Source organism: Anas platyrhynchos, chromosome 37, assembly GCF_047663525.1.
Source record: "Anas platyrhynchos isolate ZD024472 breed Pekin duck chromosome 37, IASCAAS_PekinDuck_T2T, whole genome shotgun sequence".
NCBI lineage: Eukaryota > Metazoa > Chordata > Aves > Anseriformes > Anatidae > Anas > Anas platyrhynchos.
This window is the reverse complement of record NC_092625.1, coordinates 3,983,311-4,121,006: the sequence shown is the minus strand read 5'-3', so window position 1 is coordinate 4,121,006 and position 137,696 is coordinate 3,983,311. Positions and strand designations below refer to the sequence as shown.

The 137,696-nt window shown below is 53.7% G+C and overlaps 4 protein-coding genes and 3 long non-coding RNA genes across 11 annotated transcripts; 2 read left to right on the top strand and 5 right to left on the bottom strand.

Annotated features, from left to right (window-relative positions):
• Positions 1–69,902: 69,902 nt before the first annotated feature.
• LOC140001121 (protein N-terminal glutamine amidohydrolase-like) lies at positions 69,903–86,326 on the bottom strand. Of its 5 annotated transcripts, none has more exons than XM_072032305.1 (6): positions 85,646–86,326; positions 77,799–77,898; positions 76,989–77,039; positions 75,633–75,781; positions 75,162–75,286; positions 69,903–70,204 (listed from the first exon to the last, which is right to left on the bottom strand). In XM_072032305.1, exons 2-6 carry the CDS (start codon positions 77,799–77,801, stop codon positions 70,071–70,073), a joined length of 462 nt encoding a protein of 153 aa, XP_071888406.1. In that variant the 5' UTR covers positions 77,802–77,898; positions 85,646–86,326; the 3' UTR covers positions 69,903–70,070. The 5 variants fall into 5 exon arrangements, 4 of the variants coding, with proteins under 4 accessions (XP_071888406.1, XP_071888403.1, XP_071888404.1 ...); XM_072032302.1 differs by lacking the exon at positions 85,646–86,326 and adding an exon at positions 78,086–78,220; XM_072032303.1 differs by lacking the exons at positions 76,989–77,039; positions 85,646–86,326 and adding an exon at positions 78,086–78,220.
• LOC140001081 (ATPase family AAA domain-containing protein 2-like) lies at positions 78,548–99,998 on the top strand. Its single transcript, XM_072032221.1, has 21 exons — positions 78,548–78,682; positions 82,505–82,619; positions 83,056–83,161; positions 83,966–84,088; positions 84,317–84,419; positions 84,640–84,755; positions 87,016–87,190; positions 87,562–87,650; positions 87,986–88,145; positions 88,990–89,080; positions 89,508–89,822; positions 90,133–90,259; positions 91,237–91,420; positions 92,394–92,627; positions 94,070–94,276; positions 95,420–95,579; positions 95,934–96,047; positions 96,144–96,293; positions 97,363–97,611; positions 98,297–98,430; positions 99,725–99,998. The coding sequence occupies exons 1-21, from the start codon at positions 78,557–78,559 to the stop codon at positions 99,770–99,772; spliced, it is 3,126 nt and encodes a 1,041-aa protein (XP_071888322.1). The 5' UTR covers positions 78,548–78,556; the 3' UTR covers positions 99,773–99,998.
• On the top strand, positions 79,392–80,766 carry LOC140001123 (uncharacterized). Its single transcript, XR_011806264.1, has 2 exons — positions 79,392–79,522; positions 79,619–80,766. It is a non-coding gene; the product is annotated as an uncharacterized lncRNA (long non-coding RNA).
• Positions 99,999–106,675: 6,677 nt separating the features above from the next.
• Positions 106,676–107,776, bottom strand: LOC119714805 (uncharacterized). Its single transcript, XR_005262061.2, has 3 exons — positions 107,580–107,776; positions 107,206–107,271; positions 106,676–106,789 (listed from the first exon to the last, which is right to left on the bottom strand). It is a non-coding gene; the product is annotated as an uncharacterized lncRNA (long non-coding RNA).
• A 9,478-nt stretch (positions 107,777–117,254) lies between these two features.
• LOC140001055 (uncharacterized) lies at positions 117,255–120,399 on the bottom strand. Its single transcript, XM_072032189.1, has 8 exons — positions 120,257–120,399; positions 119,883–119,948; positions 119,395–119,466; positions 119,145–119,216; positions 118,955–119,056; positions 118,739–118,846; positions 118,326–118,470; positions 117,255–117,747 (listed from the first exon to the last, which is right to left on the bottom strand). Exons 2-8 carry the CDS (start codon positions 119,896–119,898, stop codon positions 117,447–117,449), a joined length of 816 nt encoding a protein of 271 aa, XP_071888290.1. The 5' UTR covers positions 119,899–119,948; positions 120,257–120,399; the 3' UTR covers positions 117,255–117,446.
• Positions 120,400–127,617: 7,218 nt separating this feature from the next.
• LOC140001056 (uncharacterized) lies at positions 127,618–128,592 on the bottom strand. Its single transcript, XR_011806228.1, has 3 exons — positions 128,463–128,592; positions 128,247–128,354; positions 127,618–127,743 (listed from the first exon to the last, which is right to left on the bottom strand). It is a non-coding gene; the product is annotated as an uncharacterized lncRNA (long non-coding RNA).
• Positions 128,593–132,834: 4,242 nt separating this feature from the next.
• Positions 132,835–136,312, bottom strand: LOC119714797 (uncharacterized). The gene is made up of 9 exons (XM_072032188.1): positions 136,188–136,312; positions 135,840–135,905; positions 135,466–135,531; positions 134,978–135,049; positions 134,728–134,799; positions 134,538–134,639; positions 134,322–134,429; positions 133,909–134,053; positions 132,835–133,330 (listed from the first exon to the last, which is right to left on the bottom strand). Exons 1-9 carry the CDS (start codon positions 136,294–136,296, stop codon positions 133,030–133,032), a joined length of 1,041 nt encoding a protein of 346 aa, XP_071888289.1. The 5' UTR covers positions 136,297–136,312; the 3' UTR covers positions 132,835–133,029.
• Positions 136,313–137,696: the final 1,384 nt, after the last annotated feature.

Sequence of the window (137,696 nt, the reverse complement as noted above, 5' to 3'; positions counted from 1 at the left end):
GCTCTGAGATCTGTACCTTTGCTACGCTCTCACTCTGGTCTCTCATGTGAAAGTAGAGTGGGAGAAGGCTCCTGTGCACTGTCCTCTTCATTTCCTTCTTCCTTTGCCGCAGCACATCCTCCACCATGGCTTGGAAGAGGCAAATGGAGTGCTCCCGCACCTGGCTGGATGCCTGGCAGGGAGCAGGACAGGAGGAATTTCAGCATTAGCGTGGCTGATGTGAAGGGAGCTCCCAGCACTGTGAGATGCTTCAGCGCTGGATCCTTCCCAGAGGAGCTGCTCAGGGGCAGCTGCAAGGCCTGGTGCCCGTGAAGGGCAACGCAATCGGTTGCCATCGCAGGCTGCCCGCCAGCCACCCCACTTTCGCCACCAGCCGCTTTTTGTTTTGAATTCTAGCGCTTTCTGTCACTGTTACGCAGTATTTGTGTGTTCTGGGATATCGTGGTTGTTTAGCATTGCTCTTTACTGCTTAGGTGTCTGTGCACAGACAACAACAACAGTACGACTTCTCCCTTTCAGTCTGGAAGACGTTTATCCATCTTGCAAAACCATTGTTGTATTTGGCATAATTGTTGGCAGTTTCTGCAGGAAAAAGCTTGAACTTGAAGACAACGGGTCCACCCACACAGCCCTTTCAAAGCAGTTAACTTTAGTCTGTCAGTAGTTTTCCTTGAGAACCATTTTGGGAGTGGGAGGACTATGAAGGGAAGGTGCTTTTCTAAGTCTTTCACTTGCTCTCTCCCTCTACAGCCAGTCATGCACGGTGATAGTGGTTGTTCCATCCTTGGAGAGAAATTTAAGTATATAACAAGAGTTTGAGACTTCTCTCTAGTCACACTCTAATCTCTTTTTAACTAATGCGCTTGAGCATCTGTAACTGGGGAGATTTCTGCCTGTGCCAGTTTTACACTGAGTCAAATTCTCTGGTCTCTTCCTGTAAAAGATGATTTCTGAGTTGTCCGAATTCCTCCGAAATCTGCGTGAGGCGTCCATGGTCCAAGTCAGGTGTTCCCGGTATACGCTGGATATTCACTCTTCACATTGAAGATCCTTGAACCCATTTATCTTAGAGTTGCTTGTGCTTAAGAACAGATAAAATGTGTTGTGCTGATCAGTCTGCCTTAAAAAGAGAGTGCCTCTTTTTTTTAGGCACTGGTCATCTCGATCTCTTTTTCCACATCTGATAAAGAGTTAGAACGGACACACTCTGTTCTGCCTGTGAGAGGATTATTTAGATTCAGGGAGGCCGCTCCTGAAAAAAAAAAAAAAAAGAGATCTTTTAGCTCGAGAAGGGATTTATTTCTAATCTCATGGCCTGTGAACTTTTGTAACTTAACATTTAATTTATTATTTGGGACCAATTCCCCTTTTTGGGAAACAACTCCCCATTTGGGGAAAATATTCCCTTGTTTGGGGAAATTTCCCCCTTTTTTGGGAAAATTCCCCTGTTTGGGGGAAAAACTCCCTCTTTCTGGGTAACAACAACATACTTTTAGGAACAATTCCCCCTTTTTGGGGAAATTTTTTCCCCAAAAAGGGGGAGTTTTTCTCCAAAATTGAGATTTTTTCTCCAAAGGGGGGAGTTTTTCCCACAAAGGGAGCAATTGTTGCCAAAAAACGGGGAATTATTACCAAAAGGGGGGAGTTGTTCCCCAAAAACGGGGGAATTTTCCCCAAAAAGGTGGCATTGTTACCTAAATAAGGGGAGTCATTCCCAAAAAGTGGGAGTTGTTTACAAAAAGTGGGAAGTTTTGCCAAGAGAGGTGGAATTGTCCCCAAAAGGGGATGTCTTTGAGGTCTTGTGTGGGGTCTCCTGTGAGACAGGAGGGGTCTGGACCCCTCGTTTTTGGGGTCTCCACCAGCACTGGGGTGGGCCTGAGGGCTTGGCTGCTGGTTTGGCTCTGGGGTAACCGGGACAGGGTCCGGATCGGCCCCCTGAGGGGTTCAGGGGCTGCTCTGCTCCCTCTGCGCCTGCCCTAGAGCACCTCGACTCCCCCCAGCAGCCCCTAGCTTTTCTGGGACCACCCCCCCCCCGGTGCTGTTTTGTGTGGGGTGGGGGCGAGAAATGGGGGCTGGAGGCGCTCAGCTCTGCTCTTAGCTCTGCTCTTCCCCTTGTTATACATGAGGTCTCAACTCAATCTGAACTTTGTAATATTTATAAAACAAATATTTCTAAAAGGTATAAAAGCTATAAAAGGTATAAAAGGCAAGTAAACAGCGCTGGGTGTGCGGGGAGTCTACGCTCCACCAGCACGCACACACGAACATCAAACATTCTAAATATACAGAACATTGCTTTACATACTAAACCCAAGTATGCCTATACATACGTACAATCAGGAAAGGTAACAAACAATCCTCCAAGTTCCACGACTCAACTGTCTCCATTTTCCACTCCTTTTCCTGATTACTAACAAGTCTCCGTTTTCCATTCCTTTTGAACAATATGTCTTGCTTTATGTTGTCAAGCAACTCGGTCCTCAGGCCCTATGGATCCCGTTCTTCCCAAATCGAAGACAAGCATATCCAGCTCCTTCTCAAGGCCATAGGGCCTGGGCCAAAAGGCACATCCAGGTCACCATGGGCGTAACAGCAAAAGCCTTCGATGGCTGTAGCAGCAGAGGGGCCGATGGCGTGGCAGAAGGAGCAGTAAAGGAGCCCGCAGCTCCCTCACAGTCTGGCAAACCACACGTTTCTGACTGTGGTCCCACAGGGCTCTTTAAGGCCTCAGAGACTGCTCGCCAGGTGCCGAGCAATCCCACTGCAACCTTGTCGTTTCTAGTTGCAGAGTCCCACACCTTGACCTCAGTTTGGTCCCATGTTTCAGGATCATAAACTGTCCGATTGTTAATAAGGAGAATAAGCTGTGAGGTGACCAGGACAGTCTTTGTTCCTAAGGACGTATGATTCCCCATAATGCGCAGCTGCTTAGCAGCGAGGGGCAGTTGTGTGCTGGCTCCGCTTCTCTCAGCTCGAGCTTCTCTCCAGCTCTGGCGCGCCTGTTTCCAGTACGAGCTTCTCTGAGCAGTTTGCTGAGTTTGGCCGAACCTATCTTCATGAGGCAATCAAAATGCCTGTTCCCGTCCTGGTCTCCATTCTGCCAGCCTGTTCCTCTTCACTTCTTTTTCCTGCTTCTTTATTGATGTAACTTCATCGTGTTGCCTTTTTTTCTTCTTCTTTCTTGAGGGCAGGCTCCCCTCTTATCCCCTTCTCTCCACAGCAGTTCTTTTCAAAACAACTTTTCATTGCTCAAACAACTTTGAATGTAACAACAACAGCAAACACCCAGGAGCTTCCATGCCTTACTGGCTGGAGAACAAGAAACCCGAGCCTGCATGGAGTCTCCTGAATCACCCTTCTTGGTTCCCTCTAAACTCTTTTACATTCCTGATGGCCTCCTCGTTAAGGGTCTAATTTTATCTCAACCACAGGGCTTTCCAAGCCCCATGGCCACACTCCCAAATCTCCCCCTTCTTTATTAATATCAACCATTTTCTCCACACGAATTACCACTCCATATATCACAATCCCTCATCTTCTTTTGAGTATCATTAATCCGTGTCTTGTTTTCAGATTTGGCCAAGGCCAATTGAACCAGAAGAGAATGCTTTCACAATATTCTCTGCAAGATTTATAAACAAGTTTTTAGCAATTATTGGACTCCCATATCTAGAATATTTCACCCAACTCATTGTTCCACACAATGTATACTAATCATCCCCAGCAGCATCACATACATCAAATTTGATTGATCAAAGTAGATAACCAATCCTCTAGGTATAGAGGATTATATATACTTGCAGTGCCGCCTCTTCTGCAAGTGGGGGCTGCACGCCAGTGAGGGGGGCACAGGGTCATAACGGGTGACAACATCGACATCCACTACGCCACCAAGGGCCTGCAAGGTGCGTCCCCAGAGTGTCCCCAAGGTGCCCCCAAGGTGTCTGCAAAGTGTCCCCAAATAGCCGCCAAGGTGTCCCCAAAGTGTCCCCAACCTGTCCCCTCCCTTTTGTCGCCCCCCCCAGGCTGACCCAAGCTGCACCTCGAGGTGTGGCACCAGGGCTCCCTGGGGCATAGCGAGCTGATGGGCTTCAGCTCCTGCCAGATCCCCAGCACCCCGGGGTGCCACGCGCTGACCTGCGTCACCTGGCGGCCCCAGGGGACCTGGCGGGAGCGCCTGAGCCAATTTTGGCTGGGGGGGGGGGGGCCCCCAACCGCTTACCCCCGACCCCGGTTACGGCGACCGCATTCGGCTGCGCACCGGGGCCGCCGGCACCGTGCGCCTGGAGCTCGGCGTCATCCTGGGCCACTTCGAGCGCTACGGGGTGCAGTGCTGAGCCCCCCCCCCGCGGGGGGGACACAGGGGAGCACCGAGCACCCCCAAGACCGACGCCCCTCCCCCCAACTCCACCAGCCCCGGTACTTGGGGGTCTCGGGACTGGTGCAGGATGGAGACGCGGGGAAGGGGCCCGGGGAAAAGGGTCTTTTTGGGACAGGGGGGGGTACTGCTGGGGGGGGGTCCTGGTTGGGAAGGGGGTTCTGGGGGGGCAATTGGGGGTGGGGGTTAATGAGGGGGGCTGGAGGGGGTAATTAGTGGGGATGGGGGAAATTGGAGGACTGGTTGGGGTAATTATTGGGGTGGGGGCGATTGGGGGTGCTGGTGGGGTAATTATTTGGGATGGGGGGCAATTTGGGGGGTCTGTAGGGGGCAATTGGGGGACTGGGGGGGTAATAATTGGTGATGGGGCAATTGGGGGGGCAATGGGGGGAGAAGGGAGTAAGGGGATGTAAAAGGGGGGGCGGGGGTGCAGTGGGGGGGGCGTGGGGCAATAGGGGGGGTCAGACAGGGCAATTGGGGGGGTCAGACGGGGCAATTGGGGGAACAAGAGGGTGGGGGGGGCTGCGATGGGCTTGGGATGTGCAGTGCAAGGGGGTGGGGAGCTCCTTGGAGGGGGTGCAGAAACCCCTGGGGGGGGACATGGACCCCCCCTCTGGGGTGGGGTGACACCGTGTGTGTGTGTCCCCATGTCCCCCCCCCCCCGTGTCCCCGCAGGGCATGGCGGAGCTGCACGTCATCAGGCAGCTGGTGGGGGCCAGCGGCTTCCCCCAGCGCAGCCTCTTTTGCAAGTGGGGGCTGCACGCCGGTGAGGGGGGGGCACAGGGTGACAACAGGTGACAACATCGACGTCCACTACGTCACCAAGGGCCTGCAAGGTGCGTCCCCAGAGTGTCCCCATATTGTCCCCAGGGTGTCCCCAAATAGCTCCCAAGGTGTGTCCCCAAATAGCCCCCAAGGTGTCCCCAATGTGCCTCCAGATTGTCCCCAAATTATCCCCAGAGTGTCCCCAAAGTGTCACAAAATAGCCCCCAAGGAGGGGGCTCCCCTCTGGAGCTCTCCTCAGGCCCTCCCCCCGGTGCCCCCACGTCCCTCGGGAGCCCCCTGAGCACCCCCAGACCCTTCTGAGCACCCCCAGAGCCCTCCTTAGGGCTCTCCCCTGCACTCCCGCATCCCTTGGGAGCTCTTTGACCACCCCTGAAGCCCTCTGAGCACCCCCAGACCCCTCTGAGCATTCCCAGAGTCCCCAAAGCCCTCCTCAGGGCTCCCCCCATTACACCCCCTGCCCCTCAGGAGCCCCCTGAGCACCCCCAGAGCCCTCCTCAGGACTCCCCCCTGCACCCCCACATCCCTCGGGAGCCCTTTGACCACCCCCGGAGCTCTCTGAGCACCCCCAGAGCCCCCTGAACACCCCCGAAGACCCTCTCAGGGTTCCCCCCATTACCCCCCCACCCCTCAGGATCCCCCTGAGCACCCCCAAACCCCTCCGAGCATCCCCAGAGCCCCCTAAGCCCCCCCGTAGCCCTCCTCAGGGCTCCCCCTGTTACCTTCCTGTCCCCTCAGGATCCCCCTGAGCATCCCCAAACCCCTCTGAGCACCCCCGGAGCCCTCTGAGCACCTCAGGAGCCCCATAAACCCCTATAGCCCCCCCTCAGGGCTCCCCCCGTTTCCCCCCTGTTCCTCAGGATCCCCCTGAGCACCCCCAGACCCCTCAGAGCACTCCCGGACCCCACCCCCTCGGCCCCCCCCACGCCCCTCGGAGCCTGGCCCCGACCCCATCTCCCTCCCGAGCCCCCCCCCCCCCCCAGGCGGCCCCCACCTGGCAGCCACAACTTGGGGCGCAGCAGCACCTCCAGCGTCGCCCTCTCGGGGCTCTCCTTTGAGCCCCGCACCTCCGCGGGGCCGTACAGCCCGGCCAGCACCGAGGTGTCACCTGCGCGAAGGGGGACACAGAGGGGACGGCACTGCCACCGGGCCCCGAAAAACCCCGGGGACAGAACAATAATGGATGATGCTCAGAGGGCCTTACGGGGCGAGTGAGCTCTCCAGAAACACCTTTTACCCTGATCTCCTGGGAGACAGCAGACTTCTCCATGGGTTGGGTCAGGCCGGCATATGCGGCCCTCTGTTCTGCTCAGAAGGGAGTCACTTATGACAGTAACCCTTCTCTTCTTCTTGATGGAGGTGGTCGTGATACTGGGGAAGGCTGACTTGCCCTAGAAAACCCCTCCAACCTGGATGGACCTTCATGCACATCATCGTTTGTGTGTCCATTACTTCCAGAGTCTGTTGTTTCAGGGCACCTGAAAGGAAGGTGAGGTAGGCAAGGAGGGGTCCGCCTGCTGCCCCGAGCAGATCTAAACTTCCATCCCTTCGTCACTGAGATGCACTCCTTCTGCCTGATGGCCAGAGGGTAGGGGATCCTCCATTTCCTCTGCTGTGTCTGCCTGACGCATCTGTCCCAGGGCTGGCACAGTACAGTTCAACCTTCTCCGACTCCCTGGTGCTCCTCAGCCTGCCCACCTCCTCCCGAAGCTCTGCCAGGAGGCTGAGCAGTTCTTCTACCTGGGCGCACCTACCACAGGTGGACTCACAGGATGGGATGTCAGGAAGAATTTCTTCATGCAAAGGGTCAACCGGCTGCCCAGGGCACTGCTGGAGTCCCAGGCCTGGAGCTATTAAAGAAATGCGTGGACTTGGCGCTAAGGGCCGTGGTTTTGTGGTGGGCCTGGTGGTGTTAGCTGACGCTTGGACTTGAGCTGAAGGCCCTTTTCCAAGCGCAAGGGTTCTGTGACTCTTTCACTGATTGAGTAGGCACCATGCAGTCACCGGGCCCAGGGAAAAGACGTCCATGGTGGCCTCCAAGTTAGCTCAGCGTCATGGCACCGAGTCACTGTGAAGGAGCTGCTGGAATAACGAGACAACAACCTAGTTCTATTAAATATATATATTGCTCTTTTGAGGACTGCTGCGGGGCTAGCGGCAACACGGCAGTGGAAATCTCCGTCCTGACGTTGCGGTATGCCTTGACGTCAGCATCACGGTGGTTTCAACTGCCCCGGAACGGACCATGGGTTCCGGGTCTTTCTCTGAAGGCCGGAGGACTGCAAAAGAAAGAAGAGCAGAGATGAAAACCCACTCGTTGCAGAGATCCCCAGGCATCCCCTGCAGACCATGCCAGCCCCACTCGACTCTTCCCCAGGCCAGGAGGAGCAAGAGGGACAAAGGAATCCGTTGAAAGCTGCTGCTCAGCAATGTCCCAAATGCAGCCACCAGTCCTTCCCCACCTGCGCACCACAGGTCAAGTGGGGCACCTTCACAAGCTGGTTCCCTCACCACCTGCCTCCATCCCTTGGGAGGATTCACACACTCCAGGAATCTCCTGGACTCTTTCCTCTCGCTATTGTGCTTCCCCATGAGAGCAAGGGCTAGCAATCGTGACCCTGCTCCTAGCTGCTTGTAGGCTGTCTCATCTCCCTCTTCGTCCTGGTTGCGTGCTCTACAACAGGCTCCCACCTTCTGTCAGCCTTACTGTCACCCTTTCCCCTGACTCTTCCTCAGGGACACTCAACCCTTTCAGCGGCACTGCCCAGCTCCAGGCTGGGAGGCCATTCCCTGACACCACAGGCTACCCCGTCTCCTCTCCCTCGTTCCTATGGCTGCATTGCTCCTCCGCCCCGAAGCATTTCCCTGGAGCAGGGCAAGGCACGGGGGCCTCTGCCGCTGTCCCCCCAGCCCTAGCACACCCCCCACTGCCCTCACTCACCTCTGAGGATTTCATTCAGCTTCTCCTCGCTCTGGTCCTCGCAGTAGCGCGCAGCAAGACCTAGACACAGAGACCCCATCAGAGCCCCGCTCCCCAGCACGCTCCCAGCAGCGCAGCCCCTGGCCTGGCCAGCCAGGCTGTGCCCCCTCCTGCACCCTGGAGCAAGGGCCCAGTCGGGGGGCTCTGGGGGCAACAGGGCAGTGCCTGGGGCTGCCAAAGACTGCCCCAAGAGGGACCCAGGGGCTGGGCTCACCAATGAATCTGACGGCCTCAAGTCGCAAGTCGGTCTGAGTGGCCTGCAGGTAGGGCTGGCTCTGCTGCAGGTATTCTTCTACTCTGCCTCTGTCCTGCTGCAGCTGGAGAGAGAGAGAACGCAGGGTCACGGGGCTTGCACACCCTCTCCAGGGTCTCCTCCAGCATCCTGGGGGCAGGGAGGGCAGAGGGGCCTGCAGAAGAGCCCCCTGGGGCTCTGTGCTGGCAGGAAGGGAGCGAGGATGCGGCTGCAGGCAGCGGGCTCTGGCCGGGCACGTTTGCCCAGCTGGGGCAAACCAAGTTGGGTCCTTACCAAGCACTCCCCGATCCTCCACGTCTGTTCTGTCTGGGCCAAGCGCTTCAGCTCCTTGCATCGCAGAAACTCTGCAGTCACGGCGAGAGCTTCCCCAGAGGCCTGCGGAGCAGCAGAGGTTGGGAGGTAGCAGCACAGCCTTGGGAAGGAGACCCTCTGTCCCCTCCTCTTGGCAGGGCTGCGAGCCTTTCCCAGCGCGTTATGGGAGGCTGTGGTGGGGGGCAGTGTGCACTGGGTTCAGTGGCCAAGGCAAGGCCACGGGACAGCCACCATCGGAGGCAGCTCATGCTGCCGGCCAGAGATCCCCCAGAGCAACCCTGTGGCATCAGCACACCCTTGCCCACATAACTGCTCAGCTCTGAGATCTGTACCTTTGCTACGCTCTCACTCTGGTCTCTCATGTGAAAGTAGAGTGGGAGAAGGCTCCTGTGAACTGTCCTCTTCATTTCCTTCTTCCTTTGCCGCAGCACAGCCTCCACCACGGTTTGGAAGAGGCAGATGGAGTGCTCCCGCATGTGGCTGGACTCCTGGCAGGGAGGAGGACAGGAGGAATTTCAGCATTAGCATGGCCGATGTGAAGGGAGCTCCCAGCACTGTGAGATGCTTCAGCGCTGGATCCTTCCCAGAGGAGCTGCTCAGGGGCAGCTGCAAGGCCTGGTGCCCGTGAAGGGCAACGCAATCGGTTGCCATCGCAGGCTGCCCGCCAGCCACCCCACTTTCGCCACCAGCCGCACCAGCCATGCCCAAGCAGAGCTCCCCAGCGCCTGGGCTGACGAGGAGACTGGGAAGGCCCTGCCTGAGTGCTGCCCACAGGGCCGGGCTGAAGGGCAGCCCTCGTTACAGGGGGCCCAGCTGAGGGCTCGGGCTCCCGCAGCACACTTACGTGGTCAAAGAATGGCAGGAGCTTCTCAGCCAGCTGCAGAGCCGGGCCACTGGCCTTCCTCCTCTCCACATGAGCCATCACGTTTTTCAGCACAAGCAGGGCCTTCAGCACCACGTGTGTGTTGGTGTCCTGCAGGGCCTCCAGGATGTCTGGCAGCAAGACCTGAATTTCCCTTGCCTGTAGGAAAGACACCATTTCCCTTCCGTGAGGCAGTGAGAGACCACCCTGGGCAAAGGGCTCTGGTTCCTGAGCACCAGCCTCCTGCCTTGCTTCCTGGCAGCGGGGAGGGACGGGAGGGCAGAAGAGCAAAGCCCCAGGCTGCCAACATGGCTTTGCTTGACGATGGCCCGCTCACCTTCTCAGGGCTCTCTGACACGGTGCAGAGCCCTTTCAGAACCAAAAAGCGCATCATTGGTCTTGGGTGCCTCAGGTAGCTCTGGAGGTGCACTGGGTTAACAAAGTCCTCCTCAGAAATGTGATTCTGGGCCAGCATCTGCAAGAAAGAGCAGTGAGAGCCTGGCAGGGCCTGCAGGGCTCCCTGCAGCCTCTTCTTCTCCCACCTTTGGGCAGGGATGGGGCAGCGCCAGCTGGCACCAAAGAGGCACCAGGCGCGGGGAGCTACGGGGGCTTGCCGGCCCCAGGGACCATGTGTCCGTACGTCCTGCGGGAGCTGGCAGTTTGGGGGTAGATGGGCACAGGGCTGTGCCTGTGTGCCTGAAGGGGCACACGTAGCCCTGCTGTGAGCAAGGTTTCATCTGGGAACTCACAGCCAAGCGACGGATGCAGGTGTCTTTGGTGACTTCGGTGCACCAGTTGCGCAGCGGCAAGTCTTGCATCATGATGTTTAAAACCCTCTCCAAGGTCTGCGGCATGGCCAGGATCACCTCCCACATGGCCAGGTCAGTGCTGCAAGCCCAGAATACTCTGTCAGTGAGGCTGCCTCAGCCGCAGGGCCACAAACTGGGCCAGCCCCGGAGGACCCAGGCTGTACTGCAGCCCCTGTGACTTGGGGAGCACTGAGGGCCCAGCCTGGGCAGGCAGGAGGGGGCTGAGCTGGTGTTCCCTGGGGGCAGGGGGACTCTGGGCTGCCTTGGACAGCTGGGCTGCTGCAGCCCTGGCTGGCCCAGTAGGGCTGGAACACATTGGTGGGAAGGAGGGCTGTGCTCCTTGGGGATGTCCTGCTCTTTGCCATTGGTGTGGCAAGCAGAGAGTCTCCAGGTGCATCTCCCAACACGGAACAAGCCCTCAAGGATGTTAAGGCCAGGACCTGTCACGTGGCGGAGAGAACTGCAGCAGGTTCTTGACTTCTTCCCTGGACATCTTTTTGGTCATCTGGAGAAGCAGGGAGTCCAGGCACTGCCGCGCCAATGCCGTGTGGATGCTGCCCAGGTTTCTCCTGATGCACTCCATGGTCTTTGGCACCTTGGGGGACAAAGTGGGAATGGTGTTGCCAGCAGACAGCAGCCATTGTCACAGCTGCCAATCAAACTTTGGCCCCTTCCATTGCTCTCTGCTGGCTTCAGGTGGCTTCTGGAGCCCAAGAGACCCCGATGTGCGAGGGAGGCAGGGAGGGAGGCAGGGAAGGAGAGAGGAACCACGCCTGGAAGAGCTCAAGGGCAGGGCCATGGCCACAGGCCACTTACATCTTTCAGCCAGTAGAAAGGGTCCTCCAAGGCTGCGTCCAGCACGCTGCAGGCCCCCTGCTTGTCATGGATGCTGGAGTCTTGTAAAGCTTCAAGGGCTGTGAGGATGATGTCCAGCCTCTCATCAGGGAAGAGATGTCCTCCAAACCCCTGTGGGAAGAAGGAGGAGCGAAGACATGCCTCACTGAGTGTCCCAAGGGTGCTGCTTAGCTGAGCAGCAAGGGCAGCTCTGGAGAGAGGGCCCTCGGGGGAAGGGGTGAGGATGGGGCATATGGGGCCAGAGTGCTGGCCCTGCAGGTAACCAGGGCTTGCTGGTGGCCAGGAGGGTGGAGCTGCTGCCGGGACACAGGGGAGCAGCCTTCGCATAGCCCCAGCCTGGGGACAAGAGGAACCCTCTCAGCAGGGCGAGTGAGGCCGTGCCAGCCCCACCGGTTCTGGACCCCTTTGCTCACACGAGATGCCTGCTGATGCTGCGGACAAGATCCCCAGCAAGGCCAGAGCTCATTACCTTGGCAATTTCACACGGAGTTGATGTTGTAGAAAATGGAAGTTTTGCATACTCCAATTTCTTGTGTCTCACTGCATAATATAGCATGTCCTCTCTCAATATGCATTCTAAACAGGGGGCAACAGCGAAGAGTCAGTAGGGAAGAGCATCTTTGCCAACAAGCTTGCCAAATGGTGAAAAGCACTTTCACTAGGAATGGCTGAGGAGGGAGGCTCAGACCCACGGCGAGGAGAGTGGTGGGCAGGGATGTAAAGCACAAGGTGAGGAGTGCTGGGAGCAAGAGGGACCTCAGGGATGATGCAGAAGGAGGAGAAGCAATGGCGTTGGGTGCCGTGGGGGTAGCAGCGTGTCACAGACCCCCTTCTGCTCGGGGTCAGGATGTGCAGGAAGCCCCCTGACACCTGCCTTTAAGACGGCAGGGAGCAAACAGTCAGGGAGCATTCTGGAGGGCGTCACCATCCCTGGTGATGCACGGCTGGCTCTGCTGTTCACTCCTCGGGGAAGATGCCGTTTGGGAAGTGCTCATCGATCGATGGCTTAGACTGGGGGACACCACAAAACAGCGTGGTAGGTGATCTGGGGAGGGTTGGGAAGGACAGCAGCAGAGAACTGCTCCTGGACGGCAGGTGAGCGTCTAGCTTCTGCGGAAAACGATAGCCAGAATGCTGCGGGAAGCTGCTGTGAGGAGCAGAGGAGGCCAGGGAACCTGGCAGAATTCCGTGGGCAGCCTCCACCAAGCACAAAAACAATCCTTCACAATACTCACAGAATCACAGAATGTCTAGGTTGGAAGAGACCTCAAGATCATCGAGTCCAACCTCTAACCTAACACTAACAGTCCCCACTAAACTCGGGGAAAACAAGTAGACAAATCAGTAGATGTTTGTGTGCAGACGGACGCTGCCCACCACACCTTCTTACCTCTTCCTTTTCTGATGATTTTGTATATGTGAGAAAGAGTTTCTAAAGCTGTGAATCTGATGGAATCTTTGTCACTGGTGAAAATGAAGAGGATGCCCAGCAGCTGTCCCAGGATGGGGATGTAGAGCTCTGTGGGCTCATCATCGCTATAGTTTTCATAGTCATCTGTGATCTGGGTGAGGAAGGGAGGAGAGACAAAGGGCTTAGTGGAGGCAGAGCCAGCCCCTGAGATAGCAGGGCCTGGGGAGGGAAGAGCAGGGGCGAAGGAGGGACGAAGACCCTCGATTCACGGTTCTGAGGCACTCACGTGCATCGAGGCTTGCCTCACAGGCACCCCTGAGTGGCAGGATGCTCTGGGATGCAGGAAAGGGTGGAGGGTTCCTTGTGCCTTACCTCGCTCACAAAATAACTGATGATGAAATCACCCAGCCTCTCAATCCTCCTCACAGCGCTCTCACGCACAGCTGAGTCTTTGGAGACAGCAAAGTCCAGCATCACCTGTGAGGAGAGAAGTTGCTGGGTTGACAGTGGTCTGCAAATGAGACCTGAGAGGATTCTTTGGAAATTCTTTGCAAATGCCAAACCTTCAACATATTCTCCAACTCTATGCTGACACTGGTGTTGGCACAGTTGCGTACGAAGCCCTCCAGCATGGTGTCCATGGCTTTCATAGTCTGCAGGGAGGACAGAAGAGCATCGAATTATTTCTGTGGCCCTCCTCACCCCCAGGAGCTGGCTCTGAGCCCCTCGGGAGTTCAGGGGTGGCTTTGGGGCTAAAAAGCTGCTGTGTGCAGACCTCCTGCAGCACAAGATCAGGTCGGGGAAGGGGTGAGGCTGGGAAAGCAAATCTGGGCCCCGGCCCTGCACTGGTCTCTGGTTGTGTCAGCACGGGGAAGCAAGGCAGCAGCTCAGCAGGACTGGGGGTGCTGGTACCTCACCCAGCACATACCTTGGCGTAGAGCACTCCTGTCTCTGGCACATCCGACTCCGGAGGCAGAAAGAAGATGCTCTTGCAGCACATGTTTAGGAGACTCTCCTTTTTGCCACACAGTGCTGTTGGTATGGTGTTGCTGAAGAAAAGAGAGAGAGGAGCCTGTTGGACGCAGTGCCTCGAGGCTTATGAAGGAGGACACGGACCTCCCTTGGCCAGGCATCCCTGGGAGGGACGGGCAGCCTCCCTGCCAGCTTCAGGGCCACCAGGACATTGCCACCAGGGGCTGGGCACGCACCTGAGGAGGGCGACAGTCTCCATGGCCTTCTGCCGGAATGCTGTGCGCAAGCTGTCCATGGGCTCCTTTTCCAGCAGCGCCTGCAGAGCACAAGCAGGATGAGACCTTGGAGCCGCCGGCACCCAGCAGCAGCAGAGCCAGCGCTGCCCCAGCCCTCGCCTCCCAGGGGGCTGGTGCCGGGGGGCCTTGCCCCTTCCCCAACCCGCTGCGCATCCTCTCACCATGATGTTCTCCACCAGCTTATGTTTGCTGCAGAAGCCATGCAAGTTCATCGGCACACCCCTCTCTGTGACACATGTGCACAGATCGCAGATTTTGCTGAGGAACAGCATCTTCTGCTCCTCGTCGTCCTGGCAGCCACAAAGACACCAACAGAGCATTAGGGGGACACCCACGGCCAGCAGGACCAAAGCCTTGAGGGGTCTGGGGCTGTGTGGGACCCCTGGAGGGCAGCGCCAGGAGCACAGCTGTGATGCAAGCGGCTGCCATTACCTTTTCTGTGCCTCTGACATACGCCCTGATGAATTCCACGGCCTTGTCTCTGCACAGTTTCCATGCCTTACCTGGAAAGGAGGAAAGCAAAGAGTGCTGCAGAGAGGGGCTGAATGCAGGGGTGAGGAGAGGAAGGGCCCCAGCCCCAGAAGGCCGTGGGGAGGCCGTGGGGATGCCCAGAGGCTGCAGCAGCTCCACTGGGAAGAGAGGCTGAGGGAGCTGGGCTTGTGGAGCCTGGAGAAGGCTGCGGGGGGACCTCGCTGCGGCCTCCCCGTGCCCAAAGGGGCCTCCAGGAAAGCTGGGGGGGGATCTTCATCATGGACTGCAGCGACAGGACAAGGGGTGACGGCCTTAACCTCAAAGAGGGCAGGTTTCTTTCGGACAGGCAGGGATTTCTCTCCTTCACGCCCAGGGCAGTGAGGCCTTGGCGCAGGCTGCGGTGCCCCCTCCCTGGCACTGCCCACGGCTAGGCTGGGTGGGCTTTGGGCAGCCTGGGCTGGGGGGAAGCATCGTGATCGCCGAGGTCCCCCCCCAGCCCAAAGCGTCCTGGCATTCTGTGGTGCTGCGGAGGAAGCTCGGCCCCGTCAGCCCAAGCGCCGCTTTACCCAGGGAAGGAGTCCTGGAGTCAGGCAGGGGTCTCTGTGTCCCCAACCCTCCCCACCCCATCCCGAAGACCCTGACTCACTGGGATCCAGCCACTGTACGTCGTCCTGGCTCTCCTCTACCTGGCTGCTGCCCGCTGCCTGAGCAATGGCGTCTGCCGGGCTGCTGTCCTCTTCCGGCAAAAAGGCCTCAACTGGGGTTCTTTCCACTGCCAGCAAGCTGTCCTCTGCTGGCCGGTTGCTGCCCCTAGAAGACCAGGTCTCCTGCCAGGCCAGCCTGGGCTGCCTGGGGGGCATGCCTCCCTCCTCATCCCCTTCAGAAGCAGCCTCTGGAGTGGGAGAGTTCTCAGATAGAAACCGGCGGCTCCTCCGGGCGGGCGGTTGCGGCATTGTGGGACGTGGGCTATGCTCGGGGACTCCTCGAAGGCCCTGTGCTCCTGCCCTGTCCGTCACTGCCGTGCACCGACACTGAGGGTCCGAGCCACGGCTGCGCTCTTATAAGGCGGAGCCCTGGGGTGTCACCAAGTGACGTCACAATGGGTGCCACTGTGACACGCGCCTGGGCTGGGTGGGCACCCATTGTGACGTCACTTGGTGACACCCCAGGGTGCTGCCTGACGCGAGTGCAGCCGTGGCTCGGACAGCGTGCACTGGGTTCAGTGGCCAAGGCAAGGCCACGGGACTGCCACTATCGGAGGCAGCTCACAATGAGAGAGATCCCAGAGATCACAGCCAGAGATCAGAGGCTGGACTCGATGATCTTGAGGTCTCTTCCAACCTAGAAATTCTGTGATCCCCCAGAGCAACCCTGTGGCATCAGCACACCCTTGCCCACATAACTGCTCAGCTCTGAGATCTGTACCTTTGCTACGCTCTCACTCTGGTCTCTCATGTGAAAGTAGAGTGGGAGAAGGCTCCTGTGCACTGTCCTCTTCATTTCCTTCTTCCTTTGCCGCAGCACATCCTCCACCATGGCTTGGAAGAGGCAAATGGAGTGCTCCCGCACCTGGCTGGATGCCTGGCAGGGAGCAGGACAGGAGGAATTTCAGCATTAGCGTGGCTGATGTGAAGGGAGCTCCCAGCACTGTGAGATGCTTCAGCGCTGGATCCTTCCCAGAGGAGCTGCTCAGGGGCAGCTGCAAGGCCTGGTGCCCGTGAAGGGCAACGCAATCGGTTGCCATCGCAGGCTGCCCGCCAGCCACCCCACTTTCGCCACCAGCCGCTTTTTGTTTTGAATTCTAGCGCTTTCTGTCACTGTTACGCAGTATTTGTGTGTTCTGGGATATCGTGGTTGTTTAGCATTGCTCTTTACTGCTTAGGTGTCTGTGCACAGACAACAACAACAGTACGACTTCTCCCTTTCAGTCTGGAAGACGTTTATCCATCTTGCAAAACCATTGTTGTATTTGGCATAATTGTTGGCAGTTTCTGCAGGAAAAAGCTTGAACTTGAAGACAACGGGTCCACCCACACAGCCCTTTCAAAGCAGTTAACTTTAGTCTGTCAGTAGTTTTCCTTGAGAACCATTTTGGGAGTGGGAGGACTATGAAGGGAAGGTGCTTTTCTAAGTCTTTCACTTGCTCTCTCCCTCTACAGCCAGTCATGCACGGTGATAGTGGTTGTTCCATCCTTGGAGAGAAATTTAAGTATATAACAAGAGTTTGAGACTTCTCTCTAGTCACACTCTAATCTCTTTTTAACTAATGCGCTTGAGCATCTGTAACTGGGGAGATTTCTGCCTGTGCCAGTTTTACACTGAGTCAAATTCTCTGGTCTCTTCCTGTAAAAGATGATTTCTGAGTTGTCCGAATTCCTCCGAAATCTGCGTGAGGCGTCCATGGTCCAAGTCAGGTGTTCCCGGTATACGCTGGATATTCACTCTTCACATTGAAGATCCTTGAACCCATTTATCTTAGAGTTGCTTGTGCTTAAGAACAGATAAAATGTGTTGTGCTGATCAGTCTGCCTTAAAAAGAGAGTGCCTCTTTTTTTTAGGCACTGGTCATCTCGATCTCTTTTTCCACATCTGATAAAGAGTTAGAACGGACACACTCTGTTCTGCCTGTGAGAGGATTATTTAGATTCAGGGAGGCCGCTCCTGAAAAAAAAAAAAAAAAGAGATCTTTTAGCTCGAGAAGGGATTTATTTCTAATCTCATGGCCTGTGAACTTTTGTAACTTAACATTTAATTTATTATTTGGGACCAATTCCCCTTTTTGGGAAACAACTCCCCATTTGGGGAAAATATTCCCTTGTTTGGGGAAATTTCCCCCTTTTTTGGGAAAATTCCCCTGTTTGGGGGAAAAACTCCCTCTTTCTGGGTAACAACAACATACTTTTAGGAACAATTCCCCCTTTTTGGGGAAATTTTTTCCCCAAAAAGGGGGAGTTTTTCTCCAAAATTGAGATTTTTTCTCCAAAGGGGGGAGTTTTTCCCACAAAGGGAGCAATTGTTGCCAAAAAACGGGGAATTATTACCAAAAGGGGGGAGTTGTTCCCCAAAAACGGGGGAATTTTCCCCAAAAAGGTGGCATTGTTACCTAAATAAGGGGAGTCATTCCCAAAAAGTGGGAGTTGTTTACAAAAAGTGGGAAGTTTTGCCAAGAGAGGTGGAATTGTCCCCAAAAGGGGATGTCTTTGAGGTCTTGTGTGGGGTCTCCTGTGAGACAGGAGGGGTCTGGACCCCTCGTTTTTGGGGTCTCCACCAGCACTGGGGTGGGCCTGAGGGCTTGGCTGCTGGTTTGGCTCTGGGGTAACCGGGACAGGGTCCGGATCGGCCCCCTGAGGGGTTCAGGGGCTGCTCTGCTCCCTCTGCGCCTGCCCTAGAGCACCTCGACTCCCCCCAGCAGCCCCTAGCTTTTCTGGGACCACCCCCCCCCCGGTGCTGTTTTGTGTGGGGTGGGGGCGAGAAATGGGGGCTGGAGGCGCTCAGCTCTGCTCTTAGCTCTGCTCTTCCCCTTGTTATACATGAGGTCTCAACTCAATCTGAACTTTGTAATATTTATAAAACAAATATTTCTAAAAGGTATAAAAGCTATAAAAGGTATAAAAGGCAAGTAAACAGCGCTGGGTGTGCGGGGAGTCTACGCTCCACCAGCACGCACACACGAACATCAAACATTCTAAATATACAGAACATTGCTTTACATACTAAACCCAAGTATGCCTATACATACGTACAATCAGGAAAGGTAACAAACAATCCTCCAAGTTCCACGACTCAACTGTCTCCATTTTCCACTCCTTTTCCTGATTACTAACAAGTCTCCGTTTTCCATTCCTTTTGAACAATATGTCTTGCTTTATGTTGTCAAGCAACTCGGTCCTCAGGCCCTATGGATCCCGTTCTTCCCAAATCGAAGACAAGCATATCCAGCTCCTTCTCAAGGCCATAGGGCCTGGGCCAAAAGGCACATCCAGGTCACCATGGGCGTAACAGCAAAAGCCTTCGATGGCTGTAGCAGCAGAGGGGCCGATGGCGTGGCAGAAGGAGCAGTAAAGGAGCCCGCAGCTCCCTCACAGTCTGGCAAACCACACGTTTCTGACTGTGGTCCCACAGGGCTCTTTAAGGCCTCAGAGACTGCTCGCCAGGTGCCGAGCAATCCCACTGCAACCTTGTCGTTTCTAGTTGCAGAGTCCCACACCTTGACCTCAGTTTGGTCCCATGTTTCAGGATCATAAACTGTCCGATTGTTAATAAGGAGAATAAGCTGTGAGGTGACCAGGACAGTCTTTGTTCCTAAGGACGTATGATTCCCCATAATGCGCAGCTGCTTAGCAGCGAGGGGCAGTTGTGTGCTGGCTCCGCTTCTCTCAGCTCGAGCTTCTCTCCAGCTCTGGCGCGCCTGTTTCCAGTACGAGCTTCTCTGAGCAGTTTGCTGAGTTTGGCCGAACCTATCTTCATGAGGCAATCAAAATGCCTGTTCCCGTCCTGGTCTCCATTCTGCCAGCCTGTTCCTCTTCACTTCTTTTTCCTGCTTCTTTATTGATGTAACTTCATCGTGTTGCCTTTTTTTCTTCTTCTTTCTTGAGGGCAGGCTCCCCTCTTATCCCCTTCTCTCCACAGCAGTTCTTTTCAAAACAACTTTTCATTGCTCAAACAACTTTGAATGTAACAACAACAGCAAACACCCAGGAGCTTCCATGCCTTACTGGCTGGAGAACAAGAAACCCGAGCCTGCATGGAGTCTCCTGAATCACCCTTCTTGGTTCCCTCTAAACTCTTTTACATTCCTGATGGCCTCCTCGTTAAGGGTCTAATTTTATCTCAACCACAGGGCTTTCCAAGCCCCATGGCCACACTCCCAAATCTCCCCCTTCTTTATTAATATCAACCATTTTCTCCACACGAATTACCACTCCATATATCACAATCCCTCATCTTCTTTTGAGTATCATTAATCCGTGTCTTGTTTTCAGATTTGGCCAAGGCCAATTGAACCAGAAGAGAATGCTTTCACAATATTCTCTGCAAGATTTATAAACAAGTTTTTAGCAATTATTGGACTCCCATATCTAGAATATTTCACCCAACTCATTGTTCCACACAATGTATACTAATCATCCCCAGCAGCATCACATACATCAAATTTGATTGATCAAAGTAGATAACCAATCCTCTAGGTATAGAGGATTATATATACTTGCAGTGCCGCCTCTTCTGCAAGTGGGGGCTGCACGCCAGTGAGGGGGGCACAGGGTCATAACGGGTGACAACATCGACATCCACTACGCCACCAAGGGCCTGCAAGGTGCGTCCCCAGAGTGTCCCCAAGGTGCCCCCAAGGTGTCTGCAAAGTGTCCCCAAATAGCCGCCAAGGTGTCCCCAAAGTGTCCCCAACCTGTCCCCTCCCTTTTGTCGCCCCCCCCAGGCTGACCCAAGCTGCACCTCGAGGTGTGGCACCAGGGCTCCCTGGGGCATAGCGAGCTGATGGGCTTCAGCTCCTGCCAGATCCCCAGCACCCCGGGGTGCCACGCGCTGACCTGCGTCACCTGGCGGCCCCAGGGGACCTGGCGGGAGCGCCTGAGCCAATTTTGGCTGGGGGGGGGGGGGCCCCCAACCGCTTACCCCCGACCCCGGTTACGGCGACCGCATTCGGCTGCGCACCGGGGCCGCCGGCACCGTGCGCCTGGAGCTCGGCGTCATCCTGGGCCACTTCGAGCGCTACGGGGTGCAGTGCTGAGCCCCCCCCCCGCGGGGGGGACACAGGGGAGCACCGAGCACCCCCAAGACCGACGCCCCTCCCCCCAACTCCACCAGCCCCGGTACTTGGGGGTCTCGGGACTGGTGCAGGATGGAGACGCGGGGAAGGGGCCCGGGGAAAAGGGTCTTTTTGGGACAGGGGGGGGTACTGCTGGGGGGGGGTCCTGGTTGGGAAGGGGGTTCTGGGGGGGCAATTGGGGGTGGGGGTTAATGAGGGGGGCTGGAGGGGGTAATTAGTGGGGATGGGGGAAATTGGAGGACTGGTTGGGGTAATTATTGGGGTGGGGGCGATTGGGGGTGCTGGTGGGGTAATTATTTGGGATGGGGGGCAATTTGGGGGGTCTGTAGGGGGCAATTGGGGGACTGGGGGGGTAATAATTGGTGATGGGGCAATTGGGGGGGCAATGGGGGGAGAAGGGAGTAAGGGGATGTAAAAGGGGGGGCGGGGGTGCAGTGGGGGGGGCGTGGGGCAATAGGGGGGGTCAGACAGGGCAATTGGGGGGGTCAGACGGGGCAATTGGGGGAACAAGAGGGTGGGGGGGGCTGCGATGGGCTTGGGATGTGCAGTGCAAGGGGGTGGGGAGCTCCTTGGAGGGGGTGCAGAAACCCCTGGGGGGGGACATGGACCCCCCCTCTGGGGTGGGGTGACACCGTGTGTGTGTGTCCCCATGTCCCCCCCCCCCCGTGTCCCCGCAGGGCATGGCGGAGCTGCACGTCATCAGGCAGCTGGTGGGGGCCAGCGGCTTCCCCCAGCGCAGCCTCTTTTGCAAGTGGGGGCTGCACGCCGGTGAGGGGGGGGCACAGGGTGACAACAGGTGACAACATCGACGTCCACTACGTCACCAAGGGCCTGCAAGGTGCGTCCCCAGAGTGTCCCCATATTGTCCCCAGGGTGTCCCCAAATAGCTCCCAAGGTGTGTCCCCAAATAGCCCCCAAGGTGTCCCCAATGTGCCTCCAGATTGTCCCCAAATTATCCCCAGAGTGTCCCCAAAGTGTCACAAAATAGCCCCCAAGGAGGGGGCTCCCCTCTGGAGCTCTCCTCAGGCCCTCCCCCCGGTGCCCCCACGTCCCTCGGGAGCCCCCTGAGCACCCCCAGACCCTTCTGAGCACCCCCAGAGCCCTCCTTAGGGCTCTCCCCTGCACTCCCGCATCCCTTGGGAGCTCTTTGACCACCCCTGAAGCCCTCTGAGCACCCCCAGACCCCTCTGAGCATTCCCAGAGTCCCCAAAGCCCTCCTCAGGGCTCCCCCCATTACACCCCCTGCCCCTCAGGAGCCCCCTGAGCACCCCCAGAGCCCTCCTCAGGACTCCCCCCTGCACCCCCACATCCCTCGGGAGCCCTTTGACCACCCCCGGAGCTCTCTGAGCACCCCCAGAGCCCCCTGAACACCCCCGAAGACCCTCTCAGGGTTCCCCCCATTACCCCCCCACCCCTCAGGATCCCCCTGAGCACCCCCAAACCCCTCCGAGCATCCCCAGAGCCCCCTAAGCCCCCCCGTAGCCCTCCTCAGGGCTCCCCCTGTTACCTTCCTGTCCCCTCAGGATCCCCCTGAGCATCCCCAAACCCCTCTGAGCACCCCCGGAGCCCTCTGAGCACCTCAGGAGCCCCATAAACCCCTATAGCCCCCCCTCAGGGCTCCCCCCGTTTCCCCCCTGTTCCTCAGGATCCCCCTGAGCACCCCCAGACCCCTCAGAGCACTCCCGGACCCCACCCCCTCGGCCCCCCCCACGCCCCTCGGAGCCTGGCCCCGACCCCATCTCCCTCCCGAGGCCCCCCCCCCCCCCAGGCGGCCCCCACCTGGCAGCCACAACTTGGGGCGCAGCAGCACCTCCAGCGTCGCCCTCTCGGGGCTCTCCTTTGAGCCCCGCACCTCCGCGGGGCCGTACAGCCCGGCCAGCACCGAGGTGTCACCTGCGCGAAGGGGGACACAGAGGGGACGGCACTGCCACCGGGCCCCGAAAAACCCCGGGGACAGAACAATAATGGATGATGCTCAGAGGGCCTTACGGGGCGAGTGAGCTCTCCAGAAACACCTTTTACCCTGATCTCCTGGGAGACAGCAGACTTCTCCATGGGTTGGGTCAGGCCGGCATATGCGGCCCTCTGTTCTGCTCAGAAGGGAGTCACTTATGACAGTAACCCTTCTCTTCTTCTTGATGGAGGTGGTCGTGATACTGGGGAAGGCTGACTTGCCCTAGAAAACCCCTCCAACCTGGATGGACCTTCATGCACATCATCGTTTGTGTGTCCATTACTTCCAGAGTCTGTTGTTTCAGGGCACCTGAAAGGAAGGTGAGGTAGGCAAGGAGGGGTCCGCCTGCTGCCCCGAGCAGATCTAAACTTCCATCCCTTCGTCACTGAGATGCACTCCTTCTGCCTGATGGCCAGAGGGTAGGGGATCCTCCATTTCCTCTGCTGTGTCTGCCTGACGCATCTGTCCCAGGGCTGGCACAGTACAGTTCAACCTTCTCCGACTCCCTGGTGCTCCTCAGCCTGCCCACCTCCTCCCGAAGCTCTGCCAGGAGGCTGAGCAGTTCTTCTACCTGGGCGCACCTACCACAGGTGGACTCACAGGATGGGATGTCAGGAAGAATTTCTTCATGCAAAGGGTCAACCGGCTGCCCAGGGCACTGCTGGAGTCCCAGGCCTGGAGCTATTAAAGAAATGCGTGGACTTGGCGCTAAGGGCCGTGGTTTTGTGGTGGGCCTGGTGGTGTTAGCTGACGCTTGGACTTGAGCTGAAGGCCCTTTTCCAAGCGCAAGGGTTCTGTGACTCTTTCACTGATTGAGTAGGCACCATGCAGTCACCGGGCCCAGGGAAAAGACGTCCATGGTGGCCTCCAAGTTAGCTCAGCGTCATGGCACCGAGTCACTGTGAAGGAGCTGCTGGAATAACGAGACAACAACCTAGTTCTATTAAATATATATATTGCTCTTTTGAGGACTGCTGCGGGGCTAGCGGCAACACGGCAGTGGAAATCTCCGTCCTGACGTTGCGGTATGCCTTGACGTCAGCATCACGGTGGTTTCAACTGCCCCGGAACGGACCATGGGTTCCGGGTCTTTCTCTGAAGGCCGGAGGACTGCAAAAGAAAGAAGAGCAGAGATGAAAACCCACTCGTTGCAGAGATCCCCAGGCATCCCCTGCAGACCATGCCAGCCCCACTCGACTCTTCCCCAGGCCAGGAGGAGCAAGAGGGACAAAGGAATCCGTTGAAAGCTGCTGCTCAGCAATGTCCCAAATGCAGCCACCAGTCCTTCCCCACCTGCGCACCACAGGTCAAGTGGGGCACCTTCACAAGCTGGTTCCCTCACCACCTGCCTCCATCCCTTGGGAGGATTCACACACTCCAGGAATCTCCTGGACTCTTTCCTCTCGCTATTGTGCTTCCCCATGAGAGCAAGGGCTAGCAATCGTGACCCTGCTCCTAGCTGCTTGTAGGCTGTCTCATCTCCCTCTTCGTCCTGGTTGCGTGCTCTACAACAGGCTCCCACCTTCTGTCAGCCTTACTGTCACCCTTTCCCCTGACTCTTCCTCAGGGACACTCAACCCTTTCAGCGGCACTGCCCAGCTCCAGGCTGGGAGGCCATTCCCTGACACCACAGGCTACCCCGTCTCCTCTCCCTCGTTCCTATGGCTGCATTGCTCCTCCGCCCCGAAGCATTTCCCTGGAGCAGGGCAAGGCACGGGGGCCTCTGCCGCTGTCCCCCCAGCCCTAGCACACCCCCCACTGCCCTCACTCACCTCTGAGGATTTCATTCAGCTTCTCCTCGCTCTGGTCCTCGCAGTAGCGCGCAGCAAGACCTAGACACAGAGACCCCATCAGAGCCCCGCTCCCCAGCACGCTCCCAGCAGCGCAGCCCCTGGCCTGGCCAGCCAGGCTGTGCCCCCTCCTGCACCCTGGAGCAAGGGCCCAGTCGGGGGGCTCTGGGGGCAACAGGGCAGTGCCTGGGGCTGCCAAAGACTGCCCCAAGAGGGACCCAGGGGCTGGGCTCACCAATGAATCTGACGGCCTCAAGTCGCAAGTCGGTCTGAGTGGCCTGCAGGTAGGGCTGGCTCTGCTGCAGGTATTCTTCTACTCTGCCTCTGTCCTGCTGCAGCTGGAGAGAGAGAGAACGCAGGGTCACGGGGCTTGCACACCCTCTCCAGGGTCTCCTCCAGCATCCTGGGGGCAGGGAGGGCAGAGGGGCCTGCAGAAGAGCCCCCTGGGGCTCTGTGCTGGCAGGAAGGGAGCGAGGATGCGGCTGCAGGCAGCGGGCTCTGGCCGGGCACGTTTGCCCAGCTGGGGCAAACCAAGTTGGGTCCTTACCAAGCACTCCCCGATCCTCCACGTCTGTTCTGTCTGGGCCAAGCGCTTCAGCTCCTTGCATCGCAGAAACTCTGCAGTCACGGCGAGAGCTTCCCCAGAGGCCTGCGGAGCAGCAGAGGTTGGGAGGTAGCAGCACAGCCTTGGGAAGGAGACCCTCTGTCCCCTCCTCTTGGCAGGGCTGCGAGCCTTTCCCAGCGCGTTATGGGAGGCTGTGGTGGGGGGCAGTGTGCACTGGGTTCAGTGGCCAAGGCAAGGCCACGGGACAGCCACCATCGGAGGCAGCTCATGCTGCCGGCCAGAGATCCCCCAGAGCAACCCTGTGGCATCAGCACACCCTTGCCCACATAACTGCTCAGCTCTGAGATCTGTACCTTTGCTACGCTCTCACTCTGGTCTCTCATGTGAAAGTAGAGTGGGAGAAGGCTCCTGTGAACTGTCCTCTTCATTTCCTTCTTCCTTTGCCGCAGCACAGCCTCCACCACGGTTTGGAAGAGGCAGATGGAGTGCTCCCGCATGTGGCTGGACTCCTGGCAGGGAGGAGGACAGGAGGAATTTCAGCATTAGCATGGCCGATGTGAAGGGAGCTCCCAGCACTGTGAGATGCTTCAGCGCTGGATCCTTCCCAGAGGAGCTGCTCAGGGGCAGCTGCAAGGCCTGGTGCCCGTGAAGGGCAACGCAATCGGTTGCCATCGCAGGCTGCCCGCCAGCCACCCCACTTTCGCCACCAGCCGCACCAGCCATGCCCAAGCAGAGCTCCCCAGCGCCTGGGCTGACGAGGAGACTGGGAAGGCCCTGCCTGAGTGCTGCCCACAGGGCCGGGCTGAAGGGCAGCCCTCGTTACAGGGGGCCCAGCTGAGGGCTCGGGCTCCCGCAGCACACTTACGTGGTCAAAGAATGGCAGGAGCTTCTCAGCCAGCTGCAGAGCCGGGCCACTGGCCTTCCTCCTCTCCACATGAGCCATCACGTTTTTCAGCACAAGCAGGGCCTTCAGCACCACGTGTGTGTTGGTGTCCTGCAGGGCCTCCAGGATGTCTGGCAGCAAGACCTGAATTTCCCTTGCCTGTAGGAAAGACACCATTTCCCTTCCGTGAGGCAGTGAGAGACCACCCTGGGCAAAGGGCTCTGGTTCCTGAGCACCAGCCTCCTGCCTTGCTTCCTGGCAGCGGGGAGGGACGGGAGGGCAGAAGAGCAAAGCCCCAGGCTGCCAACATGGCTTTGCTTGACGATGGCCCGCTCACCTTCTCAGGGCTCTCTGACACGGTGCAGAGCCCTTTCAGAACCAAAAAGCGCATCATTGGTCTTGGGTGCCTCAGGTAGCTCTGGAGGTGCACTGGGTTAACAAAGTCCTCCTCAGAAATGTGATTCTGGGCCAGCATCTGCAAGAAAGAGCAGTGAGAGCCTGGCAGGGCCTGCAGGGCTCCCTGCAGCCTCTTCTTCTCCCACCTTTGGGCAGGGATGGGGCAGCGCCAGCTGGCACCAAAGAGGCACCAGGCGCGGGGAGCTACGGGGGCTTGCCGGCCCCAGGGACCATGTGTCCGTACGTCCTGTGGGAGCTGGCAGTTTGGGGGTAGATGGGCACAGGGCTGTGCCTGTGTGCCTGAAGGGGCACACGTAGCCCTGCTGGGAGCAAGGTTTCATCTGGGAACTCACAGCCAAGCGACGGATGCAGGTGTCTTTGGTGACTTCGGTGCACCAGTTGCGCAGCGGCAAGTCTTGCATCATGATGTTTAAAACCCTCTCCAAGGTCTGCGGCATGGCCAGGATCACCTCCCACATGGCCAGGTCAGTGCTGCAAGCCCAGAATACTCTGTCAGTGAGGCTGCCTCAGCCGCAGGGCCACAAACTGGGCCAGCCCCGGAGGACCCAGGCTGTACTGCAGCCCCTGTGACTTGGGGAGCACTGAGGGCCCAGCCTGGGCAGGCAGGAGGGGGCTGAGCTGGTGTTCCCTGGGGGCAGGGGGACTCTGGGCTGCCTTGGACAGCTGGGCTGCTGCAGCCCTGGCTGGCCCAGTAGGGCTGGAACACATTGGTGGGAAGGAGGGCTGTGCTCCTTGGGGATGTCCTGCTCTTTGCCATTGGTGTGGCAAGCAGAGAGTCTCCAGGTGCATCTCCCAACACGGAACAAGCCCTCAAGGATGTTAAGGCCAGGACCTGTCACGTGGCGGAGAGAACTGCAGCAGGTTCTTGACTTCTTCCCTGGACATCTTTTTGGTCATCTGGAGAAGCAGGGAGTCCAGGCACTGCCGCGCCAATGCCGTGTGGATGCTGCCCAGGTTTCTCCTGATGCACTCCATGGTCTTTGGCACCTTGGGGGACAAAGTGGGAATGGTGTTGCCAGCAGACAGCAGCCATTGTCACAGCTGCCAATCAAACTTTGGCCCCTTCCATTGCTCTCTGCTGGCTTCAGGTGGCTTCTGGAGCCCAAGAGACCCCGATGTGCGAGGGAGGCAGGGAGGGAGGCAGGGAAGGAGAGAGGAACCACGCCTGGAAGAGCTCAAGGGCAGGGCCATGGCCACAGGCCACTTACATCTTTCAGCCAGTAGAAAGGGTCCTCCAAGGCTGCGTCCAGCACGCTGCAGGCCCCCTGCTTGTCATGGATGCTGGAGTCTTGTAAAGCTTCAAGGGCTGTGAGGATGATGTCCAGCCTCTCATCAGGGAAGAGATGTCCTCCAAACCCCTGTGGGAAGAAGGAGGAGCGAAGACATGCCTCACTGAGTGTCCCAAGGGTGCTGCTTAGCTGAGCAGCAAGGGCAGCTCTGGAGAGAGGGCCCTCGGGGGAAGGGGTGAGGATGGGGCATATGGGGCCAGAGTGCTGGCCCTGCAGGTAACCAGGGCTTGCTGGTGGCCAGGAGGGTGGAGCTGCTGCCGGGACACAGGGGAGCAGCCTTCGCATAGCCCCAGCCTGGGGACAAGAGGAACCCTCTCAGCAGGGCGAGTGAGGCCGTGCCAGCCCCACCGGTTCTGGACCCCTTTGCTCACACGAGATGCCTGCTGATGCTGCGGACAAGATCCCCAGCAAGGCCAGAGCTCATTACCTTGGCAATTTCACACGGAGTTGATGTTGTAGAAAATGGAAGTTTTGCATACTCCAATTTCTTGTGTCTCACTGCATAATATAGCATGTCCTCTCTCAATATGCATTCTAAACAGGGGGCAACAGCGAAGAGTCAGTAGGGAAGAGCATCTTTGCCAACAAGCTTGCCAAATGGTGAAAAGCACTTTCACTAGGAATGGCTGAGGAGGGAGGCTCAGACCCACGGCGAGGAGAGTGGTGGGCAGGGATGTAAAGCACAAGGTGAGGAGTGCTGGGAGCAAGAGGGACCTCAGGGATGATGCAGAAGGAGGAGAAGCAATGGCGTTGGGTGCCGTGGGGGTAGCAGCGTGTCACAGACCCCCTTCTGCTCGGGGTCAGGATGTGCAGGAAGCCCCCTGACACCTGCCTTTAAGACGGCAGGGAGCAAACAGTCAGGGAGCATTCTGGAGGGCGTCACCATCCCTGGTGATGCACGGCTGGCTCTGCTGTTCACTCCTCGGGGAAGATGCCGTTTGGGAAGTGCTCATCGATCGATGGCTTAGACTGGGGGACACCACAAAACAGCGTGGTAGGTGATCTGGGGAGGGTTGGGAAGGACAGCAGCAGAGAACTGCTCCTGGACGGCAGGTGAGCGTCTAGCTTCTGCGGAAAACGATAGCCAGAATGCTGCGGGAAGCTGCTGTGAGGAGCAGAGGAGGCCAGGGAACCTGGCAGAATTCCGTGGGCAGCCTCCACCAAGCACAAAAACAATCCTTCACAATACTCACAGAATCACAGAATGTCTAGGTTGGAAGAGACCTCAAGATCATCGAGTCCAACCTCTAACCTAACACTAACAGTCCCCACTAAACTCGGGGAAAACAAGTAGACAAATCAGTAGATGTTTGTGTGCAGACGGACGCTGCCCACCACACCTTCTTACCTCTTCCTTTTCTGATGATTTTGTATATGTGAGAAAGAGTTTCTAAAGCTGTGAATCTGATGGAATCTTTGTCACTGGTGAAAATGAAGAGGATGCCCAGCAGCTGTCCCAGGATGGGGATGTAGAGCTCTGTGGGCTCATCATCGCTATAGTTTTCATAGTCATCTGTGATCTGGGTGAGGAAGGGAGGAGAGACAAAGGGCTTAGTGGAGGCAGAGCCAGCCCCTGAGATAGCAGGGCCTGGGGAGGGAAGAGCAGGGGCGAAGGAGGGACGAAGACCCTCGATTCACGGTTCTGAGGCACTCACGTGCATCGAGGCTTGCCTCACAGGCACCCCTGAGTGGCAGGATGCTCTGGGATGCAGGAAAGGGTGGAGGGTTCCTTGTGCCTTACCTCGCTCACAAAATAACTGATGATGAAATCACCCAGCCTCTCAATCCTCCTCACAGCGCTCTCACGCACAGCTGAGTCTTTGGAGACAGCAAAGTCCAGCATCACCTGTGAGGAGAGAAGTTGCTGGGTTGACAGTGGTCTGCAAATGAGACCTGAGAGGATTCTTTGGAAATTCTTTGCAAATGCCAAACCTTCAACATATTCTCCAACTCTATGCTGACACTGGTGTTGGCACAGTTGCGTACGAAGCCCTCCAGCATGGTGTCCATGGCTTTCATAGTCTGCAGGGAGGACAGAAGAGCATCGAATTATTTCTGTGGCCCTCCTCACCCCCAGGAGCTGGCTCTGAGCCCCTCGGGAGTTCAGGGGTGGCTTTGGGGCTAAAAAGCTGCTGTGTGCAGACCTCCTGCAGCACAAGATCAGGTCGGGGAAGGGGCGAGGCTGGGAAAGCAAATCTGGGCCCCGGCCCTGCACTGGTCTCTGGTTGTGTCAGCACGGGGAAGCAAGGCAGCAGCTCAGCAGGACTGGGGGTGCTGGTACCTCACCCAGCACATACCTTGGCGTAGAGCACTCCTGTCTCTGGCACATCCGACTCCGGAGGCAGAAAGAAGATGCTCTTGCAGCACATGTTTAGGAGACTCTCCTTTTTGCCACACAGTGCTGTTGGTATGGTGTTGCTGAAGAAAAGAGAGAGAGGAGCCTGTTGGACGCAGTGCCTCGAGGCTTATGAAGGAGGACACGGACCTCCCTTGGCCAGGCATCCCTGGGAGGGACGGGCAGCCTCCCTGCCAGCTTCAGGGCCACCAGGACATTGCCACCAGGGGCTGGGCACGCACCTGAGGAGGGCGACAGTCTCCATGGCCTTCTGCCGGAATGCTGTGCGCAAGCTGTCCATGGGCTCCTTTTCCAGCAGAGCCTGCAGAGCACAAGCAGGATGAGACCTTGGAGCCGCCGGCACCCAGCAGCAGCAGAGCCAGCGCTGCCCCAGCCCTCGCCTCCCAGGGGGCTGGTGCCGGGGGGCCTTGCCCCTTCCCCAACCCGCTGTGCATCCTCTCACCATGATGTTCTCCACCAGCTTATGTTTGCTGCAGAAGCCATGCAAGTTCATCGGCACACCCCTCTCTGTGACACATGTGCACAGATCGCAGATTTTGCTGAGGAACAGCATCTTCTGCTCCTCGTCGTCCTGGCAGCCACAAAGACACCAACAGAGCATTAGGGGGACACCCACGGCCAGCAGGACCAAAGCCTTGAGGGGTCTGGGGCTGTGTGGGACCCCTGGAGGGCAGCGCCAGGAGCACAGCTGTGATGCAAGCGGCTGCCATTACCTTTTCTGTGCCTCTGACATACGCCCTGATGAATTCCACGGCCTTGTCTCTGCACAGTTTCCATGCCTTACCTGGAAAGGAGGAAAGCAAAGAGTGCTGCAGAGAGGGGCTGAATGCAGGGGTGAGGAGAGGAAGGGCCCCAGCCCCAGAAGGCCGTGGGGAGGCCGTGGGGATGCCCAGAGGCTGCAGCAGCTCCACTGGGAAGAGAGGCTGAGGGAGCTGGGCTTGTGGAGCCTGGAGAAGGCTGCGGGGGGACCTCGCTGCGGCCTCCCAGTGCCCAAAGGGGCCTCCAGGAAAGCTGGGGGGGGATCTTCATCATGGACTGCAGCGACAGGACAAGGGGTGACGGCCTTAACCTCAAAGAGGGCAGGTTTCTTTCGGACAGGCAGGGATTTCTCTCCTTCACGCCCAGGGCAGTGAGGCCTTGGCGCAGGCTGCGGTGCCCCCTCCCTGGCACTGCCCACGGCCAGGCTGGGTGGGCTTTGGGCAGCCTGGGCTGGGGGGAAGCATCGTGATCGCCGAGGTCCCCCCCAGCCCAAAGCGTCCTGGCATTCTGTGGTGCTGCGGAGGAAGCTCGGCCCCGTCAGCCCAAGCGCCGCTTTACCCAGGGAAGGAGTCCTGGAGTCAGGCAGGGGTCTCTGTGTCCCCAACCCTCCCCACCCCATCCCGAAGACCCTGACTCACTGGGATCCAGCCACTGTACGTCGTCCTGGCTCTCCTCTACCTGGCTGCTGCCCGCTGCCTGAGCAATGGCGTCTGCCGGGCTGCTGTCCTCTTCCGGCAAAAAGGCCTCAACTGGGGTTCTTTCCACTGCCAGCAAGCTGTCCTCTGCTGGCCGGTTGCTGCCCCTAGAAGACCAGGTCTCCTGCCAGGCCAGCCTGGGCTGCCTGGGGGGCATGCCTCCCTCCTCATCCCCTTCAGAAGCAGCCTCTGGAGTGGGAGAGTTCTCAGATAGAAACCGGCGGCTCCTCCGGGCGGGCGGTTGCGGCATTGTGGGACGTGGGCTATGCTCGGGGACTCCTCGAAGGCCCTGTGCTCCTGCCCTGTCCGTCACTGCCGTGCACCGACACTGAGGGTCCGAGCCACGGCTGCGCTCTTATAAGGCGGAGCCCTGGGGTGTCACCAAGTGACGTCACAATGGGTGCCACTGTGACACGCGCCTGGGCTGGGTGGGCACCCATTGTGACGTCACTTGGTGACACCCCAGGGTGCTGCCTGACGCGAGTGCAGCCGTGGCTCGGACAGCGTGCACTGGGTTCAGTGGCCAAGGCAAGGCCACGGGACTGCCACTATCGGAGGCAGCTCACAATGAGAGAGATCCCAGAGATCACAGCCAGAGATCAGAGGCTGGACTCGATGATCTTGAGGTCTCTTCCAACCTAGAAATTCTGTGATCCCCCAGAGCAACCCTGTGGCATCAGCACACCCTTGCCCACATAACTGCTCAGCTCTGAGATCTGTACCTTTGCTACGCTCTCACTCTGGTCTCTCATGTGAAAGTAGAGTGGGAGAAGGCTCCTGTGCACTGTCCTCTTCATTTCCTTCTTCCTTTGCCGCAGCACATCCTCCACCATGGCTTGGAAGAGGCAAATGGAGTGCTCCCGCACCTGGCTGGATGCCTGGCAGGGAGCAGGACAGGAGGAATTTCAGCATTAGCGTGGCTGATGTGAAGGGAGCTCCCAGCACTGTGAGATGCTTCAGCGCTGGATCCTTCCCAGAGGAGCTGCTCAGGGGCAGCTGCAAGGCCTGGTGCCCGTGAAGGGCAACGCAATCGGTTGCCATCGCAGGCTGCCCGCCAGCCACCCCACTTTCGCCACCAGCCGCTTTTTGTTTTGAATTCTAGCGCTTTCTGTCACTGTTACGCAGTATTTGTGTGTTCTGGGATATCGTGGTTGTTTAGCATTGCTCTTTACTGCTTAGGTGTCTGTGCACAGACAACAACAACAGTACGACTTCTCCCTTTCAGTCTGGAAGACGTTTATCCATCTTGCAAAACCATTGTTGTATTTGGCATAATTGTTGGCAGTTTCTGCAGGAAAAAGCTTGAACTTGAAGACAACGGGTCCACCCACACAGCCCTTTCAAAGCAGTTAACTTTAGTCTGTCAGTAGTTTTCCTTGAGAACCATTTTGGGAGTGGGAGGACTATGAAGGGAAGGTGCTTTTCTAAGTCTTTCACTTGCTCTCTCCCTCTACAGCCAGTCATGCACGGTGATAGTGGTTGTTCCATCCTTGGAGAGAAATTTAAGTATATAACAAGAGTTTGAGACTTCTCTCTAGTCACACTCTAATCTCTTTTTAACTAATGCGCTTGAGCATCTGTAACTGGGGAGATTTCTGCCTGTGCCAGTTTTACACTGAGTCAAATTCTCTGGTCTCTTCCTGTAAAAGATGATTTCTGAGTTGTCCGAATTCCTCCGAAATCTGCGTGAGGCGTCCATGGTCCAAGTCAGGTGTTCCCGGTATACGCTGGATATTCACTCTTCACATTGAAGATCCTTGAACCCATTTATCTTAGAGTTGCTTGTGCTTAAGAACAGATAAAATGTGTTGTGCTGATCAGTCTGCCTTAAAAAGAGAGTGCCTCTTTTTTTTAGGCACTGGTCATCTCGATCTCTTTTTCCACATCTGATAAAGAGTTAGAACGGACACACTCTGTTCTGCCTGTGAGAGGATTATTTAGATTCAGGGAGGCCGCTCCTGAAAAAAAAAAAAAAAAGAGATCTTTTAGCTCGAGAAGGGATTTATTTCTAATCTCATGGCCTGTGAACTTTTGTAACTTAACATTTAATTTATTATTTGGGACCAATTCCCCTTTTTGGGAAACAACTCCCCATTTGGGGAAAATATTCCCTTGTTTGGGGAAATTTCCCCCTTTTTTGGGAAAATTCCCCTGTTTGGGGGAAAAACTCCCTCTTTCTGGGTAACAACAACATACTTTTAGGAACAATTCCCCCTTTTTGGGGAAATTTTTTCCCCAAAAAGGGGGAGTTTTTCTCCAAAATTGAGATTTTTTCTCCAAAGGGGGGAGTTTTTCCCACAAAGGGAGCAATTGTTGCCAAAAAACGGGGAATTATTACCAAAAGGGGGGAGTTGTTCCCCAAAAACGGGGGAATTTTCCCCAAAAAGGTGGCATTGTTACCTAAATAAGGGGAGTCATTCCCAAAAAGTGGGAGTTGTTTACAAAAAGTGGGAAGTTTTGCCAAGAGAGGTGGAATTGTCCCCAAAAGGGGATGTCTTTGAGGTCTTGTGTGGGGTCTCCTGTGAGACAGGAGGGGTCTGGACCCCTCGTTTTTGGGGTCTCCACCAGCACTGGGGTGGGCCTGAGGGCTTGGCTGCTGGTTTGGCTCTGGGGTAACCGGGACAGGGTCCGGATCGGCCCCCTGAGGGGTTCAGGGGCTGCTCTGCTCCCTCTGCGCCTGCCCTAGAGCACCTCGACTCCCCCCAGCAGCCCCTAGCTTTTCTGGGACCACCCCCCCCCCGGTGCTGTTTTGTGTGGGGTGGGGGCGAGAAATGGGGGCTGGAGGCGCTCAGCTCTGCTCTTAGCTCTGCTCTTCCCCTTGTTATACATGAGGTCTCAACTCAATCTGAACTTTGTAATATTTATAAAACAAATATTTCTAAAAGGTATAAAAGCTATAAAAGGTATAAAAGGCAAGTAAACAGCGCTGGGTGTGCGGGGAGTCTACGCTCCACCAGCACGCACACACGAACATCAAACATTCTAAATATACAGAACATTGCTTTACATACTAAACCCAAGTATGCCTATACATACGTACAATCAGGAAAGGTAACAAACAATCCTCCAAGTTCCACGACTCAACTGTCTCCATTTTCCACTCCTTTTCCTGATTACTAACAAGTCTCCGTTTTCCATTCCTTTTGAACAATATGTCTTGCTTTATGTTGTCAAGCAACTCGGTCCTCAGGCCCTATGGATCCCGTTCTTCCCAAATCGAAGACAAGCATATCCAGCTCCTTCTCAAGGCCATAGGGCCTGGGCCAAAAGGCACATCCAGGTCACCATGGGCGTAACAGCAAAAGCCTTCGATGGCTGTAGCAGCAGAGGGGCCGATGGCGTGGCAGAAGGAGCAGTAAAGGAGCCCGCAGCTCCCTCACAGTCTGGCAAACCACACGTTTCTGACTGTGGTCCCACAGGGCTCTTTAAGGCCTCAGAGACTGCTCGCCAGGTGCCGAGCAATCCCACTGCAACCTTGTCGTTTCTAGTTGCAGAGTCCCACACCTTGACCTCAGTTTGGTCCCATGTTTCAGGATCATAAACTGTCCGATTGTTAATAAGGAGAATAAGCTGTGAGGTGACCAGGACAGTCTTTGTTCCTAAGGACGTATGATTCCCCATAATGCGCAGCTGCTTAGCAGCGAGGGGCAGTTGTGTGCTGGCTCCGCTTCTCTCAGCTCGAGCTTCTCTCCAGCTCTGGCGCGCCTGTTTCCAGTACGAGCTTCTCTGAGCAGTTTGCTGAGTTTGGCCGAACCTATCTTCATGAGGCAATCAAAATGCCTGTTCCCGTCCTGGTCTCCATTCTGCCAGCCTGTTCCTCTTCACTTCTTTTTCCTGCTTCTTTATTGATGTAACTTCATCGTGTTGCCTTTTTTTCTTCTTCTTTCTTGAGGGCAGGCTCCCCTCTTATCCCCTTCTCTCCACAGCAGTTCTTTTCAAAACAACTTTTCATTGCTCAAACAACTTTGAATGTAACAACAACAGCAAACACCCAGGAGCTTCCATGCCTTACTGGCTGGAGAACAAGAAACCCGAGCCTGCATGGAGTCTCCTGAATCACCCTTCTTGGTTCCCTCTAAACTCTTTTACATTCCTGATGGCCTCCTCGTTAAGGGTCTAATTTTATCTCAACCACAGGGCTTTCCAAGCCCCATGGCCACACTCCCAAATCTCCCCCTTCTTTATTAATATCAACCATTTTCTCCACACGAATTACCACTCCATATATCACAATCCCTCATCTTCTTTTGAGTATCATTAATCCGTGTCTTGTTTTCAGATTTGGCCAAGGCCAATTGAACCAGAAGAGAATGCTTTCACAATATTCTCTGCAAGATTTATAAACAAGTTTTTAGCAATTATTGGACTCCCATATCTAGAATATTTCACCCAACTCATTGTTCCACACAATGTATACTAATCATCCCCAGCAGCATCACATACATCAAATTTGATTGATCAAAGTAGATAACCAATCCTCTAGGTATAGAGGATTATATATACTTGCAGTGCCGCCTCTTCTGCAAGTGGGGGCTGCACGCCAGTGAGGGGGGCACAGGGTCATAACGGGTGACAACATCGACATCCACTACGCCACCAAGGGCCTGCAAGGTGCGTCCCCAGAGTGTCCCCAAGGTGCCCCCAAGGTGTCTGCAAAGTGTCCCCAAATAGCCGCCAAGGTGTCCCCAAAGTGTCCCCAACCTGTCCCCTCCCTTTTGTCGCCCCCCCCAGGCTGACCCAAGCTGCACCTCGAGGTGTGGCACCAGGGCTCCCTGGGGCATAGCGAGCTGATGGGCTTCAGCTCCTGCCAGATCCCCAGCACCCCGGGGTGCCACGCGCTGACCTGCGTCACCTGGCGGCCCCAGGGGACCTGGCGGGAGCGCCTGAGCCAATTTTGGCTGGGGGGGGGGGGGCCCCCAACCGCTTACCCCCGACCCCGGTTACGGCGACCGCATTCGGCTGCGCACCGGGGCCGCCGGCACCGTGCGCCTGGAGCTCGGCGTCATCCTGGGCCACTTCGAGCGCTACGGGGTGCAGTGCTGAGCCCCCCCCCCGCGGGGGGGACACAGGGGAGCACCGAGCACCCCCAAGACCGACGCCCCTCCCCCCAACTCCACCAGCCCCGGTACTTGGGGGTCTCGGGACTGGTGCAGGATGGAGACGCGGGGAAGGGGCCCGGGGAAAAGGGTCTTTTTGGGACAGGGGGGGGTACTGCTGGGGGGGGGTCCTGGTTGGGAAGGGGGTTCTGGGGGGGCAATTGGGGGTGGGGGTTAATGAGGGGGGCTGGAGGGGGTAATTAGTGGGGATGGGGGAAATTGGAGGACTGGTTGGGGTAATTATTGGGGTGGGGGCGATTGGGGGTGCTGGTGGGGTAATTATTTGGGATGGGGGGCAATTTGGGGGGTCTGTAGGGGGCAATTGGGGGACTGGGGGGGTAATAATTGGTGATGGGGCAATTGGGGGGGCAATGGGGGGAGAAGGGAGTAAGGGGATGTAAAAGGGGGGGCGGGGGTGCAGTGGGGGGGGCGTGGGGCAATAGGGGGGGTCAGACAGGGCAATTGGGGGGGTCAGACGGGGCAATTGGGGGAACAAGAGGGTGGGGGGGGCTGCGATGGGCTTGGGATGTGCAGTGCAAGGGGGTGGGGAGCTCCTTGGAGGGGGTGCAGAAACCCCTGGGGGGGGACATGGACCCCCCCTCTGGGGTGGGGTGACACCGTGTGTGTGTGTCCCCATGTCCCCCCCCCCCCGTGTCCCCGCAGGGCATGGCGGAGCTGCACGTCATCAGGCAGCTGGTGGGGGCCAGCGGCTTCCCCCAGCGCAGCCTCTTTTGCAAGTGGGGGCTGCACGCCGGTGAGGGGGGGGCACAGGGTGACAACAGGTGACAACATCGACGTCCACTACGTCACCAAGGGCCTGCAAGGTGCGTCCCCAGAGTGTCCCCATATTGTCCCCAGGGTGTCCCCAAATAGCTCCCAAGGTGTGTCCCCAAATAGCCCCCAAGGTGTCCCCAATGTGCCTCCAGATTGTCCCCAAATTATCCCCAGAGTGTCCCCAAAGTGTCACAAAATAGCCCCCAAGGAGGGGGCTCCCCTCTGGAGCTCTCCTCAGGCCCTCCCCCCGGTGCCCCCACGTCCCTCGGGAGCCCCCTGAGCACCCCCAGACCCTTCTGAGCACCCCCAGAGCCCTCCTTAGGGCTCTCCCCTGCACTCCCGCATCCCTTGGGAGCTCTTTGACCACCCCTGAAGCCCTCTGAGCACCCCCAGACCCCTCTGAGCATTCCCAGAGTCCCCAAAGCCCTCCTCAGGGCTCCCCCCATTACACCCCCTGCCCCTCAGGAGCCCCCTGAGCACCCCCAGAGCCCTCCTCAGGACTCCCCCCTGCACCCCCACATCCCTCGGGAGCCCTTTGACCACCCCCGGAGCTCTCTGAGCACCCCCAGAGCCCCCTGAACACCCCCGAAGACCCTCTCAGGGTTCCCCCCATTACCCCCCCACCCCTCAGGATCCCCCTGAGCACCCCCAAACCCCTCCGAGCATCCCCAGAGCCCCCTAAGCCCCCCCGTAGCCCTCCTCAGGGCTCCCCCTGTTACCTTCCTGTCCCCTCAGGATCCCCCTGAGCATCCCCAAACCCCTCTGAGCACCCCCGGAGCCCTCTGAGCACCTCAGGAGCCCCATAAACCCCTATAGCCCCCCCTCAGGGCTCCCCCCGTTTCCCCCCTGTTCCTCAGGATCCCCCTGAGCACCCCCAGACCCCTCAGAGCACTCCCGGACCCCACCCCCTCGGCCCCCCCCACGCCCCTCGGAGCCTGGCCCCGACCCCATCTCCCTCCCGAGCCCCCCCCCCCCCCCAGGCGGCCCCCACCTGGCAGCCACAACTTGGGGCGCAGCAGCACCTCCAGCGTCGCCCTCTCGGGGCTCTCCTTTGAGCCCCGCACCTCCGCGGGGCCGTACAGCCCGGCCAGCACCGAGGTGTCACCTGCGCGAAGGGGGACACAGAGGGGACGGCACTGCCACCGGGCCCCGAAAAACCCCGGGGACAGAACAATAATGGATGATGCTCAGAGGGCCTTACGGGGCGAGTGAGCTCTCCAGAAACACCTTTTACCCTGATCTCCTGGGAGACAGCAGACTTCTCCATGGGTTGGGTCAGGCCGGCATATGCGGCCCTCTGTTCTGCTCAGAAGGGAGTCACTTATGACAGTAACCCTTCTCTTCTTCTTGATGGAGGTGGTCGTGATACTGGGGAAGGCTGACTTGCCCTAGAAAACCCCTCCAACCTGGATGGACCTTCATGCACATCATCGTTTGTGTGTCCATTACTTCCAGAGTCTGTTGTTTCAGGGCACCTGAAAGGAAGGTGAGGTAGGCAAGGAGGGGTCCGCCTGCTGCCCCGAGCAGATCTAAACTTCCATCCCTTCGTCACTGAGATGCACTCCTTCTGCCTGATGGCCAGAGGGTAGGGGATCCTCCATTTCCTCTGCTGTGTCTGCCTGACGCATCTGTCCCAGGGCTGGCACAGTACAGTTCAACCTTCTCCGACTCCCTGGTGCTCCTCAGCCTGCCCACCTCCTCCCGAAGCTCTGCCAGGAGGCTGAGCAGTTCTTCTACCTGGGCGCACCTACCACAGGTGGACTCACAGGATGGGATGTCAGGAAGAATTTCTTCATGCAAAGGGTCAACCGGCTGCCCAGGGCACTGCTGGAGTCCCAGGCCTGGAGCTATTAAAGAAATGCGTGGACTTGGCGCTAAGGGCCGTGGTTTTGTGGTGGGCCTGGTGGTGTTAGCTGACGCTTGGACTTGAGCTGAAGGCCCTTTTCCAAGCGCAAGGGTTCTGTGACTCTTTCACTGATTGAGTAGGCACCATGCAGTCACCGGGCCCAGGGAAAAGACGTCCATGGTGGCCTCCAAGTTAGCTCAGCGTCATGGCACCGAGTCACTGTGAAGGAGCTGCTGGAATAACGAGACAACAACCTAGTTCTATTAAATATATATATTGCTCTTTTGAGGACTGCTGCGGGGCTAGCGGCAACACGGCAGTGGAAATCTCCGTCCTGACGTTGCGGTATGCCTTGACGTCAGCATCACGGTGGTTTCAACTGCCCCGGAACGGACCATGGGTTCCGGGTCTTTCTCTGAAGGCCGGAGGACTGCAAAAGAAAGAAGAGCAGAGATGAAAACCCACTCGTTGCAGAGATCCCCAGGCATCCCCTGCAGACCATGCCAGCCCCACTCGACTCTTCCCCAGGCCAGGAGGAGCAAGAGGGACAAAGGAATCCGTTGAAAGCTGCTGCTCAGCAATGTCCCAAATGCAGCCACCAGTCCTTCCCCACCTGCGCACCACAGGTCAAGTGGGGCACCTTCACAAGCTGGTTCCCTCACCACCTGCCTCCATCCCTTGGGAGGATTCACACACTCCAGGAATCTCCTGGACTCTTTCCTCTCGCTATTGTGCTTCCCCATGAGAGCAAGGGCTAGCAATCGTGACCCTGCTCCTAGCTGCTTGTAGGCTGTCTCATCTCCCTCTTCGTCCTGGTTGCGTGCTCTACAACAGGCTCCCACCTTCTGTCAGCCTTACTGTCACCCTTTCCCCTGACTCTTCCTCAGGGACACTCAACCCTTTCAGCGGCACTGCCCAGCTCCAGGCTGGGAGGCCATTCCCTGACACCACAGGCTACCCCGTCTCCTCTCCCTCGTTCCTATGGCTGCATTGCTCCTCCGCCCCGAAGCATTTCCCTGGAGCAGGGCAAGGCACGGGGGCCTCTGCCGCTGTCCCCCCAGCCCTAGCACACCCCCCACTGCCCTCACTCACCTCTGAGGATTTCATTCAGCTTCTCCTCGCTCTGGTCCTCGCAGTAGCGCGCAGCAAGACCTAGACACAGAGACCCCATCAGAGCCCCGCTCCCCAGCACGCTCCCAGCAGCGCAGCCCCTGGCCTGGCCAGCCAGGCTGTGCCCCCTCCTGCACCCTGGAGCAAGGGCCCAGTCGGGGGGCTCTGGGGGCAACAGGGCAGTGCCTGGGGCTGCCAAAGACTGCCCCAAGAGGGACCCAGGGGCTGGGCTCACCAATGAATCTGACGGCCTCAAGTCGCAAGTCGGTCTGAGTGGCCTGCAGGTAGGGCTGGCTCTGCTGCAGGTATTCTTCTACTCTGCCTCTGTCCTGCTGCAGCTGGAGAGAGAGAGAACGCAGGGTCACGGGGCTTGCACACCCTCTCCAGGGTCTCCTCCAGCATCCTGGGGGCAGGGAGGGCAGAGGGGCCTGCAGAAGAGCCCCCTGGGGCTCTGTGCTGGCAGGAAGGGAGCGAGGATGCGGCTGCAGGCAGCGGGCTCTGGCCGGGCACGTTTGCCCAGCTGGGGCAAACCAAGTTGGGTCCTTACCAAGCACTCCCCGATCCTCCACGTCTGTTCTGTCTGGGCCAAGCGCTTCAGCTCCTTGCATCGCAGAAACTCTGCAGTCACGGCGAGAGCTTCCCCAGAGGCCTGCGGAGCAGCAGAGGTTGGGAGGTAGCAGCACAGCCTTGGGAAGGAGACCCTCTGTCCCCTCCTCTTGGCAGGGCTGCGAGCCTTTCCCAGCGCGTTATGGGAGGCTGTGGTGGGGGGCAGTGTGCACTGGGTTCAGTGGCCAAGGCAAGGCCACGGGACAGCCACCATCGGAGGCAGCTCATGCTGCCGGCCAGAGATCCCCCAGAGCAACCCTGTGGCATCAGCACACCCTTGCCCACATAACTGCTCAGCTCTGAGATCTGTACCTTTGCTACGCTCTCACTCTGGTCTCTCATGTGAAAGTAGAGTGGGAGAAGGCTCCTGTGAACTGTCCTCTTCATTTCCTTCTTCCTTTGCCGCAGCACAGCCTCCACCACGGTTTGGAAGAGGCAGATGGAGTGCTCCCGCATGTGGCTGGACTCCTGGCAGGGAGGAGGACAGGAGGAATTTCAGCATTAGCATGGCCGATGTGAAGGGAGCTCCCAGCACTGTGAGATGCTTCAGCGCTGGATCCTTCCCAGAGGAGCTGCTCAGGGGCAGCTGCAAGGCCTGGTGCCCGTGAAGGGCAACGCAATCGGTTGCCATCGCAGGCTGCCCGCCAGCCACCCCACTTTCGCCACCAGCCGCACCAGCCATGCCCAAGCAGAGCTCCCCAGCGCCTGGGCTGACGAGGAGACTGGGAAGGCCCTGCCTGAGTGCTGCCCACAGGGCCGGGCTGAAGGGCAGCCCTCGTTACAGGGGGCCCAGCTGAGGGCTCGGGCTCCCGCAGCACACTTACGTGGTCAAAGAATGGCAGGAGCTTCTCAGCCAGCTGCAGAGCCGGGCCACTGGCCTTCCTCCTCTCCACATGAGCCATCACGTTTTTCAGCACAAGCAGGGCCTTCAGCACCACGTCTGTGTTGGTGTCCTGCAGGGCCTCCAGGATGTCTGGCAGCAAGACCTGAATTTCCCTTGCCTGTAGGAAAGACACCATTTCCCTTCCGTGAGGCAGTGAGAGACCACCCTGGGCAAAGGGCTCTGGTTCCTGAGCACCAGCCTCCTGCCTTGCTTCCTGGCAGCGGGGAGGGACGGGAGGGCAGAAGAGCAAAGCCCCAGGCTGCCAACATGGCTTTGCTTGACGATGGCCCGCTCACCTTCTCAGGGCTCTCTGACACGGTGCAGAGCCCTTTCAGAACCAAAAAGCGCATCATTGGTCTTGGGTGCCTCAGGTAGCTCTGGAGGTGCACTGGGTTAACAAAGTCCTCCTCAGAAATGTGATTCTGGGCCAGCATCTGCAAGAAAGAGCAGTGAGAGCCTGGCAGGGCCTGCAGGGCTCCCTGCAGCCTCTTCTTCTCCCACCTTTGGGCAGGGATGGGGCAGCGCCAGCTGGCACCAAAGAGGCACCAGGCGCGGGGAGCTACGGGGGCTTGCCGGCCCCAGGGACCATGTGTCCGTACGTCCTGCGGGAGCTGGCAGTTTGGGGGTAGATGGGCACAGGGCTGTGCCTGTGTGCCTGAAGGGGCACACGTAGCCCTGCTGTGAGCAAGGTTTCATCTGGGAACTCACAGCCAAGCGACGGATGCAGGTGTCTTTGGTGACTTCGGTGCACCAGTTGCGCAGCGGCAAGTCTTGCATCATGATGTTTAAAACCCTCTCCAAGGTCTGCGGCATGGCCAGGATCACCTCCCACATGGCCAGGTCAGTGCTGCAAGCCCAGAATACTCTGTCAGTGAGGCTGCCTCAGCCGCAGGGCCACAAACTGGGCCAGCCCCGGAGGACCCAGGCTGTACTGCAGCCCCTGTGACTTGGGGAGCACTGAGGGCCCAGCCTGGGCAGGCAGGAGGGGGCTGAGCTGGTGTTCCCTGGGGGCAGGGGGACTCTGGGCTGCCTTGGACAGCTGGGCTGCTGCAGCCCTGGCTGGCCCAGTAGGGCTGGAACACATTGGTGGGAAGGAGGGCTGTGCTCCTTGGGGATGTCCTGCTCTTTGCCATTGGTGTGGCAAGCAGAGAGTCTCCAGGTGCATCTCCCAACACGGAACAAGCCCTCAAGGATGTTAAGGCCAGGACCTGTCACGTGGCGGAGAGAACTGCAGCAGGTTCTTGACTTCTTCCCTGGACATCTTTTTGGTCATCTGGAGAAGCAGGGAGTCCAGGCACTGCCGCGCCAATGCCGTGTGGATGCTGCCCAGGTTTCTCCTGATGCACTCCATGGTCTTTGGCACCTTGGGGGACAAAGTGGGAATGGTGTTGCCAGCAGACAGCAGCCATTGTCACAGCTGCCAATCAAACTTTGGCCCCTTCCATTGCTCTCTGCTGGCTTCAGGTGGCTTCTGGAGCCCAAGAGACCCCGATGTGCGAGGGAGGCAGGGAGGGAGGCAGGGAAGGAGAGAGGAACCACGCCTGGAAGAGCTCAAGGGCAGGGCCATGGCCACAGGCCACTTACATCTTTCAGCCAGTAGAAAGGGTCCTCCAAGGCTGCGTCCAGCACGCTGCAGGCCCCCTGCTTGTCATGGATGCTGGAGTCTTGTAAAGCTTCAAGGGCTGTGAGGATGATGTCCAGCCTCTCATCAGGGAAGAGATGTCCTCCAAACCCCTGTGGGAAGAAGGAGGAGCGAAGACATGCCTCACTGAGTGTCCCAAGGGTGCTGCTTAGCTGAGCAGCAAGGGCAGCTCTGGAGAGAGGGCCCTCGGGGGAAGGGGTGAGGATGGGGCATATGGGGCCAGAGTGCTGGCCCTGCAGGTAACCAGGGCTTGCTGGTGGCCAGGAGGGTGGAGCTGCTGCCGGGACACAGGGGAGCAGCCTTCGCATAGCCCCAGCCTGGGGACAAGAGGAACCCTCTCAGCAGGGCGAGTGAGGCCGTGCCAGCCCCACCGGTTCTGGACCCCTTTGCTCACACGAGATGCCTGCTGATGCTGCGGACAAGATCCCCAGCAAGGCCAGAGCTCATTACCTTGGCAATTTCACACGGAGTTGATGTTGTAGAAAATGGAAGTTTTGCATACTCCAATTTCTTGTGTCTCACTGCATAATATAGCATGTCCTCTCTCAATATGCATTCTAAACAGGGGGCAACAGCGAAGAGTCAGTAGGGAAGAGCATCTTTGCCAACAAGCTTGCCAAATGGTGAAAAGCACTTTCACTAGGAATGGCTGAGGAGGGAGGCTCAGACCCACGGCGAGGAGAGTGGTGGGCAGGGATGTAAAGCACAAGGTGAGGAGTGCTGGGAGCAAGAGGGACCTCAGGGATGATGCAGAAGGAGGAGAAGCAATGGCGTTGGGTGCCGTGGGGGTAGCAGCGTGTCACAGACCCCCTTCTGCTCGGGGTCAGGATGTGCAGGAAGCCCCCTGACACCTGCCTTTAAGACGGCAGGGAGCAAACAGTCAGGGAGCATTCTGGAGGGCGTCACCATCCCTGGTGATGCACGGCTGGCTCTGCTGTTCACTCCTCGGGGAAGATGCCGTTTGGGAAGTGCTCATCGATCGATGGCTTAGACTGGGGGACACCACAAAACAGCGTGGTAGGTGATCTGGGGAGGGTTGGGAAGGACAGCAGCAGAGAACTGCTCCTGGACGGCAGGTGAGCGTCTAGCTTCTGCGGAAAACGATAGCCAGAATGCTGCGGGAAGCTGCTGTGAGGAGCAGAGGAGGCCAGGGAACCTGGCAGAATTCCGTGGGCAGCCTCCACCAAGCACAAAAACAATCCTTCACAATACTCACAGAATCACAGAATGTCTAGGTTGGAAGAGACCTCAAGATCATCGAGTCCAACCTCTAACCTAACACTAACAGTCCCCACTAAACTCGGGGAAAACAAGTAGACAAATCAGTAGATGTTTGTGTGCAGACGGACGCTGCCCACCACACCTTCTTACCTCTTCCTTTTCTGATGATTTTGTATATGTGAGAAAGAGTTTCTAAAGCTGTGAATCTGATGGAATCTTTGTCACTGGTGAAAATGAAGAGGATGCCCAGCAGCTGTCCCAGGATGGGGATGTAGAGCTCTGTGGGCTCATCATCGCTATAGTTTTCATAGTCATCTGTGATCTGGGTGAGGAAGGGAGGAGAGACAAAGGGCTTAGTGGAGGCAGAGCCAGCCCCTGAGATAGCAGGGCCTGGGGAGGGAAGAGCAGGGGCGAAGGAGGGACGAAGACCCTCGATTCACGGTTCTGAGGCACTCACGTGCATCGAGGCTTGCCTCACAGGCACCCCTGAGTGGCAGGATGCTCTGGGATGCAGGAAAGGGTGGAGGGTTCCTTGTGCCTTACCTCGCTCACAAAATAACTGATGATGAAATCACCCAGCCTCTCAATCCTCCTCACAGCGCTCTCACGCACAGCTGAGTCTTTGGAGACAGCAAAGTCCAGCATCACCTGTGAGGAGAGAAGTTGCTGGGTTGACAGTGGTCTGCAAATGAGACCTGAGAGGATTCTTTGGAAATTCTTTGCAAATGCCAAACCTTCAACATATTCTCCAACTCTATGCTGACACTGGTGTTGGCACAGTTGCGTACGAAGCCCTCCAGCATGGTGTCCATGGCTTTCATAGTCTGCAGGGAGGACAGAAGAGCATCGAATTATTTCTGTGGCCCTCCTCACCCCCAGGAGCTGGCTCTGAGCCCCTCGGGAGTTCAGGGGTGGCTTTGGGGCTAAAAAGCTGCTGTGTGCAGACCTCCTGCAGCACAAGATCAGGTCGGGGAAGGGGCGAGGCTGGGAAAGCAAATCTGGGCCCCGGCCCTGCACTGGTCTCTGGTTGTGTCAGCACGGGGAAGCAAGGCAGCAGCTCAGCAGGACTGGGGGTGCTGGTACCTCACCCAGCACATACCTTGGCGTAGAGCACTCCTGTCTCTGGCACATCCGACTCCGGAGGCAGAAAGAAGATGCTCTTGCAGCACATGTTTAGGAGACTCTCCTTTTTGCCACACAGTGCTGTTGGTATGGTGTTGCTGAAGAAAAGAGAGAGAGGAGCCTGTTGGACGCAGTGCCTCGAGGCTTATGAAGGAGGACACGGACCTCCCTTGGCCAGGCATCCCTGGGAGGGACGGGCAGCCTCCCTGCCAGCTTCAGGGCCACCAGGACATTGCCACCAGGGGCTGGGCACGCACCTGAGGAGGGCGACAGTCTCCATGGCCTTCTGCCGGAATGCTGTGCGCAAGCTGTCCATGGGCTCCTTTTCCAGCAGCGCCTGCAGAGCACAAGCAGGATGAGACCTTGGAGCCGCCGGCACCCAGCAGCAGCAGAGCCAGCGCTGCCCCAGCCCTCGCCTCCCAGGGGGCTGGTGCCGGGGGGCCTTGCCCCTTCCCCAACCCGCTGCGCATCCTCTCACCATGATGTTCTCCACCAGCTTATGTTTGCTGCAGAAGCCATGCAAGTTCATCGGCACACCCCTCTCTGTGACACATGTGCACAGATCGCAGATTTTGCTGAGGAACAGCATCTTCTGCTCCTCGTCGTCCTGGCAGCCACAAAGACACCAACAGAGCATTAGGGGGACACCCACGGCCAGCAGGACCAAAGCCTTGAGGGGTCTGGGGCTGTGTGGGACCCCTGGAGGGCAGCGCCAGGAGCACAGCTGTGATGCAAGCGGCTGCCATTACCTTTTCTGTGCCTCTGACATACGCCCTGATGAATTCCACGGCCTTGTCTCTGCACAGTTTCCATGCCTTACCTGGAAAGGAGGAAAGCAAAGAGTGCTGCAGAGAGGGGCTGAATGCAGGGGTGAGGAGAGGAAGGGCCCCAGCCCCAGAAGGCCGTGGGGAGGCCGTGGGGATGCCCAGAGGCTGCAGCAGCTCCACTGGGAAGAGAGGCTGAGGGAGCTGGGCTTGTGGAGCCTGGAGAAGGCTGCGGGGGGACCTCGCTGCGGCCTCCCAGTGCCCAAAGGGGCCTCCAGGAAAGCTGGGGGGGGATCTTCATCATGGACTGCAGCGACAGGACAAGGGGTGACGGCCTTAACCTCAAAGAGGGCAGGTTTCTTTCGGACAGGCAGGGATTTCTCTCCTTCACGCCCAGGGCAGTGAGGCCTTGGCGCAGGCTGCGGTGCCCCCTCCCTGGCACTGCCCACGGCTAGGCTGGGTGGGCTTTGGGCAGCCTGGGCTGGGGGGAAGCATCGTGATCGCCGAGGTCCCCCCCAGCCCAAAGCGTCCTGGCATTCTGTGGTGCTGCGGAGGAAGCTCGGCCCCGTCAGCCCAAGCGCCGCTTTACCCAGGGAAGGAGTCCTGGAGTCAGGCAGGGGTCTCTGTGTCCCCAACCCTCCCCACCCCATCCCGAAGACCCTGACTCACTGGGATCCAGCCACTGTACATCGTCCTGGCTCTCCTCTACCTGGCTGCTGCCCGCTGCCTGAGCAATGGCGTCTGCCGGGCTGCTGTCCTCTTCCGGCAAAAAGGCCTCAACTGGGGTTCTTTCCACTGCCAGCAAGCTGTCCTCTGCTGGCCGGTTGCTGCCCCTAGAAGACCAGGTCTCCTGCCAGGCCAGCCTGGGCTGCCTGGGGGGCATGCCTCCCTCCTCATCCCCTTCAGAAGCAGCCTCTGGAGTGGGAGAGTTCTCAGATAGAAACCGGCGGCTCCTCCGGGCGGGCGGTTGCGGCATTGTGGGACGTGGGCTATGCTCGGGGACTCCTCGAAGGCCCTGTGCTCCTGCCCTGTCCGTCACTGCCGTGCACCGACACTGAGGGTCCGAGCCACGGCTGCGCTCTTATAAGGCGGAGCCCTGGGGTGTCACCAAGTGACGTCACAATGGGTGCCACTGTGACACGCGCCTGGGCTGGGTGGGCACCCATTGTGACGTCACTTGGTGACACCCCAGGGTGCTGCCTGACGCGAGTGCAGCCGTGGCTCGGACAGCGTGCACTGGGTTCAGTGGCCAAGGCAAGGCCACGGGACTGCCACTATCGGAGGCAGCTCACAATGAGAGAGATCCCAGAGATCACAGCCAGAGATCAGAGGCTGGACTCGATGATCTTGAGGTCTCTTCCAACCTAGAAATTCTGTGATCCCCCAGAGCAACCCTGTGGCATCAGCACACCCTTGCCCACATAACTGCTCAGCTCTGAGATCTGTACCTTTGCTACGCTCTCACTCTGGTCTCTCATGTGAAAGTAGAGTGGGAGAAGGCTCCTGTGCACTGTCCTCTTCATTTCCTTCTTCCTTTGCCGCAGCACATCCTCCACCATGGCTTGGAAGAGGCAAATGGAGTGCTCCCGCACCTGGCTGGATGCCTGGCAGGGAGCAGGACAGGAGGAATTTCAGCATTAGCGTGGCTGATGTGAAGGGAGCTCCCAGCACTGTGAGATGCTTCAGCGCTGGATCCTTCCCAGAGGAGCTGCTCAGGGGCAGCTGCAAGGCCTGGTGCCCGTGAAGGGCAACGCAATCGGTTGCCATCGCAGGCTGCCCGCCAGCCACCCCACTTTCGCCACCAGCCGCTTTTTGTTTTGAATTCTAGCGCTTTCTGTCACTGTTACGCAGTATTTGTGTGTTCTGGGATATCGTGGTTGTTTAGCATTGCTCTTTACTGCTTAGGTGTCTGTGCACAGACAACAACAACAGTACGACTTCTCCCTTTCAGTCTGGAAGACGTTTATCCATCTTGCAAAACCATTGTTGTATTTGGCATAATTGTTGGCAGTTTCTGCAGGAAAAAGCTTGAACTTGAAGACAACGGGTCCACCCACACAGCCCTTTCAAAGCAGTTAACTTTAGTCTGTCAGTAGTTTTCCTTGAGAACCATTTTGGGAGTGGGAGGACTATGAAGGGAAGGTGCTTTTCTAAGTCTTTCACTTGCTCTCTCCCTCTACAGCCAGTCATGCACGGTGATAGTGGTTGTTCCATCCTTGGAGAGAAATTTAAGTATATAACAAGAGTTTGAGACTTCTCTCTAGTCACACTCTAATCTCTTTTTAACTAATGCGCTTGAGCATCTGTAACTGGGGAGATTTCTGCCTGTGCCAGTTTTACACTGAGTCAAATTCTCTGGTCTCTTCCTGTAAAAGATGATTTCTGAGTTGTCCGAATTCCTCCGAAATCTGCGTGAGGCGTCCATGGTCCAAGTCAGGTGTTCCCGGTATACGCTGGATATTCACTCTTCACATTGAAGATCCTTGAACCCATTTATCTTAGAGTTGCTTGTGCTTAAGAACAGATAAAATGTGTTGTGCTGATCAGTCTGCCTTAAAAAGAGAGTGCCTCTTTTTTTTAGGCACTGGTCATCTCGATCTCTTTTTCCACATCTGATAAAGAGTTAGAACGGACACACTCTGTTCTGCCTGTGAGAGGATTATTTAGATTCAGGGAGGCCGCTCCTGAAAAAAAAAAAAAAAAGAGATCTTTTAGCTCGAGAAGGGATTTATTTCTAATCTCATGGCCTGTGAACTTTTGTAACTTAACATTTAATTTATTATTTGGGACCAATTCCCCTTTTTGGGAAACAACTCCCCATTTGGGGAAAATATTCCCTTGTTTGGGGAAATTTCCCCCTTTTTTGGGAAAATTCCCCTGTTTGGGGGAAAAACTCCCTCTTTCTGGGTAACAACAACATACTTTTAGGAACAATTCCCCCTTTTTGGGGAAATTTTTTCCCCAAAAAGGGGGAGTTTTTCTCCAAAATTGAGATTTTTTCTCCAAAGGGGGGAGTTTTTCCCACAAAGGGAGCAATTGTTGCCAAAAAACGGGGTATTATTACCAAAAGGGGGGAGTTGTTCCCCAAAAACGGGGGAATTTTCCCCAAAAAGGTGGCATTGTTACCTAAATAAGGGGAGTCATTCCCAAAAAGTGGGAGTTGTTTACAAAAAGTGGGAAGTTTTGCCAAGAGAGGTGGAATTGTCCCCAAAAGGGGATGTCTTTGAGGTCTTGTGTGGGGTCTCCTGTGAGACAGGAGGGGTCTGGACCCCTCGTTTTTGGGGTCTCCACCAGCACTGGGGTGGGCCTGAGGGCTTGGCTGCTGGTTTGGCTCTGGGGTAACCGGGACAGGGTCCGGATCGGCCCCCTGAGGGGTTCAGGGGCTGCTCTGCTCCCTCTGCGCCTGCCCTAGAGCACCTCGACTCCCCCCAGCAGCCCCTAGCTTTTCTGGGACCACCCCCCCCCCGGTGCTGTTTTGTGTGGGGTGGGGGCGAGAAATGGGGGCTGGAGGCGCTCAGCTCTGCTCTTAGCTCTGCTCTTCCCCTTGTTATACATGAGGTCTCAACTCAATCTGAACTTTGTAATATTTATAAAACAAATATTTCTAAAAGGTATAAAAGCTATAAAAGGTATAAAAGGCAAGTAAACAGCGCTGGGTGTGCGGGGAGTCTACGCTCCACCAGCACGCACACACGAACATCAAACATTCTAAATATACAGAACATTGCTTTACATACTAAACCCAAGTATGCCTATACATACGTACAATCAGGAAAGGTAACAAACAATCCTCCAAGTTCCACGACTCAACTGTCTCCATTTTCCACTCCTTTTCCTGATTACTAACAAGTCTCCGTTTTCCATTCCTTTTGAACAATATGTCTTGCTTTATGTTGTCAAGCAACTCGGTCCTCAGGCCCTATGGATCCCGTTCTTCCCAAATCGAAGACAAGCATATCCAGCTCCTTCTCAAGGCCATAGGGCCTGGGCCAAAAGGCACATCCAGGTCACCATGGGCGTAACAGCAAAAGCCTTCGATGGCTGTAGCAGCAGAGGGGCCGATGGCGTGGCAGAAGGAGCAGTAAAGGAGCCCGCAGCTCCCTCACAGTCTGGCAAACCACACGTTTCTGACTGTGGTCCCACAGGGCTCTTTAAGGCCTCAGAGACTGCTCGCCAGGTGCCGAGCAATCCCACTGCAACCTTGTCGTTTCTAGTTGCAGAGTCCCACACCTTGACCTCAGTTTGGTCCCATGTTTCAGGATCATAAACTGTCCGATTGTTAATAAGGAGAATAAGCTGTGAGGTGACCAGGACAGTCTTTGTTCCTAAGGACGTATGATTCCCCATAATGCGCAGCTGCTTAGCAGCGAGGGGCAGTTGTGTGCTGGCTCCGCTTCTCTCAGCTCGAGCTTCTCTCCAGCTCTGGCGCGCCTGTTTCCAGTACGAGCTTCTCTGAGCAGTTTGCTGAGTTTGGCCGAACCTATCTTCATGAGGCAATCAAAATGCCTGTTCCCGTCCTGGTCTCCATTCTGCCAGCCTGTTCCTCTTCACTTCTTTTTCCTGCTTCTTTATTGATGTAACTTCATCGTGTTGCCTTTTTTTCTTCTTCTTTCTTGAGGGCAGGCTCCCCTCTTATCCCCTTCTCTCCACAGCAGTTCTTTTCAAAACAACTTTTCATTGCTCAAACAACTTTGAATGTAACAACAACAGCAAACACCCAGGAGCTTCCATGCCTTACTGGCTGGAGAACAAGAAACCCAAGCCTGCATGGAGTCTCCTGAATCACCCTTCTTGGTTCCCTCTAAACTCTTTTACATTCCTGATGGCCTCCTCGTTAAGGGTCTAATTTTATCTCAACCACAGGGCTTTCCAAGCCCCATGGCCACACTCCCAAATCTCCCCCTTCTTTATTAATATCAACCATTTTCTCCACACGAATTACCACTCCATATATCACAATCCCTCATCTTCTTTTGAGTATCATTAATCCGTGTCTTGTTTTCAGATTTGGCCAAGGCCAATTGAACCAGAAGAGAATGCTTTCACAATATTCTCTGCAAGATTTATAAACAAGTTTTTAGCAATTATTGGACTCCCATATCTAGAATATTTGACCCAACTCATTGTTCCACACAATGTATACTAATCATCCCCAGCAGCATCACATACATCAAATTTGATTGATCAAAGTAGATAACCAATCCTCTAGGTATAGAGGATTATATATACTTGCAGTGCCGCCTCTTCTGCAAGTGGGGGGCTGCACGCCAGTGAGGGGGGCACAGGGTCATAACGGGTGACAACATCGACATCCACTACGCCACCAAGGGCCTGCAAGGTGCGTCCCCAGAGTGTCCCCAAGGTGCCCCCAAGGTGTCTGCAAAGTGTCCCCAAATAGCCGCCAAGGTGTCCCCAAAGTGTCCCCAACCTGTCCCCTCCCTTTTGTCACCCCCCCAGGCTGACCCAAGCTGCACCTCGAGGTGTGGCACCAGGGCTCCCTGGGGCATAGCGAGCTGATGGGCTTCAGCTCCTGCCAGATCCCCAGCACCCCGGGGTGCCACGCGCTGACCTGCGTCACCTGGCGGCCCCAGGGGACCTGGCGGGAGCGCCTGAGCCAATTTTGGCTGGGGGGGGGGGGGGCCCCAACCGCTTACCCCCGACCCCGGTTACGGCGACCGCATTCGGCTGCGCACCGGGGCCGCCGGCACCGTGCGCCTGGAGCTCGGCGTCATCCTGGGCCACTTCGAGCGCTACGGGGTGCAGTGCTGAGCCCCCCCCCCGCGGGGGGGACACAGGGGAGCACCGAGCACCCCCAAGACCGACGCCCCTCCCCCCAACTCCACCAGCCCCGGTACTTGGGGGTCTCGGGACTGGTGCAGGATGGAGACGCGGGGAAGGGGCCCGGGGAAAAGGGTCTTTTTGGGACAGGGGGGGGTACTGCTGGGGGGGGGTCCTGGTTGGGAAGGGGGTTCTGGGGGGGCAATTGGGGGTGGGGGTTAATGAGGGGGGCTGGAGGGGGTAATTAGTGGGGATGGGGGAAATTGGAGGACTGGTTGGGGTAATTATTGGGGTGGGGGCGATTGGGGGTGCTGGTGGGGTAATTATTTGGGATGGGGGGCAATTTGGGGGGTCTGTAGGGGGCAATTGGGGGACTGGGGGGGTAATAATTGGTGATGGGGCAATTGGGGGGGCAATGGGGGGAGAAGGGAGTAAGGGGATGTAAAAGGGGGGGCGGGGGTGCAGTGGGGGGGGCGTGGGGCAATAGGGGGGGTCAGACAGGGCAATTGGGGGGGTCAGACGGGGCAATTGGGGGAACAAGAGGGTGGGGGGGGCTGCGATGGGCTTGGGATGTGCAGTGCAAGGGGGTGGGGAGCTCCTTGGAGGGGGTGCAGAAACCCCTGGGGGGGGACATGGACCCCCCCTCTGGGGTGGGGTGACACCGTGTGTGTGTGTCCCCATGTCCCCCCCCCCCCGTGTCCCCGCAGGGCATGGCGGAGCTGCACGTCATCAGGCAGCTGGTGGGGGCCAGCGGCTTCCCCCAGCGCAGCCTCTTTTGCAAGTGGGGGCTGCACGCCGGTGAGGGGGGGGCACAGGGTGACAACAGGTGACAACATCGACGTCCACTACGTCACCAAGGGCCTGCAAGGTGCGTCCCCAGAGTGTCCCCATATTGTCCCCAGGGTGTCCCCAAATAGCTCCCAAGGTGTGTCCCCAAATAGCCCCCAAGGTGTCCCCAATGTGCCTCCAGATTGTCCCCAAATTATCCCCAGAGTGTCCCCAAAGTGTCACAAAATAGCCCCCAAGGAGGGGGCTCCCCTCTGGAGCTCTCCTCAGGCCCTCCCCCCGGTGCCCCCACGTCCCTCGGGAGCCCCCTGAGCACCCCCAGACCCTTCTGAGCACCCCCAGAGCCCTCCTTAGGGCTCTCCCCTGCACTCCCGCATCCCTTGGGAGCTCTTTGACCACCCCTGAAGCCCTCTGAGCACCCCCAGACCCCTCTGAGCATTCCCAGAGTCCCCAAAGCCCTCCTCAGGGCTCCCCCCATTACACCCCCTGCCCCTCAGGAGCCCCCTGAGCACCCCCAGAGCCCTCCTCAGGACTCCCCCCTGCACCCCCACATCCCTCGGGAGCCCTTTGACCACCCCCGGAGCTCTCTGAGCACCCCCAGAGCCCCCTGAACACCCCCGAAGACCCTCTCAGGGTTCCCCCCATTACCCCCCCACCCCTCAGGATCCCCCTGAGCACCCCCAAACCCCTCCGAGCATCCCCAGAGCCCCCTAAGCCCCCCCGTAGCCCTCCTCAGGGCTCCCCCTGTTACCTTCCTGTCCCCTCAGGATCCCCCTGAGCATCCCCAAACCCCTCTGAGCACCCCCGGAGCCCTCTGAGCACCTCAGGAGCCCCATAAACCCCTATAGCCCCCCCTCAGGGCTCCCCCCGTTTCCCCCCTGTTCCTCAGGATCCCCCTGAGCACCCCCAGACCCCTCAGAGCACTCCCGGACCCCACCCCCTCGGCCCCCCCCACGCCCCTCGGAGCCTGGCCCCGACCCCATCTCCCTCCCGAGCCCCCCCCCCCCCCCAGGCGGCCCCCACCTGGCAGCCACAACTTGGGGCGCAGCAGCACCTCCAGCGTCGCCCTCTCGGGGCTCTCCTTTGAGCCCCGCACCTCCGCGGGGCCGTACAGCCCGGCCAGCACCGAGGTGTCACCTGCGCGAAGGGGGACACAGAGGGGACGGCACTGCCACCGGGCCCCGAAAAACCCCGGGGACAGAACAATAATGGATGATGCTCAGAGGGCCTTACGGGGCGAGTGAGCTCTCCAGAAACACCTTTTACCCTGATCTCCTGGGAGACAGCAGACTTCTCCATGGGTTGGGTCAGGCCGGCATATGCGGCCCTCTGTTCTGCTCAGAAGGGAGTCACTTATGACAGTAACCCTTCTCTTCTTCTTGATGGAGGTGGTCGTGATACTGGGGAAGGCTGACTTGCCCTAGAAAACCCCTCCAACCTGGATGGACCTTCATGCACATCATCGTTTGTGTGTCCATTACTTCCAGAGTCTGTTGTTTCAGGGCACCTGAAAGGAAGGTGAGGTAGGCAAGGAGGGGTCCGCCTGCTGCCCCGAGCAGATCTAAACTTCCATCCCTTCGTCACTGAGATGCACTCCTTCTGCCTGATGGCCAGAGGGTAGGGGATCCTCCATTTCCTCTGCTGTGTCTGCCTGACGCATCTGTCCCAGGGCTGGCACAGTACAGTTCAACCTTCTCCGACTCCCTGGTGCTCCTCAGCCTGCCCACCTCCTCCCGAAGCTCTGCCAGGAGGCTGAGCAGTTCTTCTACCTGGGCGCACCTACCACAGGTGGACTCACAGGATGGGATGTCAGGAAGAATTTCTTCATGCAAAGGGTGGAACCGGCTGCCCAGGGCACTGCTGGAGTCCCAGGCCTGGAGCTATTAAAGAAATGCGTGGACTTGGCGCTAAGGGCCGTGGTTTTGTGGTGGGCCTGGTGGTGTTAGCTGACGCTTGGACTTGAGCTGAAGGCCCTTTTCCAAGCGCAAGGGTTCTGTGACTCTTTCACTGATTGAGTAGGCACCATGCAGTCACCGGGCCCAGGGAAAAGACGTCCATGGTGGCCTCCAAGTTAGCTCAGCGTCATGGCACCGAGTCACTGTGAAGGAGCTGCTGGAATAACGAGACAACAACCTAGTTCTATTAAATATATATATTGCTCTTTTGAGGACTGCTGCGGGGCTAGCGGCAACACGGCAGTGGAAATCTCCGTCCTGACGTTGCGGTATGCCTTGACGTCAGCATCACGGTGGTTTCAACTGCCCCGGAACGGACCATGGGTTCCGGGTCTTTCTCTGAAGGCCGGAGGACTGCAAAAGAAAGAAGAGCAGAGATGAAAACCCACTCGTTGCAGAGATCCCCAGGCATCCCCTGCAGACCATGCCAGCCCCACTCGACTCTTCCCCAGGCCAGGAGGAGCAAGAGGGACAAAGGAATCCGTTGAAAGCTGCTGCTCAGCAATGTCCCAAATGCAGCCACCAGTCCTTCCCCACCTGCGCACCACAGGTCAAGTGGGGCACCTTCACAAGCTGGTTCCCTCACCACCTGCCTCCATCCCTTGGGAGGATTCACACACTCCAGGAATCTCCTGGACTCTTTCCTCTCGCTATTGTGCTTCCCCATGAGAGCAAGGGCTAGCAATCGTGACCCTGCTCCTAGCTGCTTGTAGGCTGTCTCATCTCCCTCTTCGTCCTGGTTGCGTGCTCTACAACAGGCTCCCACCTTCTGTCAGCCTTACTGTCACCCTTTCCCCTGACTCTTCCTCAGGGACACTCAACCCTTTCAGCGGCACTGCCCAGCTCCAGGCTGGGAGGCCATTCCCTGACACCACAGGCTACCCCGTCTCCTCTCCCTCGTTCCTATGGCTGCATTGCTCCTCCGCCCCGAAGCATTTCCCTGGAGCAGGGCAAGGCACGGGGGCCTCTGCCGCTGTCCCCCCAGCCCTAGCACACCCCCCACTGCCCTCACTCACCTCTGAGGATTTCATTCAGCTTCTCCTCGCTCTGGTCCTCGCAGTAGCGCGCAGCAAGACCTAGACACAGAGACCCCATCAGAGCCCCGCTCCCCAGCACGCTCCCAGCAGCGCAGCCCCTGGCCTGGCCAGCCAGGCTGTGCCCCCTCCTGCACCCTGGAGCAAGGGCCCAGTCGGGGGGCTCTGGGGGCAACAGGGCAGTGCCTGGGGCTGCCAAAGACTGCCCCAAGAGGGACCCAGGGGCTGGGCTCACCAATGAATCTGACGGCCTCAAGTCGCAAGTCGGTCTGAGTGGCCTGCAGGTAGGGCTGGCTCTGCTGCAGGTATTCTTCTACTCTGCCTCTGTCCTGCTGCAGCTGGAGAGAGAGAGAACGCAGGGTCACGGGGCTTGCACACCCTCTCCAGGGTCTCCTCCAGCATCCTGGGGGCAGGGAGGGCAGAGGGGCCTGCAGAAGAGCCCCCTGGGGCTCTGTGCTGGCAGGAAGGGAGCGAGGATGCGGCTGCAGGCAGCGGGCTCTGGCCGGGCACGTTTGCCCAGCTGGGGCAAACCAAGTTGGGTCCTTACCAAGCACTCCCCGATCCTCCACGTCTGTTCTGTCTGGGCCAAGCGCTTCAGCTCCTTGCATCGCAGAAACTCTGCAGTCACGGCGAGAGCTTCCCCAGAGGCCTGCGGAGCAGCAGAGGTTGGGAGGTAGCAGCACAGCCTTGGGAAGGAGACCCTCTGTCCCCTCCTCTTGGCAGGGCTGCGAGCCTTTCCCAGCGCGTTATGGGAGGCTGTGGTGGGGGGCAGTGTGCACTGGGTTCAGTGGCCAAGGCAAGGCCACGGGACAGCCACCATCGGAGGCAGCTCATGCTGCCGGCCAGAGATCCCCCAGAGCAACCCTGTGGCATCAGCACACCCTTGCCCACATAACTGCTCAGCTCTGAGATCTGTACCTTTGCTACGCTCTCACTCTGGTCTCTCATGTGAAAGTAGAGTGGGAGAAGGCTCCTGTGAACTGTCCTCTTCATTTCCTTCTTCCTTTGCCGCAGCACAGCCTCCACCACGGTTTGGAAGAGGCAGATGGAGTGCTCCCGCATGTGGCTGGACTCCTGGCAGGGAGGAGGACAGGAGGAATTTCAGCATTAGCATGGCCGATGTGAAGGGGGCTCCCAGCACTGTGAGATGCTTCAGCGCTGGATCCTTCCCAGAGGAGCTGCTCAGGGGCAGCTGCAAGGCCTGGTGCCCGTGAAGGGCAACGCAATCGGTTGCCATCGCAGGCTGCCCGCCAGCCACCCCACTTTCGCCACCAGCCGCACCAGCCATGCCCAAGCAGAGCTCCCCAGCGCCTGGGCTGACGAGGAGACTGGGAAGGCCCTGCCTGAGTGCTGCCCACAGGGCCGGGCTGAAGGGCAGCCCTCGTTACAGGGGGCCCAGCTGAGGGCTCGGGCTCCCGCAGCACACTTACGTGGTCAAAGAATGGCAGGAGCTTCTCAGCCAGCTGCAGAGCCGGGCCACTGGCCTTCCTCCTCTCCACATGAGCCATCACGTTTTTCAGCACAAGCAGGGCCTTCAGCACCACGTGTGTGTTGGTGTCCTGCAGGGCCTCCAGGATGTCTGGCAGCAAGACCTGAATTTCCCTTGCCTGTAGGAAAGACACCATTTCCCTTCCGTGAGGCAGTGAGAGACCACCCTGGGCAAAGGGCTCTGGTTCCTGAGCACCAGCCTCCTGCCTTGCTTCCTGGCAGCGGGGAGGGACGGGAGGGCAGAAGAGCAAAGCCCCAGGCTGCCAACATGGCTTTGCTTGACGATGGCCCGCTCACCTTCTCAGGGCTCTCTGACACGGTGCAGAGCCCTTTCAGAACCAAAAAGCGCATCATTGGTCTTGGGTGCCTCAGGTAGCTCTGGAGGTGCACTGGGTTAACAAAGTCCTCCTCAGAAATGTGATTCTGGGCCAGCATCTGCAAGAAAGAGCAGTGAGAGCCTGGCAGGGCCTGCAGGGCTCCCTGCAGCCTCTTCTTCTCCCACCTTTGGGCAGGGATGGGGCAGCGCCAGCTGGCACCAAAGAGGCACCAGGCGCGGGGAGCTACGGGGGCTTGCCGGCCCCAGGGACCATGTGTCCGTACGTCCTGCGGGAGCTGGCAGTTTGGGGGTAGATGGGCACAGGGCTGTGCCTGTGTGCCTGAAGGGGCACACGTAGCCCTGCTGTGAGCAAGGTTTCATCTGGGAACTCACAGCCAAGCGACGGATGCAGGTGTCTTTGGTGACTTCGGTGCACCAGTTGCGCAGCGGCAAGTCTTGCATCATGATGTTTAAAACCCTCTCCAAGGTCTGCGGCATGGCCAGGATCACCTCCCACATGGCCAGGTCAGTGCTGCAAGCCCAGAATACTCTGTCAGTGAGGCTGCCTCAGCCGCAGGGCCACAAACTGGGCCAGCCCCGGAGGACCCAGGCTGTACTGCAGCCCCTGTGACTTGGGGAGCACTGAGGGCCCAGCCTGGGCAGGCAGGAGGGGGCTGAGCTGGTGTTCCCTGGGGGCAGGGGGACTCTGGGCTGCCTTGGACAGCTGGGCTGCTGCAGCCCTGGCTGGCCCAGTAGGGCTGGAACACATTGGTGGGAAGGAGGGCTGTGCTCCTTGGGGATGTCCTGCTCTTTGCCATTGGTGTGGCAAGCAGAGAGTCTCCAGGTGCATCTCCCAACACGGAACAAGCCCTCAAGGATGTTAAGGCCAGGACCTGTCACGTGGCGGAGAGAACTGCAGCAGGTTCTTGACTTCTTCCCTGGACATCTTTTTGGTCATCTGGAGAAGCAGGGAGTCCAGGCACTGCCGCGCCAATGCCGTGTGGATGCTGCCCAGGTTTCTCCTGATGCACTCCATGGTCTTTGGCACCTTGGGGGACAAAGTGGGAATGGTGTTGCCAGCAGACAGCAGCCATTGTCACAGCTGCCAATCAAACTTTGGCCCCTTCCATTGCTCTCTGCTGGCTTCAGGTGGCTTCTGGAGCCCAAGAGACCCCGATGTGCGAGGGAGGCAGGGAGGGAGGCAGGGAAGGAGAGAGGAACCACGCCTGGAAGAGCTCAAGGGCAGGGCCATGGCCACAGGCCACTTACATCTTTCAGCCAGTAGAAAGGGTCCTCCAAGGCTGCGTCCAGCACGCTGCAGGCCCCCTGCTTGTCATGGATGCTGGAGTCTTGTAAAGCTTCAAGGGCTGTGAGGATGATGTCCAGCCTCTCATCAGGGAAGAGATGTCCTCCAAACCCCTGTGGGAAGAAGGAGGAGCGAAGACATGCCTCACTGAGTGTCCCAAGGGTGCTGCTTAGCTGAGCAGCAAGGGCAGCTCTGGAGAGAGGGCCCTCGGGGGAAGGGGTGAGGATGGGGCATATGGGGCCAGAGTGCTGGCCCTGCAGGTAACCAGGGCTTGCTGGTGGCCAGGAGGGTGGAGCTGCTGCCGGGACACAGGGGAGCAGCCTTCGCATAGCCCCAGCCTGGGGACAAGAGGAACCCTCTCAGCAGGGCGAGTGAGGCCGTGCCAGCCCCACCGGTTCTGGACCCCTTTGCTCACACGAGATGCCTGCTGATGCTGCGGACAAGATCCCCAGCAAGGCCAGAGCTCATTACCTTGGCAATTTCACACGGAGTTGATGTTGTAGAAAATGGAAGTTTTGCATACTCCAATTTCTTGTGTCTCACTGCATAATATAGCATGTCCTCTCTCAATATGCATTCTAAACAGGGGGCAACAGCGAAGAGTCAGTAGGGAAGAGCATCTTTGCCAACAAGCTTGCCAAATGGTGAAAAGCACTTTCACTAGGAATGGCTGAGGAGGGAGGCTCAGACCCACGGCGAGGAGAGTGGTGGGCAGGGATGTAAAGCACAAGGTGAGGAGTGCTGGGAGCAAGAGGGACCTCAGGGATGATGCAGAAGGAGGAGAAGCAATGGCGTTGGGTGCCGTGGGGGTAGCAGCGTGTCACAGACCCCCTTCTGCTCGGGGTCAGGATGTGCAGGAAGCCCCCTGACACCTGCCTTTAAGACGGCAGGGAGCAAACAGTCAGGGAGCATTCTGGAGGGCGTCACCATCCCTGGTGATGCACGGCTGGCTCTGCTGTTCACTCCTCGGGGAAGATGCCGTTTGGGAAGTGCTCATCGATCGATGGCTTAGACTGGGGGACACCACAAAACAGCGTGGTAGGTGATCTGGGGAGGGTTGGGAAGGACAGCAGCAGAGAACTGCTCCTGGACGGCAGGTGAGCGTCTAGCTTCTGCGGAAAACGATAGCCAGAATGCTGCGGGAAGCTGCTGTGAGGAGCAGAGGAGGCCAGGGAACCTGGCAGAATTCCGTGGGCAGCCTCCACCAAGCACAAAAACAATCCTTCACAATACTCACAGAATCACAGAATGTCTAGGTTGGAAGAGACCTCAAGATCATCGAGTCCAACCTCTAACCTAACACTAACAGTCCCCACTAAACTCGGGGAAAACAAGTAGACAAATCAGTAGATGTTTGTGTGCAGACGGACGCTGCCCACCACACCTTCTTACCTCTTCCTTTTCTGATGATTTTGTATATGTGAGAAAGAGTTTCTAAAGCTGTGAATCTGATGGAATCTTTGTCACTGGTGAAAATGAAGAGGATGCCCAGCAGCTGTCCCAGGATGGGGATGTAGAGCTCTGTGGGCTCATCATCGCTATAGTTTTCATAGTCATCTGTGATCTGGGTGAGGAAGGGAGGAGAGACAAAGGGCTTAGTGGAGGCAGAGCCAGCCCCTGAGATAGCAGGGCCTGGGGAGGGAAGAGCAGGGGCGAAGGAGGGACGAAGACCCTCGATTCACGGTTCTGAGGCACTCACGTGCATCGAGGCTTGCCTCACAGGCACCCCTGAGTGGCAGGATGCTCTGGGATGCAGGAAAGGGTGGAGGGTTCCTTGTGCCTTACCTCGCTCACAAAATAACTGATGATGAAATCACCCAGCCTCTCAATCCTCCTCACAGCGCTCTCACGCACAGCTGAGTCTTTGGAGACAGCAAAGTCCAGCATCACCTGTGAGGAGAGAAGTTGCTGGGTTGACAGTGGTCTGCAAATGAGACCTGAGAGGATTCTTTGGAAATTCTTTGCAAATGCCAAACCTTCAACATATTCTCCAACTCTATGCTGACACTGGTGTTGGCACAGTTGCGTACGAAGCCCTCCAGCATGGTGTCCATGGCTTTCATAGTCTGCAGGGAGGACAGAAGAGCATCGAATTATTTCTGTGGCCCTCCTCACCCCCAGGAGCTGGCTCTGAGCCCCTCGGGAGTTCAGGGGTGGCTTTGGGGCTAAAAAGCTGCTGTGTGCAGACCTCCTGCAGCACAAGATCAGGTCGGGGAAGGGGCGAGGCTGGGAAAGCAAATCTGGGCCCCGGCCCTGCACTGGTCTCTGGTTGTGTCAGCACGGGGAAGCAAGGCAGCAGCTCAGCAGGACTGGGGGTGCTGGTACCTCACCCAGCACATACCTTGGCGTAGAGCACTCCTGTCTCTGGCACATCCGACTCCGGAGGCAGAAAGAAGATGCTCTTGCAGCACATGTTTAGGAGACTCTCCTTTTTGCCACACAGTGCTGTTGGTATGGTGTTGCTGAAGAAAAGAGAGAGAGGAGCCTGTTGGACGCAGTGCCTCGAGGCTTATGAAGGAGGACACGGACCTCCCTTGGCCAGGCATCCCTGGGAGGGACGGGCAGCCTCCCTGCCAGCTTCAGGGCCACCAGGACATTGCCACCAGGGGCTGGGCACGCACCTGAGGAGGGCGACAGTCTCCATGGCCTTCTGCCGGAATGCTGTGCGCAAGCTGTCCATGGGCTCCTTTTCCAGCAGCGCCTGCAGAGCACAAGCAGGATGAGACCTTGGAGCCGCCGGCACCCAGCAGCAGCAGAGCCAGCGCTGCCCCAGCCCTCGCCTCCCAGGGGGCTGGTGCCGGGGGGCCTTGCCCCTTCCCCAACCCGCTGCGCATCCTCTCACCATGATGTTCTCCACCAGCTTATGTTTGCTGCAGAAGCCATGCAAGTTCATCGGCACACCCCTCTCTGTGACACATGTGCACAGATCGCAGATTTTGCTGAGGAACAGCATCTTCTGCTCCTCGTCGTCCTGGCAGCCACAAAGACACCAACAGAGCATTAGGGGGACACCCACGGCCAGCAGGACCAAAGCCTTGAGGGGTCTGGGGCTGTGTGGGACCCCTGGAGGGCAGCGCCAGGAGCACAGCTGTGATGCAAGCGGCTGCCATTACCTTTTCTGTGCCTCTGACATACGCCCTGATGAATTCCACGGCCTTGTCTCTGCACAGTTTCCATGCCTTACCTGGAAAGGAGGAAAGCAAAGAGTGCTGCAGAGAGGGGCTGAATGCAGGGGTGAGGAGAGGAAGGGCCCCAGCCCCAGAAGGCCGTGGGGAGGCCGTGGGGATGCCCAGAGGCTGCAGCAGCTCCACTGGGAAGAGAGGCTGAGGGAGCTGGGCTTGTGGAGCCTGGAGAAGGCTGCGGGGGGACCTCGCTGCGGCCTCCCCGTGCCCAAAGGGGCCTCCAGGAAAGCTGGGGGGGGATCTTCATCATGGACTGCAGCGACAGGACAAGGGGTGACGGCCTTAACCTCAAAGAGGGCAGGTTTCTTTCGGACAGGCAGGGATTTCTCTCCTTCACGCCCAGGGCAGTGAGGCCTTGGCGCAGGCTGCGGTGCCCCCTCCCTGGCACTGCCCACGGCTAGGCTGGGTGGGCTTTGGGCAGCCTGGGCTGGGGGGAAGCATCGTGATCGCCGAGGTCCCCCCCAGCCCAAAGCGTCCTGGCATTCTGTGGTGCTGCGGAGGAAGCTCGGCCCCGTCAGCCCAAGCGCCGCTTTACCCAGGGAAGGAGTCCTGGAGTCAGGCAGGGGTCTCTGTGTCCCCAACCCTCCCCACCCCATCCCGAAGACCCTGACTCACTGGGATCCAGCCACTGTACGTCGTCCTGGCTCTCCTCTACCCGGCTGCTGCCCGCTGCCTGAGCAATGGCGTCTGCCGGGCTGCTGTCCTCTGCCGGCAAAATGTCCTCTGCCAGGCTGTTGTCCTCTGCCGGCAATATGTCCTCTACCGAGGTGCTGTCCTCTGCCAGCAAGCTGTCTTCTGACAGGCTACTGTCCTCTTCCGGGAAAAAGGCCTCAACTGGGGTTCTTTCCACTGCCAGCAAGCTGTCCTCTGCTGGCCGGTTGCTGCCCCTAGAAGACCAGGTCTCCTGCCAGGCCAGCCTGGGCTGCCTGGGGGGCATGCCTCCCTCCTCATCCCCTTCAGAAGCAGCCTCTGGAGTGGGAGAGTTCTCAGATAGAAACCGGCGGCTCCTCCGGGCGGGCGGTTGCGGCATTGTGGGACGTGGGCTATGCTCGGGGACTCCTCGAAGGCCCTGTGCTCCTGCCCTGTCCGTCACTGCCGTGCACCGACACTGAGGGTCCGAGCCACGGCTGCGCTCTTATAAGGCGGAGCCCTGGGGTGTCACCAAGTGACGTCACAATGGGTGCCACTGTGACACGCGCCTGGGCTGGGTGGGCACCCATTGTGACGTCACTTGGTGACACCCCAGGGTGCTGCCTGACGCGAGTGCAGCCGTGGCTCGGACAGCGTGCACTGGGTTCAGTGGCCAAGGCAAGGCCACGGGACTGCCACTATCGGAGGCAGCTCACAATGAGAGAGATCCCAGAGATCACAGCCAGAGATCAGAGGCTGGACTCGATGATCTTGAGGTCTCTTCCAACCTAGAAATTCTGTGATCCCCCAGAGCAACCCTGTGGCATCAGTACACCCTTGCCCACATAACTGCTCAGCTCTGAGATCTGTACCTTTGCTACGCTCTCACTCTGGTCTCTCATGTGAAAGTAGAGTGGGAGAAGGCTCCTGTGCACTGTCCTCTTCATTTCCTTCTTCCTTTGCCGCAGCACAGCCTCCACCATGGCTTGGAAGAGGCAAATGGAGTGCTCCCGCACCTGGCTGGATGCCTGGCAGGGAGCAGGACAGGAGGAATTTCAGCATTAGCGTGGCTGATGTGAAGGGAGCTCCCAGCACTGTGAGATGCTTCAGCGCTGGATCCTTCCCAGAGGAGCTGCTCAGGGGCAGCTGCAAGGCCTGGTGCCCGTGAAGGGCAACGCAATCGGTTGCCATCGCAGGCTGCCCGCCAGCCACCCCACTTTCGCCACCAGCCGCACCAGCCATGCCCAAGCAGAGCTCCCCAGTGTTATAAGTTGCCCCCTTAATTAATTTTCAGAGAACATTGCATTAATAATAGAAAGGAAGTTATTGAGTAAGCAACAGCAAGCAAAACAGCGCTGGGCGGCCACGGAGTCTCGGCTCCACCAACGGCGCGCACCTCACCCCCGCCAGCATCCCTTTTTATATCTTGGTAATTCCGGGATTACACAGCACATCCTGGTATATTCTGCGACTGCGCGCACTGTTGCTAGGGGGTCGTCTCTGTCCCTCTGGTGGTCGTGAAGATGAAGGCCGTAGTCTTCCTCGGCGTTGTGGTTCAACTTCTTTTTTTAGTTGGTCATGTTGGCCCAGTGTGAGACAGGAAGGCAGGATGTTGATACACTAGTTAGCAACTTATCAGGAGATGGTTACATGAGCTTTGCAGCAGGGTCTTTGAACGAAAGAGGCAACTGAGATGCAGAGGGAGAGAAGGGGAGGGGGTTCTCTTTTTTGTTACATTAAGCAAAAGAATTTTCATAGTGTCTAGCCAAGTATTATACAGCTCCTTACTTCAGCAGGGAGCTTTTGCAACTCCTGCTCCTCAAACGGAACTCCTTGTTTTTATAATACAAAAGACAATGAACAAACATTTATTGTGTATTACATGGTGAGGCCGCCCCTCAGGTGCTGTGCTCAGCTTTGGGCCCCTCAGTACCAGAAGGACATCGAGGCCCTGGAGTGTGCCCAGAACAGGGCTACAAAGCTGGGGAAGGGCCTGGGGCACAAGTCCTGTGAAGAGCGGCTGAGGGAGCTGGGGGTGGTTGGTCTGCGGAAGTGGAGGCTCAGGGGAGACCTCATTGTACTCTACAACTTCCTGAAGGGAGGTTGTGATGAGGAGGGGGTCAGCCTCTTTTCTCAGATAACTAATGATAGGACTTGAGGAAATGGCCACAAGTTGTGCCTGGGGAGATAAGATATCAGGAACAACTTTTTCTCTCAGAGAGCAGTCAGGCACTGGAACGGCCTGCCCAGGGAGGTGGTGGAGTCACCGTCCCTCACAGTGTTCAGGAAGTGCCTGGACAAGGTGCACGAGATATGATTTAGTAGCTTATTGGGTAGTAATGGTAATAGAAGGATGGTTGGACTAAATGATCCTGTGGGTCCTTTCCAACCTCGTGATTCTATGATTCTTTCATGAGGAAGCTGTAGATCGCGATGAGGTTTCCCCTCAGCCTGCTCCTTTCCAGGCCGAATGGGCCCAGTGCCCTCAGTCGCTCCTCATATGTCTTCCCCTCAAGGCCCTTCACCATCTTCGTAGCTCTTCTCTGGACACTCTCCAACAGTTTAATGTTCTTTTTGTACTGTGGTGCCCAGAACTACAGTTGTGTTTTACTATTCCCTGCTTCTTGTGAACATTTGAAGGAAAAGAGGCTGGGTAACTCATTTCTCACACACACACACACAGAGAGCAGAGCTGCAGGTAGCACGGCCTCTGCGCGCTCAGTGCTAGGCCTCGCAGTTTGTAACACACCTGGGCACCTTAAACCCCTTCTCCTCAGGCTAGAGCCTCAAGGTTTTTTAGTATTTGTGAATTCAGTTCATCTTTATTTGAGAAAGAAACCCTGAAAATGCAAATTTCCCTTGCTTGAGCCTTCAGGAAAGCCCAAGGCCTTGCTGGCCCCAGCAGGCAGCAGGGCAGTGCCTCTGCTACAATACAGGATGGGACACCGTTTATCTCATGCTCCTCATCCCCCTCATTTGAAATGTTCTGCCTGAGCCAAATGTCCCTGTGCATGCTGTCAGCCTGCCAGAAAGCCCTGTCCCCAAGGCACAGTGGCGAGGCCTTGCCCTGCCACCGGCCTGCCCTGCCCGACTGGTGGCAGCAGGGTTAGCGCCATTCCTGTACTTCATTTTACTGTGATCCTCTTCTTATTTTGAAGGCAGATGTGGCTGAAGTGTGCAAATCCCTGAAGCAGTACTGTAGCTAATTTTATGGCTTCTTTAGTGCCATCCAAAACAAAAACAACAAAACCCAACACCAAACAAGCAACTCCCCCTGATGGAGCAGTCTAAAGAAAGGATGTTAAGCAACACAGCATTAGCCTGTGCTTTTGTCAGTGTTTCCACTGCCAGGTTGTCTTCCTAAAGGAACCAAACTTTGGCATGGAAAAAAAAAATATCTTGAAACGTTTTCAAAGGGCTATGTGATGGGGTGACAATGAGAGTTAAAATGACTAACAGCGCTGCAAATTTTGGCCCAAAATCCCGCAAATGTTGCCAGGCGGCAGCAGCCAAGGTGTGAGCATTTCTCAGGAGGTGCCAACTGCCCATGGGAGCGATAAGGGCACATGCACACACATTACGTGCAAATAATTAATAGATGACTTTTAGATGCCGGGCGCTGCAGCATGAGTAATGGAGGTCAGTAATTTCTTGTCAGCAGCAGCTTTTCTTGAACGAAAGGTTTTAAGACGTGGCTCATACTGTGGTGGGGAAGAAATCTTTCTGCATTAATCACGAACTTGTCTTTTTCACGAATGTATTCTGCTGGAGGTAAGTACACCCTGCCAAACTGTCTAAAGCAACCAGAAACAGCACTTGATTTCCAGAGAAGGTGGAAATCTGAATAGAAAAGGACACAGGTTTTCTGAGGGCCTTCGTTTTAGTCCCTCTCCATGAGCACGTGTAAACCCTCAAAGTCTCTTGGAGCAGGACACTGGTGGAAGAAGGCAGTCCCAGCCCATTTCTCCCAGCTGCCATGCCAAGCAGTGCAGAGGCAACGGAGAAAGCCATGAATGAGGGATTAAGCATCTAATTCCTCCCAGTAAAACACCACTGGTTCATATGGCAGGTAGGGCACTGTAACCCCCTCCAGGTCCCCTCTTCCCACCCTGCTGCTGGGACCAACGTGGGGGGAACATGGTGCTGCTACCCCTGGTCTAGAGCCAGGCTGGAGGCACTTGGCCTTCCTCTTCTCTTCTTCCTCTGCACCTCAGGACTGAGCTGCTCGGGCTCCGTTTACTGTGTAGCAGCTCCCTGGAACAAGGCGTTTGAAAACATCTTCTGGCTAGACACATACCTTAGCATATTAGAAGGTATTTTTAGTACCTCTGGCAGAACGGATCAAACTCGGCTTTCAGCTCTGCTAATGGAACCCTGTGGACTGTGCTGGCATCGCCTCATATTCGTACTGAGGTAGCAGCTGAGCAAAGTTTACTAAATAGTTGTGTTTACTTCACACAAGACAAAAAAAAAAACAAGTAGAGAAAAACACCAGAGGGGTTCCTGACGTACAGCAGGCTGGGGTTTTTGTGCTAGGAGCGTGGCTTGGGCTGGTAGACGCTCCGTTTGCTGAAGAAACAGCAGCACACAGCAAGGGCAAAACACGCCGAACGTTGCCGCCCGAGTTTGTGATGACTTTGTTTTTGCACAGGGATAAATATAACCACGACCATTTCATACAGCAAAACACTCTGTGATGAGTGCATGAGTACAGTATAAGTGGCCTTACTGATTACAGGAGCTATAAACACGGGCTGGAAACCCTTGTTCCCCTCTGCAAGTCGGAAGCCATGGCAGCGGAGGGAGGTTTTACAGCTAAATCATTAAAAGCCGTGGCAGAGTGCTTTTTCTGGAGGGCTCCGAGTGTGAAGCTGGTGCTCTGCCACCCGACCAGCCATGCCAAGGCGGTGGGAAGCATGCCACCACCATTACACACTCGGAAGAGGGGAAGGCTGAGCTAACTACCATATTCTTACCGTGTAGGCTGGTTAAAAAAAAAAAAAAAAAGTAACATGTAACGATTCCTGCCTTATTGCAGTGTTTGGCTTTCAGATATAGCCCTGCATGGGAAGGCAGGTATGACGTTGGAGAGAGCCAAATGAGCATTTCCTGCTTTTAAGTCATGTAATGTCAGGAATCTGGCCTGCTGGAAACACCCTGCTCATCACACCCAGCAATGCCACCTCCCTCGGGCCTGGCGAGCACCGATCCACAGCTCAGGTCCTTTGTGTGCTGATTTTCGGCAGCACGAACCCGAGCTCTGTGTGCCTCCCGCATGGGAAGCGGCTTAGCTCCCCCAGAAACTCAGGGACTTGCCAGAGGCCTTAGATAAGTAGGCAAGATTTGTTTTAGCCGCCCTCAGCATCCAAGGTATTTCCTACTATAAGAACAAGGAAACATTGAGGACGCTTCAGCTGCCATATTTGTTTATCTTAGGTCAAACCGGGGAGATTTTCCAGAACCGCTGCTGCAGCTGTGCTTTGAGAGGCTGCCCTTCCAGCGAGTGCTTCTCTGCTGACACCATGATGACAAAAAAGCCTCGCTCAGATCTTCGCCGAGCTCCAGGGGCAAGGGCGCAGGCAGCTGCTGAGCAAAGCTGCGCGGATGCCTCCGGACACTCCCCGGGTATGCCTCATTCACCTTGACCTCGGCTGGGTCAGCACGGGGGAAGCCAGGAGGGAGAAGAAAATCACCGGCGCTTGCTCCCTCCAATTTCTGAGCAGGAAATTACCGCAGGCGGACGTGGAGATGGGTTTCACGTTGAGATTCCCCGAGCCTGCGAATCCTAAGTGCCCTAAGAGGGCAACCCCACAAAAGGTGGAGGCAGGTGCTCAGCTGCTGGGGGCTACAGGAATGACCCGGCGGGGTTTTCACACCTCCTGCCTGCTCCTTGCAGTGTCCTTCAACCCACCACCCGCGTTTGCTGGAAAGGCAAGGGGAAAAGGAGAAAACAACCTCACGGCACCGTAAAACGGGAAAATTCGGCCCAATTCATCCTAACAAGGGAAAAGCAGACCCTAGAGCTGACCGTTTTCACAGCAGATGGTTTCACAGCACACATGAGGTCCTGGCTGGATGACGCCGAGCGGGCGAGCAGGGAAGGGCCCCACAGGCCAAAATGTTCCGACCCGGGCTCTGATCCTGGAATCTGATTCATACGAGTGCAGCCCGGTGCCTCCCAGCTGCTCTACTTAATGGTGCAGATCGGATTACAGCCTCCCGGGTGCCTAAATTTAGCCCCCCAAATCCATACATCGATTAGTTTGACATCCTCAAGTGCCACGCACCCATTTCAGTAGGAATTACAAACGCTGGTTCGATCCAAAGGCTTGGTTTGAAGGCCTTGGCACGCTCCTCGATGCCCTCAGGGGCTCAGGCTGACAAGGGCAACACGAAACCCGGTGCCCCAACCCTGTGAGACACAGATCACCTCTGCGCCGCTGTGGGATGATTTGTTTTGAGCTGTAACAGCTCCTGGCACACCGTGCCAGCAGGGAACTGGCCGCACGCTTGCTGCGTGCTGACTGCTCTCTCTGCTGGCCAACTGAAAAATTTTATTTCCACGAGACAGGCCTGCAGAAATGCATCAACCGAGAAAATGCATGTCAGAAAAATAGAGCTTTTTTTTTTCCCCTAAAGTCCCAAACAGGCACATAAAAGAGGTTGAATTGAATAAATGATATTCTTAACAAAAAGGAAGCAGCAGAGGAGAAAGAGGCAGGACAGACATGGGTCTTCTGTCCCATCCCAGCTCACTGCATCCATAGTTTGGTGGAAGCGAGAGGACCGACCCATGGGACAGGGTGACCCCAGCGTGGATGTCAGGCCGTCAAGGCCTTGCCCTAACATTTTCAGTAGCAAACGTTGTAGTGTTGGGTTACTGGAGAATTTCCAGTGACCACCAGCACAGAGAAGCCAGGAGAGAGTGGGACTGTGAGGAACTTTTTTCTGTTTGTTCAATGCCTAATTCAAGGGTGACCGAGTCCAAAAAGCCACCACACGGGGACTCTCAGCACATAAATACTGTAATAGGAATGGACTACAGAAAGTCAGGACTTCTCTGTGGGAAAGGACAAGCTAAAGAGTGAGTAAAGAGAAAAAGGAACGTTTCTTCATGCTGATTTTTAACTTCTACATTCTGAATAATGGTTGTCTCTGTTCTCCTTAACAGCCTTGATCCTGAAATTAGACCAAACGTGGCAAATTCTCCTATCTGAGCCTCACTAAAGGGAGCGTGCCATGGATTTCAGCCACCAGGAACCAGCTCAGTAGTTTAATCAAGGAGCAAACTCATGTCTGGAGGGATGACAACCTGATGTTCTACAGCTCAATGGCTCTGTTGAGTGACGCCCAGGTGCTGGGTTTATGTGGCGAGGTTTTGGTAGTGGGGGGAGCTGCAAGGGTGGCCTCTGTTTACAACAGAGCAACACGTTTATGGTGGGATGTCAACCTCTGATCTGATTTATTAAAAAAAAAAGAAGTTGACTCTTTTGTAATAAAAATAAAAGACTTTATTCAGTTCAGTGTACCCTGGGTACTGTATTTGCCCAAACGCTTATTCCATATAAAGAAATGTAAACCATTCATAAATACAATGTAAGAGCAGCAAAACAAATCAAACCACCTGCAACCTGCAGCAGAAAGAGCTTCTTTACTTCACTGTGCTTTCACGGAGCAGCTGAGATGAGTCTGTCTGCCAAACTGGCGCACAAAGTCCGATAAGGGCAGCACTGAGCCCCAGCCCACTCTGGGATTCATACCGATGAAATCATCCAAGTTCATCTTGGAATCTAAAACAAGAGCAGAGAAGTGAAATGTCAGAGTTCCCGATTCAGCTTCTGTAGCACATACAGCTACCATGAAAATCCCAAGAAAAACCGTTTGAAAGTATAACTCAGAGCAGCTCACAGCACACTTGCTGAGCAGCAGTCCAACAGCTCTGCAGACCATACAGAGCCACCAGAACCAAATTCCATAGAAATGGAATTTGCTCCAGCTGCAAAAAGCCTGTGTAATTAGGCTCACCATTACAGATAGTGTAAGCGAGGAAGGGAAGACAACGTTTGGGAATCCCATACCCAGCAGTCCCAGCCAACACGCAGCCCCTGCAGCCCTCTTGTTTGCACCATATCTACACCGCAGCACAGCTTTGGGATTTTCTGAGCCCCAGCTCTCAGCACCTGCAAGGTCTGGCCCCTAACTTGACCTTTTCCTTGTCAGCCCCTTTGGGTACTGAACATCAAAAACTCTCTCAACCACAGTCCCACTGCTGCCACAAGTGCCAGCACTAGGCCACTTTCTACTTGACTACGTGGGGATTTAAAATAGCACAAGCCCAGCAATTTTCTGTTGGAACTCCAGAACAACCAGCAGAGGATAACAGTTCCAGCATGCAGGTAGCCTGGTAAGCTTGTTTTCCAATCCCCAGCTTGTCTTTTCCTCTCAGATGCTTTTATTTTACAATTAATGTGATTACTCATGTAGTTTAAGATCTGAAAGATAAACAAGTCCCTGCTTTATGTGCACTGAGCATAGCAGAAGAATAATTTAATTAAAATGTTCTGCGAATGGTGAAGAAGCCCAAGGGGGATTGTTCCAGCAGAGTCACAACCAAAGCAGCTGCTGTTAGCAACTTGGGAACTGCTGTCACACTGTCTGTAGGAAGGGAAACAGTCTCTGACAGTCAGGAGGGTGGTGGCAGGGCATAACACAGTGCATCAGGAGTTTAATGAGAGCAAAACCTGTTGTAACAGGCAAGCAAGAAGAAGAAACAAGCTTCACCGTCCCGCGAAGAGCAGATGGTCTAAAGACCAGTCAGTAGGTGGCACTAAAGCAGTATGAGAGCCATGTAACTGCCTGTAGTGCTCTCCCATCTCCTTTGGTTCAGGAGACAGAAGTCCCCCTTTGTCATCCTTGTTATTCACGTGTCACATCTAAAGGCTGTGCACTTATGTGAGACCTTACAGCTTTAGCCAACAGCTCCGCAAAAACAGACCACCACAAAAGCCTTTTTCTGAAGCAGATAAAAAGTGGCAAAAAATAATAATGAAAAATCTCCTGTTTATTTTTAAGATTTACAACACGCTCACAGTCCTCCTCTGATGCTGTAGGTGTTACACTAGTCTGCATTTGGGCACGCACAGAGCTAAGGCTTCCTCTTTGCCCAAACTCACTTTGTTTACAGTCCGTGAGACCTACCTGGTGCATTCCGAGATCCGTGCACGTTTTCATTTCTTTTTTGATCAAGTCTGACACTTTTGCCCTGAGCAGGGACAAAACAAAAACACCATCCGATAGTGCACAGCCTAACAGCCACGATACCTGTGGCATCTGCCAACAGGAGTTTTTGGAGTAATTCCAACCTCCAAAGGGGGTGTTGCTGTAACAATATATGGATGATCTTCTATTGTTAGGACAGGAGAAAACAGCTGTGAAGGAAGGCACTAACAAGCTATTTGAATTTCTGGGAAAACAGGGCTTGAAAGGATTGGAAAATAAATTAAAATTCATAGAAAAAGAGAAGTCAAATAGTTAGGGCATCTAGTGGCTGAGGGGGAACGAAGAATAAATCCAGAGAGGATTCAGTGAGGAAACAGGGGAGGTGATCAGGCATCGGGTAATAGCGAATAAAAGGTTATGGTTTGTTTACTGAAATGCGCTCCTGATTGACAGGCCGCATGCCATTGCACTCGCAAATAAAATAACTTCACAGAAGATCCTGTCTGAAGAAAATTATTTGAGGTGTTTCTCACAACAGTTTTATTTTCAAATGGGAATCAGGTTATAGCACGCATGAGCTGCTTAGATCTGTATCAGTCCTTCTTTCCTTCTGCTAGGATCCTGCCATTACCTTGTGGAGAAGGTACAGAAGGGAACTGCAGCCACCTGCCTGCCCTGTCTAGCAGCTGCCCGTTACAGAAACGCATCACACACGGCACCCACACAGTTCCTCAGCTGCCCTACCTGCATTCTTCAGAAATAAACCCCCAGAATTCATGGCTTCTAGGGATTTCAGTAGTAATAAAAAGAACAAAAAGCCTTTACACATCCATTCTGCCTGTGTGCTGCCAAACACCTGGGGAGAACTGAAAATCAAAGTGAGGCTTTTCAGCGTTAGGAGCTGGTGCTACCAGTTGTATCGAAGCAGTAAGACCTGAGTAACTGCAGGGTGCAAGCTGGATTTTACACAGGCTTGCAGCAAGGAGGGCTGATCTCATCGGGACTTAAACCATGCAGAATCAAACCTCATTCATTTGTAGGAGGAAGACTTAAAAGAAAACCCCAGGCTGGGCTAGCCAGCTCCAGAATGGTGAATCCACACCTCAAAACAGATCTTGTTTAGTTTTATTTAAAAAAGCAGGATGAGCACCTGCAGCAGAGGAACAGAGGCCAGAGCACTGCCAACACAAGACTTACTCCAACACAAGAATTATTCCTTTTGAGTTAGTATTAGGAAAAAAAAATGCTTCACTGGTTCCTGATAGTTTATTGGTTGAATTCCAACAGGAATTTCACAGTCCTTTAACACTTCCTGGTAAACTTCATAAAAAGGCATCACTGGTCCCAGTGCCTTGTCCCAGCACCACAGTGGGTATTTACATTACCCTATTTGGCCTACATTTGACTTAAATGCTACAGAATTTCCTTGCCCAAAGTGCTCTATTTGGGCTCAGCAGCTGCTCTGCCCTGAAGAGGCAATATTTCAGTATCAAGAACAAAACCTCCAATCTTTTTAAGTTTACTAAAAGCTTTAAACCCCCACTGGATAAGTGAAGCAGGGTGTGTTGAGTGTAACTAACATCCTTTAAGACGCAGCAGCACCAGAGCGCTGATTTTCTTTAAATACCCTAAGTTCACAAGCTCATTTCTTTTTAACAGTACAATGCTCATATACATTAAAAAAAAATATATGTATTTATGCTATTTTTCAGTCTTCAAGCATTTGTTTAGCATCAAAGACAGACCAAATAGATGTAATATGAGTCCTTGTAACTGATAAGCTTTTGTAGTCATCTTCTCAAGAGCTTATAACTCTGGCTTCTCTAAATGACAGCAATATAACCTCAAGGAGTAATGTAATGCTCTGATCTCACAAATAAATTGGCACTAAAGCCATATACGTGATCAATTCCGCCAGCTGTTAAATTACAGTCACCTCTAACACCAGCAGCGAGCAATTTAATCTTCCACAAACACAAATTAGCATGGAAAAGAGAGTACTCTAAGTGGGGAGGAAGCAATTATCCATAAAGGCATTTGGCGTGGATGAACATCAATGTCCCAGGCTGTTTTACACTAACCAAAGGTCAGCCACCTGGCTTCCTATCAAGTTTGAAATCAGGTGCTTTATGCCTGATAAGACTGTGCATACATTGAAGCACACACCATTACGAGGTGCCTCAGGTGAGGAAAGGAAAAACAAAATCAAAGCCTGAGAAACTTGCACTGAGCGAAAGGCAGTGTGAACGAGATGTCCTAGACCTGACAGAGTCTCCTCCTGTTCTGACCCCAATCCCAGAGCTACCCAGTCAGCGATCCTCCACCTTGGGTGGGCGCAGGGTAAGCAGTCACCGTCCCCTGCAACACCCAGGTGACTGCCCAGACAAGAGCACATCACCACAGGTGCACTCAGAGCCTTCCAGGTGGCTGGCAACAGGACAAGAAGCAAAGCACTCGAGTGGGAACACAGGAAACTCTGGTTGCATACTGGAATTGTATTGAATTCATGCCTGGGATCAAATATTGGAACACTGTGCCCAGAGAGGTGGTGCAATGGCCGTCCCTGGAGTTGTTCCAGGCTAGACCAGACAGAGTCTTAAAGCCCCTCAGTCTAATTGCACCGGCTTTGAGCAGGGTCTGGACTGGATGACTTGGGGATGCTCCTCCCAGCCTGGCAAGGTACAGGCTAAGGAATGAAGTATGGGAGCAATCAAAGTCTCTGCATCTTTAGCTACCTACCAACATCCCAAGGATGACCTGGGGGCTGGCTGAGACAGGTGTTTCATAGCCTGGAATTTCTAAAAATGCTTCACAAGGCTGTACCTGTGCTCCCGCCCCCACTCATAACTCATTTATACCCAAGTGAAACGCCAAACTTTCTTAGAAAGCAACACAAAAACTGTGAATTAACTTGCCTGTAGCTTAAAACCACAATAAACTTGGCTCTAGACACAAGACATGTTCCTTTGACCCCACCTTCTCTAACAGAAATATATGGTAGCATTGTATTATTAAAAAAGCAGCAAAACCAAACGTGCACAGCATCAACAAACTCCACCAAAACAAAACTTCACCACACTTCTCTCCATCTGGGAAGAAAAGGAGAGAATAAGCACATGGCAAACATTAGCCAGCTTGGCAAACACCTGGTTCGAGTAAGCTGAAACGCCGTGTGATAAAAAAAAGTGGGGTAATCACCGTGTTAAAAATTCCCTTTCCAACCCTAGGCAGGTTGCTTGGCCTCTGTTTCAGCTCCCCACTGCAACATTTCATACCTCTTACTCTCTGCTCAGTTTCTGAAGACCAGCAGTTCGTGTTTGATAACAGCAGTGGCAGCTGCCAGGAAGCACGCTACACTTTACATGTTCGGAAAAGGCAAGCACTGCAGAGCCCCATTTTGTCCCCACACACTGTGCTGGCTGGATACGCTTCCAAAGCACATGTCCAAAAGCACATTTATTTATTGCACCCACCTCTGACTGAATCATTCAACTCTGTTAAAAGGAAAAAGGAGTCCTGCCAGCTCACCTGCTGTTTCAATGCAGGGGTACGAGGGAGGAGGTTTCTGCCATTTCCCATCTGCATCTTTCATGTGAGATCTGTCCGAAGCAAACGTCTCCAGGTACAGATCTGCTCGTATCATCCGGATTTTCCTGAACAACAATGCACAATTGTATCAAGAGATATATGTACATAACGCTGCATTAGCCACTCTGGAGAAGAGCCCTTTCTTCCTCCCAGGGAGCCTTAGCTTAGTTAAATACTCCACTCAGAAACACTGGGCTAAGCTGCTGGGCTGTTAAGAATAAACATCAGCAAGGAAAGGCTTTTGATGATTAAACAACAGCAATTAAAGAGCTTTAGAAAAATAATGCAGTGCATTGAGTTTCTTGGAGTATAACAGAAGACTTCTATCAGTATATATCCACAGAGACAACTTCAACTTGGACTTCATGAAATAAAATTCATGCTCTTCATCTTTATTTTTTTTGTCCTCACCTGTGAAATTCAGGATGAAGGCTGTCATCCAGCCTGAAGGCCTCCGTGCTGTACCCGTCAAAAGGACAGGGGAATGGCAGCTCTGTGTCAAGATCATAAATGAAGTTCTGCTCCCCACTGGAGACACGAAGTAGGATAACGTGGTAGTCCTGGGAAGAACGGTAATTGTCAGGAGTTAAACAGTTGTTAACCAGAAACCGGCACAGGGAGTAGAAAAAAAGCCTCCTGGAAGCTGAGGCTACAGCTTCTCTTCTTTAGAGACTGCTTTCTGATGCTCGGGTTTCACGCCTGTGATGTTCCAGCACCAGGAGAGACGTTTCCTAATGCCTGCCTCAGCCCTCGTGCCTTTTGGTAAGCCTTGCTATTCTCCCCATTACTTGTAGCCTTCTTTGATATCAGCCTGGGCAGCTAACCTGAAGAGTACGCTAGTCCTCATACCACATCTTTGATTCCTTAACATGTAGGAAACACGGGTATGGCAGGGGGTTGGAGAAACTCCAGTTATTATTTTCAGTGTTAGTTACTTACATTCATTGCAGTTTTCCAAAAAGTAAATTGAAGATAGTTGTTGTTAACTCCTATTCCTTCTCAGATCATCCCGATAACACTTGGACCTCTTTTTAAACCAAGCCTTTTGTACAATATAAACACACTGATAATTTTCCAGAAAATGATTCTGTAAGGACAGAATTTCAGAAATTCATAGATTTTTTTTTTTTAAAACAGAATTTCTGAAACAAATTGCCATGCAAAATTTATTTTTTCCCTCCCATACAGTATAACCATAACTACACATCTTTAAAAGGAATTCTGTAGTGGCAACTACTGAACTACATTAAATTAAATGACACGCCAAAAACTCTGGAAGAGCTTACATACAAGCTGGCACCTGAAGACATGTATTGCTCACGTTTTTCCATCCCATGTCAGACCTATATGGATATTTTCACCCGTCAGCTTGTTACAAGACATCTATTTAACATCCTACAAAGCTGGCGGGCCCCAACAAAACCAGACAGTAATTTTCACAGAACTGTTGTGCACTCTTACCGATGCTAACTAAGCTTTGTCACCTGGTGGTTTTATGGGCCATCTCACTGCTATTTCCCTGTGAACAATAAAAGGGTTGCATTTAGGCTGCTGTAGAAGAATAATAAATACTAATACAGAACTACAGGACGGCTGAGGTCGGAAGGGACCTCTGGCACATACAGAGTGCTTCCTGATGCTCAGGGGGGACATAAACCTAAATTCATTCCAGCAGAGGTATCTAACACTACCCACATCTGATCCTGCAGACCTCAGCTGCAGAGGCACGCACTTAAATACTGACAAAGAAAGAACAGAGGGCCTTACCCAGACAACAGGCTCATCTCCATGCCCTGACTTCTGTTTCCAGAGCGGGACCTGAAAGTTAAGCAATTTGGCATAAACCACTCCTGACTTACAGAGATTAGTTTCACGTTGGGTAAGTTCTTTGCTAAACTCTGCATTTCATCAGCTTGTATCAGTGCTGCTGTCAGAAAGCTTGCTCCAGTTTTTATCTTTCAGAAACATTAAACTGGACGCTATTCTGGACCATATAATGTAATATTCCCCCTAACCTGATGGATGACAGGGAAAAATCATCCCACAGCCCTTAGGGGCACCGTGATTCCTTCTTCCCACAATCCAAGCGTGTCAGGTAAGGACATTCATAGAAACATTCAGGTTGGAAGAGACCTTTAAGATCATCTAGCCCAACCTTTAACCTTTAATTAAGATTGATCTGTTGTTTTAGGGCAACTTCTTTTAAGCTTGGAAAGAATGCCATGAACCTTTTGTTCCCCTGAGGGTATCCTTATCCTTGGGGCTTCTAGAGGAGAGAGCAGGGCTCTCTTCTGGTGCAGCAGTTCGAGCTGTTTCCTTTTACTGTTTCTCAGGTTCTGGTGTTGCCTTGATGTCTTGAGCAAATACTGCGTGGGGTCTGGAGGCCAGAAACAAATGAAATTCTTCATGCTCCCAGGTGCTGCTGCCTGCGTGCCTCTCAGCTGCTGCAGGGGGGCCTGGGGCCAAGACTCACCTACCCCAGGCTGTACTTAAAAGGCCTGGGGTAGTTAAAGCGCCTCCCACCTCCCCCCGCCTCTGGTTTACCACCCCCACGGAGCGCACAACTCACCCACTCACCATCCTCCTCTCGTTGGAGATGAAAACCGCGTAGAACTCCTCCACAGGGCGCTCCCCCCGACTCCTGATGTAGTCGCACAGCTTCCACACGTTTTCCTCACTGCAAAACACAACCGTCGACGGCACCGTTTTCTTTTCAATCCCCTTTTCACCTTCACTTCCAGCAACCCAAACCGGGCCGGGAAGGTTTCCCTGCGGGGTTTTTAGCTCCGTTTTCAACTCCCCCCCTCAGCGTGCCGCCAGCCTCCAGTCAGGCGCCGGCCGCCATTTTCAGGCGCCTCCCTTACCAGTAGCAGCCGGTGTAGGCGCAGGCGGCTCGGGGAGGCACCGCCGGCCGGTACCGGTCCTCATCCAGCTCCGCCATGCTCCGGGGGCAGATTTCCCGTGCTGGGGAACGGGGCCGGGCTCCTGAGGGAGCCGCCTGAGGGCGGGCGCGGAGCCCGTGAGGAGGCGGTGCCCGCCTGAGGGGGCGGCACGCGCCGCTTCCCGCCCGCCAAAAGGCTCAAACGGTGCTGCGCCTCCCGCCTGTAACCCTCCGCCGGCAAAGATTTAAAAAATACTTCCAAAAAAAAAAAAAAAATTAAAAGAGCGGGCGAGGGCCGGCCCTCAGTGAGGGCCGGAAGAGGGAGCCGCGCCGAGGAGGGAAGAAAGGGGGGAGGAGGGGGATGGAGGGCTCCGTGTGAGGCGGAGGGATCCGCAGCGGGCCGCGGGGCCGCCTCAGTGGGCGCCGCGCCTCCGGGAGGCCCTGCGGCGCCGCCATGGTGGTGCTGAGGCGCAGCGCCGGCAGCCGCCGGCGGTCCCTGGCTGCCATGGACTCGAGCTCCGAGTTCCTCTCGCTGCAGCCCGGCGGCAGGAGGACGAGCAGGCAGAGAGCAGCCCCGGCCGTGAGTTCCCGCGGGGTTCCCTCCGAGCGAGCCCGGGCGGGGAGCTTTGGGGGGGGGTTCGTTCACCAGCCCCCCACCCCCTCAGGCGGCCCCGCGGGCAGGTGCACGCGGGGGGTGCTGAGGGGGCTCGGAGAGCAAGGCTAAAAATCAGGGTTAATTAGTGCTGAAGTAAAAAAACCGTTAGTTAGGGGGTGTAATGTGGTTACGACTTCCCTTAAGGGGTTGATGGTGTTAGGGAAAGCCCGAATTTGCTCTTAGGGACGATTCGTGTGTCTGGTATTTCATCCACACCTTTCCAGCTCCGTCTTGCTGCTCCCATCCCCGCTCAGCATCACCTGAAGGAATTGGCTGCTGTACACACAGCTAGCTAGAGCTCAAGCTCTGCTCTTCCCAAAGGCAGAGCAGAACCACCTCAAAGCACCTCCCAGCTCTCAGGGCGAGCCCCGCCTCCGAGCGATGCTTTCAGCTCTCCGTGCCGCCGAGCTCAGCGTTCTCGGCTCTTTGGGTTCAGGCTGGGGTTTTGTTTTGCTCTTTCTCTTCCCCCTTCTCATTTCAAGTCTACTGAACTAAGCAGGAAGCAGCCCTTGGGGTGTCGTCTCTTTGCAAGCAGGCGCTGGAGGCTGCTTCAGTATCTCCACTTTGCCGTTGCAGTGTGCATGAGAAGCGGTTGTCAAAGCCTGCAAGGACTTGAGCTGCCCGTGGCACGTGAGGGAAGGCTGTGCAAAGTCAGGCAGGGCAAACAGCTGGCCCGCTTTCCTTGTGGGAGCAGGAATGAGGAAGTTAAATGTAAAGTTTTCACTGAAGCGAAAGCAGAATCCTTCTCATGAAACAGGTTGTAAGGTGTGTTTGGTTTGGTTTCTTTCTTTGTGTTTTTTCACCTCTTTGCAGAACTTTCCCATGCTTCAAGGCACAGAGTCACTCCTGTTTCGTTTGTAGGACCGCCAGCCTTTGCTGGAGCACTCATATAGCAGAGACATGTAGAAGTGCCCTAGATGACAGAGATGGCGATCCTGCTCCTAGCTGCTTGTTCACATCCTAATGTCTCTTCCCTGACTTTCTGGTGCGCAAAGACTCGGCAATAGCAGCTTTTGCAGTTTTCCCGATACCAGCAAGCCATTTACCTGCGTATTTCATCCATCTAGATTAAGGAGCATGCAGCAGAAAGTCTCAGGTAAACCGGAGTCTGATGGCTTCGTCTTCTCCCAAGTTTCCAGTCCCAAGGAGTCCTGTGGCAGACCGTAAGCGGCGGCTGTCCCTCTGGAGGCTGTTTGTCTGCAGCTTTACAACCCCGCTGTGATTCCTCAGGCCGAACAAGGTCGTTTTGTTGTGACCTGTACTTGACACCCGTGTGCTCCAGAGTTCCCTTTTTGTTTGGGGAAAGTGGGAAGTGGCCCTTTTCTCTGCTGAGCCTTCCTGAGTCATCTGCGTAGGGACTTGACACCAGAGCTCCTAGCCTAAACACACTTACCTGTTTGGCTGGCACTTGAGCATCTGCTTGCTTCCTTAGAGACACCCAACAGCTAACTTCTTAGAAGCAATTGTTGATCACTTCCCATAGTAGGAGGAAAATAACTTTCAAACTACTACAAAATTCCTTCCTGCAGTTTCCTTGCTCTGGTTTAGCCACTTGCTTCTGCTGAATTTCACTTCTTGAGTGTGTTTTTTCAGCCTTGTGTGACTGATACGAGCCAGTTCTGCCCTGCTGGCAGCCTGCTGCAGGTAACGTAGTGCTTCTCAGTGTCTGCTGTCTCACTGACTTGGGATGCTTTTGTAGGAGCCAGAGGATGGTCAGGGTTCCTGGTCCATTGTTCCTGGCTGTGCCCTTGTTTGAGACAAGGTGAAGATAAAAGAAGAGCTGATAAAGAATAACACGAGTACACGGCACTGTGCTTGTTGCAGAGAAGTCATCAAAGAAATGCATAACTATGTGTACAGAGGTCTCCTGAGTTATTCCACTCTTTCCTTTCTTAAGCCTCCCGGAGGAAAAACATTAAACATCACTGTGGCAGACCAGGCTGGTCTCATCAAGCTTTAGGTCTTGTTTCATCTCTGCTGGGTCTGGGGAATAAAAAATGTCTTCAAGAGTTGTTTCAGATGCCTGGATTCAAACTTGTGCTAGGGCAAGCATCTCGTGAGGCCCCTTTCTATCAGCACGGAGAACAGGAGGGAGAAAAGCATTCTCCCACGTGCCCTTACCAGTGCCCTCCTCTAACTTCTTCATGCCTTTGCTGTTACCTTGAGCAAACACTAACTAAGCTCTTAGTAAAGTTAGTGCCGGGAAGCAGAAAAATCTTGTCTATTTTCTGACTTTGGAGTGAAATTTCATTTGATGTACTCTTGCTGGAACTTCATTTTGTAAACAGAACGACCCCCCAATCAAGGATATCACAGCTTCCCTCCCGTACTAAAAATGATAGTACTCACCCTTGTAGGAGCAGCAATGTGAAGAAGGTCAAGGGCAGTAAGAAGGGTTCAAAGCTTTGATATAACAAGCCTTACACTTTTTTTTGACAGAGCTCCTAATAAGCATCTTTAGCAAGGTCTGGAGATGGGAGAAAAACTCGAACTAGATTTTAATTCTAGGATGTATAATGTCAAGCTTGACTGTTCCTCTGAACAGTCAATTGAATTTAAATTTTTTAATTTAATTAGTTTAGTTTTTTTAATTTAAATTCAATTGAATTCAAAGTTTTGAATTTAAATTCCAATTCAATTTAAAGGTTTTTTTTGTTGTTGTTTTTCACGAAACACTAAGTTTATGTGAAAGGTTTTGCTGCAATATCTTTTTGCCAAGGATATTAAGCTTAAGTTATCCACAAGAAAATGGTGGGGAGAGGGAAGCTTTAGTTTTGAAAGTTTTTTTTTGTTTGTTTGTTTTTTTCCTCCAGGTTTTTCTTGAGCACAGGGTTTCTTGAGAAAGGGTTAGTGGAGCAATAAAGCAAAGAAATTCATGCTTTTGTGATAGAAGTGTTGGAACACCAAGGACTGGAGATGGTAGTGATCACAAACTCATTTACTGATCGCTCAGTTTTCCGTGTGCTGTCTGTATACCCCATGGCACCTACCTTGCGTTCAGAAAGCAATGCAACCTTTGGGGTTAAAAAATAAAAACCAAAGAGGGCGGTGCTTTCCAAGAAAAAAAGATAAGTCCTTTTGGCAAACAGGTAGGTGAACGGAGTATGTACGTTCCTTCCTCGGTGTCCTGCTGTTAACGTGAGAGGATATTCACCAGAACCCAGTAGATAATTGCACTCTGGTTTTTGTGTTTTTTACCATCTTTCATGAAACAACTTCAGGTTACTTGACAGAAGCTAATGGCCTAAGCTTATGTGCATTTGGCATTGTTTTCTCATTGGTGAGCTTCAAGCCTGTGTCTGGCCCATTATTGCTCACAGAATTTGTGGCAGAGCTAGACTTGGACTTAGATTACTGTGCTTAGTCTTAGCACTACAGATTATTAAAACCCTTTCCATTAAACACTTTCTCAAACTAAGAAGTGACTTTCTGAAATAGCTGTTTTCAGAAGATCTGCATCTTAGCTAAGCAATATGACAGAATTTTGCCTGTTGTTAAACACTGAGGCTGACGACAAGTCCATCAGCAGTTTCAGAGAGGACAGACAATGTCTAGATGCATGCTCATCTGCTAGGATTTGTGATTTCTGAAACGTGACTTGCATAAATTCATCTTAAGGTTTTGCAGGATCCACTGTGTCATTAAAATAATGATAATAATAAAACTTACAGGCATCTGTGTAATGCATTTTGGATTTCATATAATTTGCAAAAGTACTTAACGATTCGGTGTCATTTTGTGGTACAGTACAAACAGCAAGAGGAAGTGAGAACAAAGAAAATGACGGTGAAGATGTTCCAAGGCGTTACAACCTTCGACGGAGGAAACCTGTTGACCGCTACCAAGCTCCTATGGAAAGCAGGTTGAACGCACAGTTTCTCTTAAAACCTTATTTCTTGCACATAAGTGAGATAATTTTTTTCAATGCAAATACATGTGTTTGCGCACACAGTTCTGTTTCAGTTCTGTACCTTCATTCTGCACATGAACTTCGCTGTTTTTATCAGACACGTGTGTCCTGTGCCCATTATATTTCTTTGCTGTTTGGCCTACTTAGTGCTATGTATCCTTGATATAACAGTAATTAATCACACTTAATAGTCTTGCTCTTGTGATTTTCAGTTCACCTTTAAAAAGGGCGTAGTTTTCCACTTGTACCATGCACTGATGAAAAGCAAAAACGGTTAAAAATTCTTCTGGAATTAGGGATGAGTGAAACACGTGGCATTTTCTTTATCTTTTGATATCCTCCTCTCTTAAATGTATCTGTATCATTATTCTAAATTCTTTCCTTTCAGTAAGACAAAGAGATCGAGAGAGGACTAACTCGGGCCAGCCCTGTTCTGTCAGACAGAAAGAGTCACTTGAAAATGCTGGGTCACAAAAATGTAGAAGACGTGCCAGGTTGGTGTATGGCTAGTGATAGCTCTTACTTATCCGTAGAGCTGTCAGTCTCCTTACTGCATAATGCTTCAAAGGGTTTTCAGTTTAGTGGTAATTACAGAGTAAGTTTATGATCGGTACTTTGGTAGTCTGAGGATAGAGAGGAAAGAAATATTTGGAGGGCAGGAGGTGGATACTTTTAAGTTGGTTTCTTTTTTAAATCCAATATTTGTGGGTCGCTGATAAGATGATTATGGAGGTAGTGTCTGAGTTTCTGTAACTGAAATTCTTTGGTTCTGGAACTGAAGCCAGAATCCCCCCTTAAAAATCTTAGTCACACTATTTAATCTTGAAGGATACAAATTATTTTCTTAAAACCAAAAATAATTTTATTCGATTTAGAGGGAGAGGCTTTATGGAAGTTTTGTTGGATTAAAAAAAAAAAAAGTTATCACTCAAATACTGACTCTAGTTTCTGTTTGGAATCAACTAATGTTTCTATATGAAGTTAACCTTAAACAATAAAAGATCTAAATGAAATCATAAATTGCCTTAGTAATGATAAAGGCTTTTTGGATTCTGTAAGCAGTTAGTGCGTAGAGAATGCTGTTGATTGCCAGATATTTTGTTGAGCATTCTTGAAAGCAGACAGTTGTCACGAGGAAAATCATGTCATGGCCTTTGAAATCAGATTGCTAAGGAGTACAATGGACTGGAAAATAGATCTCAGAGTAAATTTTGAGATAGAATTCCCTTAATTTTTGGTGTTACTTAGTATCTGCTCTATTTTCTTTTTAACTTTCTGGTTTATATGCTTGCTTGCAGACAGAGACATGCAGATGACATCAGTGATTCTACACCCTCTTGCTCATCTCCCTTGCTTAGCACATGTGATACGGAGGAGAGTGGTGAGAGCAGTGAGGACAGCGAGAGCACATCTCCAAGAAGGTTGCTGTCATTAGAGAATAGGGGAGGGATGAATCTCCTTCAAATGAATATTTAGCCATGTTTAAGTTTATCTAAATTTAACTGTGTGAGTTTATGTCAATTAGTTAGGTCTTCTATATATTAATTAATGTTTTCTACATTTGCTTGGCATTATTATGAAAAACAAAAATCTTCGAGTTGCATCTTAAAGAAAAAGAAGCCCTATAACTTCTCCTTAATTCAAATCAGGACTTTTCGAGTGAAACTTCAGAAACAGGACCTAAAGAGAGTTCAGAGGGATCAAAAGAAAGTTGGAGGAAGTCAGGGAGATGCAATGCAAATAGATAGTGCGGTAAGTCTTAAACTAATCATCGTGTCAGCGAGTGTTTCCAGGGATTATGAAAGATCTCAGTGTGCCATCTACAACTACCTTTGTTGATGGTTTTCTCTAAAGCAACTTCAAAAGTTGCCCAGAATGTTTCCGTTGTGCTGAGATAATTTCTGATGAAACCTTGATCTAGGTTGCTGCTTTCTTTAACATACAAACTCTGTTGTGTTGAATTTCTCTTTAGATTGGATTTGAGAACGTGGGTGGTCTTTCCGAACACATCGCAGCTTTGAAAGAGATGGTGATTTTTCCCCTCCTGTATCCAGAAGTTTTTCAGCGGTTCAATATTCAGTCCCCCAGGTAACTCATTAAAGTGATAAATCGTAAGTCAGCTGTTTTCAGGAGAAAGTTCAATTCAGGCATCAATATGCTTCCATGCTTCAACATTTTGGCAGCGGTGAACGTTTGTTTTAGTAGTGGCAAAAAGTGGTTTCTTAAAAATGGATAGAATCTAGAATATTTGTAGGTTAAAAATATAAGCAACGTCTTAAAATTTTAAGTTTTACCGTCTGGTGTCTTTAAAAAGTTGGGTTAGTTGGGTTGGAGTGGTTTTGTTCTCAGTTTTATGTACAAGTCAGTGTCGCGTTAAAGGGGTGTAGCTGATTAACCGTCACGGGCCCGTTTGAATTCAGAGTACTGAACCAGTCGGACATTCACCAAAACTGGGGGTCCGTTCGGACAATCACCAAAAACGTAATAACCGCCTGGGGGTCCACTCAGACATTCACCAAAAACGTATTAACCACCTGGGGGTCCGTTCAGACATTCACCAACAATGCATTAACCGTCTGGGGGTCTGGTTAGATTCAGAACACTGAATTATCACGGATAATCACCCTCACCCAAGTCGCATTAATGAAAGCTATCACAATGCAATCAAGTATGGTTTATTACAGCAACAGAATATCAGGTTCTTTTGGATTGCCGGCGATAGTGACTGTCTGCAAAAGCAAGCTAATATGCATGAAATACACAGGCGTTATAGGTGTTATAGATGTGACAGGTGTTATAGGTGTTGCAGATGTTATAGGTGTTATAGGTGTTACAGATGTTATAGATGTTATAGATGGTATAGATGTTACAGGTGTTACAGGTGTTATAGGTGTTATGGGTGCACAGCCTAGAAATAAACGCGTTGAAAGGATCAAAGACTCTATATAGAGATTTATAAGCAAATATTCAGATCTCACCCAAAGGCGTCCCAATGGGGGGGGAAGAGAGGTTCAGCCCGTCGACTGATCCCAGGAGTCAGGAGGTCCTAAGGATGCTGTATGTCCTCGGGATGGTATCTCCCCTGACGATGGTATCTTCCCTCACATCCCCTCTCTCTTGGGCCAATTTATATTATTTTCTATCTTTTAGGTGGAGCTTGAGTGGCTCTAGTCAAGCATATCTTAGTTATGATTGGTGTAAAGTTTTCCCGTCTCCGTTTAAAGTAATAGGCTCCGAGAAATTCAGAGCGCATGCTCAGTGAGGGGTGGTCGCACCTTGGAGGCGGGTAGCTTTTGGGATGGAGGTGTGTTTTGGTATTATAATGATATTATAATGAGCAAAAAGTACACTAGGGTACAGCATTTGTCAAAACATGACAGGTCTTTGGCTTAGGGTGGCAAAAAGTGCTGCTTTGTGCACAAGAACAATCGAGGTCCCACCTGATCACAGAGCCTAGCCGTGGTGTCTCCACTCCACTCCACGCTCCGTGGTGTTCCTTAGAGCTAGCACACCAAGTTTCCCCAGCGCGATAGCATCTAAGGTTGGGAGCCTAGGGAACACTCAGATAATGCAGTTATGCCCTACCCTGAAAGCCTCTTCAAAGCTGTACCTTTTCCTTAAAAACGTGAATGTTAGTTTTATTTTCCTAGTTACTTCAGGCATTTACACCACAGTCAGCTTGATTAGTTTGTAGGCAAGAAGGGATTATCTAGTGGAAGTCAATTGTAATATGTTGCCTGGAAGCCCAATTGTTTTTCCTGCCTACTTTTGTTTTCTTTTTTTTTTTTCCCTCTGAGTGCTAAGGCATCTCTTTTCCTTCCGGCTTTAGGCTTCCTCACGTGCCATCAGCAATAGATGGTCTGAGAGACCAAACCCAGTAACTTAATGCTTTTGAGAGGAGCATTAAATGCTTTACTATCAGATTCTGCATATTATGAAAGCAAGAATATGCAGTTTATCACTGAAGAATGAAGTGGTGATTCACCATTCAGCCCATTCTCAGATTCTGTGCTGAAGTTTGCCTGTTTGGCTCCGGTTTGCTGTGATCAAACTGTTTGTCAGCAGTTTTGGAAGTGTCCTTCTGGGACAGTATGCTCTCTTTTGAAGGTTTTATACACTTGAGTTACCCCCTTATTCATTTCTTTGGGTGAAAAAAATGAATTTTCTTGTGAAACGTTGTAAAAATGCAGAACTTCTATCTGTTCTGACTCTACCCACACTTCAGCTATTACTGCTGTCTTGTACATGATGTGTTTTGGTTAGGAAAGACGCTTGTTCTAGAGATGATGGTTGTAGGAGGTACTCATCATGATGTTTTTTTTCCTATCTGGATCGTTTTTTATTGCAGAGGCTGTCTATTTTATGGCCCCCCAGGAACAGGGAAAACACTAGTTGCTCGTGCACTTGCCGGTGAATATAGCCGAAGTGACAGAAAAATAACATTTTTTATGAGAAGTGCTTCGGACTGCATGAGAAAATACGTGGGGGAATCAGAACGCCAACTTCGTGTGTTATTTGAACAGGTAAGGTTGAAATGCACAGTGTGTTCTGTCAGAGTTGAAACCATTATTTTCTGTGGTCAACGTTTTTAAGTAGAACTTGCTTTTTTTGTATTTTGTTATTTTTTTTTTCCCACTGAAACGGAAATGCCAGTGTTTCTGCTGTGAATGTCAGCTGTAGGAGCTACTGGAACGATTTGCTTCCTGTCACCCGGATACAGTGGGTTGACACAGACTGCTGTCTTCTGTTAGTCATGCCAGATACTCCAGTAGCTCTATCAGTAGAGGTCCCAGAGGCTGAAGTGAAAAATCTAGTTTAGATGACATTCCAACCATGATGTTTTTGTGTATTTTTCCTTTAGATAATGGTGTTTTACTCTGTGTTTTTGTGCTAGGCCTATCAGATGCGACCTTCAATTATTTTCTTTGACGAGATAGATGGTCTCGCTCCTGTGCGCTCTAGTAAACAAGACCACATTCATAGGTATTACAGTTTTGCACCTACATAAAATCTGCTTGATCTTTGGGGAATGAAAAAAAAAAAAAAAGGATGATGACCTGTTTAATTTACTGTGAACACGTTAATTTATCCTGAAAACTTGTAACTCAATGCCAAAACAGGTGCTTCTAAACAATAGTTGAAACCAATTTACTAAGCCTGATATCAGCATGTGGTCTGTGTTAACTTACCTATTGTTTATGTCTTAAAATGAGTCTTGTCCTTAAAGCTTGTCCTTTTTGACTACTCATGGAAGAAAGTCATGTGGAATGTGACAAAATTTACTGAACCAGTAAGTAAAAATTATATTTTTCTATTAGTTCCATTGTTTCAACTCTTCTGACGCTTCTGGACGGCATAGTTAACAGCGGGGAGATCGTGGTAATCGGAGCTACCAACAGACTGGATTCTATAGATCCTGCTTTACGAAGACCAGGACGCTTTGACAGAGAGTTCCTCTTCAACTTGCCAAATAAAGAGGTGAGAACTGAAATTCAACGTTAGCGCTACCATGGCAAAGTCCAACTTTATAGGAAAAAAAAATTGACAACTTGAACAAGAGAGTGATATGTGGAGACACTGCGTTGTTCCATGGAGGGCAAATCTGGTACTGAATATATATGGTCAAGATGATACCACCAAGTAGTTAGTTCTGTAATCAAACCTTTCATTCCCAAAGTTGTACCTGTTTGCTTAATTATTTAGTCCACTTGGGCGCTTTCATCATGAAGTTGTGTTTTTGGTCTCAGTCCTTCACTTATGAATGAATAGGGGGCATGTGTGCATTTGATTGTGCCCCAGATCAGTGGTAGTAGTTTGAGTCATAATTATTTTCTTCTTTATAGTAATTGTAGCAATTTGAAACATTGTGCCAGAAGTGCTTTCTGTGAATTTACTGCCTGAAAAGCAAATGTGATGAAGTAATGAGACTGTCACAATGAAAGCTTGTTAAATTTTAGAGAAGTTTTTTGGACAACAAAGAAATGTTTCTGGATAAATTTTTCATTGCAGTATTTTCCTCTGGGTCTTTAGGTCTCGTAGTTTGGAAACTTGTTATTGAAGCTATAAATGCCTTTTCTTTCACTGTAGGTTCCTAGAAAAAAGTCCAGTGTAACAAATAAGAAATATTCAATTTCCTGGTTGACAATGCAGAGTGTATATTAAATAACTGTAAAATACTTGAAAGTTGAGCAAGTAAGAAAAGCGTATTAGTAGATGAGGGGTTTTGAGGGAGGACTGTTTTGGTTTTTTTGTTTGTTTGTTTCTTGTTGGTATTTTTAAGGAAAACTTGAGACAAGCTAAAATGCAATGATTTTGCTTCCAGGCTAGAAAAGAAATTTTCAAGATTCATACTCGTGACTGGACCCCTAAGCCACCGGACATGTTGCTTGATGAACTAGCTGAGAAATGCATTGGTAAGACTGAAACCAAAATGGATTCTTGCTTGTGACCAAGTTGTAAAGAACCTTAGCTTGTACCAGGCAGTACCCAAGCTCTTGTGCCTTGCTGCACAACTAGTCAACGAGGCAGCTGGCACGCCTTCATAGCAATCAGAGTTAGATGCTTTCATCTATTTACTCTTTGTTGTCGTTCCTCTTGTTGTCTGAGAACATTAAATGGTTCTGGGGCATCTGCCTCAAGAGTATAGTTTTTGATGAGGAGTCTGCTTCAGCTGCATAAGCGCAGGATATCAGGCAGTGAGCAACATGAAACTTCCCTGCAGAGCGGTAGCACTTTGAATTCCCTGTTAACCTGTTTGGTTTTGACATGACAAATTCTTTAAATGTTGCATGTTGTAAACCTGGGCCTTGACTGATGTAACGTTTGATTTTTGTTTGTTAGGATACTGTGGTGCAGATATCAAATCCCTATGTACTGAAGCTGCTCTGTGCTCTCTGCGCCGATGCTATCCTCAGATTTATGCAAGTAGGGAGAAATTGCAACTAGACGTTAATTCTATTAAAATAAAAGCAAAGGACTTTTTCATGGCTCCGAAGAAGGTTGTTCCGGCATCAAACAGGATCGAGGCTTCACCCGTACAAGCACTATCACCCATTTTCAAGCCACTTTTTAAAAGATCAGTAGCGAATATTTTACAAGTTGTGCAGAAGATCTTCCCGCAGGCACAGCTAGTGCTAAAGGAGGACCGACAGCAAGGTATAACCACAGCATCCACTTCTTTATAATTCTGCTAAAGATTGTTCGTAAGCTCCTTTATTCTAAGGGAGAGAAAAAAATCACCAAGAGTAGCGTACCTTATACGTACACATCAGTGGGACTTGGTACAGCTTTGTAGGGCCTTGTGCCATCTGCTTAGATCTGTGGTGGGATGAACTCTAGGAAATAGCTTTCAGTGTGTGCTCTCAAATGAAGAAAGGGTTTTGGCACTGATTTAGAAGCTGTATTAATGTAAGAGAAAGAGACAAAGGCTATTCAGGGAAGTTAACAAACCTCTTTTGCCTTTCAGACCATTTAAATCCTATTTTACAAGATGGTATGTTCAACAGTGATGACGATGCATCCTTGGTTTCCGGAGATGAATTCAAAGATGGAATGCCTGACGGACCGGAGAAAAAACTCCTCTGTTTCAGCAGGTAAAGAAAGATAGATCCCTGTTATGTTTAAATTCTCAGGTCTGATGAGTCTTTGTAAACAGTTCCAGCTGTTAAAAGTGTGAGGGGTGGTAGACGAAGGGGTAACATCAAGTTAGTGTGTAGAAGGGGTGCTTGGTATTCACAAGAAGAAAGGGTGAAGGGACTAAAGTTGTAATGAAGTTGCTCTGAATGACCCAATTGAAATGCCCAGGCTTCTCTTCCTAAGCCAAAGTGATCCGTAGACTACCAGAACACGTTGACTTAATCCATGGCATTCTTTGAAAGACTCAAGACCGCATACATGTCCTATCTGTCCTTTTAGCTAAAAGTACCCCAACTTTAGGGGTTTGTGTTGCCACCTTTTGCCCTTCTGTTTTCCAGGATTGTTAAACCAGTAGTGAATTTTGTAGTAGAAAGAACACTGAGAAATGGCTTGTTAAAACACCTTGAGAAAAATTTGAATGGTGTCTTTATTTGTTAAGCCACCAAGTTGTGTTAATCTTGTGGTATTTTAGTATGGAAGTCATGCAAGCCCACGGTTGGAAAGTTAGATCATGTTGTCGCAGCTGGATCAGTTATTTTTCTCAGTTTCTATTGCTGTGCTGTCCAGAAGATTTTCTGTCCTCTAGAGCAAGGCTAAGTCTCTAGCATCTTTGATTTAAGCCAGCAAAGGTACAGCCTGACTGTAGTGGGGAAACAAATGCTCATTGCAAATTTATTTCCTAGTAGTAAGGCAAGATTGCAGGGATATTAATTTGCAGTCTTGGTTTAGTAAAGAATAGGAAACACAAGGGAAGAAGATGAAACAATTGGAATGACTGAATAACTTAACTGGAAATCTTACATGTATTTAATGTACCACTGCCATTGGGATTATTTGGGGAGGGAAAAGAAAATCTATAGGAAAAGTACTTGGAACATCTGTGTGTCTATTCAGCACCTCATTTATAAGCTTGTTTTCTTAACTCTTGTTCTAGGAGTGCTTTCTGCGAACCAACATCACGCCGGCCCCGTCTGCTAATAGTAGGAAAAGAAGGGTACGGCCAGGTTTCTTACGTGGCACCCGTGGTGTTGCACGCTTTGGAGAAGTTTCCCGTTCACACCCTGGACCTTTCTGTTCTGCTTACAAACATTGCACCGCCAGAAGAAATCTGCGGACAGGTACCTTTTTTCTTTTTATTCTCATCGGATTCACTGACTGTATGTAGAGGATCAATCGAGTTGCAAGTAAGGTGAGCAAAATTCATTGGTAATGGAGGTGGCCTTCTTTTAATGTGCTGGGATGTTTGCTTCTGTCTGAAAATCCCCTTTTCTTTTAGACAGCACCACAAACAATCTGGATGTTGTACATGTCCACGTTTTCCATACCCAATTTTACAGTGAGGATGTTGCTAGCAGCTCAGGAAGCTGGGCGGTATTGCTAATGAACATCTCTTTGTGGAAAGAAATGCTGCTCATCTCCCTGGGATCCAGAAAGTAGTTCTCATTGCCTCCTAAGACTGTGTGCTCCCAGTAGATGGCTCTGTACCAGACTGCATGTCGGCTACTTTTTGTAGCCTTCTTTTAAATTATATTAGTAAGGCAACCAAGGTTTGGGGCTTCTGTTTATTTTGTTTTCACACGGACATACACAACTTGTGCTGTTGCAGTGTGTGCAATAAAAGCATTAACACGCTGATGTGGTTTTAGCTAGAAAAAATGAACAGATTTGGTGTTTTTACTTTTAGGCAGGAAATCCATTTTACTGTTTGGCATCACTACCTTAAAATATTTTTACCTTTAGTGGAAACATTTGAGAGCTATACAAGTAAGAACAGGCATGTTACACTACTGAATACTGATGTGTCCCAAAAGAGGGACATTTCCTTTCTTTGTTATGCGATGATTGTGGCTGTGGCCATATAGCTACGGTGTCTAGCCACTGCCTGAATATATCCTTCCCATCTTCTGACTAGAGTTCTCCGAATACTGATAATCTGAAAGGGTGCCCAGAGAAATTCCTTATGTGAAAGGATGCTTGCCACTCTGTTCACATAGTTTCATTTCATGGGGCAGTCAGATGGCTATGTAGCTATGTATTAACAGGTTATTCTCCGTGTTTTAGTTTTCTTACCCAAGCTTTCCTTTTCACTAGCTGATCCGAAATGCTCAGAAGACAGCACCAAGCATAAGTTATGTCCCAGATATCCATTTATGGTGGGACAACGCTGGACCTGCCTTGAAACTTACTTTTCTAACTCTACTACGTAACATTCCAGCATTTTCGCCAGTTTTGCTGCTTGCTACGTCTGATGTACGTCACTCAGATCTCCCAGAAGAGGTGTTTTTCAATACTTTTCTTACTATTTCTTCAGTTTCTTGTAATTTTTGAATGCTTCCAGCATCAAAATGCTGTGCTGTTAAATGCATACTGTTATTACTCAGGCACCCTAACAAATCACTTAAAATTTGCTTAGAGAAAAGGAATACTGTGAAAGCATCTGCTTAAAGTTTTTTCTGAGTCAAGCAAGTGACTTTCACCCCCTTCTCACGCATGCAAATAATAAATTAATACAATAATTCCGGTGGCTACAAAGTGGTTCAGTCAAGAATATGCAGTGCTTGAAATGACAAGAGGATGTCTTTACTGAAGAGACTTCTTCTGACAGTCTGTCATTCCATGCTATGTTGGGTAAACTGCTAATAATGCAATTTAGTAGAGAATTGAAACACTTTGATTAAAAAAAAAAAAAAATCAGTTTCTTTCTTCATATAGGCCAAAGCTTTCCAAGCTGGAAAGCTGAGTTCCAATTTCTGCTCAAGTAACTTTGGAATGGAATTCTAGTTGTATTCCTAAATAAACTGTAGTAAAAAAAGTACATGCAGAACTTCATTGACTTCTGAGAGTTTACATTAAGGGAAGGTGCCCAAAACAGGAACACGCTGTTCTCGTTCTGATTATTTTGTCTCAGTTATTGGGGGAAGAGAACGGGTCTTACCTAGACGTGTTTATTATCAACTGCTTTGAAAGTGCTTGAGTTCCCACAGAAGTTTTTGTGCAGGTTCTAAATTCCTTCTAAAATAAGTAGTGAAATTCCTTACCTACCTTTTAATACTAGAAATTGAAAATGGAGGAAGACGTAGAGGTACTAGCTACTTCAGACACCTTTTGGTAGAGAAATAAAAACTCAGCAAAAAGCCCTCACTTGTCTGCTGAAGCCTTTCTCTTCCCTCTATAGCCATAAAGGTTCTAAGTAAAGGATGCAGCAAGGCAAGTAAATACAAAGGAAGCGATGTTGGATGTGGTGAAAGGCATTACTTTATCAGTGTAGCGTACAATCCCTTCACCGAGCTTTAATTCTACAGGTGATTCTTAAAGGTGATATTTGAATTTGCCGTGCCAGCCTGTGAAAATGTAGCCGTTTAAGGCCAGGAAGATAACTTTTTTCAGTTTGTGTTCTTCAGGTTATTATTAATTTTAAAAGGTACTCGTCTTTTTGGAATAGAAGATGAGTTTTTGTGGCCTTAAATCTGAAATGTCTTTCCTCCTTCTGCTTTAGATCCAAAAATTATTTAATAAGGAATTTGGAGAAGTGTGCAATATTGAGGTGCCTGGTAGGGCAGAGAGAGCAGCTTTTTTTGAGGACCTAATTCTAAATCAAGTGGCTAAGCCTCCTGTAAAGAAAACGGGTGAGGAGGATATAAGAAGTACATCTAAAACTTTCCTATCGAAGTTACTAGCTCTTTGGGATTTGCTTTGGTGGTCATTTTCTGTCAGTAATTTGTCATATGCTTGAATTTGAGTACTGTAAATTGGCTAATTTTTCCTGATTAATTGAAGTTGATCGGACATTGGAAGTCCTGCCTGTAGCACCACCAGCTGAGCCTCAGAAGCCACAAGAGGAAGAAGTAGGGATGCTGGAGGAGGAAGAGGAGGATACCTTGCGTGAACTTAGAATTTTCTTGAGGGACATTACTCACAGACTTGCCACTGACAGACGTTTCAGGGAATTTGCAAAGCCCGTTGACCCACAGAAGGTAAACTAGTGCTGATCTGTGTGTCTGTAACTTCTCAGCGTTCGTATTTCTCAGCGTTTTGGGGAAGGTTCAACTTTGTTTTTAGGGCTGCGCTATTAGGATTTTGCAAGAAGCAGAGGCAGTGCTTTTACTTCTGCTGACTCTCAAACGTCTCTTATTGGATTATTCGCTGAAAGCCCTGGTTTCATTCTAAAAAGCCAGTCCAAATGCCAACACAGTTTGCTCGTGAAAAGGCTTTGGTATGTAGGCATGTCACAGCACTGAAAAGCCCAGAGATCCTCCCTTATAATTACAAACAGTATTTACAGGACTACTTTAATGAAGTCTAAAGCCCTTTATTGGACTGTCAGTACCTGTGGGAACAGGAATAGGAGCAGCCGTTTGTAAAAGTAAGTTTTGAGATCCTGTTCTCTGTTTCATCTGGAACTCCTCAATAGGAATCAACCATAAGTGCAGTGTGTTTTCTTTTTCCTCCAATTGGCTGCTTAGATGCCTTTTTCTCCTTAATTGATTAGATAAGTCTAAACTAGGGGCGTATATTTCAAAGACAGATGTAACTTGAATATACCTGCGGATCAGCAAAGTCCTCTTCATGTGGGCATCCACTGGCTTTTCTTCCCCTTTTCTCCTAGGTTCTTGAGCTGTGAAAAATCCAGACAGATACGTATGTCCTCATCTGAACTAGTTATTAGGCTCCTCTTACGGTCTGAGGGAAGAACTCGGCACCTCTGGGCCCAGTTACCTCATTCTAAAGTAGATGCCTGCAATAGGTACTTCACAGGTGCAATGCATGCACCTTTTCCTCAATGTCGACAACAAAGAGAATGTCGGATGGCTTACTCAGCTTTCACTGTTGTGATTTTCTGAAGCAAAGTGAAATGAATCTCCCACCCTCAGTGTTTCTTCTCTACCATGCACGTGCTTCTGACCGCCCTACCTCTTGTTGTCCTCTCCTAGCAGCTCTAATGCCAGTTGAAAGAGCCCTTCCATTTTTGAGAAGCAAACTGGTTAATTTCAGCATCTTCTGATGCATCGCAAATGTTCAGAGTTTTTAGGAAGTCGTTTATTTAAAGTTTTCAGAATAATTTGGTAGACAGTGCGCAAGGTTAAGAAAACCTCTGAATGCTTGTATTTGATCTGCAGGTACCTGACTATGCCACAAGGATTAAAGAGCCGATGGATCTTTTAACAGTTCTGACTCAAATTGACTCGCACCAGTACCTCACTGCAGGAGACTATCTGAAGGACATCGATCTAATCTGTAACAATGCCTTAGAGTACTACCCGGATCAAAGATCTACAGGTGAGGATGTGCTTTTTAGCCCTAGTTTAAAAAATCGGTCAAACGTATAGATGGATAAATGCTGTGTTCAAACAGTAGACTTCAGATGGATTAGATGATTTTGGACATCCACAGAGAACATCTCTTACCACATTGTAACTATTTTACCATTTTGCTACTTGGGCATGGAATTGTGATATAAGTGTTCCCAAGGAACTAGTGCTTTTGTTTAATTAACTTCTACGTTGTTATGCTGAAAATATTCACTGAGATAACCTTTTGGAACCAACCTATGAAGAAAGCAATTTTTTTCTGTGATCAAAACAGTTTCATTGGTTGGTAGACAACATTCAGTTAAAGTCTGTAAAATTTCAGATCGTCACAGAGCCTATGTTTTGCAAGACACTGCATATTCAATGGTGAGGAACGAAATGGATACAGAGTTTGGACGACTTTGTGAACAAATTAAAGAATCTCGTGAGAAAAGAGGTACGTGCTTTAACGCTAAGGATTTTAAGACTTGTCTCTGCATTTGTAACTGAAAATGCACGACGAAGATCTTTGGTATCTATTCTTTATTGCAAGGTCGCACCTCTCCAGCGTGGTCTCCATGGGACGACTCCAAGTCACCACAGCAGAACCCTGCTACTGAAGACGACAAACCAGAGGAAGAGAGTAATGAAAATGAGGAGATGACAGCGGCACCTGTAGATGCCAGTACACCCATTTCTAATGGTAAGTTGCATTTTATTCAGCTGCTCTTGTCATTCATACCTTCTCTGTTCTTGAGGCGCAACAGGTGTCTCTGATGCCTGGCTCTTTATGCCAGAGGTATTTTGTTTTCAAATTTACTTCAAAATGTGAGAGAGAAATCCAGAGGTCATTCATTCAATATAGTGATGAATTAAAGTTCAAAGAAAGTTGGTTTACAACATAAAAAACAAACAAACAAACAAACAAAAACAACTTTGATGGCCCAATTGACATTTAGCCGCCCCTAAATTGCTAATTCTTGAGGTAAAAAATGTTGTGGATGGCAGTTTCTGAATACTTAACTAGTTTTTAATTATGCAAAATGGCATTTTTACCCCCACTCCACCCCTCCCTTCCCCAAATGCTAAAATCTTAGCTACCTCATACTGTGATTCCCAGTTGAAGGAGGGAAGTCTAACTAGTGAGAGTGGGAATTTTGCCATGGACTCCACCCATATCCTTTTGCAATACTATATGAATACTACGAATGTTGGGCAAAACCACAAAGTTTGTTTTTTCACAAAAGGTTTACCAAATCAGGAAGCGTACGAGGTATAAGTCTTCATGTTTTTTCTCCTTTGAATATTCCCTTAAAATTGTCTCATTAATTAATCTCTTCCAAACACGTATTCAGCTTTTGAAGTCTTCAGCTTGATACCAGACTTGAAGGAGAGCTTATTTCCAGAGGCTTTTATGATGTTCATCTGTATTAGTTCATGTAGTAAGACAGTGACTTTGTCAAATAACCTCACGTTGTATTAATGCTGCCCATCCAAAGTAAGAATCCTCAGCATGTAAAATCCTGAAAGTGACTGTTTAGTGAATGAAATTCCGTAGCTGTGTGTGTGGTTTGTTTGCTTGTTTTTAATCTTAATAGCAAACTGACCCCATTAACTTTCAACTCTTTTCTCAGCATATGTAGGGATATAGGCAGTGGTAGCTCAGTTCCTTTGTTTTCCTTGTCAGTTGAGTAAGATGAAGATAATGGATTTTGAAGAAAGAATTCTTTTGGTTATGTTTTGGATTATTTTTTTATGCTGTCTCTTTGTAGGTGCGTCAGAAAGAAAGCGCAGAAGGAACAACTGTGCGCGTGCTGCAGCAAAGAGGAGTTCTCAATTCGATACAGAGAACAGAGTACCAACAGATGACCAAAACAATAGTGATGGAGAAGAGTTTGTGGACAAACATGTTTCTGACGTATGTCAAGTTAAACTTAACACTGAAAAGGAAAGTGCTAAGCTTTGTGGATATTCAACACCAAGATGGGGAACTATAACTAATGGAAATCCAAGTTCAAATGGTAAGGGAGAAGTCCATCAGATCCTTTAGCACCCTATTCTTGCTGAGGAGGATTGCACTATTTATTAGCTTTAGCCTTCAATTTCACTCTATTTTTTCTGTTACAGCTCTCAAAAATCATCACACAGTTTATTCCATAACGATGTTGCTCCTCTAATTGTGCAAGCCTAGCCCACATGTTTCTGTAGGTGCTGTTTTTTTGATTCTAAAGTGTGTTTTTTTCTAATGGTACCTAACTGAAAGCAGGCAGTCACTGACACTCTTTTATTGTACGAGGTGCTTTCCAATAACGAGCAGCTTAGGTGAAAAAGCAGCACTTCAAGATGCGTGGATCCAGAGTAACATGTGGAATAGGAGACTTAAGCCCTAATGTTGTACTCTAAGATGTGTTCCCTAACCTGAATTGGCAACATGACTATTTTTTTTCACTATTAACCTTTTCATTAGTGCTTTTTGTTTGTTTGTGGGTATTTTTGTTTGCTTTTTTTTGTCTTAGTTTCTGTTTTTTTATGGAGCAGTGGCTTTAGCTGGAAAGAAGGGAGAAGCCAAGTATTTCTCAGTGCAGACGATAACAATTCTGTCTCTGTATTTGTAGAGAGAGACTGTTTTGCAGGTACAGGATACTTCACTGAGACTGTATTCTAGATAAACAGGAAACCTGACTGAAGAAATTTGTGTCCTTCCAGATTCCTGGGCATTTCAAGCAGTGACTCCTGAACATTCTTGGGAAGAAGACCAGCAACAGATAAGTGATGAGAACCCTGTACAAGTTCCTACAGAGACAGACTACATAGTTATCGTGGATCGCTATGAGCTCAAAGTATGTCTAATTTCAGCTTTTTTTTTGATGCTCAAATAGGACATATGCACTGTGACTGTTTAGTTTCCATACCTCGTGTAGATTTCTGTAGGCTACCATTTGCTTCTGGTCATCTGTAGTTTAGGAGACAGATTCTTTGCCTAATTTTTAAGATAAAAGGCCTTGCTGAATTTTAAAATACCACATTGACAACCTGCTAGCACTATTATGGATATCATTTAATGATTTGTAATTTTAATGATGGGTTTGAGGGCTTTTATTTGGGGATTTTTTTTTCATGCTTTGATGTATTAAGAACCTGAAAAGGATCTTTATTTCTTGCAGTGATGATTTTAAACCTGAAGTTAGCAGGTTGACGTAAACTAGCTAGCCATGGAGAAGTGACTACTTTTCTGAAATTCCTTGAAAGTGCAGCATTAGAAGTTCTTATAGTGTGTGTGTGTGTATATATATACACGAGGGAGGCAGAGTTTGCTGATTAGATGATAGCAGCATTATTTCCAGGGGGCAGTAGTATTTCCATTTGGTATGGCTGCTCCCTAAAGCTACATACTCGCAGGCTCACACTGCTAATGGACAGCTGTGGCAGTGGAAGAAGGTGCTGCCACTAGCTTGTCACTGTTGCTGTGCCAGAGATTATCATCTCTGCATCTTTGGTAATAGAAATGGCTGTGTGAGAGAGAGGTGATTGCTACAAGCAGTCACTTTGCTATTTACCCACCCCTGAATTTAAAGGTAGGACTGAGCAAACTAATCCACCTTTGCTCTGGGCGTTTGAGCAATCTGTTCTGCCAGCAGAGTTGTAGGCATGGCACACGTGGGTAAAGGTAATCACCTAAGGGTGCTTCCTTTTCCAGCTGGCACAGCTGTATCTACAAGATCTGCAGCCTTTTTACAGTGCCCCGCGCTGCTGCAACGCTTCTCTAATGAAATGCAACAGTGGCTTTGCTGTGGCAGCAGCTGTCCTACAAAGAGGATCGTGTCATTCCCTGCTGCTTTGGGAGCAGTCGACTTGCAATTACAACCGTTGATGTGATTGATTAGTAGTAAAAGATTGTCCGAAATTTCAGCCTTTCCTTTCTCTGAAATATGAAAAATTAACTCATATTTTCCCTGCTGAAATCTTATGGGATATTTAATCTGTTCTCTGAAGTGTCACATTTTATTTAATAGCGTAAGAAAAAGTAGGCTGTCACTTGTATTGTTACTGTTCAACCTCTGAAAACATATAGAGCGTATTCAAAGGATCTTATACTATTCTAAAGTTGTTGTTTTGCTCCATTGTTGTCTTCAGAAACTGTTATGCTTTGTCACTAAGATAACGAAGGGATTTGACATTTAACACCTGGAAAAAGTATATGGCGTCATTAATCAGTGTATTTACAACCATAGAGAAGACTACGACAAAACCGATTTGGTGGAGGTAATTTTTGTTTTGAATTCTAGCGCTTTCTGTCACTGTTACGCAGTATTTGTGTGTTCTGGGATATCGTGGTTGTTTAGCATTGCTCTTTACTGCTTAGGTGTCTGTGCACAGACAACAACAACAGTACGACTTCTCCCTTTCAGTCTGGAAGACGTTTATCCATCTTGCAAAACCATTGTTGTATTTGGCATAATTGTTGGCAGTTTCTGCAGGAAAAAGCTTGAACTTGAAGACAACGGGTCCACCCACACAGCCCTTTCAAAGCAGTTAACTTTAGTCTGTCAGTAGTTTTCCTTGAGAACCATTTTGGGAGTGGGAGGACTATGAAGGGAAGGTGCTTTTCTAAGTCTTTCACTTGCTCTCTCCCTCTACAGCCAGTCATGCACGGTGATAGTGGTTGTTCCATCCTTGGAGAGAAATTTAAGTATATAACAAGAGTTTGAGACTTCTCTCTAGTCACACTCTAATCTCTTTTTAACTAATGCGCTTGAGCATCTGTAACTGGGGAGATTTCTGCCTGTGCCAGTTTTACACTGAGTCAAATTCTCTGGTCTCTTCCTGTAAAAGATGATTTCTGAGTTGTCCGAATTCCTCCGAAATCTGCGTGAGGCGTCCATGGTCCAAGTCAGGTGTTCCCGGTATACGCTGGATATTCACTCTTCACATTGAAGATCCTTGAACCCATTTATCTTAGAGTTGCTTGTGCTTAAGAACAGATAAAATGTGTTGTGCTGATCAGTCTGCCTTAAAAAGAGAGTGCCTCTTTTTTTTAGGCACTGGTCATCTCGATCTCTTTTTCCACATCTGATAAAGAGTTAGAACGGACACACTCTGTTCTGCCTGTGAGAGGATTATTTAGATTCAGGGAGGCCGCTCCTGAAAAAAAAAAAAAAAAGAGATCTTTTAGCTCGAGAAGGGATTTATTTCTAATCTCATGGCCTGTGAACTTTTGTAACTTAACATTTAATTTATTATTTGGGACCAATTCCCCTTTTTGGGAAACAACTCCCCATTTGGGGAAAATATTCCCTTGTTTGGGGAAATTTCCCCCTTTTTTGGGAAAATTCCCCTGTTTGGGGGAAAAACTCCCTCTTTCTGGGTAACAACAACATACTTTTAGGAACAATTCCCCCTTTTTGGGGAAATTTTTTCCCCAAAAAGGGGGAGTTTTTCTCCAAAATTGAGATTTTTTCTCCAAAGGGGGGAGTTTTTCCCACAAAGGGAGCAATTGTTGCCAAAAAACGGGGAATTATTACCAAAAGGGGGGAGTTGTTCCCCAAAAACGGGGGAATTTTCCCCAAAAAGGTGGCATTGTTACCTAAATAAGGGGAGTCATTCCCAAAAAGTGGGAGTTGTTTACAAAAAGTGGGAAGTTTTGCCAAGAGAGGTGGAATTGTCCCCAAAAGGGGATGTCTTTGAGGTCTTGTGTGGGGTCTCCTGTGAGACAGGAGGGGTCTGGACCCCTCGTTTTTGGGGTCTCCACCAGCACTGGGGTGGGCCTGAGGGCTTGGCTGCTGGTTTGGCTCTGGGGTAACCGGGACAGGGTCCGGATCGGCCCCCTGAGGGGTTCAGGGGCTGCTCTGCTCCCTCTGCGCCTGCCCTAGAGCACCTCGACTCCCCCCAGCAGCCCCTAGCTTTTCTGGGACCACCCCCCCCCCGGTGCTGTTTTGTGTGGGGTGGGGGCGAGAAATGGGGGCTGGAGGCGCTCAGCTCTGCTCTTAGCTCTGCTCTTCCCCTTGTTATACATGAGGTCTCAACTCAATCTGAACTTTGTAATATTTATAAAACAAATATTTCTAAAAGGTATAAAAGCTATAAAAGGTATAAAAGGCAAGTAAACAGCGCTGGGTGTGCGGGGAGTCTACGCTCCACCAGCACGCACACACGAACATCAAACATTCTAAATATACAGAACATTGCTTTACATACTAAACCCAAGTATGCCTATACATACGTACAATCAGGAAAGGTAACAAACAATCCTCCAAGTTCCACGACTCAACTGTCTCCATTTTCCACTCCTTTTCCTGATTACTAACAAGTCTCCGTTTTCCATTCCTTTTGAACAATATGTCTTGCTTTATGTTGTCAAGCAACTCGGTCCTCAGGCCCTATGGATCCCGTTCTTCCCAAATCGAAGACAAGCATATCCAGCTCCTTCTCAAGGCCATAGGGCCTGGGCCAAAAGGCACATCCAGGTCACCATGGGCGTAACAGCAAAAGCCTTCGATGGCTGTAGCAGCAGAGGGGCCGATGGCGTGGCAGAAGGAGCAGTAAAGGAGCCCGCAGCTCCCTCACAGTCTGGCAAACCACACGTTTCTGACTGTGGTCCCACAGGGCTCTTTAAGGCCTCAGAGACTGCTCGCCAGGTGCCGAGCAATCCCACTGCAACCTTGTCGTTTCTAGTTGCAGAGTCCCACACCTTGACCTCAGTTTGGTCCCATGTTTCAGGATCATAAACTGTCCGATTGTTAATAAGGAGAATAAGCTGTGAGGTGACCAGGACAGTCTTTGTTCCTAAGGACGTATGAAAAAAAATTTTAACCCCCCCCCCCCCGGGCATTTTAACCCCTCCCAGTCCATTAAGCCCCCCCTCCGGGCCATTAAGGACCCCCAATCAGAATTTTAAGCCCCCCCCCAGCATTTTAAGCCCCCCCCCAGCATTTTAAGGACCCCCTAAAAATTCTAACCCCCCCCCCCCCCGCGCATTTTAAGACCCCCACGAGCCATTAACCCCCCCATACACAAATTTTACCCCCCCACGGGCATTTTAACCCCTCCCCGTCCATTAAGCCCCCCCCTCGGGGCCATTAAGGACCCCCAATCCGAATTTTAACCCTCCCCCCAGCATTTTAACCCCCCCCAAAAAAATTTACCCCCTCCCGGGCCTTTTAACCCCCCCCGTCCATTAAGCCCCCCCCCCCAGGGCCATTAAACCCCCCCCCCGGTCATTAAGGACCCCCAATCTCGAATTTTACCCCCCCCCCCCGGTCACTAAGCCCCCCCCAGCATTTTAAGCCCCCCCCAAAAAAATTTTAACCCCCCCCCCGTGCATTTTAAGACCCCCCCCAGGGACACTAAGCCCCCCCCCCGGGCATTTTAACCCCTCCCCCGTCCATTAAGCCCCCCCTCCGGGCCATTAAGGACCCCCAATCCGAATTTTAACCCCCCCCCCCGGGCCATTAAGCCCCCCCCCAGCATTTTAAGCCCCCCCCCCAAAAAATTTTACACCCCCCGGGCATTTTAAGACCCCCCCCCGAGCCATTAACCCCCCCATACACAAATTTTACCCCCCCCCGGGCATTTTAACCCCTCCCCCGTCCATTAAGCCCCCCCTCCCGGGCCATTAAGGACCCCCAATCCGAATTTTAACCCCCCCCCCAGCATTTTAACCCCCCCCAAAAAAAAATTTACCCCCCCCCGTGCATTTTAACCCCCCCCGGGCCCACCTCGGCCTCGGTCCGTCGGGGCAGGCGGTCCCGCAGCGGCCGGGCCTGGAGCTGGGGGAGGCCGAGCGCGGCCTGGGCCCGCAGCGCCGCCAGCAGCGAGCGCTTCTCCCGCAGCGACCAGGCCGCGGCCCGGGGCCTCCCCCCCGGGGCCTCCGCGAAGCGGGCCGGGAGCAGGCGGGGCCTCGGGGGAGGCTTCATGGCGCCGGGGAGCTATCGTGAGAGCGCCGAAATGGGGGGAGAAAAGGGGAAATTGGGAAAACGGGGGGGGAAGGGGGGAGGGGGAGGGGGAGGGGGAGGGAACGGCCCGCCCAGGATGTGGTTCGGACAGCAGGTCTACCCAGACGGGAGATTGGAGGTGTGGTTAGGACAGCAGGTCTACCCAGATTGGAGATGTTAGGACAGCAGGTCTACCCAGTTGGGAAGATAGGTGTGGTTCGGACAGCAGGCCTACCCAAGTGGGAGATGTTAGCACAGCAGGTCTACCGAGATGGTGGTGGTGGTTCGGACATCAGGTCTACCTAGATGGCGATGTTAGGACAGCCGGTCTACCCAGTTGGGAGATGGGAGGTGTGGTTCGGACAGCAGGTCTACCTAGACGGTGTGAGATGTTCGGACAGCAGGTCTACCCAGGGCTTCCGATGGGAGGCTTGATGAGGAGTGTAATTAGGGTTAGGGTTAATATCCCGAGGGGGGGAGGGAATTGGGGGAGGCCCGGGGAGGGTCCTTAATGGCTCGGGGGGTCCTTAATTAGGGTTAGGGGTTGGAGAGAGAGAAGGTGCAGAGTCCTGTTGCGGGTGGGGTTGTATAACTCCGCAACTCCGGAGCTCGAGCCGAGCTCTCAGCACTCTCTCCCACAGCCTGCTGTCATGCTGCTCCGCAAAGGAGCCCCACGGGAGGAGAGGGCCACCCTCAAGTGAGGATTTGCAAACGGTGCTGGCAGCGCCTCGGGTCTCCCCTCTGGTTGCAGTCCCTCGTGCCAGCATGTGGCAATCCCAGCCCTGACTGCAAAGAGCTGGGTACATCTCCGTGTGCCCCTTGAGGAGAGCTGAGCCGTGGGAGCGTTGGCATGGGGCACCCTGGCCCAAATCGGCCATCCAGGCAGTGTCAGGACCTGAGGAGGGCTGGCTGTGGGGAGGAACAGGATCAGGAAAGGCCCGGGCCTGTGTGTGGCTGTGGCACAGCCAGTTTGAACAGGGGGGTTCTCGGCTGAGCGCTGTGCAGGGTCAGTGGCGCGCTCACAGCCCTTCTGCCTGCTCCTGCTGTGCTGCTCCCCAGCTCCCTTCCCCTGCGTTCCCTGCATGGTGGGCACAGGCTGGCTGACCCCCAGCACCGAGGACCCTCAGGGGTACTTCTCCATCAAAGTCCTGCTGTGGGTCCCTGGGTATTGCTGTACAGAAGAGCCGGACTGCTGTGCTGTCTTATTCAATATTTATTGAGGGTACAGCCTGGGGCTCAGTAATTGCCCCAGGCTGCACCCCGGGGGGGCGTCCCCCAGCCCTTGAAGGAGGGTGGTGGGGGCCGTGGGGGCGGTGTCCGTGCCCATGAGGCCTGGGGGGCGCTGGGCCTGTCGCGTGCCTTCCACTGTTGTGGGGGCCGTGGGGGCCGCGGAGGCCGGGCTGGTGGCAGGCGGGCAGGCCTTCCAGGCACTGCTGGTGGCTGCTGGCGTCGGGCCTGGCTCTCAGGCCTCTCACGGTGCTCAGGCCTCCTGGATGGCCTCAAGGAGCTCTGGGCTGCCTGGGCTGCGGCGAGGCGCCTGCGGGGACAGGAATTGCTGAGGCCGTGCTGCGGCTGCGGTGCCAGGCGGGTGCGAGGCAGCGGGGTGCAGGCACCCGGTTGTACATGAGCTGCGGGCACGCAGTGCTCTGTGCAGAATTTGGGACAACCCGTGCCCTCGGATGGGACTCGGATCCCCTCCACAACCTCGTCTCCTCCCCAGCGCCTCGCCGGCCATCCTCACCTGCCTGCTCTGCACGTGCTGTCCCAGGAAGAAGACCTGGCCCCCGCAGAGACAGGGGTGCCAAGCTGGGCTCAGCATGGCCAGGCCCCAAAAGCCACCGTCTGCCCTTCCCCAGAGTGCCTGGCAAGGACCAGCACTCAGCTCCCTGCCTGGCCCTGGCCCTGGCCCTGGCCCTGGCCCAACAAGGTGTCAGCCTGGGCTCACTGTTCGGTGAGGTGCTGCCCATCCGCTCTTTGGGATGTGTAATTAAACACACAAGCCCTGTCTGTGCTGAAGACACGCACGCTGACAGCACGCAGGTGTGGCTGTGACACACTGACTGCCCCTCTTCAAGGCAAAGAATTTGGGAGGAGGTGAGGAGAGGGAGTGCAGGAACAACAACTCACCGATTTTTCTGCCTCCAACGCCTGATCAGCACACAGCAGGCAACTGTGCCAAGCAGGAGGGGAACCAAGAACGCTGCAGCCCCTTCTATGCAGTACCGGCGGTAGTTTGGGGGCTCTGTGGTTTTCGCCTTGTTCTCATCCACGCCTGGAAGAACAATTGTGGACATTACTGTGTCCTGTGCACTCCTGGTAATTCAGGAGGGGCAGTGAGGCAGTGCCCCATCCGCACTGGCTCAGGGCATCACTGGGGGCCTCAGTTCACAGGAGGGGTCCCGTTTCCCAGCGTCTGCTCCATGGGCTTCACATGGGTTTGGCTGCTGCCATGAGGTGCAAGAACGGGTACCCGGGCAAGACCCTGCACGCGCATGCTGGTTCTGGTTGGTGACAGCGGATGGCCAAGAAACAGCCTTTACCTGGTGTGGCAGTTGCCTGCATTGTCTTTGCTCTCTTGCCAGAGAGTGGCAGCGTGCGACTGTTTAATTTCCAGAGTACCTCCTTGGGCACTGTCTCTCTGGCCATCCCTTTAGAAAGAAAGCAGGACAGTGTGAGTATAAGGAACGGCTCCTCCTTTCCAGGATGGTGTCTCTGGAAGGTAGTGCTTCTCAAAAGACAGAGTGAAATATACCCACCAGGTGCTGCCTTTGCTAACTCCTTTACGATATCCTCTATGATGTCAGAGGACGCTGGGGAAGCTTTTCTTAAATCAGCTTTTCCCTTTCTTCTAAGAGGACCTGAACAGAAAGCAGCAAGTTCACTTTGGCACCAGTGCAATTTGGAGAACTGGGCATAGTGCATGAAGTCAGTGAAATGACTACCCACCCCTGCGAGACCAGCTGGGCTTCAACGCAGGAAACAGCCGAGGGTCTGGTAAAGCCCTCCCTGGGGACACTTCTGCAAGCAAAGACCCGTGAGAAGTTTCTGTCACATCAACACCTACATCAGTAGCTCAGTAGGAGAGCATACCAGGGGTCGTGCCTGGACAGGGTACAACCTGCATCATCCTGCAGGGATGCCTGGCTGACATTTGGGCTCTGCAGCACCTCGATGCTCCTTCCTTCCGCTGACTTACCTGTTGGATTGCCCTGAGGCCCGTGGACCACATCAAGCTGAGGTGTCGAGTAGCCAGTGCCTGTGAGAACTGCTGCAATCAAACACAGAAGAGAAACATTGGCCTCGCATGGTGTGATCTACCTCCTCCTTAGTGAGCTGCAGCGACTGGAGGGGGCTCAGGCAATGATGAGGGACCCAGGCACGAGCCCAGATTTCCAAAGCCACAAAGGGGCCTGCTGAGCTGCTCCCAAATCCTCTCTCGAGGCCGTGCAGAATGCCCCGCAGGGACCACGCCGACAAAGATGTGGCCCCTCAGGTCTTTCTTACGGGAAGATGTCTGCTGGGCACAAAGGAACCCCCGCGCAGGGGGAGCCTGCAGACCCCAGGAAAAATGATCACCCATGTTTGTCATGGAGCAGCCCGCTGGCCAGTGAGCAGCTGAACCCTTGCTGAGCTAGCTCAACAAAGCGTTAGCAAATAGCAAGGGAATGAACACTGACAACTTACCACCTGTGGGACCCATGCTGGCAGGCTCAGGAACAGGATTCCACGGAGGCACTTCACCAACACTGCCTGTGGGCACAAGTGGGATCAGACACAGGGAAGGGGAGCTTCCCTTGCCTCTCGGGGCCTGCCTCCTCCTCAGTGACTGGGAGGCACTGGCAAAAGCGGTCAGGCAATGACGTGGCCCAAATAGGAAGAAAAGCCTGGGTTCTCCCCTCTCTGTGGAGAGGGGCAGGGGTGGCATCTCTCCAAGTGCAGAAATACTCAGGGCTCATTTGTGCAAGCCCCCTCAAGGCACAAACCCACTTGGAAGACCCTCAAGAAACTATTACAGCACAGTAGCCATCTTCCTCCAAGGAAGCCCACTCACAACTCACCTCGGGGATCCTCCTGAGGCTCCAAAGCAGGATCCAAAATAGGCGAACCGAGCTTGTTGTCATAATCTAAAAGCAAGCAGAGATGAGAGAAGTTCCCATGGCATGCTGTGCATTGACTGAGGGGGCTGAGGCTTCTCGGCCTCAGCGCCGCTCCCGGCCCCCCCGGCAGGAAAAGACCCCTCAGCAGCCACGGCCCCACCGTGCCACCCTGCGCGGCTTCTGCCTCCTGCCTGCCTCCTGCCCGCGGTGCCCGCCCGGCCCTGCTGCTAGCCCGGCCCCGGCCTCTCCATCAATATGCGTGCCGCGCAGCACCATGCCGCCCAGGCTTTGGTGTTGGCCCCGGCCCTGTCCACCCACCTGCTCCCGGTGGTTGCCATGGCGCAGCCTGGGCACCCCGGGCACACAGGGCCACCAGGAGGAGGAAGAAGAGGCAGGCACGGGCCGTGGCTCCCCACACTCGCACCATGCTTCCACCACCACCGCTGCAGCTGCAGCTAGTGCTGCCGTCAGGACCGCTGCGCAGCAGTGCCTGTGGCCCGGCCCAGCATCACAATGGGGTGTCAGGACCTCACGGCCCAGCATCACCCAGAGGTGTTGTGACCTTGCAGCCCTGACGGTGTCTCGGAGAGGTGTGGTGACCTCCTGGCCCTGCAGCATCTCCCTGGCTGCCCTCCTGGGCCTCATCCTCAGCGCCGTAGCCTGCCACCACCGCCTGCACACCCCCATGTACTTCTTCCTCCTCATCCTCGCCCTCCTCGACCTGGGATCCATCTCCACCACTGTCCCCAAAGCCATGGCCAATGCCCTGTGGGACACCAGGGCCATCTCTATCAAGGATAGAGCCTGTGCCACCGTGGCAGCAGCTGCCTGGGGCTATGGGTTCATCAATGCCCTCCTGCACACAGACGAAATGTTTTCTCTTCCTCTCCACCCAGGCAATGCTGTGGACCAGTTCTTCTGTGAAATCCTCTCAGCTACAGCATGAGGATATCAAGATCATATAAGGAGATCAAGAATCGTATAAAGAAAGTGGTTTCATGGACATTTCTCAAGGGCAATAAACATCCTACCTCTCTTGACAAATGTCTGTGACAAATCTTAGTATCTGATTGCTGTCCTTTGCTTGCTTTGTCTTATTATTATACTTATTATTGTTACTATTTTTGTTCTTATTACTACTGCTGCTTATTATCTATCATACTACAATATTTAAATATTTGTCTAATATTTGTAATATAATAATATATTGTAGTATAATATAATGTGATAATTATTGCTGGTAATTATCTTATTGTTATTGCTGTTCTTATTGTTACTGTCTGATGCCTCTGCAGCCAGCTCCTTACCTGCCCTCCTGTCTGTCCTTTTCTGTACTTCTCACTGGAGATTTTCCACTGAGGTGGGGCATGGCTGAAAATGGACTTCAGTAGAGGCATCTTGGACTTAACAGAGAGCTGAGCAATGCATTTTATTTTGTAATCAAATCTCTTTTTATTATATTTTTTTCCCTTCTTTTTGTTCTGGTAAGGCAGAGGAACCCTGTGTCTGTGTGCAGGCAGTGCCACAAACAAAGCAGGTGGAAATTGGTGCAGAAACATCCAGTGGCAGCCTTGGGTGGGAAAAGCTGTGATTTTAACAGGACTGATGGAAATCCCCGGTGACTGATAAGAGAAATGGCAGATGGGGGGGCTGGGGTGAAGACTGCCTATCCAGTGTCTGACAAAAAAAGCCGGACTGCTGTGCTGTATTATTCAATATTTATTGAGGGTACAGCCTGGGGCTCAGTAACTGCCCCAGGCTGCACCCCAGGGGGGCCTCCCCCAGCCCTTGAAGGAGGGTGGGGGCCGTGGGGCCGTTTTGGATTATGTCAAAGGAGCCCAGAGTGGGGATTCGGATGCCCTGCGAGTGGCCACCACATTCCAGACATCTGTTTGCTCTGGAAAGCAAAGGAAAATCTGGTCACAGTGTGTCTGGTGGTCCCACAGCTCCTGCAGCACCCTGAGACCCGATGTTTGGTGCCTGCTCACGCTGGGTCTGGTGGTCCCACAGCTCCAGCAGCATCCCCAGAGCCGGGGTTCGGTGGCAGATGAAAAGCCCCAGCGGAGACACCCCGCCATGGCTCCGCCACTGGGTCTCGCCCAAGGAAAGCCCCAAATGTGGTTGCCAACACTACTCCTGTGGTACCCGTCCCTTTGGCAGTGATGTTGGGCATCAGGCACCTGCGCTGCATGCCATCCCACAGCTCTACCCGGGTCGGCTTCATGCAGGAGGGTTTCCTCTCCTTGGCAGAGGTCGCGTTCAGGCTCATCCCTGCGCTCGTCCTCTGAACAATCCACCCTTGGAGCTGACAGACCAGGGCTTAGGCCCTGAAGAGACGGGCTTGGGGCCTAAATTTGAGGGGTTTGGGGGCTAAGGAGAGGGGTTTGGGGCCTGAAGAGAAAGGTATAGGGCCTAAAGAGAGGGGTCTGGGCCCTAAAGAGAGGGGTTTGGGCCCTAAGGAGGATTTGGGCCCCAAAGAGCAGGGTTTGGGTCTCAAAGAGAAGGGTTTGGGCCCTAAAGAGAGGGTCTGGGCCCTAAAGAGAGGGTTTTGGGCCCTAAAGAGAGGGGTTTGGGCCCTAAAGAGAGGGGTTTGGGGCCTGAAGAGAAGGGCTTGGGGCCTAAGGAGAAGGGTTTGGGACCTAAAGAGAGGGGCTTGGACCTGAAAGACAAGGGTTTGGGCCCTAAAGAGAAGGATCTGGGCCCCAAAGAGCAGGGTTTGGGTCTCAAAGAGAAGGGATTGGGGCCTGAAGAGAAAGGTATGGGGCCTAAAGAGAGAGGTCTGGGCCCTAAAGAGAGGGTTTTGTGGCCTGAAAGAGAAGGGCTTGGGGCCCTAAAGGGAGTGGTTTGGGCTCAAAAAAGAAGAAGGGCTTGGGGCCTAAAGAGAGGGGTTTGCGGCCTGAAAGAGAAGGGCTTGGGCCCTAAAGAGAGGGTTTGGGCCCTAAGGAGGATTTGGGCCCCAAAGAGCAGGGTTTGGGTCTCAAAGAGAAGGGTTTGGGCCCTAAAGAGAGGGTTTGGGGCCCTAAAGAGAGGGTTTTGGGCCCTAAAGAGAGGGATTTGGGCCCTAAAGAGAGGGTCTGGGCCCTAAAGAGAGAGGTTTGGGGCCTAAAGAGAGGGTTTGGGGCCTAAAGAGAGGGTCTGGGCCCTAAAGAGAGAGGTTTGGGGCCCAAAGAGAGGGTTTGGGGCCTAAAGAGAGGGTCTGGGCCCTAAAGAGAGGGGTTTGGGCCCTAAAGAGAGGGGTTTGCGGCCTGAAGAGAAGGGCTCGGGGCCTAAAGAGAGGGTCTGGGCCCTAAAGAGAGGGGTTTGGGGCCTAAAGAGAAGGGCTTGGGGCCTAAAGAGAGGGTCTGGGCCTAAAGAGAAGGGTTTGGGGCCTAAAGAGAAGGGTTGGGAGCAAAAAAGAGGGCTTTGTGCCCTAAAGAGAAGGGCTTGGGCCCTAAAGAGAGGGGCTTAAGCCCTAAAGAGAAGGGTTTGGGCCCCAAAGAGAGGGGTTTGGGCCCTAAAATGTTTGGGCCCTAAAGAGAGGGGTTTGGGCCGTAAGGAGAAGGATTTGGGCCCCAAAGGGCAGGGTTTGGTCCCTAAAGAGAGGGGGTTGGGCCCCAAAGAGAAGGGCTTGGGCTCTAAGGAGAGGGCTTTAGAGCCTAAAAAAGCGGTTTGGGCCCTAAAGAGAAAGGTTTGGGCCCTAAAGAGAAAGGTTTGGGCCCCACAGAGAAAGGTTTGGGAGGCATGAGGCTCTAAAACTGAGGGTGGAAGCCCTTAAAAGGATGTTTTGGACCCCAAAATGAGCTATAGGAGACTGGAAATAACCCTGATCTAAAAAATTAGTCTTTGGGCCATAAAAAGCAGGATCTGGATCCAAACTTGAGGTTTTAGATTGTAAAACAGACGCTTTGATCTTAAAACCAGTGCACTGGGCTCTTGAAAGCAGTTTGGGGTTTGGACCCGTAAAGTAAGCTTTGGGCTCTTACAATGGGGTTGTGGACAATCCAATGTGGCTTTGGGTTCCAAAACGAAGGCTTTGGGTGCTCAGAAGGGGCTTGGGGCATTAAAAATGGTGCTTTAGGTGCGTGCCGTGCGACCGCTGCTCAGAGCAGCCAAAGCAGCAGTGTGCCATCAGCACTGCTCGGGGCGCAAATCCGGAATGGCACCACAAGGGCAGCTGTGATGAAAATTAACTCTAATTAATTATCCCTCGCAGGGTGAAATAAATAACAAACCGCACGGCACAAGTCCCATTCCTGCCCCTTTGGCATCTGCTGCCACCTGCCCCAAGTCAGCCGGGTGCAAATCCTTGTTTATAAGCACTGCCTTGTCATGTCCCGATTAAAATAGCTCTTTGGGGAAAATGAAAATAAAAATTAAAGCAATCTGGGAGCAAAATAAGTAGAGCAAACTTGCCAGCACTATGGTTTTTGGTTTGGTTTGGTGTCTTTGTTTTGCTAATGTGCAAAAAGCAAGCGACCTCCGGACCTCAACCACCAGCAGCCTCCAAACTGAACACGAGAGCCCTGCTGAGAGCTGCAGGGATCGCCCAGCTGCCAGCATCTCCACCTCTCCCCAGCCAACTTCCCTGTCCCGCTGGAGAGAGGGCAGCATGTCCCACGGCCTCTGGCCTCTGTCTTTCTGCTCCTGCTGTGCTGCTCCCCAGCTCCCTTCCCCTGCGTTCCCTGCATGGTGGGCACAGGCTGGCTGACCCCCAGCACCGAGGACCCTCAGGGGTACTTCTCCATCAGAGTCCTGCTGCGTGTTCCCGGGTATTGCTGTACAGAAGAGCCGGACTGCTGTGCTGTCTTATTGGATATTTATTGAAGCTGCAGCCCGGGGCTCAGTAATTGCCCCAGGCTGCACCCCGGGGGGGCCTCCCCCAGCCCTTGAAGGAGGGTGGGGGGGGCCGTGGGGGCGGTGTGTGTGCCCAAGAAGACTTGGGGGCGCTGGGCCCGTCGCGTGCCTTCCATTGTGTTTGTGCAGGGCGTGGGGGCCGCGGAGGCCGGGCTGGTGGCAGGCGGGCAGGTCTTCCAGGCACTGCTGGTGGCCTCTGGTGTCGGGCCTGGCTCTCAGGCCTAGCACGGTGCTCAGGCCTCCTGGACGGGCTGAAGGAGCGGCCACTGCTGTCGCTCTGGGCTGCCTGGGCTGCGGCGAGGCGCCTGCGGGGACAGGAATTGCTGAGGCCGTGCTGCGGCTGCGGTGCCAGGCGGGTGCGAGGCAGCGGGGTGCAGGCACCCGGCTGTACGTGAGCTGCGGGCACGCAGTGCTCTGTGCAGAATTTGGGGCGCCATGTGCCCTGGGCTGGGATTCTGCTCCCCTCCACAACATTCTCCGGCTCGTCTCCTCCCCAGTGCCTCACCGGCCATCCTCACCTGCCTGCTCTGCACGTGCTGTCCCCCGCAGAGACAGGGGTGCCAAGCTGGGCTCAGCATGGCCAGGCCGCAAAAGCCACCGTCTGCCCTTCCCCAGAGCGCCTGGCAAGGACCAGCACTCAGCTCCCTGCCTGGCCCTGGCCCTGGCCCAACAAGGTGGCAGCCTGGGCTCACTGTTCGGTGAGGTGCTGCCCATCCGCTCTTTGGGATGTGTAATTAAACACACAAGCCCTGTCTGTGCTGAAGACACGCACGCTGGCAGCGCTCAGGTGCGGCTGTGACACATTAGATGTCACTCTCCAAGGCAAGGCCCTTTGCCTACGGCTGTCCCTGGCTCTGCTCTTGCTGCGGAAGGACCACGTTTAGCTAAGACCAGCAACAGAAAAAGTGGCTCCAGAACAGAATACCCAGGAATTAGAGGCCAGCTAAAACAGCAGACAGCAGAAAGTTCAGAAGAGTCTGGTCAAAAACTAACTGCTCACTTCACAATACGCCAAAGACAACTGCTACCTGGCTAGCAGCAGACATATACTCATGTTAACAAAGTTAAGGAAAAGAATTTGGGAGCGGGGGAGAAGGAGAGGGAGTGTAGGAACAACAACTCACTGATTTTTCTGCCTCCAACGCCGGATCAGCACGCAGCAGGCAACTGTCACAAGCAGGAGGGGAACCAAGAATGCCGCAGCGCCTTCTATGCAGTAACTTTGGAAATTTGGGGGCTCTGCAGTGTTTGCCTTGTTCTCCCCATCCACGCCTGCAAGAACAATTGTGGACAGTGCTGTGTCCTGTGCACTACCGGGAATTCAGGAGCACAGGAGAGCCAGTGAGGCAGTGCCCCATCTGCACTGGGTCAGGGCATCACTCTGGGCCGCAGTACACCGGAGCGAGGGGTCCCGTTTCCCAGCGTCTGCTCCATGGGTTTCACATGGCCTCGTTCCCTCAAGAGCAAATGGTAATGCTGGGCTAGCAGCTGACCCTGGGACCAGGCTGGACCCACAAGCGGCAGCAGGGGCGCTCGGCCATCTCTGGGGCTCAGCAGTGCCTGCTAGGTGTGAAACTGCGTGTCTCCGTTCTGATCCATCCCTTCCTGCTGTGCAGGTTACGGTGCGTCCACACACGGATTTAGAACCTCAGCTTCTCAAGACTTATGGCACACAGAGTGAAATATACCCACCAGGTGCTGCCTTCTCTAACTCCTTTACGATATCCTCTATGATGTCAGGAGATGTTGGGGAAGGTTTTATTCTTCTAGCTTCATCCTTTGCTCTTAGAGGACCTGAACAGAAAGCAGCAAGAGCACTTTGGCACCAGTGCAATTTGGAGAACCCGGGCGTAGTGTGTGAAGTCAGTGGAATGACTACCCACCCCTGGGAGACCAGCTGGGCTCCAGTGCAGGAAGCAGCCAAGGGTCTGGTAAAGCCCTCCCTGGGGACACTTCTGCAAGCAAAGACCCGTGAGAAGTTTCTGTCACATCAACACCTACATCAGTAGCTCAGAAGGAGAGCATACCAGGGGTCGTGCCTGGACAGGGAACATCCTGCATCATCCTGCAGGGATGCCTGTCTGACATTTGGGCTCTGCAGCACCTGGATGCTCCTTCCTTGCGCTGACTTAGCTGTTGGATTGGTCTGAGACTCGTGGTCCACATGAGGCTGAGGTGTTGGCTAGGCAGAGCCTATGAGAACAGCTGCAATGAAGCAGAGAAGAGAAAGATTGTCCTGGCATGGTGCGATGTACCTCGTCCTTAGTGAGCTGCAGCAACTGGAGGGGGCTCAGGCTATGATGTGCCCCATCTGCACTGGGTCAGGGCATCACCCTGGGCCGCAGAAAACAGGTGGGGTCCTGTTTCCCAGGATCTGCTCCATGGGTTTCACATGGCCTCGTTCCCTCAAGAGCAAAGTTCCAAAATCCCTGGGAGCGGGGTGCGCTGGGAGGTGACCCCTCTCTAACCACAGCCACAGAGCTTGGTGAGCGTCTCTCTGCTGCACTGCTGTCACATGCTGTCACAGCCCAGGGCAGACAGCCATCCCCAGGGAGCCACTCCTGCCTTCCTCTGCAACGCTTGCTGCCTACTGACACTCTGGGGTTTGGCTGCTGCCATGAGGTGCAAGAGCGGGTACCCGGGCAAGAACCTGCACGCGCATGCTGGTTCTGGTTGGTGACAGCGGATGGCCAAGAAACAGCCTTTACCTGGTGTGGCAGTTGCCTGCGTTGCCTCTGCCCCTTTCCCAGAGAGCGGCAGCGTGCGGCCGTTTAATTTCCAAAGTACTTCCTTCGGTACTGTCTCTCTGGCCATCCCTTTAGAAAGAAAGCAGGACAGTGTGAGGATAAGGAACGGCTCCTCCTTTCCAGGATGGTGTCTCTGGAAGGTAGTGCTTCTCAAAAGACAGAGTGAAATATACCCACCAGGTGCTGCCTCCTGTAACTCCTTCACGATATCCTCTATGATGTCAGGAGATGTTGGGGAAGATTTTCATAATTCAGCTTTTCCCTTTATTCTTAGAGGACCTGAACAGAAAGCAGCAAGTTCACTTTGGCACCAGTGCAATTTGGAGAACCCGGGCATAGTGTGTGAAGTCAGTGGAATGACTACCCACCCCTGGGAGACCAGCTGGGCTCCAGTGCAGGAAGCAGCCGAGGGTCTGGTAAAGCCCTCCCTGGGGACACTTCTGCAAGCAAAGACCCGTGAGAAGTTTCTGTCACATCAACACCTACATCAGTAGCTCAGAAGGAGAGCATACCAGGGGTCGTGCCTGGACAGGGCACATCCTGCATCATCCTGCAGGGATGCCTGGCTGACATTTGGGCTCTGCAGCACCTGGATGCTCCTTCCTTGCGCTGACTTAGCTGTTGGATTGGGCTGAGACTCGTGGTCCACATGAGGCTGAGGTGTTGGCTAGGCAGAGCCTATGAGAAGAGCTGCAATGAAGCAGAGAAGAGAAACATTGGCTTGGCATGGTGCGATGTACGTCGTCCTTAGTGAGCTGCAGCAACTGGAGGGGGCTCAGGCAATGATGAGGGAGGCAGGCAGGAGCCCAGATTTGCAAAGTCAGAAAGGGGCGTGGTGATGTGCAGGCTGTGTGTGGGGCTGTTCCGAAATGGTGTGTGGAGGCCGTGTGCAAGACGGGGAGTGTTCGTGGCGTCGGGGAGCTGTGGTGAGAGCGGCGAAATGGGGGGAGAAAAGGGGAAAATGGGCAAACGGGGGGGGGAGGGGGAGGGAGAGAGGGAGGGAGCGGCCCGTCCAGGATGTGTTTCGGACAGCAGGTCTACCCAGTTGGGAGGTGAGGTGTGGTTCGGACAGCAGGTCTACCCAAATGGGAGATGGTGTTCGGACAGCAGGTCTACCCAGATTGGAGATGTTAGGACAGCAGGTCTACCCAGTTGGGAGACAGGGTTCGGACAGCAGGTCTACCCAGATGAGCGATGTTAGGGGAGCAGGTCTACCCAGATGGTTGTGGTGGTTCGGACATCAGGTCTACCCAGATGGCGATGTTAGGACAGCCGGTCTACCCAGTTGGGAGACAGGGTTCGGACAGCAGGTCTACCCAAGTGGGATATGTTAGGACAGCAGGTCTACCCGGGTGGGAGATCAGGCGTGGTTCGGACAGCAGGCCTACCTAGATGGTGTGAGATGTTCGGACAGCAGGTCTACCCAGGGCTTCCGATGGGAGGCTTGATGAGGAGTGTAATTAGGGTTAGGGTTAATATCCCGAGGGGGGGAGGGAATTGGGGGAGGCCCGGGGAGGGTCCTTAATGGCTCGGGGGGTCCTTAATTAGGGTTAGGGGTTGGAGAGAGAGAAGGTGCAGAGTCCTGTTGTGGGTGGGGTTGTATAACTCCGCAACTCCGGAGCTCGAGCCGAGCTCTCAGCACTCTCTCCCACAGCCTGCTGTCATGCTGCTCCGCAAAGGAGCCCCACGGGAGGAGAGGGCCACCCTCAAGTGAGGATTTGCAAATGGTGCTGGCAGCGCCTCGGGTCTCCCCTCTGGTTGCAGTCCCTCGTGCCAGCATGTGGCAATCCCAGCCCTGACTGCAAAGAGCTGGGTACATCTCCGTGTGCCCCTTGAGGAGAGCTGAGCCGTGGGAGCGTTGGCATGGGGCACCCTGGCCCAAATCGGCCATCCGGGCAGTGTCAGGACCTGAGGAGGGCTGGCTGTGGGGAGGAACAGGATCAGGAAGGGCCCGGGCCTGTGTGTGGCTGTGGCACAGCCAGTTTGAACAGGGGGGTTCTTGGCTGAGCGCTGTGCAGGGTCAGTGGCGCGCTCACAGCCCTTCTGCCTGCTCCTGCTGTGCTGCTCCCCAGCTCCCTTCCCCTGCGTTCCTGCATGGTGGGCACAGGCTGGCTGACCCCCAGCACCGAGGACCCTCAGGGGTACTTCTCCATCAAAGTCCTGCTGTGGGTCCCTGGGTATTGCTGTACAGAAGAGCCGGACTGCTGTGCTGTCTTACTCAATATTTATTGAGGGTACAGCCTGGGGCTCAGTAATTGCCCCAGGCTGCACCCCGGGGGGGCGTCCCCCAGCCCTTGAAGGAGGGTGGTGGGGGCCGTGGGGGCGGTGTCCGTGCCCATGAGGCCTGGGGGGCGCTGGGCCTGTCGCGTGCCTTCCACTGTTGTGGGGGCCGTGGGGGCCGCGGAGGCCGGGCTGGTGGCAGGCGGGCAGGCCTTCCAGGCACTGCTGGTGGCTGCTGGCGTCGGGCCTGGCTCTCAGGCCTCTCACGGTGCTCAGGCCTCCTGGATGGCCTCAAGGAGCTCTGGGCTGCCTGGGCTGCGGCGAGGCGCCTGCGGGGACAGGAATTGCTGAGGCCGTGCTGCGGCTGCGGTGCCAGGCGGGTGCGAGGCAGCGGGGTGCAGGCACCCAGCTGTACGTGAGCTGCGGGCACGCAGTGCTCTGTGCAGAATTTGGGACAACCCGTGCCCTCGGATGGGACTCGGATCCCCTCCACAACCTCGTCTCCTCCCCAGCGCCTCGCCGGCCATCCTCACCTGCCTGCTCTGCACGTGCTGTCCCAGGAAGAAGACCTGGCCCCCGCAGAGACAGGCTTGCAAAGCTGGGCTCAGCATGGCCAGGCCCCAAAAGCCACCGTCTGCCCTTCCCCAGAGCGCCTGGCAAGGACCAGCACTCAGCTCCCTGCCTGGCCCTGGCCCTGGCCCAACAAGGTGGCAGCCTGGGCTCACTGTTCGGTGAGGTGCTGCCCATCCGCTCTTTGGGATGTGTAATTAAACACACAAGCCCTGTCTGTGCTGAAGACACGCATGCTGACAGCACGCAGGTGCGGCTGTGACACACTGACTGCCCCTCTTCAAGGCAAAGAATTTGGGAGGAGGTGAGGAGAGGGAGTGCGGGAACAACAACTCACCGATTTTTCTGCCTCCAACGCCGGATCAGCACACAGCAGGCAACTGTGCCAAGCAGGAGGGGAACCAAGAACGCTGCAGCCCCTTCTATGCAGTACCGGCGGTAGTTTGGGGGCTCTGTGGTTTTCGCCTTGTTCTCATCCACGCCTGGAAGAACAATTGTGGACATTGCTGTGTCCTGTGCACTCCTGGTAATTCAGGAGGGGCAGTGAGGCAGTGCCCCATCCGCACTGGCTCAGGGCATCACTGGGGGCCTAAGTTCACAGGAGGGGTCCCGTTTCCCAGCGTCTGCTCCATGGGCTTCACATGGGTTTGGCTGCTGCCATGAGGTGCAAGAGCGGGTACCCGGGCAAGACCCTGCACGCGCATGCTGGTTCTGGTTGGTGACAGCGGATGGCCAAGAAACAGCCTTTACCTGGCGTGGCAGTTGCCTGCGCTGCCTTTGCTCTCTTGCCAGGGAGTGGCAGCGTGCGACTGTTTAATTTCCAGAGTACCTCCTTGGGCACTGTCTCTCTGGCTATCCCTTTAGAAAGAAAGCAGGACAGTGTGAGTATAAGGAACGGCTCCTCCTTTCCAGGATGGTGTCTCTGGAAGGTAGTGCTTCTCAAAAGACAGAGTGAAATATACCCACCAGGTGCTGCCTTCGCTAACTCCTTTACGATATCCTCTATGATGTCAGAGGACGCTGGGGAAGCTTTTCTTAAATCAGCTTTTCCCTTTCTTCTAAGAGGACCTGAACAGAAAGCAGCAAGTTCACTTTGGCATCAGTGCAATTTGGAGAACTGGGCATAGTGTGTGAAGTCAGTGGAATGACTACCCACCCCTGGGAGACCAGCTGGGCTTCAACGCAGGAAACAGCCGAGGGTCTGGTAAAGCCCTCCCTGGGGACACTTCTGCAAGCAAAGACCCGTGAGAAGTTTCTGTCACATCAACACCTACATCAGTAGCTCAGAAGGAGAGGATACCAGGGGTCGTGCCTGGACAGGGCACAACCTGCATCATCCTGCAGGGATGCCTGGCTGACATTTGGGCTCTGCAGCACCTCGATGCTCCTTCCTTGCGCTGACTTACCTGTTGGATTGCCCTGAGGCCCGTGGACCACATCAAGCTGAGGTGTCGAGTAGCCAGTGCCTGCGAGAACTGCTGCAATCAAACACAGAAGAGAAACATTGGCCTCGCATGGTGTGATCTACCTCGTCCTTAGTGAGCTGCAGCGACTGGAGGGGGCTCAGGCAATGATGAGGGACCCAGGCACGAGCCCAGATTTCCAAAGCCACAAAGGGGCCTGCTGAGCTGCTCCCAAATCCTCTCTCGAGGCCGTGCGCAACGCCCCGCAGGGACCACGCCAACAAAGATGTGGCCCCTCAGGTCTTTCTTACGGGAAGATACCTGCTGGGCACAAAGGAACCCCCGCGCAGGGGGAGCCTGCAGACCCCAGGAAAAATGATCACCCATGTTTGTCATGGAGCAGCCCGCTGGCCAGTGAGCAGCTGAACCCTTGCTGAGCTAGCTCAACAAAGCGTTAGCAAACAGCAAGGGAATGAACACTGACAACTTACCACCTGTGGGACCCATGCTGGCAGGCTCAGGAGCAGGATTCCACGGAGGCACTTCACCAACACTGCCTGTGGGCACAAGTGGGATCAGACACAGGGAAGGGGAGCTTCCCTTGCCTCTCGGGGCCTGCCTCCTCCTCAGTGACTGGGAGGCACTGGCAAAAGCGGTCAGGCAATGACGTGGCCCAAATAGGAAGAAAAGCCTGGGTTCTCCCCTCTCTGTGGAGAGGGGCAGAGGTGGCATCTCTCCAAGTGCAGAAATACTCAGGGCTCATTTGTGCAAGCCCCCTCAAGGCACAAACCCACTTGGAAGACCCTCAGGAAACTATTACAGCACAGTAGCCATCTTCCTTCAAGGAAGCCCACTCACAACTCACCTCGGGGATCCTCCTGAGGCTCCAAACCAGGATCCAGCTGAGAAGCTGGATATGGAGAACCAACCTGGTCATAATCTAAAAGCAAGCAGAGATGAGAGAAGTTCCCATGGCATGCTGTGCATTGACTGAGGGGGCTGAGGCTTCTCGGCCTCAGCGCCGCTCCCGGCCCCCCCGGCAGGAAAAGACCCCTCAGCAGCCACGGCCCCACCGTGCCACCCTGCGCGGCTTCTGCCTCCTGCCTGCCTCCTGCCCGCGGTGCCCGCCCGGCCCTGCTGCTAGCCCGGCCCCGGCCCCTCCATCAATATGCGTGCCGCGCAGCACCATGCCGCCCAGGCTTTGGTGTTGGCCCCGGCCCTGTCCACCCACCTGCTCCCGGTGGTTGCCATGGCGCAGCCTGGGCACCCCGGGCACACAGGGCCACCAGGAGGAGGAAGAAGAGGCAGGCACGGGCCGTGGCTCCCCACACTCGCACCATGCTTCCACCACCACCGCTGCAGCTGCAGCTAGTGCTGCCGTCAGGACCGCTGCGCAGCAGTGCCTGTGGCCCGGCCCAGCATCACAATGGGGTGTCAGGACCTCACGGCCCAGCATCACCCAGAGGTGCTGTGACCTTGCAGCCCTGACGGTGTCTCGGAGAGGTGTGGTGACCTCCTGGCCCTGCAGCATCTCCCTGGCTGCCCTCCTGGGCCTCATCCTCAGCGCCGTAGCCTGCCACCACCGCCTGCACACCCCCATGTACTTCTTCCTCCTCATCCTCGCCCTCCTCGACCTGGGCTGCATCTCCACCACTGTCCCCAAAGCCATGGCCAATGCCCTGTGGGACACCAGGGCCATCTCTATCAAGGATAGAGCCTGTGCCACCGTGGCAGCAGCTGCCTGGGGCTATGGGTTCATCAATGCCCTCCTGCACACAGACAAAATGTTTTCTCTTCCTCTCTGCCCAGGCAATGCTGTGGACCAGTTCTTCTGTGAAATCCTCTCATCTACAGCATGAGGATATCAAGATCATATAAGGAGATCAAGAATCGTATAAAGAAAGTGGTTTCATGGACATTTCTCAAGGGCAATAAACATCCTACCTCTCTTGACAAATGTCTGTGACAAATCTTAGTATCTGATTGCTGTCCTTTGCTTGTTTTGTCTTATTATTATACTTATTATTGTTATTATTTTTGTTCTTATTGCTACTGCTGCTTATTATCTATCATATTATAATATTTAAATATTTGTCTAATATTTGTAATATAATAATATATTGTAGTATAATATAATGTGATAATTATTGCTGGTAATTATCTTATTGTTATTGCTGTTCTTATTGTTACTGCCTGATGCCTCTGCAGCCAGCTCCTTACCTGCCCTCCTGTCTGTCCTTTCCTGTACTTCTCACTGGAGATTTTCCACTGAGGTGGGGCATGGCTGAAAATGGACTTCAGTAGAGGCATCTAGGACTTAACAGAGAGCTGAGCAATGCATTTTATTTTGTAATCAAATCTCTTTTTATTATATTTTTTTCCCTTCTTTTTGTTCTGGTAAGGCAGAGGAACCCTGTGTCTGTGTGCAGGCAGTGCCACAAACAAAGCAGGTGGAAATTGGTGCAGAAACATCCAGTGGCAGCCTTGGGTGGGAAAAGCTGTGATTTTAACAGGACTGATGGAAATCCCAGGTGACTGATGAGAAATGGCAGATGGGGGGGCTGGGGTGAAGACTGCCTATCCAGTGTCTGACAAAAAAAGCCGGACTGCTGTGCTGTCTTATTCAATATTTATTGAGGGTACAGCCTGGGGCTCAGTAACTGCCCCAGGCTGCACCCCAGGGGGGCGTCCCCCAGCCCTTGAAGGAGGGTGGGGGCCGTGGGGGCGGTGTATGTGCCCACGAGGCCTGGGGGGCGCTGGGCCCGTCCTGTGCCTTCCCATGTTATTGTGCCAGGCATGGGGGCCGTGGGGGCCGCGGAGGCCGGGCTGGTGGCAGGCGGGCAGGTCTTCCAGGCACTGCTGGTGGGACCTAAAGAGAGGGGCTTGGACCTGAAAGACAAGGGTTTGGGCCCTAAGGAGAAGAAGGCTTTGAGCTCTAAGGAGAAGGGCTTGTGCCATGAAGGGAGGGGTATGGGCCCGGAAGGGAGGGGCTTGGGCCCTAAAGAGGGTTTGGGCCCTGAAGAGAGTTTGGACCCTAAAGAGGGTAAGAGAAGGGTCTGGGCCCTAAAGAGAGGGGTTTGGGCCTCAAAGATAGGGGTTTGGGCCCTAAAGAGAAGGATCTGGGCCCCAAAGAGCAGGGTTTGGGTCTCAAAGAGACGGGTTTGGGCCCTAAAGAGAGGGTTTTGGGCCCTAAAGAGAGGGATTTGGGCCCTAAAGAGAGGGTCTGGGCCCTAAAGAGAGGGTCTGGGCCCTAAAGAGAGAGTTTTGGGGCCTAAAGAGAGGGTTTGGGCCCTAAAGAGAGGGTCTGGGCCCTAAAGAGAGGGTCTGGGCCCTAAAGAGAGGGTTTGCGGCCTGAAGAGAAGGGCTCGGGGCCTAAAGAGGGTCTGGGCCCTAAAGAGAGGGGTTTGGGCCTCAAAGATAGGGGTTTGGGCCCTAAAGAGAAGGATCTGGGCCCCAAAGAGCAGGGTTTGGGTCTCAAAGAGAAGGGTTTGGGACCTGAAGAGAAAGGTATGGGGCCTAAAGAGAGGGGTCTGGGCCCTAAAGAGAGGGGTTTGTGGCCTGAAAGAGAAGGGCTTGGGCCCTAAAGGGAGTGGTTTGGGCTCAAAAAAGAAGAAGGGCTTGGGGCCTAAAGAGAGGGGTTTGCGGCCTGAAAGAGAAGGGCTTGGGCCCTAAAGAGAGGGTTTGGGCCCTAAGGAGGATTTGGGCCCCAAAGAGCAGGGTTTGGGTCTCAAAGAGAAGGGTTTGGGCCCTAAAGAGAGGGTTTTGGGCCCTAAAGAGAGGGATTTGGGCCCTAAAGAGAGGGTCTGGGCCCTAAAGAGTAGGTCTGGGCCCTAAAGAGAGAGGTTTGGGGCCTAAAGAGAGGGTTTGGGGCCTAAAGAGAGGGTCTGGGCCCTAAAGAGAGAGGTTTGGGGCCCAAAGAGAGGGTTTGGGGCCTAAAGAGAGGGTCTGGGCCCTAAAGAGAGGGTCTGGGCCCTAAAGAGAGGGGTTTGTGGCCTGAAGAGAAGGGCTCGGGGCCTAAAGAGAGGGTCTGGGGGCTAAGGAGAGGGGTTTGGGGCCTAAAGAGAGGGTCTGGGCCCTAAAGAGAAGGGTTTGGGGCCTAAAGAGAGGGTCTGGGCCCTAAAGAGAAGGGTTGGGAGCTAAAAAGAGGGCTTTGTGCCCTAAAGAGAAGGGCTTGGGCCCTAAAGAGAGGGGCTTAAGCCCTAAAGAGAAGGGTTTGGGCCCCAAAGAGAGGGGTTTGGGCCCTAAAATGTTTGGGCCCTAAAGAGAGGGGTTTGGGCCCTAAGGAGAAGGATTTGGGCCCCAAAGGGCAGGGTTTGGTCCCTAAAGAGAGGGGGTTGGGCCCCAAAGAGAAGGGCTTGGGCTCTAAGGAGAGGGCTTTAGAGCCTAAAAAAGTGGTTTGGGCCCTAAAGAGAAAGGTTTGGGCCCTAAAGAGAAAGGTTTGGGCCCCACAGAGAAAGGTTTGGGAGGCATGAGGCTCTAAAACTGAGGGTGGAAGCCCTTAAAAGGATGTTTTGGACCCCAAAATGAGCTATAGGAGACTGGAAATAACCCTGATCTAAAAAATTAGTCTTTGGGCCATAAAAAGCAGGATCTGGATCCAAACTGGAGGTTTTAGATTGTAAAACAGACGCTTTGATCTTAAAACCAGTGCACTGGGCTCTTGAAAGCAGTTTGGGGTTTGGACCTGTAAAGTAAGCTTTGGGCTCTTACAATGGGGTTGTGGACAATCCAATGTGGCTTTGGGTTCCAAAACGAAGGCTTTGTGCCCTCAAAAGGGGCTTGGGGCATTAAAAATGGTGCTTTAGGTGCGTGCCGTGCGACCGCTGCTCAGAGCAGCCAAAGCAGCAGTGTGCCATCAGCACTGCTCGGGGCGCAAATCCGGAATGGCACCACAAGGGCAGCTGTGATGAAAATTAACTCTAATTAATTATCCCTCGCAGGGTGAAATAAATAACAAACTGCACGGCACAAGTCCCATTCCTGCCCCTTTGGCATCTGCTGCCGCCTGCCCCAAGTCAGCCGGGTGCAAATCCTTGTTTATAAGCACTGCCTTGTCATGTCCCGATTAAAATAGCTCTTTGGGGAAAATGAAAATAAAAATTAAAGCAATCTGGGAGCAAAATAAGTAGAGCAAACTTGCCAGTGCTATGGTTTTTGGTTTGGTTTGGTGTCTTTGTTTTGCTAATGTGCAAAAAGCAAGCGACCTCCGGACCTCAACCAGCAACAGCCTCCAAACTGAACACGAGAGCCCTGCTGAGAGCTGCAGGGATCGCCCAGCTGCCAGCATCTCCACCTCTCCCCAGCCAACTTCCCTCTCCCGCTGGAGAGAGGGCAGCATGTCCCACGGCCTCTGGTCTCTGTCTTTCTGCTCCTGCTGTGCTGCTCCCCAGCTCCCTTCCCCTGCGTTCCCTGCATGGTGGGCACAGGCTGGCTGACCCCCAGCACCGAGGACCCTCAGGGGTACTTCTCCATCAGAGTCCTGCTGCGTGTTCCCGGGTATTGCTGTACAGAAGAGCCGGACTGCTGTGCTGTCTTATTGGATATTTATTGAAGCTGCAGCCCGGGGCTGAGTAATTGCCCCAGGCTGCACCCCGGGGGGGCCTCCCCCAGCCCTTGAATGAGGGTGGTGGGGGCTGTGGGGGCGGTGTATGTGCCCAAGAAGACTTGGGGGCGCTGGGCCCGTCGCGTGCCTTCCATTGTGTTTGTGCAGGGCGTGGGGGCCGTGGGGGCCGCGGAGGCCGCGGAGGCCGGGCTGGTGGCAGGCGGGCAGGTCTTCCAGGCACTGCTGGTGGCCTCTGGTGTCGGGCCTGGCTCTCAGGCCTCTCACGGTGCTCAGGCCTCCTGGATGGCCTCAAGGAGCTCTGGGCTGCCTGGGCTGCGGCGAGGCGCCTGCGGGGACAGGAATTGCTGAGGCCGTGCTGCGGCTGCGGTGCCAGGCGGGTGCGAGGCAGCGGGGTGCAGGCACCCGGCTGTACGTGAGCTGCGGGCACGCAGTGCTCTGTGCAGAATTTGGGGCGCCATGTGCCCTGGGCTGGGATTCTGCTCCCCTCCACAACATTCTCCGGCTCGTCTCCTCCCCAGCGCCTCACCGGCCATCCTCACCTGCCTGCTCTGCACGTGCTGTCCCCCGCAGAGACAGGGGTGCCAAGCTGGGCTCAGCATGGCCAGGCCGCAAAAGCCACCGTCTGCCCTTCCCCAGAGCGCCTGGCAAGGACCAGCACTCAGCTCCCTGCCTGGCCCTGGCCCTGGCCCTGGCCCAACAAGGTGGCAGCCTGGGCTCACTGTTCGGTGAGGTGCTGCCCATCCGCTCTTTGGGATGTGTAATTAAACACACAAGCCCTGTCTGTGCTGAAGACACGCACGCTGGCAGCGCTCAGGTGCGGCTGTGACACATTAGATGTCACTCTCCAAGGCAAGGCCCTTTGCCTACGGCTGTCCCTGGCTCTGCTCTTGCTGCGGAAGGACCACGTTTAGCTAAGACCAGCAACAGAAAAAGTGGCTCCAGAACAGAATACCCAGGAATTAGAGGCCAGCTAAAACAGCAGACAGCAGAAAGTTCAGAAGAGTCTGGTCAAAAACTAACTGCTCACTTCACAATACGCCAAAGACAACTGCTACCTGGCTAGCAGCAGACATATACTCATGTTAACAAAGTTAAGGAAAAGAATTTGGGAGCGGGGGAGAAAGAGAGGGAGTGTAGGAACAACAACTCACTGATTTTTCTGCCTCCAACGCCGGATCAGCACGCAGCAGGCAACTGTGCCAAGCAGGAGGGGAACCAAGAATGCCGCAGCGCCTTCTATGCAGTAACTTTGGAAATTTGGGGGCTCTGCAGTGTTTGCCTTGTTCTCCCCATCCACGCCTGCAAGAACAATTGTGGACAGTGCTGTGTCCTGTGCACTACCGGGAATTCAGGAGCACAGGAGAGCCAGTGAGGCGGTGCCCCATCTGCACTGGGTCAGGGCATCACTCTGGGCCGCAGTACACCGGAGCGAGGGGTCCCGTTTCCCAGCGTCTGCTCCATGGGTTTCACATGGCCTCGTTCCCTCAAGAGCAAATGGTAATGCTGGGCTAGCAGCTGACCCTGGGACCAGGCTGGACCCACAAGCGGCAGCAGGGGCGCTCGGCCATCTCTGGGGCTCAGCAGTGCCTGCTAGGTGTGAAACTGCGTGTCTCCGTTCTGATCCATCCCTTCCTGCTGTGCAGGTTACGGTGCGTCCACACACGGATTTAGAACCTCAGCTTCTCAAGACTTGTGGCGCACAGAGTGAAATATACCCACCAGGTGCTGCCTTCTCTAACTCCTTTCTGATTTTCTCTAAGATGTGAGACGACGCTGGGGAAGGTTTTATTCTTCTAGCTTCATCCTTTGCTCTTAGAGGACCTGAACAGAAAGCAGCAAGTTCACTTTGGCACCAGTGCAATTTGGAGAACCCGGGCATAGTGTGTGAAGTCAGTGGAATGACTACCCACCCCTGGGAGACCAGCTGGGCTCCAGTGCAGGAAGCAGCTGAGGATCTGGCAAAGGTCTCCGTGGGGACACTTCCGCAAGCAAAGACCCGTGAGAACTTTGTGTCACATCAACACCTACATCAGTAGCTCTATGGCCAAGAAACAGCCTTTACCTGGTGTGGCAGTTGCCCGCATTGCCTTTGTTCCTTTGCCAGAGAGCGGCAGCGTGCGACCGCTTAATTTCCAAAGCACCTCCTTCGGCACAGTCTCTCTAACCATCCCTTTAGAAAGAAAGCAGGACGCTGATTATAAGGAACTGCTCCTCCTTTCGAGGATGGTGTCTCTGGAAGGTAGTGCTTCTCAAAAGACAGAGTGAAATATACCCACCAGGTGCTGCCTCCTGTAACTCCTTTATGATTTCCTCTACGATGTCAGAGGACGCTGGGGAAGGTGTTATTCTTCTAGCTTCATCCTTTGCTCTTAGAGGACCTGAACAGAAAGCAGCAAGTTCATTTTGGCACCAGTGCAATTTGGAGAACCCGGGCATAGTGTGTGAAGTCAGTGGAATGACTACCCACCCCTGGGAGACCAGCTGGGCTCCAGTGCAGGAAGCAGCCGAGGGTCTGGTAAAGCCCTCCCTGGGGACACTTCTGCAAGCAAAGACCCGTGAGAAGTTTCTGTCACATCAACACCTACATCAGTAGTTCAGAAGGAGAGCATACCAGGGGTCGTGCCTGGACAGGGCACAACCTGCATCATCCTGCAGGGATGCCTGTCTGACATTTGGGCTCTGCAGCACCTGGATGCTCCTTCCTTGCGCTGACTTAGCTGTTGGATTGGGCTGAGACTCGTGGTCCACATGAGGCTGAGGTGTTGGATAGGCAGAGCCTATGAGAACAGCTGCAATCAAGCACAGAAGAGAAACATTGGCCTGGCATGGTGTGATCTACCTCCTCCTTAGTGAGCTGCAGCAACTGGAGGGGGCTCAGGCTATGATGTGCCCCATCTGCACTGGGTCAGGGCATCACCCTGGGCCGCAGAAAACAGGTGGGGTCCTGTTTCCCAGGATCTGCTCAATGGGTTTCGGATGGCCTCATTCCCTCAAGAGCAAAGTTCCAAAATCCCTGGGAGCGGGGTGCGCTGGGAGGTGACCCCTCTCTAACCACAGCCACAGAGCTTGGTGAGCGTCTCTCTGCTGCACTGCTGTCACATGCTGTCACAGCCCAGGGCAGACAGCCATCCCCAGGGAGCCACTCCTGCCTTCCTCTGCAACGCTTGCTGCCTACTGACACTCTGGGGTTTGGCTGCTGCCATGAGGTGCAAGAGCGGGTACCAGGGCAAGAACCTGCACGCGCATGCTGGTTCTGGTTGGTGACAGCGGATGGCCAAGAAACAGCCTTTACCTGGTGTGGCAGTTGCCTGCGTTGCCTCTGCCCCTTTCCCAGAGAGCGGCAGCGTGCGGCCGTTTAATTTCCAAAGTACTTCCTTCGGTACTGTCTCTCTGGCCATCCCTTTAGAAAGAAAGCAGGACAGTGTGAGTATAAGGAACGGCTCCTCCTTTCCAGGATGGTGTCTCTGGAAGGTAGTGCTTCTCAAAAGACAGAGTGAAATATACCCACCAGGTGCTGCCTTCGCTAACTCCTTTATGATTTCCTCTACGATGTCAGAGGACGCTGGGGAAGGTGTTATTCTTCCAGCTTTATCCTTTGCTCTTAGAGGACCTGAACAGAAAGCAGCAAGAGCACTTTGGCACCAGTGCAATTTGGAGAACCAGGGCATAGTGTGTGAAGTCAGTGGAATGACTACCCACCCCTGGGAGACCAGCTGGGCTCCAGTGCAGGAAGCAGCTGAGGGTCTGGTAAAGCCCTCCCTGGGGACACTTCCGCAAGCAAAGACCCGTGAGAACTTTGTGTCACATCAACACCTACATCAGTAGCTCTATGGCCAAGAAACAGCCTTTACCTGGTGTGGCAGTTGCCCGCATTGCCTTTGTTCCTTTGCCAGAGAGCGGCAGCGTGCGACCGCTTAATTTCCAAAGCACCTCCTTCGGCACAGTCTCTCTAACCATCCCTTTAGAAAGAAAGCAGGACGCTGATTATAAGGAACTGCTCCTCCTTTCGAGGATGGTGTCTCTGGAAGGTAGTGCTTCTCAAAAGACAGAGTGAAATATACCCACCAGGTGCTGCCTCCTGTAACTCCTTTATGATTTCCTCTACGATGTCAGAGGACGCTGGGGAAGGTGTTATTCTTCTAGCTTCATCCTTTGCTCTTAGAGGACCTGAACAGAAAGCAGCAAGTTCATTTTGGCACCAGTGCAATTTGGAGAACCCGGGCATAGTGTGTGAAGTCAGTGGAATGACTACCCACCCCTGGGAGACCAGCTGGGCTCCAGTGCAGGAAGCAGCCGAGGGTCTGGTAAAGCCCTCCCTGGGGACACTTCTGCAAGCAAAGACCCGTGAGAAGTTTCTGTCACATCAACACCTACATCAGTAGTTCAGAAGGAGAGCATACCAGGGGTCGTGCCTGGACAGGGCACAACCTGCATCATCCTGCAGGGATGCCTGTCTGACATTTGGGCTCTGCAGCACCTGGATGCTCCTTCCTTGCGCTGACTTAGCTGTTGGATTGGGCTGAGACTCGTGGTCCACATGAGGCTGAGGTGTTGGATAGGCAGAGCCTATGAGAACAGCTGCAATCAAGCACAGAAGAGAAACATTGGCCTGGCATGGTGTGATCTACCTCCTCCTTAGTGAGCTGCAGCAACTGGAGGGGGCTCAGGCTATGATGTGCCCCATCTGCACTGGGTCAGGGCATCACCCTGGGCCGCAGAAAACAGGTGGGGTCCTGTTTCCCAGGATCTGCTCAATGGGTTTCGGATGGCCTCATTCCCTCAAGAGCAAAGTTCCAAAATCCCTGGGAGCGGGGTGCGCTGGGAGGTGACCCCTCTCTAACCACAGCCACAGAGCTTGGTGAGCGTCTCTCTGCTGCACTGCTGTCACATGCTGTCACAGCCCAGGGCAGACAGCCATCCCCAGGGAGCCACTCCTGCCTTCCTCTGCAACGCTTGCTGCCTACTGACACTCTGGGGTTTGGCTGCTGCCATGAGGTGCAAGAGCGGGTACCAGGGCAAGAACCTGCACGCGCATGCTGGTTCTGGTTGGTGACAGCGGATGGCCAAGAAACAGCCTTTACCTGGTGTGGCAGTTGCCTGCGTTGCCTCTGCCCCTTTCCCAGAGAGCGGCAGCGTGCGGCCGTTTAATTTCCAAAGTACTTCCTTCGGTACTGTCTCTCTGGCCATCCCTTTAGAAAGAAAGCAGGACAGTGTGAGTATAAGGAACGGCTCCTCCTTTCCAGGATGGTGTCTCTGGAAGGTAGTGCTTCTCAAAAGACAGAGTGAAATATACCCACCAGGTGCTGCCTTCGCTAACTCCTTTATGATTTCCTCTACGATGTCAGAGGACGCTGGGGAAGGTGTTATTCTTCCAGCTTTATCCTTTGCTCTTAGAGGACCTGAACAGAAAGCAGCAAGAGCACTTTGGCACCAGTGCAATTTGGAGAACCAGGGCATAGTGTGTGAAGTCAGTGGAATGACTACCCACCCCTGGGAGACCAGCTGGGCTCCAGTGCAGGAAGCAGCTGAGGGTCTGGTAAAGCCCTCCCTGGGGACACTTCCGCAAGCAAAGACCCGTGAGAACTTTGTGTCACATCAACACCTACATCAGTAGCTCTATGGCCAAGAAACAGCCTTTACCTGGTGTGGCAGTTGCCCGCATTGCCTTTGTTCCTTTGCCAGAGAGCGGCAGCGTGCGACCGCTTAATTTCCAAAGCACCTCCTTCGGCACAGTCTCTCTAACCATCCCTTTAGAAAGAAAGCAGGACACTGATTATAAGGAACTGCTCCTCCTTTCGAGGATGGTGTCTCTGGAAGGTAGTGCTTCTCAAAAGACAGAGTGAAATATACCCACCAGGTGCTGCCTCCTGTAACTCCTTTACGATATCCTCTATGATGTCAGGAGATGTTGGGGAAGATTTTCGTAATTCAGCTTTTCCCTTTATTCTTAGAGGACCTGAACAGAAAGCAGCAAGTTCATTTTGGCACCAGTGCAATTTGGAGAACTGGGCATAGTGTGTGAAGTCAGTGGAATGACTACCCACCCCTGGGAGACCAGCTGGGCTCCAGTGCAGGAAGCAGCCGAGGGTCTGGTAAAGCCCTCCCTGGGGACACTTCTGCAAGCAAAGACCCGTGAGAAGTTTCTGTCACATCAACACCTACATCAGTAGCTCAGAAGGAGAGCATACCAGGGGTCGTGCCTGGACAGGGCACAACCTGCATCATCCTGCAGGGATGCCTGTCTGAGATTTGGGCTCTGCAGCACCTGGATGCTCCTTCCTTGCGCTGACTTAGCTGTTGGATTGGGCTGAGACTCGTGGTCCACATGAGGCTGAGGTGTTGGCTAGGCAGAGCCTATGAGAAGAGCTGCAATGAAGCAGAGAAGAGAAAGATTGGCCTGACATGGTGCGATGTACGTCGTCCTTAGTGAGCTGCAGCAACTGGAGGGGGCTCAGGCAATGATGAGGGACCTAGGCAGGAGCCCCGATTTGCAAAGGCAGAAAGGGGCGTGCTGATGTGCAGGCTCTGTGTCGGGGTCTTCCGAAATGGTGTGTGGAGGCCGTGTGCAAGACGGGGAGTGTTCGTGGCGTCGGGGAGCTGTGGTGAGAGCGGCGAAATGGTGGGAGAAAAGGGGAAAATGGGCAAACGGGGGGGGGAGGGGGAGGGGAGGGGAAGGGGAGGGGGAGGGAACGGCCCGTCCAGGATGTTGTTCGGACAGCAGGTCTACCCGGACGGGAGATTGGAGGTGTGGTTCGGACAGCAGGTCTACCCAGCAGGGAGATGGTGTTCGGACAGCAGGTCTACCCATGTTGGAGATGTTAGGACAGCAGGTCTACCCAGATGGTTGTGGTGGTTCGGACATCAGGTCTACCCAGATGGGAGATGTTAGGACAGCAGGTCTACCCAGTTGGGAGACAGGTGGTTCGGACAGCAGGTCTACCCAGATGAGCGATGTTAGGACAGCAGGTCTACCAGGGTGGGAGATCAGGCGTGGTTTGGACAGCAGGCCTACCCAAGTGGGAGATGTTAGGACAGCAAGTCTACCCAGATGGTGGTGGTGGCTCGGACATCAGGTCTACCCAGATGGGCGATGTTAGGCCAGCCGGTCTACCCAGTTGGGAGATGGGAGGTGTGGTTCCGACAGCAGGTCTACCTGAATGGTTGACGTGGCTCGGACAGCAGGTCTACCCAGACGGTGTGAGATGTTCGGACAGCAGGTCTACCCAGGGCTTCCGATGGGAGGCTTGATGATGAGTGTAATTAGGGTTAGGGTTAATATCCCGAGGGGGGGAGGGAATTTGGGGAAGCCCAGGGAGGGTCCTTAATGGCTTGGGGGGGTCATAATGGCTATGGGGGGGGGGGGTCCTTAATTAGGGTTAGGGGTTGGAGAGAGAGAAGGCGCAGAGTCCTGTTGCGGGTGGGGTTGTATAACTCCGCAACTCCGGAGCTCGAGCCGAGCTCTCAGCACTCTCTCCCACAGCCTGCTGTCATGCTGCTCCGCAAAGGAGCCCCACGGGAGGAGAGGGCCACCCTCAAGTGAGGATTTGCAAATGGTGCTGGCAGCGCCTTGGGTCTCCCCTCTGGTTGCAGTCCCTCGTGCCAGCATGTGGCAATCCCAGCCCTGACTGCAAAGAGCTGGGTACATCTCCGTGTGCCCCTTGAGGAGAGCTGAGCCGTGGGAGCGTTGGCATGGGGCACCCTGGCCCAAATGGGCCATCCGGGCAGTGTCAGGACCTGAGGAGGGCTGGCTGTGGGGAGGAACAGGATCAGGAAGGGCCCGGGCCTGTGTGTGGCTGTGGCACAGCCAGTTTGAACAGGGGGGTTCTCGGCTGAGCGCTGTGCAGGGTCAGTGGCGCGCTCACAGCCCTTCTGCCTGCTCCTGCTGTGCTGCTCCCCAGCTCCCTTCCCCTGCGTTCCCTGCATGGTGGGCACAGGCTGGCTGACCCCCAGCACCGAGGACCCTCAGGGGTACTTCTCCATCAAAGTCCTGCTGTGGGTCCCTGGGTATTGCTGTACAGAAGAGCCGGACTGCTGTGCTGTCCTATTCAATATTTATTGAGGGTACAGCCTGGGGCTCAGTAATTGCCCCAGGCTGCACCGCGGGGGGGCGTCCCCCAGCCCTTGAAGGAGGGTGGTGGGGGCCGTGGGGGCGGTGTCCGTGCCCATGAGGCCTGGGGGGCGCTGGGCCTGTCGCGTGCCTTCCACTGTTGTGGGGGCCGTGGGGGCCGCGGAGGCCGGGCTGGTGGCAGGCGGGCAGGCCTTCCAGGCACTGCTGGTGGCTGCTGGCGTCGGGCCTGGCTCTCAGGCCTCTCACGGTGCTCAGGCCTCCTGGATGGCCTCAAGGAGCTCTGGGCTGCCTGGGCTGCGGCGAGGCGCCTGCGGGGACAGGAATTGCTGAGGCCGTGCTGCGGCTGCGGTGCCAGGCGGGTGCGAGGCAGCGGGGTGCAGGCACCCAGCTGTACGTGAGCTGCGGGCACGCAGTGCTCTGTGCAGAATTTGGGACAACCCGTGCCCTCGGATGGGACTCGGATCCCCTCCACAACCTCGTCTCCTCCCCAGCGCCTCGCCGGCCATCCTCACCTGCCTGCTCTGCACGTGCTGTCCCAGGAAGAAGACCTGGCCCCCGCAGAGACAGGCTTGCAAAGCTGGGCTCAGCATGGCCAAGCCCCAAAAGCCACCGTCTGCCCTTCCCCAGAGCGCCTGGCAAGGACCAGCACTCAGCTCCCTGCCTGGCCCTGGCCCTGGCCCAACAAGGTGGCAGCCTGGGCTCACTGTTCGGTGAGGTGCTGCCCATCCGCTCTTTGGGATGTGTAATTAAACACACAAGCCCTGTCTGTGCTGAAGACACGCACGCTGACAGCACGCAGGTGTGGCTGTGACACACTGACTGCCCCTCTTCAAGGCAAAGAATTTGGGAGGAGGTGAGGAGAGGGAGTGCGGGAACAACAACTCACCGATTTTTCTGCCTCCAACGCCGGATCAGCACACAGCAGGCAACTGTGCCAAGCAGGAGGGGAACCAAGAACGCTGCAGCCCCTTCTATGCAGTACCGGCGGTAGTTTGGGGGCTCTGTGGTTTTCGCCTTGTTCTCATCCACGCCTGGAAGAACAATTGTGGACATTGCTGTGTCCTGTGCACTCCTGGTAATTCAGGAGGGGCAGTGAGGCAGTGCCCCATCCGCACTGGCTCAGGGCATCACTGGGGGCCTCAGTTCACAGGAGGGGTCCCGTTTCCCAGCGTCTGCTCCATGGGCTTCACATGGGTTTGGCTGCTGCCATGAGGTGCAAGAGCGGGTACCCGGGCAAGACCCTGCACGCGCATGCTGGTTCTGGTTGGTGACAGCGGATGGCCAAGAAACAGCCTTTACCTGGCATGGCAGTTGCCTGCGTTGCCTTTGCTCTCTTGCCAGAGAGTGGCAGCGTGCGACTGTTTAATTTCCAGAGTACCTCCTTGGGCACTGTCTCTCTGGCTATCCCTTTAGAAAGAAAGCAGGACAGTGTGAGTATAAGGAACGGCTCCTCCTTTCCAGGATGGTGTCTCTGGAAGGTAGTGCTTCTCAAAAGACAGAGTGAAATATACCCACCAGGTGCTGCCTTCGCTAACTCCTTTACGATATCCTCTATGATGTCAGAGGACGCTGGGGAAGCTTTTCTTAAATCAGCTTTTCCCTTTCTTCTAAGAGGACCTGAACAGAAAGCAGCAAGTTCACTTTGGCACCAGTGCAATTTGGAGAACTGGGCATAGTGTGTGAAGTCAGTGAAATGACTACCCACCCCTGCGAGACCAGCTGGGCTTCAACGCAGGAAACAGCCGAGGGTCTGGTAAAGCCCTCCCTGGGGACACTTCTGCAAGCAAAGACCCGTGAGAAGTTTCTGTCACATCAACACCTACATCAGTAGCTCAGAAGGAGAGCATACCAGGGGTCGTGCCTGGACAGGGCACAACCTGCATCATCCTGCAGGGATGCCTGGCTGACATTTGGGCTCTGCAGCACCTCGATGCTCCTTCCTTGCGCTGACTTACCTGTTGGATTGCCCTGAGGCCCGTGGACCACATCAAGCTGAGGTGTCGAGTAGCCAGTGCCTGCGAGAACTGCTGCAATCAAACACAGAAGAGAAACATTGGCCTCGCATGGTGTGATCTACCTCGTCCTTAGTGAGCTGCAGCGACTGGAGGGGGCTCAGGCAATGATGAGGGACCCAGGCACGAGCCCAGATTTCCAAAGCCACAAAGGGGCCTGCTGAGCTGCTCCCAAATCCTCTCTCGAGGCCGTGCACAATGCCCCGCAGGGACCACGCCGACAAAGATGTGGCCCCTCAGGTCTTTCTTACGGGAAGATACCTGCTGGGCACAAAGGAACCCCCGCGCAGGGGGAGCCTGCAGACCCCAGGAAAAATGATCACCCATGTTTGTCCTGGAGCAGCCCGCTGGCCAGTGAGCAGCTGAACCCTTGCTGAGCTAGCTCAACAAAGCGTTAGCAAATAGCAAGGGAATGAACACTGACAACTTACCACCTGTGGGACCCATGCTGGCAGGCTCAGGAACAGGATTCCACGGAGGCACTTCACCAACACTGCCTGTGGGCACAAGTGGGATCAGACACAGGGAAGGGGAGCTTCCCTTGCCTCTCGGGGCCTGCCTCCTCCTCAGTGACTGGGAGGCACTGGCAAAAGCGGTCAGGCAATGACGTGGCCCAAATAGGAAGAAAAGCCTGGGTTCTCCCCTCTCTGTGGAGAGGGGCAGGGGTGGCATCTCTCCAAGTGCAGAAATACTCAGGGCTCATTTGTGCAAGCCCCCTCAAGGCACAAACCCACTTGGAAGACCCTCAGTAAACTATTACAGCACAGTAGCCATCTTCCTTCAAGGAAGCCCACTCACAACTCACCTCGGGGATCCTCTTGAGGCTCCAAAGCAGGATCCAAACCAGGCGAACCGAGCTTGTTGTCATAATCTAAAAGCAAGCAGAGATGAGAGAAGTTCCCATGGCATGCTGTGCATTGACTGAGGGGGCTGAGGCTTCTCGGCCTCAGCGCCGCTCCCGGCCCCCCCGGCAGGAAAAGACCCCTCAGCAGCCACGGCCCCACCGTGCCACCCTGCGCGGCTTCTGCCTCCTGCCTGCCCCCTGCCCGCGGTGCCCGCCCGGCCCTGCTGCTAGCCCGAGCCCAGCCCCGGCCCCTCCATCCAGCACCATGCCGCCCAGGCTTTGGTGTTGGCCCCGGCCCTGTCCACCCACCTGCTCCCGGTGGTTGCCATGGCGCAGCCTGGGCACCCCGGGCACACAGGGCCACCAGGAGGAGGAAGAAGAGGCAGGCACGGGCCGTGGCTCCCCACACTTGCACCATGCTTCCACCACCACCGCTGCAGCTGCAGCTAGTGCTGCCGTCAGGACCGCTGCGCAGCAGTGCCTGTGGCCCGGCCCAGCATCACAATGGGGTGTCAGGACCTCACGGCCCAGCATCACCCAGAGGTGTTGTGACCTTGCAGCCCTGACGGTGTCTCGGAGAGGTGTGGTGACCTCCTGGCCCTGCAGCATCTCCCTGGCTGCCCTCCTGGGCCTCATCCTCAGCGCCGTAGCCTGCCACCACCGCCTGCACACCCCCATGTACTTCTTCCTCCTCATCCTCGCCCTCCTCGACCTGGGCTGCATCTCCACCACTGTCCCCAAAGCCATGGCCAATGCCCTGTGGGACACCAGGGCCATCTCTATCAAGGATAGAGCCTGTGCCACCGTGGCAGCAGCTGCCTGGGGCTATGGGTTCATCAATGCCCTCCTGCACACAGACAAAATGTTTTCTCTTCCTCTCTGCCCAGGCAATGCTGTGGACCAGTTCTTCTGTGAAATCCTCTCATCTACAGCATGAGAAATAAGGAGATCAAGAATCGTATAAAGAAAGTGGTTTCATGGACATTTCTCAAGGGCAATAAACATCCTACCTCTCTTGACAAATGTCTGTGACAAATCTTAGTATCTGATTGCTGTCCTTTGCTTGATTCGTCTTATTATTATACTTCTTATTGTTATTATTTTTGTTCTTATTGCTATTGCTGGTAATTATTATCTATCATATTATAATATTTAAATATTTGTCTAATATTTGTAATATAATAATATATTGTAGTATAATATAATGTGATAATTATTGCTGGTAATTATCTTATTGTTATTGCTGTTCTTATTGTTACTGTCTGATGCCTCTGCAGCCAGCTCCTTACCTGCCCTCCTGTCTGTCCTTTTCTGTACTTCTCACTGGAGATTTTCCACTGAGGTGGGGCATGGCTGAAAATGGACTTCAGTAGAGGCATCTTGGACTTAACAGAGAGCTGAGCAATGCATTTTATTTTGTAATCAAATCTCTTTTTATTATATTTTTTTCCCTTCATTTTGTTCTGGTAAGGCAGAGGAACCCTGTGTCTGTGTGCAGGCAGTGCCACAAACAAAGCAGGTGGAAATTGGTGCAGAAACATCCAGTGGCAGCCTTGGGTGGGAAAAGCTGTGATTTTAACAGGACTGATGGAAATCCCCGGTGACTGATAAGAGAAATGGCAGATGGGGGGGCTGGGGTGAAGACTGCCTATCCAGTGTATCCAGTGTCTGACAAAAAAAAGATCTACATATTCAGATTTCATCATGTAACACTCTGGATCACTAGGAATTGGAGATGCTTGAGATTGCATATTCCCTAAGTGGAAAAAAAAATAAAGAAAAAGGAAAATAGAAGAAAACTTCTTGTTCTTTGTTTTG

Bases quoted from the DNA above. Each gene is read 5' to 3' on its own strand.
- LOC119714797 (XM_072032188.1), bottom strand. From the start codon at position 136,296: ATGGTGCAAGTGTGGGGAGCCACGGCCCGTGCCTGCCTCTTCTTCCTC. The intron at 135,050-135,465 runs GTAAGTTGTCAG...GTTTGATTGCAG, and splicing joins CAGCATGGGTCCCACAGGTG to CAGTTCTCGCAGGCACTGGC. The intron at 134,430-134,537 runs GTGGGTATATTT...TTCTTTCTAAAG, and splicing joins GTTAGCGAAGGCAGCACCTG to GGATAGCCAGAGAGACAGTG.
- LOC140001081 (XM_072032221.1), top strand. From the start codon at position 78,557: ATGGTGGTGCTGAGGCGCAGCGCCGGCAGCCGCCGGCGGTCCCTGGCT. The intron at 84,089-84,316 runs GTTGCTGTCATT...AATTCAAATCAG, and splicing joins GAGAGCACATCTCCAAGAAG to GACTTTTCGAGTGAAACTTC. The intron at 88,146-88,989 runs GTGAGAACTGAA...TTTTGCTTCCAG, and splicing joins TCAACTTGCCAAATAAAGAG to GCTAGAAAAGAAATTTTCAA.
- LOC140001055 (XM_072032189.1), bottom strand. The intron at 119,217-119,394 runs GTAAGTCAGCGC...CTTTGCTTGCAG, and splicing joins GCCTCAGGGCAATCCAACAG to AAGTGTCCCCAGGGAGGGCT. The intron at 118,847-118,954 runs GTGGGTATATTT...TTCTTTCTAAAG, and splicing joins GTTAGCGAAGGCAGCACCTG to GGATAGCCAGAGAGACAGTG.
- LOC140001121 (XM_072032302.1), bottom strand. From the start codon at position 78,162: ATGGCGGAGCTGGATGAGGACCGGTACCGGCCGGCGGTGCCTCCCCGA. The intron at 75,782-76,988 runs GTAAGGCCCTCT...CGTTCTTCCCAG, and splicing joins GAGATGAGCCTGTTGTCTGG to GACTACCACGTTATCCTACT. The intron at 70,205-75,161 runs GTGAGCTGGCAG...CTCTTGTTTTAG, and splicing joins CCCCTGCATTGAAACAGCAG to ATTCCAAGATGAACTTGGAT.